This window comes from Ptychodera flava, chromosome 16 (assembly GCF_041260155.1).
Source record: "Ptychodera flava strain L36383 chromosome 16, AS_Pfla_20210202, whole genome shotgun sequence".
NCBI classification, from domain to species: domain Eukaryota; kingdom Metazoa; phylum Hemichordata; class Enteropneusta; family Ptychoderidae; genus Ptychodera; species Ptychodera flava.
The window spans coordinates 4,698,102-4,842,280 of record NC_091943.1 but is presented as its reverse complement, the minus strand read 5'-3'; the positions used below and the strand labels follow the sequence as shown (position 1 = coordinate 4,842,280).

The 144,179-nt window shown below is 38.1% G+C and overlaps 2 protein-coding genes and 1 long non-coding RNA gene across 3 annotated transcripts; all 3 read left to right on the top strand.

Moving 5' to 3' along the window:
* Positions 1 to 32,600: 32,600 nt before the first annotated feature.
* Positions 32,601 to 52,974, top strand: LOC139152586 (uncharacterized). The gene is made up of 2 exons (XR_011556656.1): positions 32,601 to 32,869; positions 48,456 to 52,974. It is a non-coding gene; the product is annotated as an uncharacterized lncRNA (long non-coding RNA).
* Positions 52,975 to 57,418: 4,444 nt separating this feature from the next.
* On the top strand, positions 57,419 to 140,130 carry LOC139152585 (protein crumbs-like). Its single transcript, XM_070725818.1, has 47 exons — positions 57,419 to 57,507; positions 89,147 to 89,284; positions 89,651 to 89,717; positions 90,996 to 91,174; positions 92,181 to 92,205; positions 96,079 to 96,198; positions 104,973 to 105,022; positions 106,318 to 106,480; positions 106,734 to 106,801; positions 108,220 to 108,376; positions 109,174 to 109,241; positions 109,680 to 109,842; positions 110,001 to 110,068; positions 110,332 to 110,494; positions 110,640 to 110,707; positions 111,131 to 111,293; positions 112,078 to 112,145; positions 112,588 to 112,750; positions 113,669 to 113,836; positions 114,559 to 114,732; positions 114,880 to 115,002; positions 115,388 to 115,555; positions 115,952 to 116,113; positions 116,665 to 116,787; positions 117,294 to 117,461; positions 117,839 to 118,000; positions 118,280 to 118,402; positions 119,832 to 120,005; positions 122,076 to 122,240; positions 122,645 to 122,767; positions 122,982 to 123,149; positions 123,370 to 123,534; positions 124,835 to 124,957; positions 125,313 to 125,480; positions 125,882 to 126,046; positions 126,250 to 126,372; positions 126,731 to 126,898; positions 127,614 to 127,778; positions 128,201 to 128,323; positions 128,722 to 128,889; positions 130,947 to 131,111; positions 131,546 to 133,594; positions 133,929 to 135,632; positions 136,557 to 136,668; positions 137,391 to 137,545; positions 138,523 to 138,640; positions 138,801 to 140,130. The coding sequence occupies exons 2-47, from the start codon at positions 89,222 to 89,224 to the stop codon at positions 138,934 to 138,936; spliced, it is 9,624 nt and encodes a 3,207-aa protein (XP_070581919.1). The 5' UTR covers positions 57,419 to 57,507; positions 89,147 to 89,221; the 3' UTR covers positions 138,937 to 140,130.
* On the top strand, positions 67,355 to 73,709 carry LOC139152584 (uncharacterized). The gene is made up of 3 exons (XM_070725817.1): positions 67,355 to 67,595; positions 68,785 to 68,915; positions 70,310 to 73,709. Exons 1-3 carry the CDS (start codon positions 67,438 to 67,440, stop codon positions 71,119 to 71,121), a joined length of 1,101 nt encoding a protein of 366 aa, XP_070581918.1. The 5' UTR covers positions 67,355 to 67,437; the 3' UTR covers positions 71,122 to 73,709.
* Positions 140,131 to 144,179: the final 4,049 nt, after the last annotated feature.

Below are 144,179 nucleotides of genomic sequence, written 5' to 3'. Positions count from 1 at the left end.
TCACCAACCGAATACCGAATGGAACAAAGTCAGAAAGAACTCATCACGTGATTGCTCATAATCCAAGTGAGGCAGATCCAGGCCAGACACTTATCATACGATGTCCGAAGTTAGAAAGCGGAGTACTCTTAGTTCCAGATACTTTCGACCTGGTTTTTGATCTCGAAGTAATGGGAGATGAATATAACCGAGTAGTACAAAATGTTGCAAAAAATTTGGTGGAGCGTATGAAACTCACATTTGAGGGTCAGGCACTTTCCGATTTGAGTAAATATAACCTTATTGAATGCTATCGTGATCTCTTCAAACATAAAAAGGAGAGAACGAACATGACACTGTACGGAATTCAGAACGAAAATCTAAGAAAATTAAGAAGCGGTTCGACGATGCAGATGCCACCGTCGTGGGCGATAAGTTACTTTTCGACACATATAAAACAAAATATGCTATTCGTCTCACTCACCCCCTCATAACAGGCCATGGAGTTGCATATCCAAAAGCGTTAGGGAGTCATATTGAATGGGAAATTACGTTGGCACCCGCCCCCCAATTACTTGTCAGTAATCAGGTTGTTACAGCCAATTATAAATTAAAAAACATTCAAATGGAATACGAGACAATTTCTGACCTCGATCTCGCGAGGTCAACTGCTGGTTATTACAACGGTGGAAAAAGTTACCTTTACGAGCATATACATTATTTTAGAACAATCCCATTCAAAGAATCGGACACAGTTATCAATGAAAATATAAATGTACCACGACGTAGCATTAGAGGTATCGCTATACTCTTCACTAAAAATCAGAATCAGTCAGAACTGAACAGTGAACTTTTCTTTAACCCATCCATTGAATCTGTGTCTGTATCAATCGAAGGCATTGCAAATAAGTGTACGCTCAGAAGATGATACCAAGACAATTTTGGAAAGAAACACGACGGTATTTTGCTGAAGATAAAGATTGGTGTGAAATTGATATAGATGAGGCCGATTATTTGAAGAATAAATTCTGTCTGTTTATCGATCTGCGTAGTTTTAAAGATATTGAGTTTCATGGAAATGGTTTAAAAGTAATGAACACAAAGGACGGAATTCAACTTGAGATCCTGAAGAAAGATGCCTCGTGGGGTGGCGATGACGCTCACAATGATAATATATTTGCCCACATTTATGTTATCAGTGATGCCCTAGTCTCTATTGAAAATAGTAGATTAATGTCTTTACAATTTTAAACCATGACCATGACCCGTCCGTCCTATCGGCCATGTTTCTGCCAGCCATTCGCCTGTGTCTGGATTGTATAGCTGCACACGTTTGATATCATTTGGTGCCATCATGATTTTACTGCGCTTTTCACTACGGATTTCTCCAGCCTTTTTCCGTACAAACTGTACAAACTGTGCCGGCTCGGGCTTCTTCCCAGTTTCAAACAGATCTTTATAATCTTCAAAGTTCAAATGTTTTCTAACACAAACATCTTTCACCCCTTTATTTTTTTTCGTCTCGGAAACGGGAGTTCGAAAAGCATACACTTTCGAGCGTATGCCGACAAAATCAAGAATAGGTTCACCATTCAACTCATCTTTAAATTTACCTATCACTTTTTTATTAATCTTCGGAAAGTTGGGGCCTATTGCGGAGCTCATCCCACTAGTATCATATATAGACTTCTCACCATTCTTTTCCACATCTTCCCGAACTATATCATTGAAAGTGCTGACGCGTGAGCCGTCCGGGTCCGGGGAGGCGTTCGGGATCGGTACACTGTAAACAAAACTGTCAGTATCCATGTAGGCTAATCGTATTCCAGGGAACTGTTTTCGAAAGTAATTGTAATGCGTCTCATACATAAGCAGCTTAGAAAGTTCCAGTACTGCGGCGCCGATGAAAACTGGTTTTACATATCTATGCTCATCCGTTTTCAGTTCCAGTAGGGCACTGTCGCAGGAATCACCATCCTCTTCGGAAGTTATGAAAGTTATATGTTTCATCTTTGGATTATACTTCTGAATCTTTTACGACCACTATCCGTGCCGTTCCAGTCCGAAACAAATTTAAAGTCTCTGTACTTTCGAACATCTTCTATTGTCTTACCGAACATTGCATTATTCATCAGCTTATAGAAATTCTTTTCGAAATCTGTCTTCCCTTTGCCCTCATTTTAGTGTTAAAGTCAATATATTTCGCGAGACATGGAGCCTCATCGAAAGCAAGCACCCGATAAATCTTTTTCAATCTCATTCCATCCGAAGATAGAATTCCAGCAACTTGTAGTGTAAGACATAGGACTCTCTATCCATCACACTTGTAATCAGTCGACCGCCCTGCCTCGGAAATTCGTAGTGATGCGGTGCTAATGGCAAATCGCTGTGTTCTTCATGTAATTCGGCTGGGTATTCTAAGTCTACTTCTAGAAAACTTGGTGGAAAGGTGGAACCAGGTCCCCACGCTCCGCCAGCTCCGCCCCCCGTTCCGCCCCCCGCTCCGCCTCGGGCCCCGCTCCCCCCTCGGCGGCCCATTCCTCCCACTCTTCCATCGTCATCCAATGAAGTCCGCCCGTAGGCATTGCCTGACTCATTGCCCAGCCGTAGAGATTGTTTGCATCGAGATATTTTATTTCGGTCACCGGCTTCTCTGGATCGTAACTACGTAAGTATTCCCGCCGGCGGGGCCAGCGTAAGCCGGATGATTTGTCTGTAAATAATGAATATTACACTGGCTGATACCGCCTCGAATCCCCCTCTGTACGAAAGTCATCTGCTCAGCATCTTGAATGAGCCCAAATTTATTACCCGTGTAAAGTAACATAGCATCCCATGTCAAGCCAGGCGCTGACATATAGTGGGCTGGATCTAACTTATATGCTTCTAAACATGTGTCACGAAATTTTCAAATATATTTGCAAGAAGTAGAACGTCAGTCTCACAATAGAATTCCATATAATCACGAATCGTCTTACATCCAACTTCGTCCCATACTCTTAATGCATGTTCATAATCAGACTCTGAAATCCCTCTTCCGTCAATTCGCTATAAAATTCCCCCCTCTCCGGGAGCTGGTTCTCTCCCAGTCTGTCAACCGAGTCTAAATATTCGTAGGGGAAGAAACCTTTCGCCCTTTGAATGTCCGGGTACGTAAGTGGTACTGCCGTCCATCCGTGGTCCGGCACAGTTTTTGCCAACTTCGCCAATGACCCCATCATCAGCTGAGCACTGTCCATAAACTTTATAGAAAAGAAACGTCTCTTTATCTCCCTCTTCCCTCCGGCAACAACAATTGAGGCACTAAAAATAAATGTTTTCGAGAGGCCCATAATTCCACCATTGCTCGTCTTAGCTATGATTTTAGGCTCTGGTCCCCCTCCGGCGTCGATTTCATGTAATTCTTTCAAAATAAAAGAACCATCGTATCCCTTGCCGGTTGTGTGAAAGTAGATAGGAATGGTTCTCGACGGGCGACATCCCTCGCAATAAAAAGTCGCCTCCTCCTTCACTACTCGGTATCCTGCCGGCTCTCCACATGCAATACAGACTGGATCACATCCGTCGCGCCGGTAATTAGATCTATCTTTCATCGGTATTATTTTCCAATAATACGATTTCGAATAATACTCGGCCCGTTCTTTCATATCCTTTAGAAAGTCTGTAACACAGGAGAGACCTGTGAATGTTCTTTTACCATATACAGTGGGTCGGCCCGGGCCTCGTTCCGAAGAGTCCGCGATCCTCCCCACCCCCGTTCCACCATAACATACGAAAGACAAATTGGAATGTGTCGGCCGGTCCCTTCTCAATAATTGCCTCAGTATCTGCATAGACGACGTAGGGAGAAGGAACCTTCTTCCGATGTCCTTCAAATTGACACACTTCCTTAGGAAAAATCTGGCTGGGCAGTGTCTGTTCCACAGTATACCTGATGTTTTTCTAATTCTTCTGTTGACTTAAAACCTCTTTTACAAACCATACAAATACACTTCCGTCTGCGCTCATTCTTTCGATTAGTACGAGAATTACGAAGGCGATTTTCCGCAGTAATGGTACGAGTGAGAACGGCCGCCGTCTTCGCCAACTATCAGTAAGATATTTGCTATTTGATTCCTATCACCTTCGGACGGCTCCGCCTTCGGAACGGGCTCCGCCTTCGGAACGGGCTTCACCTTCCCTTATCGGAACGGTTCCGTCAGGGGCTCCGCCAGGGGCACTATATAACACAGTTATGTCGGACGGGGGAGCGGGATCATTTTCGTAGATCTGAAATACTTGAAGTTTGATGCCTGGATTTTGCTGCTCGAAGCGCTTGAATATAGTCAGATCGGCGGGCGTAGGAAAGGGAATACCTTCCCAACAGTAGTCAGCCATAAATGGGGCGTACGTATTCCATTTTCTCCTTACCTGACCACATTTCTTTTCACGAAACTCGGGGTCGGCCAACTTTAAACTTGCTACGATGGCGTATTGAAAACAGTTCTCGCTGCCCGAAGGTAGCACCAGATCGCTAACACAATGCTTATTTTTTACCATCTGGGAAGTTGGACTCGTTCCGTTCCCGTAGGAGCCCCAGCCCCGAGTAAAACTTCTACTAGAATTACTTCAAAATTAAGTATCTCCTCGAGAACGAGACCAGAACCCTCAACATTTTCAATGTATCAAGCATACGATCGTAGCGATCTATTAATTGTTGCCCCACATCCAATCCCGATCCTCTTACATCTTTTGTGTATGTATCATTTAATTTAACATACAATGAACGCGGTTGTGTATTACCAGTTTTCGGATCCGATAATTTGACTTCCATTTCGGTATAAACAGAGTACATCTTTCGTTCCGTTTCTTTGACCATACCTTCAATATCCACCAGCTCCCCGATATCCTTGACTCGCTTGACTTCAGGAAATTCTTTTCGTAAAACTGCTCCCTTGAATGCTGTATGTAATTGACTGGCCATAATAATCTTTATGATATATACTATCCTAAAAATTTTTAAAATGAAAAAATAATTATTCTATGATAGGTCATCAAAATCCACTATAATATTTTTGTCAGCATTTATTTGTTTATATATCTCACCTAATCTTTCTAAGTCGACTAGTTCTTCCACATCTTGAATTTCTGGTTTATTAGGCGCAGCACAAAATATTAATCTCTCAACAGTGAAAGAAAGGCACGCTTACTTAAGCGCGGTTTAAATGCTAAGAATTCTATCTTACTACCTTTTCGGATATTACGAGGTACAATAGCAGGATTTTCTCGGACTGGTAGTAACGGACTCACTGTTTTAAAACCGCAGTCAATTTCTTGAACCATATCAATACATGTAGCGAAATCGTGAGCCCCTCTCCCTCTCCCTCTCCTCTTTAAACTGAAATTTAAAATACCTCATGCCCGGCTGTGCCTCGCTCCCTCGCTTCTGATACACTTTAGATGGATTGTAAAATCCACAGGTCGTTCCGATAGGATTCCCTTCGGTGACGGTTCCGATAGTATTCTTGGAGTGAGCGGCCAGGCTTAGAGCATAACTTTTAGCAGTAGATGCATCGAAACTTTCACCTAGGGTACGGAATATTATTAAATCAGTAAACTTTGAAGACTCAGTTGCCAACTGACACACACCCCATCACATGTAGCTGGATCTCCTCCCGAACCGTACTTAGGTCCGATATTGAAAACTACTTCTAGCTCACTGTCTACGTATATGAAAGGATCTACATATTCACCAAATACTAATTTGCCTCCATCATCAATTTTGATGTTTTCTCCGGTTTCAAGTATTTTTATTGCATCTGAAATAGAAAGGATTGTCATTGTCTTATAGTATATATCTTAATAAAAAAAAAATTTAAAAAAATTTCTATGATATAGTATCCCAAAATGTCATACATATTCATAAATGGACCAACTGGAAGTGGTAAGAGTTACGATGCAATAAATTTGGCGGAGGGACCGGAGGTGTATCACGTACCAGAATTTGACACTAGTTTTTCCAGCAACATTGCCGACTTTTATAATGGGCGCTCCCCCGTTTCGATTGCCGATTTTCAGAACCAGTTTATAGAACATACGCTTAGTTTACAATGTCAGGCTGGAAGGAGGAGGGAGGGGGAGGGGGAGGATTTCCCTTCAGAACAATACATTATTTGTGACTCTTCCATAATTCAACATCTGACTTTTTCTCGAATCCGGGGCGTTTCCACGGAGTGGGAAGAAAAAAAGATTGTTTCTAGAGCATTTGACCATTTACATAGTTTCATTATCATATTCAAAGATATGCCTTGGGATTATTGCAGGCGGAATGTGTTGACTCGAGCCAGGTCGTACGAAATCACCGGTACCGCCTTAGAAGAACTAGAAGAGATTCACAATAAGTTCAAACAGACTTTCTTAGAAATTTGCCACGACTACAGGCTTCCATGTTTGGTAATTCATCAATCTCTTACCATCTCCCTTCTCAAGAATATACTTAATCCAACAATTGATACAGAGACAGTCGGGCCAGTAGATTTCCCACAAGCTTTTGACTTTGGAATTGCATGGAGCGGCGGCCCTTCGGCACGCGATAGCTGTGGCCAGGGATTTTTAATAGACGGTTTTTCTGAAGACGAACTTGAAAAAGCTTATTATCCACCTAACCAAGAACAACTAGAACAACCTAGAGTCTCACTCAAGAACCTACACAAACTTCTTAATGCCTGTGAAACAGTGTGTGCTTATAATGCTCCGTTTGACTTGCGGGCACTTGATATGATGAAAAGGCAAGACTTTAAAGTTACTTGTCTATGGCTCATGTCAGTTGTGTACATTATACTTCAGCCAGAACTTATCGATAAAGCTGAACAAGGAGGACTCGAAAGAACAGCTCATAATAACATGAGAAGTCGCTTTGAAGATCTTGCAAACTTAATATGTTCAGGAACCGAGGTACCACCTCATCCACATACTGCCAAACAAGATGCAATAAGTGAACATTACTTACGACAATACTTGATAAATACTTGGCCAGGTGGGGGGTGGAAGCGGGGTGGTAAACTGACACTTTCTTCTTTCAAGAAATTAAGACTTCTTCCATGGTACTTATTGAATAACTTTCGTAAATACTTACATTAGTACTTACGTAGTACTTACGTTAGTATTTACGTTAGTACTTGACAAGTACCAGCACAGGAACTTACGAAGTACTTACGAAGTACTAATAACATTTTCCTCCGGCTCCCAACTATTGAAACTTTCTGGATAACCTTTCCATTTTATCAGATAATATTTCTTTCCTCTAATTTTTTTCGTCTTCAAAATTCGTTCTACTCTGTACAGCTCGTCGCTCTCCCGGGCGCTCTGAAGTTCATCGGAGTAGAAAGTGCCGAGTATTTCCTCTCCATTCAGATCTTTTATTTTGTAAACTGGTGGTGTTCCTAGTCCAGCTGCGTACACAACTTTTGAAACCACGAAAATCTCCTCTGTCCAATTTGGTAAATATCCTTTCTTGAAAGTGGTCTTGTATTTTGTAATTCGGACTCGTTCTCTCCCGCTTGAATTCAGGGTCGACTCCCCCGGCTGCCAACTCAGGACCGAATAGTGTATAAAATGCCTGCCAATCGTTCTCCTCTGTTACGTCCCTGGGTTTCATTTTGATACTTCCGTGAACGGTGTTATTGTAATTCTCGAGAAGGTGGGGTAGAATGGGGAGCCAGGAACGTGTCTGTCTGTATGTGAAGTTTTCAGTAAGTATTTCCACATCATCGTCTTAAGAGTCCGATTAAAACGTTCAACGACGCTAGCTTTTTTGTCACTGTAGGTGTGAAACCAGTGAATGCCTGACTCCTCCAACCATTTCTGCATTTTCTGATTAGTAAATTCCCGCCCCTCATCTGTCTGAAGTTTGTCGGGTCTTCTCCCAGATTTCTTAATCACATCTTGTAGTGCCTGTAACGTATCATCAGCCGTTTTTGACTGTATCGGTCTGGCCCATGCGTATTTACTGAGTACATCGATTACTGTTAGCATGTATCGAATGTTACGGTTCTCTTTTGCGAACGGGGGAGGGAATTCCACGAGATCCGCTTGCCATTGAGAGTCTATCGATGTTACAAAAACGCGCCGGCCGCCCGGAAGGCACCCCCACGAGTACGAGGTACCGGTTTATGTAGATTATAAGTTAGCTGAGTTTTTAACCACTCCTGCACCTCTTTCTTGGTCACTTTCAGTCCGCTGGCCCGTGCTGCGTCATATAATTTTTGTACACCTCCAAAACCAGTTTTCGGGTTGTAATATAATTCTCTAAGAGTACCTTCGGTGTTGTCACCTTCGGCTTCAGCTTCCATAATTGCTATATTATACGAAAAATTTTATGTCGTACGGATGCCGTAAATGAAATACTAGTTTACTGAATGGCCTACTTTTCAATTGCTTGATTAGGCCCACGGCTTCCCGTTCTGACACCTCCATTCCATATTCCTTTATAATAGTTTTGTTGACTATCTTGTTCGGTGTGTAAAATAGTACTAACATCTGTATGTTTTCCTAAATGGTTTACTAATACTAGTATATTGTTGAGTCAGAACCCATACAGATAATCCGTCATGTCTTGCGCTGAAACCAAGTTGGACTAAAATGTTACTGCGCTTCTTCATATCTTTGGACGAGGCGCAGTCATCGAGGATTATTAAAGTGTTTGTACCGACCCATTCGTTCCGTACGAAGGCTAGTGTATCATCCACAGCATCGAGTCCGACCGGAAACACAAACACATTGTCATCGGCGAAAATGAATCTTTTATTATACGTTTTATTGTTCATGAATGTCGGACAAATGAAAACTATATATTCGAATTTTCCTAGGTACGGACCGGTGAGGAGATCCATTACATATTCCGTTTTGCCAGAATTTGTCGGTCCAGTTACAATCATGTTGAATGGCACGGTTGCATACATCGGATCTATATACTGTACATTAATGTAATGAATATTGCTAAAGATAACAAACCAATTTTACCATATTCATGAATAGGGTCTGCGCCGGTCACTGCTGCTGCCCGTTCCGAAGCGTTCCGAAGGGCCTTCGGGGACCGAGTCGTGTCATTGTGAGGTGGTGGTGACACTCCGGGCTCGTCCTGCCACTTCACAGGATCCCTCCCCTCCATCTCGTGTACAGCACTTTCTCGAACTTCCGTGTTTATATCACCGTTCACTCCGAAGGACATAGATTCTGTAGCGTATTGCAATTCATTATTATAACCTGAGATTGCCGGGCCCGAAAGGATGACCATCTCAGACGGTAAGAGAAGTAAATTGGGCGAAACTGCCATATCAAGTTTTACACCAGTATTCATTATTGTGTCTTGGTATCGCCTATAACTGATTACTTTGTCAGTATTGCGAATTTCATCTTCGAGGAGAACACCGAATTCTTTTCGGACTTGCTCTGCACTGCCAGTATCGCCCACAATGGTACTGCGAATATTTGCTTGTGCGCCGAGTATGCAATATACGTAGGCTTCAAGACTTTCGTTGAGGCGGGCTAGGCCAGCCTTTGTTAGTCCCGAGTCTCCTGTCAGAGGAATGAAACTATTATATTGTCCCTCCGATCCATCATTTCGGAAGAAATAATAGTGTGGTCTGTCTTTGTCGGGCAGTACATGTTTTTTCTTTCCAAAAATGGTATGTGTATAGAAAACGCCTCCGTCGGCGGAGAGGAAAAAGTCATGACCATTGTATATTGCTTTTGGCTGTCGAACGGGCCCACGATTAGTGTAATATTCATAACCATAACCAAGACCTTTATTTTGACCTTTTCGATAACGAAAGTCGGACTTCGTTGGACTTATATTCCAAATTCTGTACAGAGAAGTTCATATTGGACGAGATTGTACGGATTGTCGCCCGCTTTGAAGGTGGGGCTATCGTCTGGAAGTGCAACGCCCATTTCGTGAAGGATACGACGTATTGTAAAATATACATGAAAACGGCAGAATGATCGTATTTGCGGAGGAAAATCCCCCCCTTCGGAACCAAAGAGATGGGCGAATGATATACCACAACCAGTAGTGCTGCACCATACGGCGAAATTTAATTGCTGGTCCCAGTATTTCATGTTTGGACCGCCCAGCCAGACATTACTTTCTTTTGCTGTTCTATGAGTGATTACATTATCTTTGAACACATCCCGTGGATGAAAAGTAAATTTATCTGTCGGCGTTACATATATTTCTAAGTCCATGAGAATAGGTTTTATTCCCCCGTCCGGTTTGGGAGGAATATCAGCATGCTGTACTGTCGGTACGCTCGTCTTATTCAATTGAAAAGCAACTGGGAATAAGTCTGTACTCATGATTCGTTGTTCTATATACAGATAGATTTAAATGGAGGAGAATTTTCCATACTTCAGAATCCCTATCGGAACGGTACTAACATTCCAGACCATGTTAATATTATATTTCGGATTCAGGTTTAAACGAATTTTTTATTTTTTACTAAGAATAGATAACATACTGCAAACAATGGAGAATTTAATAAAGTCATCGGCAGCGGCAAATACGCGTTCCGAAGGGTCTTCGGTGCCTTCAGACGCTCGATCCATAATAGAAACAAAGCGTGAAAAAATACTCTGTGTCATCGCAAGTGGACAAAGTAAGTTATTTTTTGGTAAGGAGATTTCAGTTGCTGACGTAGAAAAATGGGAGATGAAACGGTGAATAAAGCATTTAAAGTCTATGAAGCGAAATACAGTTCTCTTATAAGTGATAATATCACTCAAAGTTTCATAGATCTAGGAGCCCGCGCAATAAGTCAGGTAGTTCCGATCAATGACCGAGATAACTATGCCACTGATCTAAAAAGGATTTTATTCTAAACAGTGAAATAAAACGATTATCAGGACGGATAGCCTACACGTGGGGGCCCATACTTGCTATAGTTTCCACCGGTTTAATTACGGGTAAACATTTAAATTTTAAAAAAATCGGTTTTAATATAGTACCTGAAATAAATGGATTCAACTTCGCAAACGGTTCCGACTCAGCAAACGGAAACGACCTCCACACCGCAAACGACTCCGTCAGGGACGACCTTCCCGACTCCGTCACAGCGCAACATAGAGAAAGTTACAATGCCGCCGAAGCATCCAGGAGAGTTGCTGCGGGCAAGAAATTAGCGGAATGGAACAGGAAAAACAAGGAGAAGAAACTAAAAGCAATGGAGGGGGGAGAGGGGGGGAGGGGAATGATGCGGTAGCAGACTTACCGCCTACAATGAAAGAACAGTGTGATAATAATTCACGCTGGTATAATAAATGTTATCTGTTTTAGGAATTGTGGGAGTTTCATTGACTGCATTAGGACTATATTGGGGGCGTGCTCGGCATACCCCCTGTCCTCCCCGGAAACCGCGGGAACCGCTTCAGAAAGCGAAAAAACAGAGCCCGTAGCAGCTCCCTCCAGAACATTTCCGACAGGGTTCAGAGGGGGGGAGGGGGAGGGGGAGGGGGAGGGAGAGGTTTCCAGCTCCTCTACATTGTATGAGATGGATTAACTCCCCATATTTTTTATTTTTATTTTTATTTTATATACTAGTCAGCAATCATGGATATTAAAACAGTTGTAAACACAATGTACGATGGTATTGTAATCGCAGGACTTGCGATGGGATATCTTATGATCTCCAGCAAATTTCTGAAAATAGAGGTTGGCGATCCAAGTCGACCAAATTTGACTCGCTTGGCAAAATTAGGTGGTGCGACTGCTGCTGCGGTTGCGACAAAAGATCTCCTTGAACAGAAAAATATTATTCCTGCAGAACCTTATACTGTGTAATGGGCACCTTCGGAATAATAATAATATTCATCGAACACTTATACTTAGTAATATATACAACGTACAACAATGATCATTTGGATTGAAAGTCAAACAGGTGAACCAGTCACTGTTAATTTTTACCCTTGTATTGACACGACACAGTTTACGAAGATAAGACTGCTAGAGTGCGGACTATATAATTCATGGCATAACATAACATCGACGAATAATGTAATAAAATATCAAGAAGGTGACCAACCGAAGAAGACTAAATCAATACGTCCAGGTAACTACAATATCGATACGTTAAACAAAGCAATCGGGTTGAAGCAAAAATTAATTTTGAAAAACATCTGCCGACAAACCACGTTCTTCTAACTTTGGCTAAAGATGTTAAAGTTTATTTCAATGCTACAGGTAGCTTTGCCAACGTAGTTGGTTTTTCAGATAAGCCAGAGGACAACCCAGTTATAAAAAGTACTATGAGTCCGAAGAAAGTGGATTTCTTAACAGTCACTAAATACATAGTTCATTCAGATGTCATTGATGTTACTGGAAATTATGTTTCATTTGGTTCGGGTGCCTCCGGAGGATACATACAGGGGAAAGTATCGAACTGTTTACAAATACTTCCCATCCGGGATACGAGAGAAATAAGTGAAAAGGTTACTTACGATTTTAAAAACGGAGCAATTTCTATGCCATTGAGAAAAGGGGGAGATTACATGAATTCAATGCGTATCTGGATAACAGATCAGGATGGAACATGATCGATTTCAATAACTGGCCAATTAGCTTTTGTATTGAATTGCTGTAGTAGTCCCGAAGCGGGGCTGGTGCGTTCCGAAGGAACCCTATCGGAAGATAAACCATCCCACGACTAATCCTCCAGCAATATAGATCATCTCATATTTCTTTTGCTCAGGGCTGGGTTGATAATAATCTGAGAATTGAACTGCTCCTTCGGAACGGCCTGACGTAGAGTTGCTTTGCACCGCTTCTGCTTCTTCCAGGATTTCTGCATCTGTATCTCTTAATTCTGCCGCAGCATGCGCATCCTTTGCTTGATTTTCTCTTTCCCAGTCAGCCTGTAGTAATCTTTTTTCTGACCAGACGTTGCGATCATGTTCAAATTTTTCTAATGCTTTATCATGTCGGACCTTCTCTTCAATAAGAGCATCACCATTACCGGAAAGCTTTTGTCCGATAATATTTCCTCCTGTGAATGCCGTTGCATTTAATACAGCACCGAGAACTGTCATTCCTATTGCTGAAGCCATGACTGTGTATTGTATATTACAAGGTATTATTTTAATTTTCACTGTATATAGGTCCCTACGGAGTATGTCTGATCCAAGTGGCTTCGGTCTAGGTACAATTCGTATGCAAAATCTTGAGCTTGAAGATCTGAGTGATGTTAAAGTTAACAATAATACTAAGATGGCTGCTAATCATAATAAGGATTACGTCCTTCGTTATAAAGACCGCGAAAAATATTTCGTTTTAGCCAATGCCGCGGTGCAATCCCACGAGCATGCTGTAGAATTTTCCGAACTTAAAGACATTGATGAAACTGTAATTGACGCCACAAAGGCTTCGAATGATCCTACTCCTTTTGCTCTGACATGGGATGGGGATAGTCAGAAATTCATGCCTTATAATGTGCCGCGTAACATCTTAGATATATTGGATAGTGAAATTGCAGGAGGTGTTGCTGAACCACCAGGAACTCCGAATGTGATTTATTTTGATAGCAATGTAAACAAATATAAATTGTTAGATTTTCGTAGTTGGCTTACTCCTACGAATCCATACATTGCACTTCTTGGTATACCAATTCATCTTAAAATTAGTCCTCTTAATACAATAATGAAGGCAGATAATACACTAAGAAGGTGGATAAACGAGGGGGAGAATTATTGCTCGTATACAGCTAGCGGAGTTCCAGTTAGATTATTTTGGGACACAACTTTAAAGAAACTGGGTCTTAAAAGTGTCGGTGATGAGGCAGCTGTTCTCACTTTACAGACTGTAAATCAACAGATGACTGATAATATGAAAATACTTCAACATGGTACAGTTCTCATTAGATGTGTAAAGTTAGCTACTGGAGATGAATTTGACGATTTGGTTGGATATTATGCTATGAAAACAGATAACAGAACAACTTGTGATATTATCATAAGTATTGATAAAGATCGGGGAGGGAAATGAGTATTGAATGTTTTGTTGGTGGGAATAGAATAGAGAACGACTTAGGAACTACATTTGTACGTAGAGATAAAAGAGTGAACACTTTAGATATCAGTACCATTCATCTGAAACGTCTCATTTTGTTTGAAGTAATGGTCTTTCCGTCACATTTTAAGTTCAGAGGAAATTACTAAAATTTTATCTATCAGGTGAACAAGTTCGCACCGATAGGAACTCCGAGTTCAGACCTCAGTCATGCAGTAGGAAAAAATTCACATCAGCTAGACTCCGCGACCGGCCGCCGGACTGACAACGTGGGGTCCTTTATATAGGCTAGTTTGATGGCGATGACTCACACGGAATTTCCCGTACATGTATAAACATGTTGTGTGTGACTCAGCAGGGAATTTCCCCGCTTAGTTCAGGACAATGCACTGTTGCGCCAAACCCCTGTTGCGCATGCGTGAGTTCGTATATAGGTCAGGGTCATACTTTAGTTACATGGATGGTTAATTTTTCCTTCGCTTCATGTAGATAAATGAATAAAATGGGTGTAAAATTCTTACTTCATCCCAGTTGTCCACGCTTTCTTTACTACTATCAGAGATTACGTCATGTAGAGAAAATTCAAAGATTACTTTCGGTTTTTGCAATTTTGAGTATCAGCTTGTTAAATAACGGTTTATTTTTTCACATGCAAAATTTAATGCGGCGATACATATCATTGAATAAGAAAGAAATATTTAGAGTAAAAGTATTGTAAAACCATTGCAAAAACCGTAATATTTAGTTTGAAGAGAATTGTCCTAGCAAATACGCAAAGTATATATCCAGGATGTTCATGAAATGTTTGTTATTGTAGTCTCGCCAGTAAGTTGTAAATGGTCAAAGTTCTAACAATTGAGAAGTACACGATCAATGATGCTACGTGTATCTCAGTAAAAGAGTCTTATCTAAGTAACATATGTTGAAATGTTCGCTAGTCAAAAGCCACATTGTTCTTAATTTTGTCTGTTTTGCATGCTGTTTTCGGATCATAATTGAGGACAAACAGATGGATAAATATGTACGTAAGCCGTAAGGTGCTACGACAAAATCAACGGCGGAATTTATGTTATTCATTCGGCGAGCTTTTGTCGACTGGACGTCGCTAACTGAACGTGTTCTAAAATTGTAGTAAATGGTTTTTCTTCAATGAAAATAAACACTAGTACAAATTACAAATACAAGTTTCTCGCGGTTTCAATTGGCGTAGTGGTATTGTTTCTAATGGTACTTCATATATTAAAAGCCAGCTCCGAACCATGAAATGCGCATTGTTTTAAACGTCCTTCATCATTTAGAATATAGTGTGCAATTTCTCGCTGGCACGGAAACTATTTTATGTACACTTATACGGAACAAGGTATTTGAATAAAGAGTTAAAAAATTGATAAAACGTGAACTTTTGGTACGTTTTGATGAGCAAAAACCAGTATCTGAAGCTCTGAATATAAGATTACTTTGTCAGAGAAATGCCACTTCACCCAACGTTTTCGAAGGTGATCTACAAACACAGCTTGTTGATCTATGATGTTGTAGGACCTTCTATGGCGAATGTGATCAAGAGTTGATGTATCACTAGCGGCACAACAAAGACGTCAAAAGCAGTAATCAAGAAAAGCGGTTCACCTTTAAGCGATCGAATTACGTGATATTCAAGATACAAAGTTGCTATATCGAGCTGCAGTGTCTTCAAAGCATCTACGTTTGGAAAGATTTTCTGCTTATAGACAGACCATGAAATAATATCTAGTTTTGCTTTTAATGATTCAGCCGCTAAGGTCTCTTTGGATTCTGTTCGAACTTAGTATGCTCCACGAAACCGTTATGAAAACAGATTTTAGAGATTGCGAATTTGACCTTGCCTTCCAACACAGCAGAGGAGATACGATATGGCAGCGACTCACAGGATCACTTGGCTCTGCGGTTAAACTGTGATTTTAATAAGCACCTCCCGGACAAAAAGTTGACCGCTATTGAAAACACTATCTAACATTTTTACTTTCTCCGTAAATTTGGCAGTAAGTTATGTTTCTATATCAGACAAGAAAGCCTGGGGAGATTTTACATTGATAACCCTAGCTCATTGACGCTTTGATCGATGTTCTATTCCTTCATTTGCCCGTTGGCTCTTTGCTATTTGAATAGCATCTTAGTGGAAAACCTTTTAGTCTAGCAGTGGTTAAGTAAATGCGAAAAGATTTCCAAGAATGATTAGAAGGTGTACGGTAGTAAAACATCTCCAGTACAGAAGGTCATTACCGCCTGTCTTCCTTCCCACGTGTTACCACTGTGCAACTAAGGATACGAATGTATTTTTTTTAGTTCATGTACGCGTTCATGTACAACGGAAAACCTCAACCTTTTGGAAAGAAATAACCTTGTATCGATTTTCCGCAAAATGTTATGGTCAAAATCTTATATCATTGTACGGTACCAGAAGGAACCGAAGATATTATTAACCATCACTAAATGGCAGAACGGAGACAGAAAGATTACTTGACTTGTAGACCAGCTGGCAGATAGACAGATAAACGGATACACCACTGCGTAAAAAATGCAAACTCAGCATTTTTACATGGAAGTAATTAAGATGCTACACTTCCTAATTGACAACATATATGTCTCATTTGCCGGTATGACATTCAGGCAAACTATAGGCATTCCTATGGGTACAAACTGTGCACCACTTCTTGCTGATTTATTTTTGTATTCATATGAAGCTGAGTTCATGCAGACTCTTCATAGTTCAGGATCTAAAAGAGTTGCAAAGTCCTTTAATAATACCTATAGATATATTGATGATCTCATCAGTTTGAACAATCCTGGAATTTCTAATTACCTCCATCACATATATCCAGATGAATTAGAAATTAAAGAAACAACGGAGAGCATAAAACTCAGCATCGTATCTTGATCTATTTATTGAAATTAGACACAATGCAATACACACCAAGTTGTATGATAAAAGGGATGATTTTAATTTTGAAATCATTAACTTTCCCTACTTGACCAGTAATATTCCGTCGAGTCCAGCTTATGGTGTGTACATTTCACAACTACTGAGATACTGTAGAGCTTGTGATTCATATGGAGATTTTCAAGAGAGACACAGCTTATTAGTCTTAAAGCTGGTGAGACAAGGATTTTCACAAAGTAGGTTGGTTAGATCTTTTAAGAAGTTCTATGGTAGATATGGAGATCTTATATCTAAATATGGCAAATCTGTCACTCAGATGATGAAAGACAGTATTCCCGACTTTGACTCAGAACAGTAATTTAGCAGATAGCTGAATTACCGTACAATAACTTTGTCACACTAGTTCAATCTTGACGGGTGTAGCATGCTAGCAGGGTACGCTTACCCATTCCGGACACCTGGTACCACCACTTATATAGTGGTCAAGATTGTACTACCGATTTTGTCAGTGATCTTATGTTTCTTTGTGTGTTTGTTTTTACTGTTTATTGGACCTGGTAATTTATTTGCCTTGAATGATAATGATTGCTGGAATCGATTTGATGTCATATTACATGGAAATCGAAAGTTAAATTTTCCCAATTGAGGTAACACAGGGATGGCGGCCAGTTTTACTGTTAAAAATTTAGGTAAATGTTGGATAATTTGTTTCTCTGATTGGTAAGAGAATAGTTGAAAGTTACATTGAGGAAACTTTGAGAAAAGTTTATGTCTTTCAGTTTCGAGATGCACACTATGTAAATACACAATGTGATCATTTTTGAATGTCATTGGGAAGGGCAGGAACAAAAACAAAACGGTCCAAGGTATCTCTGCAGACTAGAGTTCATAAAGCGATTCGAGGATGGATGACAGTGCGAAAGTACAAACACGGTAAACGTTTTCACAGCAAGAGGTCACAGTTCACAGTTGATAGCAAATTTAATGAAAGGACAACTGACGTCCTGAAGGAAACAGGCGATCGGAAAGAGTACCCAAACATTCACCGACTTCTAGACGTAAATTAACGAAACAGTTATCACGCTCAGCTTCTATCCGGCTAGTCCGTGTACAAACGATAGGTCAGTGCGAAGAACTGCGTAAAATGTTCTATTTTCGTCGCTAACTTGTGGTATTTTGGATTGAAACAAGTTACAGTATTTGTTTTTGGTTACATACGCGTGTGCCGCACATGTGACCCTGTTCTGAAAGCCGTCTACACGAACTGTAAGGCTTTTAATGTAACATCGTTGGGTTGGATTGCCGCGAAACTTTGCAAATTTCCATTCAAGAATCCCTGAAGTAAACGCAAAGTTCCACCGGTGAACACATGCATTCGTTGTTTTATTTATCGGAGTCTTCCCATTGTTTTAGTGTAATATAATGAATAATTCTATTTCTTAGTCATATTAATATTAATATTCATGAATACAGATATATGCAATACTAAACACCTCTTACCTGGTCACGAGGGCTATACCGAAGCAGAGGGGTATTGCGACGCATTTCTGGTAACGCAAGGGCCCTCTGAGTAATGAACGGGCGTTATAGCCCGAATAGAGACCAGGTTATAGGTGGTTCATAACACATCCTCATGCTGTTCTATGTTGTTGCTTTGAACGTGCTTAAATATATAGGCACTGCAAACACATTTTGAGAAATTTACCGGGCGATTTTCAATAGCGATAACAGTAGAACCGCAGTAGTGCCAATTTCTTCACAAAAAAGCAAAAATATCCTTAGCATAACGCCCTTGGTTGCACTTGAATCTTTGTTATCAATGAACCCATAAGGTTCCTACGCTGTTGGAATGGAAAAGCTTGCTATTCTAGTCAGAGGATCGTCGCTCATCCCTGGCGCTCGTGATGCTCTAATACTCGTCATTGTTTCAAAGTTGCAGACGACACTCAGCGTAGCTTAATTATCAGGGAAATACCTTCTGACGTCACTTTTTTGGAACTAGTTTGGATTGGGCATATCTATTTTCCAGTCACGTGACGAGTACTGGCGCATCGCAACACTGAATTGGCAAGCGGCGTGTTACAATATAAACTAAAGAGTTGTTAGCATTTATTGCTTTCAAAGTTTTAAAGAAGACTTGATGAGTAAATATAAACTTTAAAAAATGCATAAACTCATGAAGTCAATGCTTTTGAATGTAAAATGTAGCAACAAAAAGAAAAGAAAACTCATTGAAATAAATTTATGTTTAATGATCAGCTTTTTAGCAGCTGTATAGAAATTCACTCATCGAACCAGTTAGTTTGTGATCACAAGCTCCATCTGCATATTCAAGGTAATACAAACTCTTAGTGTTTATGATTGAAAGGTTATTTTGACGAAGATTTTGTTGGATGACCTTTGACCATGGAGATGTCATCACTGTGGACACTTATTAAACAATGCCTATTTTAAAAGGCAGCAGTTCTCGTGACTTTTCAAACTTTTTGAATACGGCTAGTTTTCAATCGGTTTCGAACCCACAACATACGGCATCAGTCGCCTAGCGGAGAGGCCACAGAGAGAATCGCTCGGCTAAATTCCCACTCTCAATAAAGAGTGGTTCAATAGCCGGCTAAGTTGTTACATTTTTCTGACTGAGACCGCTCCACACGTTGTAGAGTTCGTGAAGCACTCACTCATGCATGCTCACTTTCACACATCGCACATACAAACTTTATCGAAGCGAAGCAACGAATACATCGCTTTAACCGGGCGAACGATAACCTCGGGGACAATTCTGTCCACCAGCAGAGCTCAGCAGAGCTACCAACCCAGAGTAGAAAATACGGTTAGTTTTCAATCGGGTTTGAACCCACAACATACGGCATCAGTCGATTAATGATTAAACCAACAACTCAGTGCGTGCAGAGTACTTTGTAAGTGACCCTTGACACGCAGTGTGCGTACGGTTGGATGCTATCGATTAGTGTGATATGCTTTATCCAAAACGAAAATATATCGATGCTTTTTTACTTATTTTCATTTTTTTTCAGTTAATTTAGTAGTTTTATAACAATATAGCTTGCAGAGTTTGCTAAAAGTATTATAGCTCACTTCACATGTCTGCCTTCGAGGAATGGCTAGCAAGAGGCCGTTGGGACACAGAAACCTTTGTTTCTTAAACATCGATGTTAATACTGCCAGGTGTTGTCCCTTCTTCAGTACCTGTGTTGGTAAAGACATCCATATATACAATCTGTGCAGTGGTTATTTACATACTATTGAATTGTAAACTCGTAAGACCATCCTCTGTACATGTGGATATCAGGCGTGCTAGGACCCTCTTACACTGCTACGTCAGTATCATTATCAATTTATGATTTTGTTTACGATGTCCTGACTTAAAGGTATACTGTCACCTGTTCCAATTTTGCCACAGTTACCATGGAAAGAGAAAATCTAACCAATCACAGATTTTAAGCGGGTGGCCGCTTTTTAAAAACAGTGCCCTCACTGGGCATTTTAAATACAAAAGAAAGCCCCTTTGACCATATATGGGCATATTTAGATTACAGGCGACTGTATACCTGACTTAATAGCCACTAGCCGAAAGGTAATAAGTGTACGTATCATGTAATAATAGCAAAATTGACGTCAAAGTAAATAACCTCTGTATCATTCCTCTCTTCTCTATCAATGCGTATGTACTGCATGAATATTCATTTTAAAATAAACCGTGGAATCATAATAATACGACCACAAATACAATCTGGAAAAATAAGGGAAATTACAGAACTCAAGGAAAAACGATACATAGTTCTAAAGCACAGTTGGTATACACTTTTACACCCGGATTCTTCCCCATATATGACCGCCTTAACGTCTCCCTTTGGGGACTGGTTAGCGAGAGGATGTTTGGATACAGGTACAGAGTAGTGGTTCAAAATCTTCAAAAAGAACAGAGTTTATTTCTTAAACATTGATGTTATATACCGCCAGGTAATGTCTCTTCTTCGGTGCTTGTGTTCGTGAGGATACCCTCTATATAGAATCTGCACGGTGTTTTTTTACATGAAATTAAAATGTACACTAATCATATCAAGCTCTGTACATGTGGACATACGGCGCGCCAAATGTTTCAAAAATATTTATCGTCATAGAGTAAAAATAAACTGTCAAATTTTCTTTCTAAAAACAAGTCTTAAACGTGTATGAATAATAAAGAAAAAAGTTCTTTCGTCCATATCATTGCATTTTATTAATGTACCTTTTCATAAAAATAGCATTCATTTGAAAATACGTGTCATAAATATTTGAATGTGCCTGTACAGATAAAGATGACGTGCAACCGTCTTTCTTGATTGAAATAAAATTCGATGGAATTACGGAAGAAAATAAACGAGAAAAGTATTATTGCAAAAAAGGGCAGAATGTTATGTAATGCTTAATTGTAAAATATTCTTTAAACCGTAATGAGAAGATAAACTTTTCAAAAATTGGAAATACCACACTCCCATACTTATTGACGTACACATACACGTGTTTTGATATAAAGGTGTAATGAATACTGATTATAAGAGAAAAAAGAAAAAAAATCAAGCACACACAAAAAATATTGAAATGATTAAAAACAAAACCACAAATAGTACTTGCACTACTACAATAAACAAAACAAACCACCATCAGGTCTGACAAAAAAAGAAAGAGAATCACAATTGAAAAGTCGAGTGAGATCGCGCCGGCGTTGAGGCTGTAAAGAAACCAAAACGAGGTCAGCTTGGAAAAAAAACCAAAGCGAGGTTACAAAAAAAAAAAAAAAAAAAAAAAAAAAAAAAAAAAAAAAAAACAGGTAAACAAAAAAAAAAAAAAAAAAAAAAAACTCAGTAGAAAAAAGAGGCCCGTTCGAGAAAAGAAAACAGAGTGGGACACCCCGCAGAAAAAGCCCAACATGAAATTGAATAATTGTCAATGTCATGATTGTTACAGTTTAATGCCAGAGGGTTTGGGATCATCACACTCGGATGTTGGACATGATATTTGGGGTATTTCAGCGATAACTCTCAGCTTCTAGTCTTCAATATCATCTCATGGACGTCCAAGTTACCGACACGTCCCATTCTATATTAAACAGTTACCAGTTTTGGTTAAAAGTGGACAAAACACTCGTGGTGGTTCGTCGGCTGCCAGCGGTCCCCTCGCTCCAATGTACACTCGAGGTGGTAAGCCAGCGGCCGGCGGTCCCGTCGCTAGTACAGTAGGCCTACACGCCGGCAACCAGCGATCCCCTCGCTGTAAAGTGTAGGGCCGCCTCTCCCAAACCATAGACAGTCTGTGCCCAAACCCCAACAAAACGATGGCTTGCCGCCAGCCCACGGTTACGTGTGGTTCGATACACAGCGGCCGCCGTGTGGGTATGCATAGTAAAATTGCATACCACGCAGCACGCTGCGGCCTAGTTCTGCATGGCAGGGCTGTGTGTTACCGGCGTGACACGGCCTCCCGTATAACGCCGGTAACACGTACACAGCCCTGCCATGCAAAGCTAGCAGCGGCCGCTATGTATCGAACCACACACGTATCCCGTGGGTTTAGCCTCTAAACGGAGTGTGGCAAAGGCAAAAATACTCGGGCTAAAACACTCCGTTTAAATTCGAGGCAACGTTTTCACTAGTACCTGTAGAACGCGAACGCGCCCGACTTGACAAACACTGATCAAGCAGCCGCTATTTCTCTGTATACTGTAGCTCAACACAACCAGCAAAGGGAGTGGTAGGGCTACGGAACCGCAGCAAGGCCGGGCTGTGAGTTACCGGCGTTATACGGCCAGGCCGTATAACGCCGGTAACTCACAGCCCTGCCCTGCCACCAAGAGCTATGTATAGGCTACTGCATAAATATCGTAGCTCCATATATTGGACTGTGTGGATATAAAGATTTCTGCAATGGGGATCGACATGTCGTGTATGTGCCTGTCTAGCCCTGCGAGTATAGTGAGAGTGTCTGGCGTTTCGAAAGCCAGACACTCTCGCCATACTCGTAGTCGCGACTACGACTAGTCGTAAGGTAAGGCTTGTACAGTTGCGTCGCTTGTCTTGTCGAACACGGAAAGCGATGGACGTTCTCTCAACACGCGGCAGATTTCTTCAAAATATTCATTTTATCATGATTTGGGTGATCTTTGAGGATAGACGAGGAATTAGCAAACAACGAGGTGGTTATTATCATGGTATTTGAACCCGATGTATCGAACCATACGTATATAAAACTATGTAGAAATCATGTAGGCCAAACGGCGATGACAGTGCGGCTCGGTGGAAGGCCAGCAGTGGGCTCCCTGCCATACCGCGCCTAAGGCATCGATATGTTCGCAGTGTTGCTATGAAGGGTCATGGGTTGTACGTCTCGCTCGTGATCTGACCTGTGGACTGCCTGAAATTGGCTCAGTTAACTTGACTCTCTGGAACTATTTACTGTTAACTTGGACGTTCTTTAGGTGATATTGCCCACTTCATTTCATCAAGTATGGTTTCAAGTAGAGCAGGGCCCAGCCAAACAGAGCTAGGTTTCAAGATGTCACGTTATCACTGAAATGCTCGATTAATATTTCGTCAAACATTGGAGTATGTGGTGATCGGATTCCCCGCTGTTGGGGATTCATCGATCGAAGGAAACGTGAACCATGAGTTTTTTGAATAAAATAATTGTAATTTCGGGCTTGTTTTTTTTCTGTGGCGAGTGCTTGTTTTTTTCTTGTTTTTTTCTTTTTTCTTTTTTTTTTGCTGTGGCGAGTCCTCATTTATTTTTTTCTTTCCACAGGCCTACGCGTTTGTTTTTTTTTGTATCTCTGTTCATGGCATTTTTTTATTTTTTTCGTTTTTATTTTATTTTATTTTATTTTTTTGTAGATGAGATCCACTTTTGTCTAGAGCCATCACTGCCGAATTTTTTCTCTGATTTTCTCTCTTTACTGTCAAAGCGGCTGGTGATTCATATTATATTTTTGATTATCTATAATACGTTTATTATGAGACGTAGTGCTTTTTAATTTTCTGAAGTACATAAATAATTTATGTGTGCATGGCTTTTTTTGTCTGATTCTTTTACATTATTTTCTGTATGTGGTTCACGTTTTTATTTTTGTACTATTTTTTCCGAGTGGTAGTAGTGATTTTTAGTGATTTTCTTGTGAATTTTGTGGACGTATCACTGTATAACATATTTTTCTTTTTCTTTTTGTAAAATCAGCACTCATTGCACCTTTTTCGCGAACTATTATACGTGTATGTATGTCGATAAGTATGGATGTATGACTTTTTCAAATCGTTGAAAATTGTTTATTTCCTAATTACGCTTAAAAGATTTTGTCTCAAGTTAAAATGAAGTATTAAATGGCATTTCTGTCTTTTATTTTTTAATTATACTTTTCTTACTTATTTCCTTCCTAATGAACCGAATTTTTATTTCAATTGAGAAAAACAGTTTATTTTTGCACTGAATCGATAAATATTTTTGAAACATTTGGCGCGCCGTACATGTGGACATCATGCGTGATCAGACCCCTTCACTCTGCTACGTCCATATCATTATCATTTTATGATCGTGTTTAAGATTTCATGACTTATTGGTCACTTACTAGGCGAAAGGTAATAAGTGTGGGTAATAGTAGCAAAGTTGACGTCAAAGTGAATGACCTCTGTAACAAAAATAAGAACTATTAAAGCTGGGCCTTGACGTAAGACGACACAATGACATGAGTCATGCAATTGCAATGGTGACGACCATGCCATCAAGAATTTTATTCTTATCGTACTGTACTGACGCATGCGTATCATGCAGTGAGCCGCGTGTGGAGATGTGTGCGGAAACTTCTGCGGCCCACTGCGCGATGTACTAAACACATAATTGCTCCTTTAAAGTGAAGGTTAAAGTGTCTTGATGGAAACGCAAGCGGTGGATTCCTGGAGGTCAATTTTAAACGAAGTAGAAACGAATCAAGTTATTTGCTGCTGACAGGACAGTTAGTTTCTAATTGCGCGATTGCGCTGTTAGCCCGATCTTTGACACTCAAAATGGCCGCTATCCCTACATGTATGTTCGACAAAATCATGATATTTTCTTTTTCACAATTCCAAGACGGCGAAAAGTTAATTCTCCATAGATATTAAACGAGTTCGGCATACCGATATATTATTTCAAAGTTTCAGTATCTTCATAGCTGCCGCAAAGGCAGATTCTCTGTACAAGAGGATTATCTTGATGGACCTTCATAGCTGCCCCAAAGGCGCACTCTTTCTCAAGAGGAAAAGCGGAATGTATGGCGAAGAAGTTTTGGTAACAATGGTGTCGTCGATGGCGTTCAGTTTCGTTATGAGTGCCTTTGTATTGTCAGACGTGTGTATCGGCAGACGGGGAAACGTTGCTAGATATCGCGATTTCCCTTTATACAGACAGAAACAAGTTTTAGGATGATGGTATTATCACAAGGAGGATTTCAATTTGCATTTGAAAAATCTAAACACACAATGATTTTCCAGTCCCTTAAGTGAAGTAAATCAAAAGTGCTTAATTTGTAATTGACTTAGTATCCAAGTTATTGTAGAGTTAATCATCATCATCATCATCATCATCATCATCATCATCGTCGTCGTCGTCGTCGTCGTCGTCGTCGTCGTCGTCGTCATCGTCGTCGTCGTGATCTAAAGATAGAACATGTGTGGGACAGATATTCTGGAATCATAGAATGGGAAACACAGAGGCAGCAACTTTAATGTGGCTAGAATAAAGAGTTATTCCCTACATTAGGATCGATTTAAAAAGCTGCGATAGAATGATCGAACTTTAAGTACTTGAAGGCAGAAGGCCTTATTACATCTGAGAAATTCATAATATCGAAAGGCAATATAGAAAAAAAAGAACTGAATACACTGTCAATATTGTGACGAGTGTATTTAATAATAGTATGAAATGCGTTACGTGTCACTGTCAGCTTTCTTAGACATTTAATAATCACTTTTAATATATCTATTGAAAGACTTATGCCTTTGGCTTTCTCAGATCGGTTGTAGTGACACTGATTAATACAATGATAAATGAAACATTAATCATTAATACTAACTTTCACTTTCGAAATAAAATGATGTACTCCTACGTCCTTGACTTCGACCATAAAGTGTGCGTTACCACCAAGTGGATATGACTAACGATCGTGAAATCGTATTAGTTCCTATTAATCTTTAATCTTGTCAGACGTGTTTGCGTCAAATGTACCCGCAGTGCAGTTTGCAAGTCAATGCCCGATCTACAAAACTTTTTTTACGAACCTCCATTCACAGCAACCATTGTCTATCTAAAAGTACTCATCCGGTTTTCTTTGTGGTCTTCAATAATGAATGCAAACCAAATCTGTTCAGATGCTATATAGGAGAGTATGTATTCTGATCTATTACACCAGAGGAGATAACACTTTTCACTTTCAGACCCCATTTTTTGTTATAGTGATATCAAAATAATGGCAGTTTTTGAATTTGAATCTATTACCATAGAAAAACATCTACAGAAAAGTCAATTATAAGCCTAGCAGTAAATTTGAATTTTGAAAGACTTGGTACCAACAAAAACATATTGTTCTATGGCTGGGAACAGCAAAAGTATAGCGTGTATGGTTGTTCCCGTTAATTAGTTACGTTTTCCAGGTTAAAAGTTAAGTGAGGGCTAACAGGTCACTAAAAATGAACATATGTAATACATATACAATGTACATATTTAATTGTTAACACCAAAAAGCCTTTCTCGGAAATCATAGATACATCTGAAACAGGGTGCGAAGATTTCAGCACGTGCAGTGAAAAAAACCGGATAAGCACAAGATTTTATAATCAATGTAAAAACACATCTTAGGCATTGCTAATTTTTTGAAATGAGATGAGACTTCAAAATGTTTTAAAGCGTTCCCCAGAAGTTATGTAACGAATATCAGATGGGGTCTCATTCCAGAGTTTAATGTCATGATGATCCAGAGAAAACTTACCAAAGTTTAGTCTTTTTCTTGGTAAAGAAACATTGGAATCAGTAATGGATCTAGGGAACACCATAGCTAAAAAAGAAAGGCTGTCGATTTATATCCTACAATGCTTACATATTTGAATCAATTTGAAATACAGCTTTTGAACCAGTTCAGCGTAGTACTATGTATACCATAGTAGGAAAGTTTCGAAATAAGTGGAATGGTTAATGGTATCAAACGCCTTAGTTAAATCCAAAACATGCCAATAATATATCTTACATGTAGACAGCCCTATATCACATAACTGTGAACAGAAGGCTCCTGCAGCGCTGTGTTTACAGCCGTGTAGCAGATATTTATACAACACCTGAGACAACCGGGTATGTGTCTTGAAACACCCATCACAATGTCTCAGCTAGCACAGCATTTGGCACAGCGCTGTTCTGGTACCGTTATACTCTGCCGGAAGGAACTATACAAGTCATACGTTTTTAGGCCCTTAAGCAACCATGTACATATTACTGTAAAGTCCCGCTTTGTGCAATGTCTTAGCGCAGTCAGAACAGTGAGAACAGTCGAGTCAGTTGATCGCACATCACTAGCTCTGCTATCAGAAGTCCTAGCCTAGCTTTTTTAACTCTATCTCGTTCGCTTTCTTGGCTTTTTTTTTCGGTTTCGTACACATCCGGACACGACTGTGTTCAATGTATAACATACATAATGCTTTTATGAAATGTTCAACAAACTATATTTTAAGCACGCGTGTTAACTTTCTCACAGCAGTCAACGTAAGTAGGAACTAGACCTAAAACTAGACCTAATGATTTGCATATCGCGATTATCGAACATATGATAATATCGAAATTAGAATTTTTTGCGTATTACGGACGATTTACTTGTCTTCTTTGTTTGCAAACAAAGATGAGCTCGTCTCCGAATCATCTTACGTAAGTACTCTGCGTAACCTACTGTTTTGAGTGTTATTGGGCGATGGACGACTGTGGTTTACATCAGCGGCCGTGTAATAATATTTATTGGCTGCAGTAGCAAGAAGAACACATTTATTTTACACATGGTAGTTTGACTTACAGATTCCGCATCTGGCAGAGTTTGTGATCTACTCAAGCTCGGGAATCAGACGATTGTAGAACAGTCAGTCTTCAGTGTTGCACAACACTGAGTCGTGCATTGTGTCATACGCTTACAAATAATGTGTGTGCCACTGTGCTTTTCAATTCTGACGGCATCCTACTTTAGTCTCCTCGCATGACAGTTCCGCTGTTGATGCTTTTTTCCGAATCCATACATGTTGCCACAAAATCATTCTTTTCCTAGTCTTGCGGCTTCTCAATGCCTTGGCATGAGATAGTCTATTTGAATAGAGTGAGGCGAAATTATTCGGAAGAGCAGCAGACGAGTTATTATCACTGTGTGAAAGTAGACGTAATATGGCATCGAATACAGCGATTTTGAATCCTAACAGAAAGGTTCGTACAAACGGAGCTCATATAGGTGGGCGATTGGCCCATTAAAGGCTTGGCAATAACGACGCCCATGTGAATGGCTTTGTAATTCTTAGAACTAACACCTGAACCAGCACCTGAGCCATTTTCGGCACTGACAATCCTGGGCTATTGAAAATCTCTACGCAACATTATTCATCGGGAACCGATTATACATCGACAGTATTTTCTAAAGTTCATTTGTGCATTTGGACCATTACCCGAACCCACTGAACAAGAAAGACAGTTTCTGAGGCAGACACTGTGAGGCGTGTTTTTTATTCCTACACCCTTCCTTAATGCCCCGATGTAGTTCAAAAGAATAGACAGAGGCACTAGCATTGTATTAGTGTTGAAACACAGCAACTGTTTGTCGCAACTACTGAAAGGTTTGGGACCACGTCTCTGGGGTATTGTATAGGGACTCTCTTAAAGGTATACAGTCACCTGTAATCTAAATATGCCCGTATATGGTCAAAGGGGCGTTCCTTGGTATTCAAAATGCCCGTGTGGGGGCGCTGTTTTAAAAAGGTTTTATTGTCATATTCATAGCTTGTCGACAGTGAAAACATTCAATACAATGATCATTATTTTAATAGATCCGCTGTCTTTCGCTTTGACTTCAATGTATTATTACTTATTAATTAATTCACTCACAGATGTAAAAGCCGTATTAGACAAATACACGTCGCACGACTTATTTTGCACCGTATTGAGGCGGAAGTCTAATGAATGATTACGTTAAAATGTCACGTATACTCCTTCTGTCAATAAAAAATTAAACAATTTTTGTAACATAGATGCTTGCAAGAAAACATTTCTTGATGCATCAAACTTAAGCTGTGGTGGGCACACCATCTATCAAACATCTGAGATAATTGCTGTAAGAAGCTGTTTATGGAGAGTTGCGCAGTGTTGATAAGAAACAAGTAAAAAAATATCACCAGATTAGGCAAAATTCTGGATATTCGTCCAGTATACTTACGTAGGATCAATACGGAATGCAACAGTGGGAAACGTAACGTATATCTTAGCATATGGAGCATATCAATACGTTGATATACGTGATGTATATATATGCAGAACAAGAGTATAAGTAATGCGGATCTTTGCTGACCAAGTGTCAAAGTGTACACTGTAGTTGCGCATTTCACTTGTTAGATGTATACTTGACAAATCTACAGAATCAGTGTACGTAATATATATATATATATATATATATATATATATATATATATATATATATATATATATATATATATATATATATATATATATATATATATATATATATATAGTGATATGTCATGCATTTAGGCTAGTGTCAATAGCTTTAACTCCATTCCAACTTTCTTCAGATATCATGGCCTTGATATGTATTTAACTGGAGATTTTTTCCTATTGCTCTTTTGTCTATTTATCGTGTGTGAGAGCAAGAAACTTTCAAGACACTTTTCAGTAACTCTCACCAAAAGTTCGAGATTTTGCTGTAGGTGCAAATTTCCAGGTTGATTAGTATTCATTTATGCAAATTATATTCTTGGGCATGGTTTCGCATTAGACGTTTACCCTAATCATTGGTTATCCATGTACTTCGCATCTTGCGTTATATGTTTTTATGATGCATTGATTGCATTTGTTGTGGCTATACAATATCATGCAAAGATTTGATCTCTGATGTAAACCCCAGCTGTAAAACTTTGGGAATTAAAATTTCACTGATTAATAAACAAAGTTGATTAGCGTAGATTTTGGGGTTCTTTATTCAAAATCTATACGAGACAAAGTGAATGACTGTATTGATTGTATTGTATTGTATTGATGTTTTTAACGAAAATGTATGAAACGATTTTAAATATTCACGTTGACAAAATCACACCGCTATACACAGGGGTAGAGCGGTAATTTATGTGAAACATTTATTTTATTGCGATGGAAGGTTTGAAGCATAGACGGCGTCAGACACAGAATCACGTGCAAGGGCTTTGGCTGTTATTGAATCTTGCTATGAGGTATTTTGATCAAGTTCTTACCCGCTGTATTCGCCCAGAGATGAACAGAGGTGTGCAATGTAATCTACTGGATAGGGGAAACCTAGCAAGATTTATCATTTGGTGCATCGCGGATTTTCGTGAAAGACGTAGAAATGTCTCTTTTGAAGAGAACGTGGAGTGACTTTATTAATATTGTCCTACTGCCACCAGATGTGTAAACTCTTACAGTTACTTTATCTTACAGTTTTTGCACGATCATTATTTCAAACATCTTGTTAGGTATGGGGGACATCGTCAGCATACTCTTTGATTGGTTTGACGGACTAATGTGAGCCGAGAATATCCAAATGTACTGAAACCAAATGTGGCCCAAAATAAACTTATACAAGCAGACAGCTGGAGAAGTGCCATTTACAGTATAATCTGTCAGAACTTGCATTTTATGGTATAGTTTCAAAAAAATTAATATCGCCTACGAGACGTGAGTGGGTTGGCTTGAAGATCCGACTTTGTCGAGGTGTCTGCCCGCGCAATATGATCCACTTCAAAGCTGGCACAAGCAGAACACAAATGCACATACCCACATTAACGCAACGTCACGTGAAATGTGTCTATTCTTAGCAACATACGTCAGGGTTTAGTTACTCTGCTAGCCTCATGATTTGTTTACGTCATCATTTAATGCCGGTCATGTTTAGCATCTTGAATGATATTGAACATGGGTTTTTCAATGTCATCTGACCCATTTCTACACAAACAATATATTCGTCTTTCGTATGGCTTTCATACTCGGCACTTAAACTTTGCCAAGTTCGATGTCTACAGTATCATGGAAATGAGTCGATAGGTTAGCTTTATTAAAACTGAACGAAATCTTTACGTATGAATGCAATTAAGCCTTCCTGCCCATTCGTATCACCGCAATCATATATCTTCGGGAGTTATGAAAATTTGTTGCCATAACTTATCGACAGAATGTACGACACCTGTGAAACTCGTAAAGTGACTTCACTATTGGCAGAGCGGGTAATCCCGTGACGATTGGCTCCCAAAAGTGGCCCAGCTGGAACTCACCATTTTGTACGATTGTGTCTTCTGCTTAGGATGTTGCAGGTTCAAGAATGATTTCTCTTTGTAAAACGATTCATAGATTCGTCGCGGAAATAGTTGGTGTGTGGGCAAGTGCGGAGATCTATTACAGTGTTGACACACCCAACGAGAGCGCGCCCTCATGACTCTGAGTTGCATGACTAGCTGCCTTGACGTTGCGTGCAGTTGCAACTGCAATGTGACGTTAGGCAACCCGTTAGATTGTCGCACTTAGTAAATTATCCTAACTTTGCATTTTCTTTCTATTGACTTGGAAACACTTAGCGCATTGTACAAAGTTTATTGCCTTACCGCACATTATTTTCAAGGTTTAATAAATGTCATATCACTTTGAATTTCGGAGAAGAGCTGATAAACGTGAAGAAGTGTCAGATGACGTATTATTTAAATGAATAATGAAAAGGGGGACAATGGTAACCTAACGTATCGTGCTTTTTTTGAACAAAGCGAATAGGAGCACAATAATATTTGCGATGACAGAGTTTCTCACGACATAAAACCTCAATGGTTATCGTGTTTTCATGCCACAATAGAACTTGCTTCGGCTCATTCATCCATTTTATAAAACGTGTGTTATTCAACGGTGTCATTTTGTTGGATATATTATTTTAAACATCTCATACGCTTGACAAGAGAACACAAGTCAAAATTTGAATGGAAAGCATTTGACAAATTCCGCTAAATATACCTTTTGGCAAAGTGATAAATCAAGAATGGATGTGCGCCCCCTGACGGTTCATTAGTGAAAACATCTTCGTCATCTTGGTCATTTGTGTTGTCTATATTTTGAGTTAACTATATTGTCACGCTCTTCTTAACACACCTAATGCTGTTAATGATTGTTTTTTTTTTTAAAAAAAAAACTCTCCCAAACGTCAAGTCTTCATAGTGGGAAGAAACTGCATATCGCCCCCAGCCTTCGTAACAAACATCTCCCCAAAGGTTAAAAGAGTAATGAATGATCATATCCTTCATTTCGTGGTGGAGTAAATCCTCTCTAAGCTGGGGGGTTCAACGACTGTGAAACTAGGGAGTTACAATGTTGCACGATAAAGTAATGAAACAACACGTAGGTGGGAAGGCAGAGGAATAAAAGGAAGGGTTTCATTGACAGTGGTTTGTCACACACTGAGTAGGCCTCTAACATAGCACCGCCCTTAAAAGGATATCAGCTTTAGTTTGCTTTTCTGTTTCTACAGAGGTTGAATCGAGAGATGTCTTCGAAGTTGCTCTCCAGCATATCATTGGTTCTGCTCCTGTTACTACACATAGTCCTAAGCATGCCAGTTTTAACTCCAAGCAGACATCGACTCACCAGAAAAGACGGAAAGGATTCTAGTGAAATCAGTAAGTCCCCTCTGACAATTTTTATTTAACTTAAAGACTATGAGGTTATGCTCAATATCGCTGTAATTCTATGGATAATCCGCACTATGGACCACCACAACATCTGAATGATCTGTCTTTCAAGACTTAACGCACCGTTCTTGTTTTTTACTTACTAGAAGTCGAAATTTATTACTCTAAGATATACCAATAGTAAATATTGAAATATACCTTCGACGATGTACCACTTTTAACAAATATCACGTTCATATTTCCCGCCGTTTTAGATTACAAATGTGTCAAAGTATTGAAAACATCATGACCGTGGATATTGATGTCAGTTTCAAAGTCATTTCACCAGCTCTAGGATTTTCAAATCATTTTACGATCAAATATTAAGACATCTCGCATCCCATACGTTGTATGGAAAGCATGCCAACAAGGAGATCAGTGTCACTATCCCATACGAAGTTGACACAATCTTATACTGTAGTCAAAATATGTATTCTTAAATGACCGACCAATCTCGGTGTTCTGAGGCTAAAATGAGAAATTCCTGTTTTCGAGCTTTTTGAATCTTTTGTTTTAGGTTTAATTAAGTGATGTGTAACCATACAAATCGTTGGAAACAGATTGTTGTCCGCATGAAAAGTCACAGATTCTAATAATCTCTCCGGAGGCTACTTGACTATTACCTTTGTTGATGCGAAACTTTGGCACAGACTAGATAGAGATGTAATTCAAAAAGTGCCACATAATAAATTCATAAAATGATCCACAGTGATACGCCTTCCACTGCTTAATACCTTGACGACATGTTTTACGCGTGAATACAATACAAAAACGCGTAATTTTGTTTTCAAATCATACGGCCGTGAAGGCGTACGAGCCGAATGATTTTCTGATGAGATGTAAAATTGCAGTGAAAAGTCTAATTCTACAGTCAACAAATTTACGCAAATGCGTTTGGTGAATGGAAGACAGACTGATATCTCTGTGTAAGTTTTGACGAGGTTTTAACCCTTCGAGCGCTGTAATATTCTCCCGCCAATCTATGCAAAATTTTACCAATTTTTATGAATTCTTCTGTAATTTTTTGATAATTTTGGACCAAATGGACATCATATTCATTCACTGCAATTTTTTCTTAAAAGTTTGGCAAAAATCTGAGAAAAATTGACAGGGAGTTAATTTTATGTAGGGGACAAAAAATAGACTTTGGCGCTCAAAGGGTTAAACGTCGAAATAATTTACGGAAGGCATTTCTTTATTAGTTGTGCATTAGGCCGTGCATTTCGTTTCAAGCAAAGACGTCGCTTAAATGCAGTACATTGGACATTAAGCGCAGTAGCTATCACGCTCACACAGTTACGTTCATTGACGTATATAACAGCGAAACGTAGCGTCATGCCGCATATTGTGAGTGAAAAATCTGCGCATAATCGACGCGAAGATGCCACTTCAGAGTTTGAGTGTCATATATCATTTATAGCGCAGGTTAGAAAGCTTTCAAGAGCATTCAAATCATATCCATGGAATAGAAAGGGCATCATGATTTTCCACATTTTGCTTACTGAAGATATCTGCATTAAAGAGTTCATTAATTGAGTGTGAATTGAAAGCATGGGATTTTCGAAAATTTTACCATACAACTTATGGCAATTCGAGACACCGACGCATATCCGTGCTGTCCTGTCGGATTGTGTGACCTGGCTCCTTCCAAGAGCATGTTAATCATTGTCCATACTATACGATCTCTTCATCATGGAAAAAAATTATTGTGTTCAATTTTTCAACTTTGAGACGAGTTGTCGACCTGTTTCGTTGGCAGGTTACTTGTACAAATGAAGGGAAAATCCAAAGCAATGGATTTGATAATTTACGCATGGAGCGTCCGTCTTTTTACTGTGGATGTCTCGTTTTGCTTGTCCATGTTCAAGGCCAAACCGATCACTTGTACACAAAGGTTTTCGTAAAATATTGGGCTTCTCTCTGATTTGATGGTATTGATAATAGGAGTAGAGAGGTTGCCTCGGGCGAGAGAAAAGGGAAACTAACTCCTTCGGCCACACCTCGCCCTTTCATTTTTGACTGTCCTCTCGCCCATTCATAGACGTTGTGTCGCTACCTATTCTTTCATTACTTTTGGGAAATACCAGATAATGAGCGGGCGATTAAGCCTCTAACTGCCAACCTAACAGTAAATACTGTGACGATGTCATGTCCAGATTTGACACTAACTCACGTCATACATAAAAATAAAGTAAAATACACGTCGGAGATATATATCCGGACACTAAAACTTTCACAACACTTTTCTGGTTTACCGCTCATTTTGAAGTTCACCACTAAGTAAATTAAGTTTTCATCGGGTTATTTTTTGTGAAAATCGAAATTTGTTTTTCGCCATTGAGTTAACGGCATTGAATTCCAAGTGTCGGTAAATATTGAATTTCGTACATTGATTCCTTATCTTCATTCTTGATTTCAAAAGGCAATCGTTGAAAGTTTCCATAAGGCAAGTTTGAGCAAAACTTTAAATGTTCCAATTTCGAGGCGTATACTGCCTTAAAGTTGACGCTATGAAAGTGTCTATTTTCCATGACATTTAAAGAGAAAAAAGAGCGGCCTTTTTCCTTGGAACGTATCTCCGTGTAAGGATGCATTTATCCCCGAACAACTTGCTTTCATAATAAAGACTTTCAGCCTCTTCATACGACAATTTTTTTTTGTTGTCGATAACATTTACAGATGTTGAAATCCTCCCTCACAGTTGCCGATGAAAGCGTTATTACCCTTTTGTAGAGTGCTATTTTGTGACACGTTTCTCTTTTTTTCGATAAGTATCAGGCAAGGGGGACTGGAGAAACGGCCCTGGTTGATAAAAAACACGTTTTGGGCATTTACTAAATCCGGTGCAAGGCCTTGGATTCGGTTTTGCGATCAGTCAAATTTGGGGAAATCATTAAATCATTTTCGTGTATGAAGCTAGCTATTGAATTCACAGTGACTGCTCCCTCCAGGCTTCATGCGGTCACAGAAATAAAAAAATTCACAGAAATGCAGAAGAGTGGAAACGGTAACGGCATTATAAATTGAAATTAAAACTGAATCTACACCCTAAGGCAAGGATAACAGGTTCCGTGAATTATTACTTTCCTTGGCTACAAATACATCTAAAGATGGAGGCAACATTTTTAAGCAAACACAGGTTCCATTTGATGTCGTAGGCACAGTAATGATCTACGAAGTCTATTGTGTCAAATTCCCCACAAAATGATTTTTCTACCATTGTGATTTTCTAGTTTGATGGATGTATGATATTTGTGTGCGCAGGCGTTACTTATTTCTTCACTAACAGCAATTAGACTGTATTAATATACATTCTTATTATCTCTGAGAATTATTTATTAAACATTTGATAAATTATCAACGGAGGGAGATTAATTGGCAATCTTCCATGCGCACATTATAGAAATTAACAATTGGACAATATTTTTCAGTATTAGACTTTTCGCAGACCACGCTAAACCTATTTAGCTCTACAGACAATCGATTCACTCTATTAATCTCAATATCAATAGCAGAGAATTAACGCGTTAACAAACGATTCAGGCTAATATACTGACACTCAATGAAGATGAGCGAAGCTTGTGATTGTTAAACGCACAAAACGTTTGTTACTAAGAGGTAAAATGTCAAGAGACTATCACGGCAGACAATGTGCCATTTGGTAAATTGATAAATTGCGGGAAGTCTTCATGTCATTATGGTTTATCCATTGAATATCCTAATCACCACACATCGACAATGTCTCGAGACAATCACCTCCGACGAGATAGTCTCATTATACAGTTATCTAATGCAAAATACATATTAATACTTTTTTATAAAACGTTTATGTCATCATACCTTAGTGACTGCATCACAGTCTTGGCCCATACTTTGAACATTTTTCTGTAAACAGATAAAAAGAATAGCTGCCTTATGGAGTTTCACAGCTCATCTGACCCTCTAGTCGTCAGTATTTTCGTTCTATATCTAAAAATTTATCAGATTTTTCCAATAGTATGTTTTTCAATGACCAACAGAAAAAATCTTTACCCAAAATTTTTTTCCAGTGAACTGTATCGAGGAGAAGTTTATGATAAGCAGAACGAATATTTCATCGCATGTAATGACAGAGACGGTTTAACCAGCATTCGAAACGATATTTTGATATATATATATATGTATCGGTGTGTCTTTACTCACCAAATTTGTTAAACTATGTCATCACTGTGTAACGCTTTACAAAACTTCAGGCTCAGTCAAGTCTACGTCAAATCCTTCCAATTCTTCTTGCCTTCTAGAAATTTTACCACTGCGTTATTCAAAGGTGGCGTGATTACCCAGAATGCACAGCCTGATTTCAAGGTTGTTTACAGCTTCTCGTCACGAAGTGTAAAGCCTGTGAGAATACTCCGCCTACTGAAGTCGAATTCGGGACCAACCGAAAATTACAAGGCCTCGCGGGTTTTTGATAATTATTACGATCGTTTTGGGGCAACTGTTTCCGGAGTTTGTAGAAATAATGTCCAAACCACCTGCAACATTGGAGGAGGTTGGCAAATTAAATTACACTTTGTAACTTCCCGTCGATTGAACCGTGCAGATACACTAAGTCATGTTTACCCGTCTGCATCTGAATGCTGTACGTAGACATGACATGCATTTTCTAGAAATATCAAATTGATTTATTTCTCCTGATTCTTTGTCTTGGCAAAATTCGGCTGTAACTTACACGGAACACTCAAGTTTAAACAGATCCGATAGTTTACGCTTGGGACAGTAGCTTATTAGCCGTTACCTTGTCTCCAGTATATTCAATAAACTTTATTTCTATTCTATGTTAAGGTACAATGCTCCTTGGGCACAGATATTCGGACTATAAAGCCTTTTCAATTCTTTTCTGATCTACCACTTGTGCGAGGTCATTTTAAAGCTCTTGGTGTAAATAAACTTTTTACAGGCTTAGTTTTTCGAAAATTGAAAATTTTATCTTCTCTCCATAGAGTTAACACAGATATGGCGGCCATTTTGAATTTCAAATATCGGTAAATCTTGGATAATTTCTTTCTCTAGTACAAAACTTTGCATGGTTACCCCCATTTTTATTCTTGATTTTGGAAGAGAATGGTTGAAATATTCTTTGAGGAAAGTTTGAGCAAAAGTTTACGTCTTCAACATTCGAGGCGCATACTACCTTAAGGTATGTTACTACCCATGGAAAGTGCAGAGTCAGAAAATTATTTAGAAATACAAGAAAATATTCTTGTCATATAGTCACTAATGAGAAAACTTCATTTTAAAGGTGATTCAGAAAAAGTGTCACCATGTTAGACATCGAGGTAAAACTGCAAAATTATTCCCTCTGTACAAATTAGCCCGCGAAAAAATGCTGACTTCGCAGTTCTTTCTCGGCTCTTATCGTACACATATTTAATATCATGGTGTACCATCATTGCGTGGCGAACAATCTTGAAGTTGTTCGTAGGGAATGTTTTACAACTCTATCCTGCAGGAGATGAAACTTCCTTATCGGCTCCCTACATATATGAGGACTGAAATTTGTCACAAAGGGTCTTTCCTATTTCATCTACTTCATTAAGTTTTCATTGCCTAGCCATTTCAAAGCTGCTTTTCTGTCTGGCTTATCAAAATTCTGCAGATACCATATTTTTATTGCAATTCAAGGAATCGATTAGCCATCTAGGAATGTTCACAATGATCAACAACTCAATATCATTGGTTTGCATATTAAGACAAAAATCAATATACAATTAGCATTAATGGTCTCAAAGAAAACTATTCGGCCACCTTCATTAAGACAAAAATCAATTGTCAATTATATATGGGAAGCCCCGCTACACTAGCCCATTGTTAATGATGTTCCATCGGAAAAATGATTGACAAGAGTCTTTTACTGTTGTGGAAGTACGATAACTTGCGGTCATTGATTGAATCTGATGCTACGCTTTAAGCACGATACGTTCCGGCAGTGAATGCATCCAAAAACTCCGTGACAGATACAATTCAAGAAGCCAACAGGATCTAACATGGGCTGACTTTGCTCAGAAAATTGCCAAAAATGACTGTCAGGCTTTGAAAACATGTCCAACCAGTGGTATAAGTTGCCGAGTTTCGAATTTAAAATGGTGTTCGTTTGATTTTTCACGTCATAGTTTGAGAGTTTAGCGCGAGTCTGTAAAGGGGATAAAAACTTAGTTTTGCCATACCAATGTAGCAATAGAAAGGCATCTTGTCTTAGTTGATCAAGATTTGACAATTTGCAGAGTAAACGGTTTTCTACCACGTGAAAGTAATCTCGTGCGTCGAAGTTCAGGCGGTGGTGAGGTCTAGACTATACGAATACGTACCCCTATATCGGCGACAAAATTCAACACGGCGACTCAGGATTTGCCTAGGGGGTGCATTTCGTCACGCTCTAATATTTATGACCATTTTTATGAAATTTTCAAGTCAGGCACAAATTTTAATCGTTGGAGGAATGCAGGCCGTGATGTTGTTTGTTTACGACGAGCACATCGAAGATCGACGCAAAAATAGTTCCGACGCACAAAATTGATGACGTAGACACGGCATGTCGTGACGTAAACGACCAGAGCATAAATCTCTTTTGAAAAGAGGTGACAAACATGGCTTGTGCATGTGATAATTGAAACCATCGACTATAGTTAAGCCCGTAGAGGTAGTCTAGTCTTGAATTTGCTTCGTCGACAGTAGGTTTGCCACCATGTACATAGTTTACTGAAACACAGTAAGTGAGCACTTATAACGTCACTCAACAACACGCGCCAACTGCTGACCACAAGACAGTCTGGGCGTGACGTCATCAAAATGTCAAGAGGTAGTGACCTCGTCGTATAGATTACTCAAGGATCTGTCAATGAATCTGGAAATATAGCCGCTTTACAAGACGACATTCTTTGATGTGATCTCATGTATCATTGACATGTCATCGATTTTCAATCATGCGCCCTTTGATCCGTTATAGTGTTAAAGAAACTACTCAAATTGTAATCGATGCAGGTCCAGCTGTAATGGAAATTATTGCAAATGAAAAAATGACATCTGTGAAGTTATTTGAAGCTGAAATACAGGTGAAATTCAAACTTGATAATGTGACCAAGTGAAGCACAATGTCACTGACGCATTACCCTAACCTCTTGGAAAATTCTTAAAGGGGCGGTCGATCGCTTACATAAATGCAGGACCAACGAAATAATTTATGCAAAATTGAAAAATCAATGACATCAGCATGATTTCTTTACTTAAAATGCACACTGACTCCGACAGATCCCGGAGACTGTACACGTCCATACAAGAAAATACCGAACTATACATTTATCAAACTTAACTCACGGTGAACTCACCTTTCAAGGAGATAGAATATTTCAAAAAGATTTCTCGTGCAGAAAAGATGCTTGCTATTTGACACATTTCAAAGTCGAAAATTATTGCCATTTTTTGTTTATAAGTTCATATAATTGTGTCGTTTCGGGCACTCTTTTCCATTGCGCTGCTCTGTTCAGATTATATTACTTTTTATCAAAATATTAAATCGAGACCCTTTTTTTTTCTTTGTAATGCATAGATTTTGAGATTTACTTGCATCTTCATCGTGATCTTGTATTATGACGTACCAGAAACAATTGGCAATGTGTAGTCTAAGTCACTTGAACACCGTTTGCAGTATTGATAAATTATTTTTCAAAAGGCGCTATATTCAATACATTGTATATCTGAGGTGTAGATTTTTGCTCATTCAAACCGATACTGGTAGAATTTTCATTCGATAAGAGGCCGCTGTCGACGTTGCATGGTATAATGTTCATCAGAAAACTTAAAGTATCGGGGAATATGGTGTAAATTCTTTCTCTTTTGCCAACATTTGCAGGATTGTCGCCGATTTTTAATCGTGATATCTAAAGGGAACGGTTTAAGTTTTCTCATGAAAAGTGCGAGCAAAAGGTTAAGTCTTTCAATTTCAATCTTTGTTGTACAAAAAGCATTGGCAGAACTGACTGCCTGTTCAGAAAGTACATTGATGACGCATCCAGTCTTTCTGTGAGATGGGTTCTTTGCGATGACATCGTCCACTTTGAATGAAGTTATTTTACATTTCAAGGATCGGCCAAAGAAAACTGCTCACGTAAAGAGGTGATCGCATAGACTTTCTTGGCGGGAAGGCAGAATTTTTTTTTCGTATGAGCAGGCGGGGCGGGGGTAGGGTGGATGGACAATTTATTATAAAAATAGTTCCTGGCCTCGAAATTGAAAGACTTAACCTTTTGCTCGTACTTTTCGTGAGAAGAGTTTAAACCATTCCCTTTAGATACCAGGAATAAAAATCTGGGATCATCTTGCAAAAGTTGGTAAAAGAGAAAGAATTCACACCATATTTCCCGATACTTCAAATTCAAAATGGTATCCAATGTAGCTCTTTTGGGAAATATCAAACCTTTCGATTTAAAGAGAATAAAATAAGCCAGTGAAAACTTTATTAATTCAATTAGCTTCAAAACAAGCCCTACAAGTTGTAGACTGACAAGGTATTCTCGAAGTTTGAGTGTCTGAATATCTGTCGTCGAGGCGCATTGTACCATAAGGGTGTACGCTGATACAATATTCCTTTGCTTTGGAAATGACTTGGAGAAACCCAAACCAGTGGGATTCGGTTGATTGAGCGGGTGGGGGAGGAGGAGGGCAACATTACTTGGCAAGAAGTGGGTAGCTGGTTACGGGAAGAGAGCCGCTTTGGAGGTTTCCTAATGGGGAGCGGGAAAGCTGCGATATTAAACAAGGAGGCGAGAAGGGAAATTTTATAATCGTAACGGGAGGGCATTTGCGAAGAGCTTTTCTCCCCTCCATTTTTTGATTTTTTTTCCCGAAACTAGACAATAGTAGAGTTACACGCAGAAACATAATATATCTTCACGTGATGGTTTATAGCAAAACGCGTGTTTATCGTGTACAGTAATAAAAGTCCTTTCACAATTTTGAAAATGATATTACAATTAATTCTTAGGCTGAATGGCCACAGTAGGCAATGTGATATAGATCACTGACTTGAAGGTTCCTAAAAACCACATTATCAGGCTAACGTACTCGTCAACTGCAAGCTTCGTACGTAAATATTCCACAGAAACACATTTCACTGACCTTGTAGCTGCACGTATTTAGCTAAAACTGACAAGCACATGGTCGGATTTTGACACGTTTTAAGAGGCTGTCAAATCTTCAAGTTTGATAATCCGGCGGCGAGCGGCATAATTCGGCCGTCAGGTTACATTCAACGAGACCTGGGGTACTGCACGTTAGAAACGATGCGATAATATTTTATACAATTTTGAGATCTGATTAAGAATTTGACGATGTATCAATCTGGAAATGCATCTGTTGTTTATTGAATTGTCTCATTGCGAGACACCAGTTCATGCCTTTTCGTGTAAAATCAAATGGCTATTTTACAGTAATCATTAAAATCTTCAGTCTAGATTTAAAGGACACGTCTTAATGCTCTAGTCTATGAGAACAACACCAAGGAGAGGTTGAGTCTGTTAGAATGACATGTTTGACGTATCGAAGGAATTTCCTGTAACACATACAACAGTCGTAGATGTAGTAATTTCAAGCGTCGCACAAGTTATTGATAAAATCTATATTTGGCACATGTACTCAACGTATCTAACGTGGTCGCGTGCCCCTGACATATGACATGTATGGTGCCATGGTAACATGAGTTGGTACACGGTACGCCTTCATAATTCTTGTTCGTGTAATATCAAGAATCTTGTCGAATAGTTAGGATATCCACTTGTTTATTTCTATTTGCATAACAATAAGAGGGATTTGACCTCAATTGTTTGAACTAAATTTATTCTACAGTAGGTGATCACCTCATTTTTCTGTCAAATTGTTGACGCTGCACACTGACTGAAACTCATGAAAACACAGCAAAATCAACGATTAAATGCAAAGCTCTTCATAGCATCATCCGCCGTGTTTTAGTGATACGAGCATTTTTAGGTCTCCACAATCACGACATTCAATGTTGAGTCCACTATATTTGTCCTTATCTCTAGCATCATTTCTCAGAATAGATACAGAAGTAGTTGATAATATTGGCGCTTTACTGTCCGCCCTCTAGCGGTAAAAACGAACGATAAAACGAGAACAAACATACATAGTCAAGTATAAGTCAATACAACCTCTGGCCTTCAATCCTCGATATCTTCGGGAAATATGTTTCATTTCCTTTCTCATCAATATTAATTAATATAATATAAGTTGAGTGGAGAAAGGAGATACGCTTGCAGTCTTTATTGTCAAAGTATCTTTGCCTAATGAATTAATGTCAGCCAACACTTTTACACAATTTGTGAGGAGACAGTAAGCTTGCAGGACTGCATGGTGAATGTAAATGTATCAAAACGCCTTACCACGCTTACACCTCTGCGTCAAAAAGCATATGTAGACAAACTGTTGAAAACAAATGTAGGCCTGTATACTACAGCCCATCACTCGTGATAGATATATGCCACCTACCGATACTGCGTAAAGCAAAACCTAATTATATCGGATACTTAGCGGCTTCTTTACTGACCACTTACACTAGGATACATTCCAAGTTTCAACTAAAATGCAAACACTTAATTTCATTATTTAAAAGTCTGTGGATTTCCATTGGTTTAGTAGAATTGATCGTTTAGCCTTTTAATTACGCCCCATCCGTTTGACGATGTAACTTCAGGCACTGAACATCCTGACGTCATTCTCTAATACCATACCCCAACTACTTTAGATGCAACGATAGTTTTCTAGTTATTAAACCGTTCCATCTTGTTCCAAATCTTGTTCCTAAAAGGGGGTATTTCTTCTGTAAAAAAGGTAAACATGGCTACTTTTGAGGAATTATTTCTGTGTTCTGCCCCGGTAAAACTAGAAGTATCAATTACACAGTTTTTTTATGAGTGAGCTGTCACGTACAGAGTGGAACGCAGTGTTCCTCCAAGTTTGACATCATTTTGGCAACTTAGCTGAAATACGTCAAACTTTACTTGTCAAACCTTCATATAGATCATTGAAACTTATGATTCAATCAAATGGCTGTGTGAATAGTTAGAATTAATAGAATCATTTTACCAATGGAAGTTTTTAGAGAAATTCAGATTTGGTAATCCATTGATAAATCCATCAATGGATAGTTAAATATACTTCTTATTCTTTTACAATCCCTACGTCAGGATAATCTTAATATTAAATGACGTCACAGACTAGGCGGATGAGATTAAATTTTGGCTTAACCTTCTCAGATTGCTCTCCGGGATCAAGTTTTAAAGAATTAATTACCTTAAAATCATTTGAGTGTACTGTTACTTGTGTCAAACTACCGCCATTAAAATGTCAATCTTCCAAACATGTGTCAGATTTCTCGTTGACTACCATCCACTTTCCTTCGCAATTAACCAATTTTTGAAATACTTGAGGCACTTTCTCCTTGAAGTCTTTCAAAGATATGGTTTGTTAATTCTGGCTGTCATAGTACCCAAATGTTCAATTTAACCTCCTTCTGTTGTCTTCCACCATTAACGTTGTAGTCTGCAGTCATTCCCAGCGTTAAGGTGCTTCGCGCCTCGAAAATGAAAAGACTTAAAACTTTGCTCAAACTTTCATCAAGCAAACGTTAAATCACTCCCTTTCAAAATTATGAATAAAAGTCGGGGCCACCGCGCAAATTTGAACTGGAGAACTCTATGTCAGGTTATCTGCTGCTCTTACGACACAGTTCTACATAATTTATGGACAGATCTCGCAAAACGCAACGTTGTCGTCGCATGAATGTTGCGATTTGGAAATGTATTGTAAACTTTCTAAATTTCATATGATGATGTCTACGCCGGTCTTGTGGTCCATTTCCAGTCAGGATATTGAGTGATTTTTATTTTTCACTTTTCCATTGCGACTGGAAAGAACAGAAAATAAACAAACATACAAACACCAGGTAGTAAGACTAATTAGATTGGCAGTCATCCAGCAAGTTAAAAAACAGAGTAAAAATAAGGCTTGTGAAACTTTTCTGAAAAAGCAGAGTGTGATATGTTACCATAAATATTTATGAAATGTATTTCCAAGTTTGGTTGTTGTAAAAGCTTGAAGTGAAAATAAGAGTCATGTGTGTGATAACCTGGAGAGAATTCAACGGTCTATATCCAGGTTTGCAAACAAAAATGACAAACGAAGTTCAGTTGAACTTCTTTTGTCAATGCTAAACCATGATTTAGAAACAACTGTAAGCACATGCGCATGTTTAATCCGCGGGATTGCGATTTTCCTCCGTAAGGCACATTGAGGGATGGAATCAGAATTAACACGATAAGAACCGGATAGAAGAGTACTCGTTTGCGACGGAAGAGACGAATTCTGACAGGTGTTCCTACAAATGAGATAACCACCATTACTGGGATAGAAAAAAATAGTCAAAAATGAGAAAATTGCCGGTTGGTGATTCTTAGGGCATCGCAGGGCAGGAGCGATTAAATTGAGGAGCTTGTCTTTCTAGAGAGGATCGCCATGATACAACATGGAACATATCTGATTTGCATAACTTACAGCCTTTTATATGACTCAGAACAGTAAAAGTAGAACGCGCGGGGATCATGTAGAGGGAGAGTTCCTATCATGGGAACAGCTAGAAAAGTTCGAATCTGTTGATGCAATATTGAAATTCTGTAACTTGGAAAATTGATTTGGACGAGGCTGTCTATGTATGCTACTTGAAATGAAAATCAACCAAACTCTCAGGAAATTCTAAATACGAAGTTAGAATTTCTAACAGTTACCGATGCGACAAAAAAGACCTTTCATTTGAAGTTTTCAGAGCATTTGTAAGCAATATGCACAGAATGAAATTGTACTTTGCTAAACAAAAGCGTCTTGTAAAAAACATGAAATATGGGGTGAATTTCTCCAACTTCTTGATTAATAAACAGAGGGAAATTCATTCCTGGAATAGTTTACTAGAAACGAACTTTTACTTTTCGAGAGAAGTCAAAACTTAATTATTTGAAATGACTGCAATAATGAACTGAAATAAAAAAACCGTTACCGATAAACTGACAAAAATATTTGGTCAATTTATTATTGAAGATTAATTAATGCACTGAGGCTTAATCAGTATCGGTGATTGTTTCTGATTTATCTAATTTTGTGTTACAGGCAAGCAAACGTGGGGCAAACATGCGCTTGCAGGAATGTTTGTAAGGTTTACAGATTAATGAAAAATCGATACTCGCAGATGATGGCAGATCATTTACGTCACTTTTATTCGGCATACCAGTGATGGACTATTATTAGAATTCGCAATTGTAGGTTTCTCAACGGATTTGCGGTCTGTTGTATGTAACAGGGATAAAAAAAACTTAAATTTACGGACTCCTACGTTACCTTGCATCCTGGCGTTTCCGTTTGTGCGAATCGATCCCGTCAATCATGCCATTCTTTTTGTGTACTGAGTTCTTCTGAACCACAATTTGAATTTCGCTGTTACAAAGTAAGAGGAAAATTGTTTGCGAAATAAGCATACCGATCATCATGTTTGTTCAGAAAATGGCTCAGTTATTTTGCCACGCACAGGTTTTGCAACAGTTACTGACATTTCGGTCTGCTAATCTGTATTGTCTCCCTCCGCTTAGTGCGGCAAAAACTATTTTGGGGTCATTAGCCGATACCTCATGTGAATTCCAAACACAACACGAAGTTGAATGTGACTCGTAAAATGTCATAAATGCTGATATGACACCAGAATAGCTGTGAGTTCACAGCTGTGGTGGTCGGTTTCTGACGGGTTTTTCTGCCTTTTTACGCGCTGATTTCGACTTCGACGACTTTGACGCCACCACCATAGCTGTGGTAGATTCAATAGATAAGCCACCGAATCCGTGCGCAGGGAAATAGTTGCGCATGATTTTTCGACCTATTCGCATCCAATTTAACAGTCTGCCAACATTCGTCGGCAGCCTTTATATTAGGGACTTACCACGATCATAAATGCCGATAAATTCACCTAAATACTAATGTTTTCATAGCCTTTTCTAACATTCCAACTACACGGCCTCTGCGCGCACACTACTGGAAACTTTCCAGAATGTGCCTCGCGTTCTGTGTTTGTATTTAGTTCGTGTCGTTGCAGTTGCAAGAAGCTCATCCAGATCGTGTTGCATTCTTGCGATATCAAATCTGAAGAAAAGCTGCTGATGTTGTATGAAAATGTCACTACTTGGCCCACTTGACGGGCAAGTCATGAATGTGAGATGTATGAACACAATTGGAACTAATTTGGGATAATTGGATCTTCATATTTTTCACTTTTCTCAAAAGTGTTTGGTGCCCTGTAGCTGAATGTTGCAATAGTACAAATAACTCATATAAAACAAGTGTAAACTTATATAAAAAGGAAAAACAGATGAGCTTACATTTGCGGATTAAACCGACATTACTTCATTAGTCAATTACCTACACGATTGGAACTAATTTAGTATGATTGGATCTTCATATTTTTTAAATTTCTCAAAAGTGTTAGGTGTTCTGTGACTGAATGTTGCAATATTACAAAATTGCTCATAAAAACAAGTGTATAACATAAAAATAAAAGCAGATAAACTTACATTTGCAGACGAAACCGACATTACTTCACAATCCAATTATCCCCAATCAGTTCCAATAGTGTTTTACCCGAAATTAGCTCCAATCGTGTTAATATGATAATGAGGTTATTACCAAAATACCGTGTAGGATGCACTCAGACATTTGCGCCGCTCATCAACCTCTGCTTTGCGTTGTAATACAGGGGTTAAAGGTATACTGTCACCTGTTCCAATTTTGCCACAGTTACCATGGAAAGAGAAAATCTAACCAATCACAGATTTTAAACGGGTGGCCGCTTTTTAAAAACAGCGCCCTCACATGGGCATTTTGAATACCAAGGAACGCCCCTTTGACCATAAGGGCACATTTAGATTACAGGTGACTGTAAGCTCCCTTATTCCTTGAAGGTAGATCGCGCCTCGGAAACAGGTCTTTTGACCCTCAAAATTTTTCAATTCTTTTCTGATCTACCACTTGTGGGGGTTCATTGTAAAGCTCTTGGTGTAAGAAAACTTTTTACTGGCTTAGTTTTTCGAAAATCGAAAATTTTATTTTTTTTCTTCATAGAGTTAACACAGAGATGTCACATGCATGTCTTAAAGGGACAAAGTCGGCCATTTTTCATGAATGTTGTTGGATAAGAGATACTACTTATGCTGATTGACATGTTGAAAGATACTGAATGAATGGGTGACCATGCATATATTTGACCCCGGTTTTAGACACGATGCATGAAACCATCGCGAAAATGAATTAGTGGTCATGACAAACAAAATTCATGAAAAATGGCCGACTTTGTCCCTTTAAGACATCGAAAGGTCCGTTCTCTACGGACGTTTTATTTATCCCTGCTGCTGACAAAAATAACACAGTTTTCTCTTCTTTTTTCTGCGCGCAGGTGTTGTTAGTCTACAGGAGTGGCTTTGCATGTTAGGACTGTTTTGTAAACCATCAGACAGCGCCACGAATCCGCAATCAAAGAAGAATGGAAACAAGCATCGCAGCAACATCAGGAATGGCGAAATTTCCCGTCGTGCCTCGCAGTCAGCGGACAAATTGGCGTACTATTTGAAATACTGGGACTATTGAACAATATAAAATGAAATATAAAAACAAGAAAGCGAGAAAGCAAGATTTCCTATCGCAGCTACTTCTTTTAAAATTGAAGCATGGCAGGAAACCCCCATTACCAAGCAGTCGGACGGCTGAAGTTGTCTTGCTACCACAATCCTTCTCCACCAATACACAAGATAGATACAATTCTTGGCTCTCTTCCTACATCGAAAACCTCCGGCTTTTCTCTTCCATGTATTCTTAGCTGAGAAGAATTTCGCCATGACATATCTCCGTAGCCATACCTGACATATTGCCCGGCATTGTTCGATATATCGCCCCGGTATTGTTTGATGTATAGCCTCGGCGCTCACTAAAGAATGACGTCACTTTTCCTGGCCCAGATACCCGAACTCAACACGGTTCTAGTTAGCCGGATCGTTCAAGTACCGTGGATATATTGAACTGTTTGGCTTCACAAGCACACCAAGGACAACAGCTTGGAGTGAGACTTTGGAACTTTAAAATCTATTGCCAATGCAACTGTATTTTTCATGATAATCCCGTAATTCTTCCGTTACAGCTGGTCATATTCAGACATCCTCCGGATTTTCTAACTGGCCATTAAAACTTCAATTTTTGATGTACATATATCGGACACCAATTGCTTTCAGCGTCAGTCATTGCGAGTACAATTCACTTTAAATGTGGCATTACTTTCTCTAATGAAACGGTTTCCAAGACAAACAGTAGGTGTCTTGTAATAATGGTTATCAGACTCTAATAATAACAGATATTGTTTTTCAAAGGACGCTAGGACACAACTATATCGCATTTCTTTTCTATACAAGGCGCCAGTTTGAAATCAAAGTGACATAACGGTCATGCATATCGTTGCCATTCAATATATGATTTTCTTATTACTTTTCTGAGTAATTTTACTCTCTGTGTTATTTTCGTAGTATCAGCATGTCACGACCAAACTGTACCACGTATATACAGGACTCCAAATATTGTTTTATTAATTAATATTACATATGTACAGAGTGTATCTTTATCTTTTCTTTATTTTCCGTGTTGTAAAACTCACAATATCAAGAAACTTTTATCAGTTTTAAACCCCCACAGATTGTACCGTATCTTTCAACCATGTGTAATTGTACTGTGTGTACCCCAGCTCCGAAATCATCCAAGATGCATGAGATGCTCTTAATTAGTTTATAGGCTGTGACGTCACAATATGGAATCCATTTGTCGACGTCAAAGATCCATAGGTGTATTTCATCATTATCTTGACATCGGTGTCAGTGGTATTAACAAGGTGAATACGACTGCAAGGAAATAGCGCCGCTCATTTAGTTTAACTCCCGGCGTCGTATTGTTGTAGAGTAAGCCGTTTCCCTTTTTCAAATCCACTATAACATGCTATACGCTTCTTGCCTAATTGATAATGTTCGCGGTGTTTGTTTACTTGAGAAACGCACTGCAGAACCACATGACAAAATCCGTCTTGAACATGCAGATATGAAGATGACTTTAAAATTGAAATCTCGCTGCTTGTCCAACCTAGAAAAATTGACATGTAGACACGGTCGCCTACCAACGCAAATGATATTTGATTTACATTTGTGAATCAATGCACATAATTTAATATTAGATAAAACTTTTCCCATAATTCATATTTAAAACGGCGCGGTCTCTATTAGTTCATGCCTTGAGTGCTAACTGTGCATTCTAACGCAAGGCGATGGTACTGAGCATTCATAATTGCCAGATAATGATTGTTAATGGGAATTCTCCATTCACGTTATCACCGAAACTTTTCCAGGCGATATCTGAAACGCATCAACAATGTCAGAAAAAAAAAAAGAAATTGTATACGTTTCCAAGTAAATCAGAAACAGCGGGACCTAAAGGTACGCAGAAATTGCGAACCTGACAAAGAATTATGCGTACGAAGATAGAATTAGGCACGTTGCCAGCTTTATAGCTGAAGCTCGCACGTAAAGTTGAATTGCTGTGTATTGCCCGAATGGAAGATATAGAACCGTAAGGGAAAATATAGTATGGATTTTCAATGAAAAGGACATACTACAGGGTATTTCAATGAAATTCATGAAAATGATGATGAGCATAATTGTATAGCAATTTCCTTGTTACGATGTTCCCGTTTGTAAAATGTACTCACTATCAGCTGCGTGTTTTTTCTTATTTAAGTCGAAATAGGCTTATCATTATATCTTTACTATTTGAGTCAAAGATTTTGAAAGAATTATATATACACTTGCGTGAGTAGCCTATGGAGTTCCATCGTACAACACATTGTTGAAGGTTCGCCGCTAGGACATTTGGGTTGAATGAAGGGAGTAATTGCCTTCATTACTGATTGTAATTGCTCATTAAATAGTGATGCCATTACCCGGTGTGTGTGTTCTCCAAACTGTGTACATAATTGTGTAGCAATTTCCAAATTGAGGCTGGGTTCGCTATTCTATCACCTGTTTGCAAAGCAGCTGCCATCGGGCGAAATAATATAAGGTTATTCACAAAATACAACCCGCTCAGTGAAGAAATCACATGGGTCATTTCAGGAATATTCACAGAGTTTATGATTTTCTCTCCGTTCTTTGTGTTGTTGAACCATTTCTAGATATTTCTTGTAAAATAGTAACCTGATCGGGCAAAGTTTTCCGGCGTTCACATTAAACAGTGATGGAAGGTCGAATAGCGTCGGGTAAACTACTTTCGGTGTAATTGTCAGGGGACTCTGCGTCCATTGATATGAATGCAACACTAAATCGATTCATACTATATGATAAATAAAATATTAAACATTCTAAGGAAGGCAAGCCCAAACTATGTGCGGCACCGTTGCTGTTTACTTTTTTTTAAAAAAAGTTCATATCTGTTGATTTCCAACTCTATTCTCCCTAATTAATTTAATTGCTGCCGATCACAAATAATGAGCATTATCCTCTCATTAATTATACTGTACGATGAAGCTCCATGGTTACAGAGACAGCGCTGTATAATAATACTTTATGTTAAATTTATGAATCTTCTGATAGTTTAAGGTTTGTAAAAGTATTTACAGAGGTACCAACGACTGTCATGAATTCTTCGGAAACACGTTATTTGTTATTGTAGCTTCCATCAGGAAGAACCAGGCAATTCAGTCTGCACTGATGATAGTATTCAAACTCCTAAGGTGGAAAAGCCTCGTATTCTTAGTCTTGTTGTCTTGAAAAATACACGCACTGCAGAATTGTAAGGTTTTGATCGCCCAGCTGACAATTATTTTCGAAAAGATACAAATACGCATCAGAGATGATTATGTATATTATAACTCTCTGGCAATCATGGGTGCACGCAATCAGGTGACTAGACCATGTATAACGCTAATACCACACTAGTCATAGAGCTCTCTTGTTTTGAGAAAGTCTATGGACTCGGCTTGAAGACAGTGTCATACTTCATCAATATAGGTGGGCTATTCCACAGTGCTTAAGGTAGTATACGCCTCGAAAGTGAAAGACTCAAACTCTCCTTAAGGAATCTTTAAACCATTGTCTTTCAAAATCAAGAATAAAAATCGGGGGTCACCATGCAAATTTTTAGTAGTACAGAAACAAATAACCAAAGATTTACAGATATTTAAAATTCAAAATGGCTGTCATCCCTGTGTTAATTCTATGGAGAAAAATAAAATTTTCGAATTTCGGAAAACTAAGCCTGTGAAAAGTTTTCTTACACCAAGAGCTTTAAAATGAACCCCCACAAGTGGTAAACCAGAAATGAATTGTAGAAGTTGAGAGCCGAATATTTGTCCCCGAGGCGTGTTCTACCTTAAATTGGAGTAATCTTTCAACGGACACCTTCAGATGATGTCGTTCGAAGACTTATTTTCCATTGGGTGCCATGTTCTTACTCTGGCAATTCCTTACGGTATTCTTTGTTCACACATATAGAGACTGTCTTCAGTAGTAGTAGTAGTAGTAGTAGTAGTAGTAGTAGTAGTAGTAGTAGTAGTAGTAGTTGTTGTTGTTATTGTTGTTGTCGTAGTTGTTGTTGTTTATTGTGACTTGGAATTCCATGAATTGCCCCGCCCAATGGACTTATAAATCACCATTAAATTCATATGCACGGTACAGTGTAGTGTAAAGTTGTGTCTGACATGTAAATTTCCACTAAAATATAAGAATGCAATGAGGGATACATTGGAACGATATGGTGAGATTCAAATCTCGTGTATTCTAGAGCAAACCCATAGAAACGATTTTGGGAAAATATCTGTACGTGTTATTGTGATCATGAAGTCATAAATCATTTCAAGAAGGAAATAAAGTCTCATTTTGTTGGTGTTTCATAGTTCTGTTTGATAGTGAGAGTCCACAAAAAGCAGCGGGGCACTCAGGGGGTTTAAAAGGCGTCCGTAGTACTTCCCAGCTCAAATTACGAGCGTGCCAGCTTTAAACTCTCCATCTTTGGATTGTATAACTTACTGGGTCATTCAACCTTCTCGGAGATACTCACGACGTTTTTATTGATTTCAAGAGACCCGCTCATAATTTACGCCGTTAAATATTGGCAGTTGGTATTAAAAAAAAGTAGTCGTCGGAACGAACGGCGCTCAAAGGGCGTATATGGGACCCATACGACCAATACGAACGCTGTATCCAAGGCATGATGGTAATTGATGAAAATTAAAACATGTCTGTCATAACCTACATCTTATACTTTAAATGCTACAGCTACGATGATGAGGGGCACCTAGATATCGTGCAAGAAATACATTGTTTAAAAACAAGAAACTCGCACAGGCGCAGTTCCATCGTGCACGAAATACATTGTTTAAAAACAAGAAACTCGCACAGGCGCAGTTCCGACGACTTTCCCTTTAAAAGATATGTGTATGGAGACACTGTCACTTTAAGGTTTGTTACGAAAAAATGTACATCTGTGCATCGATGTAAGTTTTGCAACCATAAGTTATGCATTCCTTTTCCTGTTTTAACATAGACTCTACGTTCCAAGGCCTACAGTTGAACGAAGCACAGATAAACAAATCATGGTGAAAAATACATTGTTTAGAAAGAGGTCAGACGTAGTCAAAACAACAACACCAGATCCGCACAAACAAGGCTTGCGAATGATGGGTTCTGATCAGCTAGCTGGATGTGTTTTGTTGTTTTGAATACTCGTGACTTTCTCCTTGACAATGTTTCAACTTTCGCAGGCTTGATTTCTTTGCTGTTTACTGATTTTACCGCCGACGTGATAATTAAGCCTGACAGTGTTGGCAACTCCTCAAAGCTGATTTATTCGGCGAGTTGACTTCAAAAGTCTTCCTGGACGCAGGGATGATATAAGTCAAATACAACCCAGCAAAACCGTCACGTCTTCAAAATTAATACTCTAGGTGGTGGATAGTCATGAATCGTGAGATTTGAATTTCATGTCTAAGTAATCAAGTAATCGACCAAAGTTACGCGTGTAACAAATGCCCACTCAAAGAAACTTCAAGCGATCAACGCAGCCCGCGAAGACCCGGGTGTCCTTCATCTTTCAAGGAAAATTATTATGCTTCATAAATGATGCATGCATTAATCAACGTTGAAAACGTTGACAGCCCCCGTTTTGCGTATATGTTTGATTCTTATCTTATTATAACTGCAGAAAAGTCCTATTTCAGAGATACAGGAGTTGAATTCACATTATGGTTCACCAGGAGGCGGTGCACAGTCACAGCAAACGTTCCATTGATGGAATAAGTTACCTTTTCTCACTTCAATTTCTCTCTAAGTGAACAACAATATGGCAATACTCATTATTTATTACTCCTTTAATAAGAAAATATCAGTCGGAAAACAGAACTTGCGACTCGATTTTCAGGTTTCATCTACTGATCGAACACTTGGGGCGCAAAGAAAAACCTGTTTTAGCTTCCGCTGGTGTGGCTAATTCTGTTAGAAACTTATCGACCCTCAATGTTTTTCAACAGAGCAATTTTTGGTAAAGTGGCGGAAATTTTACACTGACGTTCAGATGGAACACCAGCAAAAATGTAGGAGCTCCCCGAAAAAGTAAAAGTTTGAATCCACATCATAAAAAAACACCTACTATCCTGTTCTATTCTGGACTGAAGGTCATTTTTTCTCATTTCATCTCTCATTGGCTGAGGCCTTAACGATTGCATCTCTCATTGGTTGGCGGGCTCAGCGATTGCGTCTCTCATTGGTTGGCGGTCTCAGCTATTGCGTCTCGCATTGGTTGACGGTCTCAGCGATTGCGTCTCTCATTAGTTAGAGGGCCCAGCGATTTTCAGGGCAATATGGCTTTACTTGCTTTGGTCACAGTTATGAAACATCGCGCCTGCTACTTGCGAAAGTACAATTCTTCACAAAATGTAGTGTGATAGGTACCGCGAAACTGAGAAGACTAAGTATGTATACATTCTTACATATTACCAGGGCTCGAAAGTAGCGGTAGTCCCGCGTCAACAGACTACCAACTTTTCCCTTGGGCTACCAAATCCCATGAAATGGTGGCCCACACGGACTACCAAAATCTGGGACACGAAATTACTTAGTGGGCGACATGATGTTGATTCTTGTGAGATGACCGACGCTCATACAGTCAACGCAGCTGAACACAGAAAGGATAGACTATGACTTTGTTATGCAAAGTGAAAGGCGACAGTGCAGTCGAATTTGTCGAGACAAACTTTCAATAAAACATTATTATGTATCAATCACAATTAAACACAAAATTATTCACATTGCAAAGAAAAAGCTGTGGGGCCACCCACAAATTACGCTTTCCGAAGTGTACAAGATCATCCAAAGATAGTGTACTATGGTGGAGAAATATAGCCAAAATTGCCATGAAAGTATTAGGAACATGACTGTACCACGTTGCCATCCCGAAATTCATAGCTAACTTATTTTCAGCCATGTTATGTTTACACGCGCTGAGTTAAATGTCGTTCTCATGGCGAACATCAAAATTTGCACATAAGCTCTGCGTATGTGTGAATAGGTCGTCAAACTTTGAGGCGTCACCGTTGTCCACTGCACGCGTTATACCGTTCTCCTAAGGCTATGACCTGCGGGTATTGATGTCAAATGACTAGGAAATTCACTTCCTGGATAGAATCATGAAAAATAAACCTTTCATTGTCTAGACATAAATAAAAAAACTCTTCATTCATGCATTGGCTACCAGACCTTGCCACTGGGCTACCAACTTCAGAAAATGGTAGTCCAATGGGACTACCAGAGAAAAAAGTTAATTTCGAGCCCTGTATTACGGATGTGCAGCATCTCTTTCAAGGTCATTAAACATTCAGTATTGCATGGTGCCCGTTGAAGGACCTGAAATACCTACTAATATTTTATCCGTACACGGATATATCGCATGCATTTTTATGTGAAACTAAGCTAGGGATACAGGATATTAAGTTTCGTGAAACATCAGACAGGCTGAGAATGCCAAGTTCAAAAATACAAAGTATTCATTTAAAGAAGGCTAGTTTTAATTACGTATTAACTCAGTATTTTGAGGAATCGTCTCAATGTTATTTGTTATGATTTTATTTCCTTTCGGTGTGTTACTCTAGTCTTTGATATCGACTTAATAATTTTTATGTTTTTTATTTAATGTAATGTAATGTAATGTAGATCATTATCTGTCTTTGGTGTATGTTTATGCGTCTCTACCTTCACGAATGAGATTGATAAATAAAGATTAAACAAGTTTCCTGCATGTAGGTTTCCGATATTCGAACATTAAGACCTACTTTGTCTCGGAGTGATACTGTAAGGCGTGGTTCGTCTGCCATTGTGAGATCATACCGGAAGTGAATAACGTCAGTGATCGGCCATATTGCGCCGTCACTTTATTAAAAATTCTCTTTCATTTCGTGTCCCCTCAGGATCAACAGGACAGGCTACGGCCATAGAATTCTCTTTATGAGATGGGCGAAAGTTATCTATTTGAAGTGTTAAATTTTAATATTCATGTGTAATTGTTACGTCATGGGTGTTCAGCAAAATAATCAAACTAATAAAAGACATGCTTACAATGTCAAAGAATGACACCCTGCAATGTTTAAGCAATTGAAATAAATAGCACTGGCTAAATTTGGAATGTGTCTTTCATCTATAAGCGATATTCACTCGAATGTGTCGACGACCTTAGTAGGGGTATGCGCAGTGTTAGGACGTGTTGCACTAGGCTTATGGACAGATAATATATCAGACCAAGTGAGATGACGTCTCACTGTAGTTCATGTGCCCTATGGCCTTTCGTCAGTGGACATGTGTTTTTTTTTTTATTCACTTTCAAAATTCGAATTAGTATTGTTTCTGTCCCCTTTTATCTTCATCTTACTTCCGGGCTATCATGAACAAGTATTTGGTAATGCATATGCATGAAACACCAAACTGATGTTCTAACTTTCCATAGTAAGCTTATGTATTCGTCTCTTCGACTTTTAAATCATAGCTATCGCTGTGTTTGGTCAATTTTGAAAATTCGGCCCATATGAACTGCCTTATCGAATTCCTTGGTATCAAGACTTGGGCAAAATATTAACTTCCCAGTGATTGTTTCTATGCTTGGTTAAGCCGGACCGTAGTGGGCATAAACACTTCGCTAAAACGTGTCCTTGGGAACTGACACAGCACAGAGACAGCAAGGAACATTAATTATTTGAGTGTTTGTAAACACATCAAATGTGAACAATTGCCTATACATTTTAAGCCCCTGGAGGTACCAAGCTAAAACTTCTAACCTCCCCACCAGGACACATAGAAACACAGTAGTTGATGAGAAAGTCATGGATTTTCTGTCATCGGTATTGCGATTGACGAGTTTTGTATAGATCAAGACGGCTGGTAAGTTACGTTTGGATTCTGTCTTTTTTTACTCTTGTGAATGTGGAGCCAGCCTGGCGTGTTTAATTCGTTGAGTCTAGAGACTTGCTGCAAAGACTCGCATGGCTGTCTGGCGGCAGAGCCAAGTCTACCTATTCGGATAATGCCTAATCCGCTTGGTTACAGGGGAGGCATTGTCCTGCACAACAGTGGATCAGACCGTCCTCAGAGAATGCACTATCGTTGACCTCTGTTCGGGGTGAACTTAGATAGCGTAAAATAGACCAATTAAATGGTAATTAGGAGAGTCATAATTCTGTATCATTCACATCTGTGAAGCGGGTGGCTTCATTAAATGTAGAAAGCTTTAAACTTTTGGATATTATAAACTATATTTATGGAGATAAAGTCCTTTCCAGCTAATTAGATCGCCTATGTACTGCAACGGACACGATCGCCCAACCCTTTTCCGACACAAACAGCTATTCCGACAAAACCGCGGATCAAATATAAGCTTGTGTGACGTCACCGTTCATCTGTCACGATAAGTGCACATGTAAAAACCACGTGTTAGCCATCAAACTTTGAGTAAGAAAGACACTTTGCCAGAAGGGTGCCTTTTCTGTATGAAATCCACAAGAGTATAAGAAACAAAAGTGGCTCGGGCAACATGGAAATGAAAACAGCCCTTATGAAATGAGCTTTAAACTCCCCTTCCTGAAGTAACCAATACCAAACTGTCATACAACATACTAAGATGAGCAAACGCCTAAGTTAAAAGATTGATTAATTAGTTTTATTGACTTTATTAATTCTTAAAGGGCCAGTAGCTGTAACCGTTGATGATTTGCACTATTTTTTTTTATTTTTACTGTCAACTTCACCTTCTTATTCCACTCCCCAAAGCGTGAAGAGACACACAGTATTCAGCTTTTCAGCTCGGTCTGTCCATGTTGCAAGACCATATATAGTCCAGAGGTATATAGGCAGATGCCCGTTTGTTCTATATATAAGGTATGACATACATGTATTTGTGCCAGCAATCAGCTCACTTTGAACCAAACGGTACAAGCGAGTCAAAAGTAAACAAAGAAAGGGCACTTGAAAACTCCATCTGCGTCGCGAATACTACAAACCCAACGTAGAGAGATTGATCACACTGGCATTTGACTGCAGTTTTATGGCCTATGTGATGTCAGCAACTAACACGTACGTGTATGTAGCTTCGAGTGGACGTATTGACATTTGGTTAGCTTTATGGCTTCCCAAGAACGTATTAATGTGTGATAGCATAGAGCAGTAACAATGTCAGTTCGCTCTCTCTCTGTGTCTGACTATATAGGTGGTAATATTTGGTTTCAAATGAGGTTACAAGTTCGTGGAAAAGTTTACAAAGGTTTACTAAGAAATTGACACGATACTATTTGCAACGTCACACAAGCTAAGAAATAGACACGAGGTGAAAATCTTCCTTCTTTTAAAACCAAATGGCATACCTTAACTCCTGAAGGTCAGAGTTCGAATGCAACAAAATCGAGAATCATACATTTTTATGATTCAAAGTATGGGCGGTTTGATGTCCTGTATCTTGCCATGGAACTGTTATTTCGTTAAAGATAAATTGTGAAGTGTGCTTTGAGAGCTGCTGGTCTCCTCCTCCTCTATCAGAAAATGTGTTTGCCAGGAAACAACCTCAGCTTTGTTCTGAATGAGTTAATTGTCATTAGCAGGTTACGTTTGTTAAAACTGTTCAGGAAAGGGAGACACTGAGAAATAAAAATGAGTCATCTCTGCCTTAGGGCACGCTAAATATGAATTTACACGCGTGAAGGTACTATCTGAGAAAATATGATTTCTTCTTTGAATCTCTTTGGCACCGACTTTTCTGATTACCAACTTGGAGAGGTTTCTCTTCAAAGGATTCCATTCTTATTTTGCCCCATAGAATATTGAGTTTCAACAGCTCTACCATTATGGGTGGTAAAGCACCGGAAAATAAAATTTCGTGTTTCCCGTGAACCATACCTGTTTGAGTTCATATTGGCTGAATAAAATAAATTTCAGATATTTGTGAACATACTCAAGGGAAACTGAAAAAGCAAACCTCATGATTTTATATAGTTTTCTTCACAATTAAATGAAAAAACGAATTCTTACATTAAAATGTATCCTGAACTGAGAACCCTTTCTCCGTAAGCCGTGTGAAAGGCTAAGCTTACTTGAACACAACCTATACAGCAACAACTTGAAAGATTTGACAAAATATTATGTATTATTTGTCTCCGTTTCATTGCAACAGTGGAGTATGCACGCATTGCGTAGGATGCACAAACTTGTTTTCGTATCTCTCAAGTTACGATGGTATAGGGTAATGTCGAAAGTTTCAGTTGAATCTTTCAGGTTTTGCATAGCATGTAGTCTTAAACTGTTAAAGGTAACGGAATGTTTGAAAACAAGATTAAACAACTTATGCTGAGGGAACAGATGGGTAGTTTACCTCATTTTCCTTTGTTGCTTAGCAACACTGATGCAGTCTGAACTCTTGTTTCCCTCTTTGCTGACATGTATACTGTTGTACAACAGAGGCAGGCCATGATGTTAGTCAATTTTATATATTCATACGTGTGTTTATTGATTGATATAACGTAAAGATAGTGTTCACAATAGGACGACGATTCAAAATGCCAATGGCTACAACAGGGATCCGCTTTATGGCTTAGGATACATAATACGGTCAAGTTCACATTCGCACGAGTTCTTGCATGCTTTCAAACCATCACATAAGCTCGCGCGTGTTTCCTTTCCGCTCGTCTGGAATACATCGTGTGCCATCGAAAAATGTTGTTTCTAAAAATCTCAGATGAACGCATTTTAATGACCAAGACAGTTCACAAGCTTTACATCTAAACAATGTGTTTATCTTCAAAGTTTAGGAAAAACCTTCAGTTGAAAAAAATTTATTAACACCACGTAAGCAGACGATATCAAGAGAAAACAATGCGACAACCAGAGACTGAGATTTGTGGCTATGAAAGGTTCAATTACATGTCCATACTAGTAATCACAAAGACAGTCTAGCTTGTCATGTCACTGCGTAAATATTTTACAGTCCGTCTATCTTTCCTGTTTTTGATAGACATGGAAATAAACGTGAAGATTTACGGCCGTATTGACGCAGTAATTACGAGTGACCATGGATTTAGAGAACTCCGCAAAGCAGGGCACGACAACGAATCGCTGATGGCAATTGCATTAGTTCCGCTATGAATTCACGATTACACAGCAAAAGAGTGTTAAAACGAGCCACTGATGTGCTATGCTATCAGACTATTCCGGAAATGATGTGTCGCAATCACCATATACTGAATGATTTTAGAGCAAGACTTAGTTTTCCTTGTCTGAAATCCAACACAAGTGAACGCTGAGGATTCTACATCTTGTGTATATGATAGAAAGCCTGTTACAAGTACTAGGCGGGTGGCCAAGCCATTTTTTTCTCTTGTTTATACACACAGTTTAAATGGATTTTTAGCAAGAATGGGGTAAAAGAAGAAAAATAAAAAAAAGATTATGCAAATAGCTGTATCCAATCAAAAGTTATGAATTTTTAAAGCAATAAAAATGCCATTTTTTCGCGGACAATTTCGGCAAATTTTAAAATTATTTCAATGAATGCCGATTCCTTCAAGTTTGGCAACCCATAATTTTTATTTACTTCACATGGAATCATTAAACTATGTGTCTTGTGCACAGATTTACCCAATATTACGGAAAAATTAAGATTTGACTGATGCACAGTCTTGGATTTTGAAACTGTGAGTGTTGAAAATTGAAAATATTTTGTCTGACTTAGTCAAAATTGCGGCGGCACTGTACCATCGAAAAATGGATGGATTTTTATGTTTTTATGAATTTTGAATTCACATATCTTAAAAACTAGAGCTCACAATGCAATGAAATTTTGTCACAATGTTATTTAATAACACTCAATTCTAACAAATCAATTTAAACTGCCAATTGTCTTTTAATGCAGTTCATTTTCAGCCATGAAATTGTAAGAAATAGCTGTCCCTAACTTCAGCCTCAGGCAGGCTGTCAATGGTGTGTCAGTGTGACTGCCTTCCGCCGCCATCTTGAGTCACACTGTACTGAGGTCTATGAATGAACACGATTTTGTTTTTATGATTCGTACTTGTGCTCGTGGACAGATTTTCGTCATATTTCACAGAAATGTTGGAATGATGTTTAAAAAGAGCATGCTACAAGTTTTATGGCAAAAGTATGTATCTAAATGGGAAAAATCTACACCGAATTTACCGTACTCACTTTACCTCGTGTTTGCTGGCTAAAATTCCCAGAATATAACAAAAACTCACCACTACATGTAAACAGGATGGTCTGCCACTTCCTGGCCAAGTTTCACAGTTCTATGACAGCGTGCACAGGGCCCGAAAGCAGTTCCGTTGCGAAATAGGTATTGACTGGATTCAGAAGTGCGTGCCATGAGCGGCGACCGCTCGAGCGCTGTGGCCGGTCAGTACAAAGTGGCATTTTTGGAGAGGAAAAACACTATTTTTCTATCGTTTTTTCTTCAGTTTTTTAATGAAACCTGCCTCATACATCGATTTTATTTGGAAATATCCATTTTTTCAGTAACTGAGCTACTTATTTCAGAAAAAATGGCGTTTAAAATTTCACGAAAATCAAATTTCACTTTCAGTGTGCGTGAGTTGCGTATAATGTCGCAACATTTTAGCTTAACTTTGGCCACCCTAGTACTAGGCGCAAAAGTTCTACAAAAAGCATTAAAGATGAAAGAAATGATGAGATTGATGAAAGAGTGAAAACATTTTGGATTCACGGCGTCCAAAGTTGCACCATCGAGGTCATTTCTGTCTCCCTGGTGACATATACTCGCAATATAATGTATTTCAAAATGATCTCTGCCTGGTACATCACGGCCTAGGTCATGTCAAAGTTCGACGTGATTTAATGTCTATTGTATGAAGAGTAATTGGAGGAACTGTTGACTTGAAAGCTTTCAAAGTAAATCACTTTAAGAAAGGTCGGATTTCAACAGCTTCTGTAAATGTTTACGCTTGGTTTGCAGTGTTTTATTCTACGAAAGTGAAAATCTTCCAATTCCAAAACTTAGAAACATTTCCTTATTTCTTTGATTGCGATTAAAGAGCGTTTTTTCGCCCATTTTCACTCAGGAGATTCACACACACATCTGACACACTCATTATTCGTTAATAGTCTGTCCAATTCATGTGAAATGATTTATGAAAATGGAGTGTGTTCCCCCTTGACGTAACACAGTTGGCGAACATGTGGTCGCCAGTTGATGTAAATGTGAGGTATGTAGGAACAAGTTTTCTGGAAGTATGCCAGGTTCGATGATAAGTAACAATCCTGTGATTGAAATAAAACATTCACTGTCGAGCGTCTTCATAACTTTTTGCCCCTCGACTCTATACTTGGCCAGAGGTCAAGACAGAACACTTATTCCTCATTGTATAAAAGCTCTGTGTTTGCAGTGGAGTAAACAAACTGTTCAGTACAAGCGTTGGGTCGATGTACTCTATATTTTCTTCAGCGAAAATGTGACCATAGCCTGAACACGTATGCTTGTTTAACTGGTCTCACATAGCAGGACCTTGTTCACGTCTCTCTACGTTATGATATGTTATAGATGCGGTGGGAGAATCAGATACAAAATCACTTGTATCCATCTAATATAACCACGGTCTCTCCAACCTATGAAAGCCCATAAGGGACATGTTTGAAAGCAAAAAATTTAAAAATTATCTTGTGCTCACGAGAAACTATCTCGTGATCACAAGATCTTTTCTTTTGAGCACGAGATCTTTTCTTGTGATCACAAGATCTTTTCTTGTGCTCTCAAGATCTTTTCTTGTGATCACAAGATCTTTTCTTGTGCGCACGAGATCTTTTCTTGTGATCACAAGATCTTTTCTTGTGCGCACAAGATCTTTTCTTGTGATCTCAAGATCTTTTCTTGTGATCACAAGATCTTTCTTGTGATCACAAGATAGTTTCTCGTGATCACAAGATCTTTTCTTGTGCGCACGAGATCTTTCTTGTGAGCACGAGAAACTATCTCGTGAGCACAAGAAAAGATCTTGTGAGCACGAGATAGTTTCTCGTGAGCACAAGATAGTATCTTGCGATCTCGAGAAACTTATCTCGTGAGCACAAGATAGTTTCTTGTGAGCACAAGATAATTTATCGTGCTTTTTGCGGCCATACAGTTTAAAATTTATGTATCTAAAGCTCAGAGGCAGTATATGACACTACAATTTCAAATCTCATGCCAACTATATAATAAACGGAATCAGGGATGCTTTAATGATCTAATTTATACTCTCACTTGTCCAAAATTAGGTTTGAATGGCTTCTAAATTCGACTGCAGAGGTCAACAATAATGGTTTATCAATCACACAGTCAAGTACATTGACTGTTATAAGTTAACAGTACTCTATTAATTAATATAATGTGCTACCAGTATTTGTATATTACTTTTACTTTGATCAATGTCAACTTTAAATTGTATATGTTCATTTTTACACAATGTTAACTGATCTTATCGTATAGTGAACATTGAAAGTGTGATCAAATTTAGCATTTATTTGTAATCCATAACTTTCAGGAAATGAATAATTCAATATTCAAGTTTATAAATGTCAACATTTTCATGGCCTAAGTTTTAACTTATCCCAGATCCATCAACTAGGTGACTAGCTATTTCTTTAAAATCAAATTTTCATTCTGTAAAATATTACAATAGATTGATACTGCAAGATCTTTTCTTGTGCGCACAAGATCTTTTCTTGTGCTCTCAAGATCTTTTCTTGTGCTCTCAAGATCTTTTCTTGTGCGCACAAGATCTTTTCTTGTGATCACAAGATCTTTTCTTGTTATCACAAGATCTTTTCTTGTGGTCACGAGATCTTTTCTTGTGCTCTCAAGATCTTTTCTTGTGATCACAAGATCTTTTCTTGTGCTCTCAAAATCTTTTCTTGTGATCACAAGATCTTTTCTTGTGCGCACGAGATCTTTTCTTGTGATCACAAGATCTTTTCTTGTGCTCTCGAGATCTTTTCTTGTGCTCTCAAGATCTTTTCTTGTGATCACAAGATCTTTTCTTGTGCGCACGAGATCTTTTCTTGTGATCACAAGATCTTTTCTTGTGCGCACAAGATCTTTTCTTGTGATCACGAGATCTTTTCTTGTGCTCTCAAGATCTTTTCTTGTGCTCTCAAGATCTTTTCTTGTGCTCTCAAGATCTTTACTTGTGCGCAAGAGATCTTTTCATGTGATCACAAGATCTTTTCTTGTGCTCTCGAGATCTTTTCTTGTGCTCTCAAGATCTTTTCTTGTGATCACAAGAGCTTTTCTTGTGCTCTCAAATCTTTTCTTGTGATCACAAGATCCTTTCTTGTGCGCACAAGATCTTTTCTTGTGATCACGAGATCTTTTCTTGTGCTCTCAAGATCTTTTCTTGTACTCTCTAGATCTTTTCTTTTGCTCTCAAGATCTTTTCTTCTGCTCTAAAGATCTTTTCTTGTGCGCACGAGATCTTTTCTTGTGATCACAAGATCTTTTCTTGTGCTCTCGAGATCTTTTCTTGTGCTCTCAAGATCTTTTCTTGTGATCACAAGATCTTTTCTTGTGCTCTCAAGATCTTTTCTTGTGATCACAAGATCTTTTCTTGTGCGCACAAGATCTTTTCTTTTGATCATGAGATCTTTTCTTGTGCTCTCAAGATCTTTTCTTGTGCGCACAAGATCTTTTCTTGTGCTCTCAAGATCTTTTCTTGTGCTCTCAAGATCTTTTCTTGTGCGCACGAGATCTTTTCTTGTGATCACAAGATCTTTTCTTGTGCGCACGAGATCTTTTCTTGTGCGCTCGAGATCTTTTCTTGTGATCACAAGGTCTTTTCTTGTGCGCACGAGATCTTTTCTTGTGATCACAAGATCTTGAGAGCACAAGAAAAGATCTTGTGCTCACGAGATAGTTTCTCGTGAGCACAAGAAAAGATCTTGTGCTCTCAAGATAGTTTCTCGAGAGCACAAGAAAAGATCTTGAGAGCACAAGAAAAGATCTTGTGCTCACGAGATAGTTTCTCGTGAGCACAAGAAAAGATCTTGAGAGCACAAGAAAAGATCTTGTGCGCACGAGATAGTTTCTCGTGAGCACAAGAAAAGATCTTGAGAGCACAAGAAAAGATCTTGTGCTCTCAAGATAGTTTCTCGTGAGCACAAGAAAAGATCTTGTGCTCTCAAGATAGTTTCTCGAGAGCACAAGAAAAGATCTTGAGAGCACAAGAAAAGATCTTGTGCTCACGAGATAGTTTCTCGTGAGCACAAGAAAGATCTTGAGAGCACAAGAAAAGATCTTGTGCTCACGAGATAGTTTCTCGTGAGCACAAGAAAAGATCTTGAGAGCACAAGAAAAGATCTTGTGCACACGAGATAGTTTTTCGTGAGCACAAGAAAAGATCTTGAGAGCACAAGAAACGATCTTGTGCGCACGAGATAGTTTCTCGTGAGCACAAGAAAAGGTCTTGAGAGCACAAGAAAGGATCTGTGCTCACGAGATAGTTTGTCGTGAGCACAAGAAAAGATCTTGAGAGCACAAGAAAAGATCTTGTGCTCTCAAGATAGTTTCTCGTGAGCACAAGAAAAGATCTTGTGCTCTCAAGATAGTTTCTCGTGAGCACAAGAAAAGATCTTGAGAGCACAAGAAAAGATCTTGTGCGCACGAGATAGTTTCTCGTGAGTACAAGAAAAGATCTTGAGAGCACAAGAAAAGATCTTGTGCTCACGAGATAGTTTCTCGTGAGCACAAGAAAAGATCTTGTGCTCTCAAGATAGTTTCTCGAGAGCACAAGAAAAGATCTTGAGAGCACAAGAAAAGATCTTGTGCTCACGAGATAGTTTCTCGTGAGCACAAGAAAAGATCTTGAGAGCACAAGAAAAGATCTTATGCTCACGAGATAGTTTCTCGTGAGCACAAGAAAAGATCTTGAGAGCACAAGAAAAGATCTTGTGCGCACGAGATAGTTTCTCGTGAGCACAAGAAAAGATCTTGAGAGCACAAGAAAAGATCTTGTGCTCACGAGATAGTTTCTCGAGAGCACAAGAAAAGATCTTGAGAGCACAAGAAAAGATCTTGTGCTCACGAGATAGTTTCTCGAGAGCACAAGAAAAGATCTTGAGAGCACAAGAAAAGATCTTGTGCTCACGAGATAGTTTCTCGTGAGCACAAGAAAGATCTTGAGAGCACAAGAAAAGATCTTGTGCTCAGGAGATAATTTGATCTTTTCTTCATGTAAATTGAAAATCGACAAATAACCATAATGCTCTCTTTCATGGTCTCCCATAATGCAACACGCACCGGTGTAGTTCCGGTTACCGATACCGTCGCTACTGAAGGTACAATATGTCGTCTGCTGGTGATATCGATAAGGAGATTTCGTTCAAAGTAGCAGATCGTCCTGTAAAGCGCCCACGCTCATTTAAAGATGTGCGCAGCCTTTCATATAGCAATTTACTCAGTCACTGTAGAGCAGCTAATATAATCACAAAAGGTATCAGTCGACATGCCCTCGAAGTGTTGCTGTGTCACAAGCTTCACTTGTCAACTACGGGCGGACACGATGTTGTGTTTGGACCAAAACTGGAAGATCACTGTTTGGATGCAACCGAAACGAAAGAGTTCGAACGCTTTACCCCAACTTACGTACAATCACTACAAGGTTGGACAAATAACATTTGAAATATTCCTGAAATTTATGTTGGAACAGTGAAAAAATATTTGTTAGCATATCCGTCAAAGATCCAGATTTCACAAAGGACAGTCTGAAGAGATACAAGCTGAGCAGATCGTATGAACACATTTCTGCCAAAAATATACATAGTGTGATGTATAATTCTCTAACAGAGAGCAAAACTTTCTGTCTTGTGAAAGCCCAGTGCAACCCATCCCAGAGTGGTGACAGTGCTCGTGTAAAATGGTTACATGTTGTCCTTGACAAGATGACCGGAGAGCCTTACGGTGCATTCTGTGTTTGTGCAGTTGGGTAAGTAATGCTTACAGTATTTTGTAATAATCTCAATCAGGCAATCAGGTTGAATTGTAAGGGAATGTGTAAATTTACTCTATTGTGGTTCAGTCTAACAAAACTGATAGATACTGAACACTCCAGACTCTGATAGAACTGTGATAGTCAGGTCATAGATATTCCTCTCTAGATAATTGTCTAGTAAGTTTGGGTGTCTCACAAGGTTTTTGTCTTTACTGTACACAATGCAAATGACAGAAAGAAATCTGAAGACAGGAAAAAGATATGTTGCCTCTTGTCTTGGATTCTCTGATCACTCGCCAAACATTTTGAATTTTAATTAATATGGCAGAGAAATGAAAAGGTAAAGCTCCCATCTGATAAGATTTCATCCCTTAATACAATTATTAACATAAAGGTGATGTATCAATAGTGATCAGGATTTGTATTCTACCACGTGACAGACACTAGGATATCTCTGTCACACTGTCTTCATGATTTATCAAACATTTAGTACAGAGAAGAGTTGGAACATCAGGATCTTTACAATATAATGTACAATAAAAATTCATACAAACCTGTCCAGCTGTTTGCTTACTAATACTTGGTAATCCTTCTACTGACTACACATATAGTATTCTGCAGTGCATCCACAATTACAATTAAGTCTCAATTAATAAAACTGAACGTACAGGTCAATGATCTCTGACAAGTACCTGCAAGATTTGACGTCGAAGAAAACCTGGACTGTTCCTTGTGCATGTAGTTTGTATCCGTACTTCTTTAGTCTTGAAAATTTAGAGTGATTTATGTTTCAAAAACATTTTAAAAGAATATGGGTTTGAAAAGAGTCAGTGAAATGATGGGAAGTTGAATTTTCATCATTAAATTAAAGTTTGTTAACAAAGGAGAAAAAACACATAACATGACTTTGAATACTGTACACTGATCAAGTGTTCCAGTTGTTGAAATTTGTTTACCATTCAACAGAACACATTTTTATAGTGTACCACTTTCAAAAATCTTGAAATTTAAGTGTGTCATCATACACATACAGCTGGTACATTTGTGCCATTAAACAATTCAGGTAATAATGTTGTGATCCTTGGACAGAAGTATTATTTGTTAGAAAAGTACCTGCTAAAGTTGTAACTTGCATGTTTTGTTAGGATAATACATTGCTATTTGCTCTTGTTTTTTCCCCTAGCAAAGGACAAGCTTGCTCCCATGTTGGAGCATTTTTGTTCCTCCTGTGTGAGATTGTTGCCAGTGGGGCTGAGAATCTTCCTGATGATGAATCAGTCACTGATGTTCTGTGTCCTTGGAGTTTACCCAAAGGTACAAAGAATTATTTTGTATGTATCACTAAAAGAACTAGCATTGTTTTTCCTAGAGTGACAGGAGGATTAAATCCAACATTTCTCAAGGAAAACATCTGTCAAACACAATTTCAAGATCTCTTTAACACATTCAAATCTCTTTAACACATTCAAATATTACTGTATTCATTTGAGTATAAGGCCATGCTTAAGTATAAGCCCCTCCCCAATTTTTTGTTGCGTTTAAAAAAGCTTACATCCCAGCTTATTAGTCGTCTTAGTTGTGACATGATTACTTTGACAAACAATATATGATTAGTTGCATATCAATAAGCAATAATGCTTTCCTTTTGCTATTTAGTGAGAACAATATGAAAACCAAGCATTAGACTTACGCCATGCAAGAATGTGATAAATTTGCATACATTGAACATTACATATTACTGCTATCAAATATTCACTCGTCATTCAAGTATGAACCCCTCCCCTATGATTTATTCTCTCTTTCATTGGAAAAGTAGGAGTTCATACTGGAATGAATACAGTACATGCTGTCCTGAATATGATTCTAATACTCTTATCAAACTTTGCATTTTCTATAATTCAAGAAAATCATCACACAATGTGTTTCATAAAACCTATTCTGATTCATGATTTTTTACTTCGTATTGAATGTTACCAAGGAAATTTTGGTGTAAAATCTCAAAACTTTGAAAGTTTATAATATAATGGACTCAAATCATATTGCTTGATCAGGATTTTTTCACAGGAATACAGAATTTGTGTATGATAGAATAGGTTTACTTCAATTTAGTCACTTTAATTCATCACAGTACTTTGTTTTCTCTTCACTAATCACTGTTCAAAAGCGTGACTAGAGACAGTGTAGCCGAAGTTCAATGTTGTTTTTCAGTTTGATCAACAAAATATGTTTTTCTTTTAATGTCGCAATGATGAGATAGGCCTTTACTCAAATTTATTACCTGCTGTAACTGTTGTTGATCTGGTACATGCACCTGTATATCTAGGTGAATGTACAGTACATATAAACATTAAATACATGGACCAGAAAAGTTAGCTGGATCAAGTGGCTTGCAAAATTTCAGAATTTTGTAAGAGAAAGTGAATATTTTAATAGGATGGTTTGGCTTTCTGTCATCCCTCACTGAGAGTGCAAGTTTAAAAAATATCATAAATACGAGAGGAATCTGAAAAAGGTAATGCTATTTGAAGTTCAGAAAACTACCGCTTAAGATCAGTATGTTGTATCTCACTGTACCTGCATCTATTATTCATGCTAATTCTACAGCAATACTGAAAAACATTGTGTTGCCAGTAAGAGGATGTAACAGAGTCTGAATGAGACTAGGTTTGTGCTGAAATAAGACAACTGTGTAATTTTATTAATTACAGGTGCCAAAGTTCATCCTGTGAAAGCTGAAGATGTAATTGTCCGCAGTACAGACAAACAAGGTCCAACTATTGACAACTATACTTCTCAAGTTGCACCAGAACTCTCTCCTGACGATAACTATCAACGTATCCTCCAGCTTCTTTCTGATGTACGAAATGCCAATTCAAATAGCTGTATGCCAGCCATTGTTAACATAGTTGATATTTCAACATTCCGTACAGTACCATTGCCATCTTTAACATTACCATCTGAATTACCAGATAAATGTTTTGATTTTGATATTCCAGTAAGTACTGAAATCACAACAACAACCTATCCAATACCAGTGTATAGAATACCACATCCTACCTTTAACTCAGTATATGATAATGGGTTTGAGAAAGCTAAAGAAAAGTTACTCCAGTCAATTGTTTATTCATCAGATGATATTGAAAATATTGAAAGAATAACTCGAGGTCAATCTGCAAGTCATTCCAATGATACATGGATGGATCAAAGAAAGGCTACCATAACTGGGACAAAAATTCATAGAATACTGTCTTTCTATGAACATGGTAAGGCGAAACCAGAAAATATAGTGAAAGACATTATGCAATACAACTTTCAGGAATTGAACACCACTGCTATTCAATGGGGCAGAAAACATGAACAGAAAGCGGTTGATAGCTATATAACTGAGCTAAAAAGAACACATTTAAATGTTGACATTCATAGGCCTGGACTTCTTGTGCATAACAATTATCCATTTCTACGAGTAAGCCCAGATGCATTAGTATCTTGCTCATGTCATGGTAGAGAGTTGTTGAAGTGAAATGCCCATATTCTTGTCGAAACATACATCCAGCAACTGGGGTGGCACAAAAACAATTAGATTTCATTTTAAACTGTGATGGAGAAATGATATTAAAACAAAATCATTCACGGGGTTACTATGAACAAGTTACAATGCAAATGGTATTAAGTGCAACATTTACAGCTGATCTAGTTGTATGGACAAAAGTTGGTCACATAACTATTCATCTAAAGTTAGTGAAAGAATTCTGGGAACAGAAAGTCTTGCCATCTCTTATTGATTTCTACACCAAATATGTGTCATCTGAAATTTTAACTGGCAGAATTCATCGTGGTTTACACCTTTTTTCTGACTGTCCATTAGAATTAAAACATGAGCATGGTTCCCTGAATGAAGTTGACATTGGTAATAACAAGGAATTCACACATGAAAACACTAGTAGTATTAGTAATAATGATATCAATCAAAGTGAATCTCATGAGAAAAACTATTCTAGTACCAGTCTTTCTGTATTAGAAGAGAACAAAGATAGAGAGAGGGAGGATTGGAAACTTGGTTGTCAGAATAATTGCAGGAATGACAGAGCACCTAGATTTTCCCGTGTGAGAGATCAGCTTATAGCTTGTAATTCTAATCTCGTTTGTGATCCATATACTAGGTATCATTTTTTTTGTGAAGGCTTCAGACATTTACCAAAGAGTCGTAAAATGAAATATATATGTACAAAGTGCAGGGAACAACATCCTGAGAAAATATTGTTGGATGCAAATGATGGATTCTATGAATAAATAAAATCACTACTAAGATTTTCCAGAGAGTAATGCAAGCAAAGCTGAACTAGTATAATCTTTGCTGTGTCAATTTTCATTGTCTATGACTTAACAAGTGTACTTGTTCAACTGAGAGGTATATCCTTGTTTGTTTTTTTTTCATATGAATTCTAAGACTTCTGTACTGTTATACATGAAGTTAAATTGCAGCTAAATATACCATTGCTTAGCATCATGTATCCCTCAGTTTCCCATTCAAGGCAAATCTTGATTTACATTAATTTGATTAAATTGTATATTCTGAATAATTATTGTAACAAGAAGTATGATACAGTGGACTGAACATGATCAAAATTCAGTTTTGTTTGTGAATGAAATAAGACAAAGCATGTCAACTCTGTCACCAAGAAGCATGGCTTTATAGGGTATATTGAAATGATATATGAGACATGTAAATAATATATTTATATGAAAAAAAAATGCATAAAGATATGTAAAGATAAAGATAGTGACTTGATTGACTGACTCTGTATATTTCCAATTTTATTCCTGTAATCTTTGATGACTGTGATTTTTCCTTTCTATGGCTCTTAAATTCTGATCTGGAAAGTTTGAACATTGTGAAAAGCATTGTTTAATAATACACATGTACTTTGAACAGTGTAACTGTTCAAAGAAACCACAACTGTTCCTTCCAGAATCCAAATTTTGTGTGGGGATACACTGATTTTTTTTTCACTAAATCAGTATTTTTGTGTGAAACCACTTGCAGTCATCATATTTCTTTTCATAGTATAGCATTTTAAAATGAAATTATTGTATCTAAATTAAAGGGACATAAACTGTAACTTTTAACTATTTTGTCAGTATTCAGGTTCTTTGTATCAACTGCAGTTTCTTAATCTACTCTTTATAGGATGCTAGAATGCCCAGTATTCTGATTGTCAACACAGCCTGTATATGTGTAATGACCAATGTTATTATTGACAAATGAATTCTAGTCCGGACTTGAATTCAACTTTTGATGATAACAACACCGACTGTACACATATAGACCGTGCTGAAAAGCTTAACGTTTTAAGTGCTGTAATTTGTCCCGCCAAAATTTTAATGCAGCATTTTACTAATTTTTATTAATTTTTCTGTAAATTGTTTGATGATTTTGGACAATTGTACATCACATTTCATTGGCTACAGTATTTTATCAAAATTTAGGCAAAAATTTGACAAAATTGACCTGGGTATATTTTGTAAAGGTGACAAAAATAGACTTTGGCACTCAAAGAGGTTAGTATTTTAGATTTCATCAAGCTTTAGGGATTCAAACAAGAAACTGTAATTGATACACAGAACCAGAATACTGACAGAATAGTCAAAAGTTACAGCTTGTGTCCCTTTAATGGAGTCTTCACTGTGCAAGTCTGTGCAACTATCACATCATTGCTCTTTTTAGCAAGTATTTTAAAATGAAATTATTATATCTGTATTAACTGAGTCTTAAATGTGCGAATAATGCTGTACTCATGTCAACATACATCCAAGATGTATTTCTAGATTGAAATATATCAATTTATTCACAATAACACAAACTATAAGATCTTCAAAGATATTTTATTATAGATCATCCAGTCAACTTTCATCTGTGAATACATGCATCACTTTGAAATAAAGAACCCACAAAATGTGCTTGTGGCAAGCTGGATATATATATTATTGCTGTATTTGTAGCACAGTTAATTGGTCTATGCATGCAATGCGCATAGATTACTTGTCCTTGTTGTGTACATATTCTTCAGAGCTAGTATATAAAGTAAATAAATAAGTATAATGATTGACATTGTGTCCGTTACATGTGAATCTACCATAAATAGTTGAAATATGACAAGCTTTGGTTTTATACTGAAGTATTTCAAGGATACACAGCAAAGTACAATATGATCTATCCCAACAATCTGTATGTTATTTGGTTATCTGAGCTGTAGCTTGACCAGAACTTTGACTCACACAGCCTGGAATACGGGCACACACTGATTTTTGAGCCTACAAAAAAAGAAAAAATTTCCAACCTGCAGACTCAACTTCAGAAGGCATCTGGCTGTTTAATAGAATTATATTAATATGAGTTTTTTTTCATTGATTGTATATTTCATATCACAGCCTGTACATGAAATCATAATAGTTTGTCAGTAGTACTAATTCTTCCAGATAAAAATACTGTTCTTCATCTGAGACTGATGGCAATCTTAACTCTCAAAAGCTACCTAGTTGACCAGAAGGGGCAAAAATATTCACTTCTCACCTCACTATTGGATTTTGGAAATTTACAAGATATGCGCAAACAGTGAAAACTTGCTCTTCAATATCTTTCATGGATAATTTCTGATCTCCATCAAGAATGTGATATGTTTTTATTCGCTGTATTGCCCGCTCAATATGTATCCTCACTTTTGAAATTTTTTCTGAATAGGCAGCTTCATCTGCACTGAACTGACATCTTTCAGAACCTTTGAATGCTGGCATGTAGATATGTACTCCCATGTCATTCATTATACCCTGGATGAGAAACCCCCTATCCGTCATAACAGAACCTTTAATCATGTCTAGATTTTCAAGTAAATTTGATGATGATTCTGTGATAAATTGATCTGAGGCCCGTCCACCATACATTCTACTTACATATGTTACCCCCATTTGTGGGCTGATTCCAACCAGGAACTTGTAGGTATTATGATGTTTATAGTTTGAAAAGAGCTGCTTCTTTGCATCTAATTTGCTGGATTTTGAACGAAAAGCTCTGTGCAATCTAGAATGACTCTAACATCAGAAAATGTGCTCATGACAGAAGACTGATTTTGATCAATCACTGATTTAGATGGTAGCTCACATAACATCTTCAAATCAGAATACATAAGGTTTATCCAAGATGTGACAACAGAAGACACAGTACCAACTGAAATGTTAAATCTACGGGCAATATCTTCTGTTAGTAATCCAACTTTTAATCTAACTATTGTTAAAAAAAATTCCTCTAAGAGGGAAAGTTTTCTTTCTGGCCCTGGCTTATTTATGTATCTACCTGTATCTAGGAAATGTTGAGTGTCAATAGTTGCTTGACCTCTCCAATATTGCATATTTTTAGCTCTGGGTTCAAGAAAAACGAATACTGCATGGAATGTGTGAAAATTTGGAAAACCAGTATAGAACTGCATTTCTTTTGGATTGTCCTTAATATTCTCAAGACTTAAAAGCTGTAATTCCCTGGTACTATTAAGTTTCACCTGTTCTTTTAACTCTTCAATTTTAGTTTTAATTTCTGGCATATACTTTCCTAACTCTTCCTCACATCTCAAATCAACTTCTGTCTGGAGGTAGTCATGGTTTAATGGTTGTGCTGCTGTTACTACTTGCGCTATGTTATTGATTGACCTCCTTACTCTTCTAAAAGCTTGATGTTGACCTATAGCGTGTTTTTCCTTTAATGGTGATTTTAATAATTTACTTGATGTCAAAGTTTTCCTTGGTGTCAACTCATTTCTTTCAAATATCCTTGGAACATACCCTGGATGGTCTGGGTTTCTGCTTTTGACTCCTACATAAAATAATCAAAAATTACACTAACTGATTAAATTAAAGTCACTTAAGGTAGGGGACTACCCATTATCAATACACTATTGTCATTTACCATAGTATTGTATGTCATAAAGCTAGAAACCATTAATAGAATATTGTCAATTCATTGAAATTTTCAGAAATTATTCAGAATGGGGAACTAATTCAAAATATGTACGATAAACACTAGGTCACCATGCTTGATTTTTGCAGAAATCTTCAAGTTTTCCTACCATAAATAGCCATTGGAGAAAAAGTGCTGACTCAGCATTTTTTTCTGTGCTTTTTTTTCATAAGAAGCCCTTAACCACAGTACTGTGCCTTAACATTATCTCTGATTTTTTAAAAATCGCCAATTTTTTATGTGCCCACACAAACATATCATGAACAAATAGAAGACCCGGTCTTCAATACTTTCCAGCGCTCAGTTTGTGCTAAAATTTTCCCATGGGTTGATGAAATGTACAAAGTCATGGGGTAAGGGGGACTTTAGTATCCCTCTCGACCGAATACATCATAGTATCAGTGCACTCACAGTCGGTTGAGGGCTATTACACGGCCGGTGACTGAGCCTATGTATTCCCAATACATAGGCATGTCACCGGCTGTGTAACAGCCCTCATGCGACTGTGAGTGCAACCCATACTTTCAGTTTCACGCGGATCACGGCACTGCTAGGAAGGTAAACATTCTTCCCGAGACTGAATTTTTCAGGAACTTAGAAACTATCAACCAAGACTTATCAAAATTCGTATGAAATCTTGAACCAATTAAAGTAAATCTCACCATTTATAAAGTGATCGGAACAAACGCGATCCCAATGTCGCGGATACCAGCCGGCACGTCTTAACCTTATGGACTTCGTCCACAGCGAAACTGTCCAGTTTTCTCGGGAGGAAATCTGAAGTACGATCTCTTGACCTTGTCAGATTTTCTCGTGTTAAAACAGCCAGGTATACAGCAAAAATCACCGCCCCTGCCCCTTTTTCTAAAAATTTTTGGCGTGTGCGGCGATTCGTTCTCCATTACTTTTGTTATTGTTTATTCAATCGTCTGCTGACAGAGTGACGAAACCGGAACTACGCCCCTCGCATTGCATTATGGGTGACCATGAAATCGAGCATGGAGATTAAATTTGTTTGAGAGACAATTTTTACCAAAATGTATCCTTCTCACTGCAGTATCAACCTATTCTAATATTTTACTGAAATTTGAAAGTTTGATTTTTACATACAAAAAGCTAATCATCAAGTGGATGGATTAGTGATGAAGTAAAACTTAGGCTATGAAAATTTTGACCTTTATTTATTATAATTTATTATTTGTTTATTTCGGACAGCATTCGTCCATATAAATTACACAAAGGAAATACAGATACTGTGATACAAAAAATGGTGTTGCATAATCCATACATAAATTCATGCACTAACCATGAAAGATCGACTTTCTCCACAGGTTAAGCAAGTCACAACTGTAAAACAGTACATCATTAACCATTCTTACAATTGTATTTTCACTGTAAGATATACTGAATATTGAATAATTAATTTGCTGAAAGCTATACATTGCCAATAAATTGATCACACTTTCAATGTTAACTGTATGATAAGATCAGTTAACGTGTAAAAATGAATGTATACAATTTAAAATTGACATTATTCAAAGTAAGAGGAATAATATACAAAGACTGGTAGCACATTATATTACTGATAGAGTAATTGTACGTGACTGTTTGATTGATAAACCATTATTGTTGATCTCGGCAGTCGAGTTTAAAAGCCATTCAAACCTAATTCTTGACAAGTGGGAGTATAAATCAGATCACTAAAACATCGCTGATTCCGTTTCTTATATAATTGGCACGAGAATTAAAATTATAGTGTCATATATTGCCTCTGAGCCTTAGATACGTAAATTTTAAACTGTATGGCCGAAAAATGCTAGGCAGGGAATTTTACTCCCTAGGCCAACCAAAAAAGCACGATAAATTATCTTGTGCTCACAAGAAACTATCTTGTGCTCACGAGATAAGTTTCTCGTGATCACGAGATATTATCTTGTGCCCACGAGAAACTATCTCGTGATCACAAGATATTTTCTTGTGCTCACGAGATAGTTTCTCGTGCTCACGAGAAAGATCTCGTGCGCACAAGAAAAGATCTTGTGATCACGAGAAACTATCTCGTGATCACAAGAAAAGATCTTGTGATCACAAGAAAAGATCTTGTGCGCACAAGAAAAGATCTTGTGATCACAAGAAAAGATCTCGTGCGCACAAGAAAAGATCTTGTGATCACAAGAAAAGATCTCGTGCGCACAAGAAAAGATCTTGTGATCACAAGAAAAGATCTTGTGCGCACAAGAAACTATCTCGTGAGCACAAGAAAAGATCTTGTGATCACAAGAAAAGATCTCGTGAGCACAAGATATTTTTTTTATTTTTTGCTTTCAAACATGTCCCTTGCGGGCTTTCATACTCTCCAACCTATGAACAAATGCTCTGTGTTTATTCTTCATATCTGATATCAAAGCGAGTAGATTTGCTGAGGCAACCGTGATTCTCTCAACTGACGAGTCTAGGGCTCAACTTTGAATTTCTTGACAGTTGATATTGATCAAAGAACTCCCTTGTTAAATATGTCCCCTCGCTACAGGTCAAACTATATCCAATATATTATTCCCAATCAATCTACGAGATAACAAAATGATAAAACCATTCGCATTTGAGTGAAAATGAAAATTTAAAGTGTCATCATTTAATTTGTGTAGGAAGCCCGTATGCTTAATTTTGAAGGTAGTCGATTAGCAACAGAAGCATTTCGAGAAATTTAGGAAATTTTATTGAAAATGGGAAAATCTGTCTAAGTTGGGTCGACCACTTTGTCATATTGCGTTTTGCCACTCAGTCTCACTCAGGATTTCCAGCAATTGTGCGCAATATATTTTGCACTTTATCATGTAGACCCGTACAGTTGTTGCGATAGTGAGACAGCCGACGTTGAACAGAGCGTCGAAAGGTTGAAAGAAAGCTAACATAGCTGCCAAAAAGTGGACAAAGCAGACGACAGCGTAAACTAATCAATTTCAGTCCTTGAGAGAGAACAAGGTCATCATTGTTTGACGTGTTAACATCATCAGATAACATTGCACATGCGCACTTCTTTAATTCCAACTGCCGGAGTGAGGAAGGGAAAACGGTGTCGGTTACGAGGAACTGTGGGCAGTCGTTGTGATACGATCCCCTTCCCAGAGTTCAGTGCTCGTCTGAGTCTTTCCACATATAGTTTTATAATTCTGTGTAAGTGCCACATTTTGACATACTTTACTCTCCAATTTATAATTCTTCTAAGGGTCCTAACCCTGCCTGTAAACAATGAGTTGACCCCTAAGTCAATGACATATGGCGGCTACTTTCTTATTGGTCAACAGCTTTGAGTTCTTGCCATACTGCTGACTTGTCCTTTCCGAATATCTGCTTTCAAGATCAACGCGACAAATTGATTGTGTATGTGGTTCGTAGAATCCGTATGAAATTTCAAGAGATTTATTCTACTTTTACAAAATGTACCACAAAAATTGCCAGATTATCGACTCTTTTACATATCAAGGGGATCAGTTTCGGCCTTGAGGTATTGCAGAAACACCTATCAAGATAACAACAGTTCGTGATACATGCTTTGACGGGATTATCCGCCAGTCGTCTCCTTAAAGGTTTTACTTTTTTTTCAAACTTGCTGTCACGTGATTATTGTGTGAATAGTAATGATTTTTCCAACCGTAACACCAAATAGTGCAAGCCTTTTTGTCACTATTCAGTGTTTGCTAAGATCATATTTGACGGGGAATAATTTATATGAAAGCCACAAAAGGGCTTCTCCCGTCACTTACATGCGTAAATGACTCTGATCAACGTGGTGAATTACTGCGTATTCGATACCATAATTCATGTAGCGAGGGCGAGAATGCTTGAGATTCATCGGACTGTGAAACGAACAAGATGTCTGAAAGTGTGCTGCCAAAGATTGTCACTCTACTAAGACATAGAAAGTAAACATAAATATTTATAGTCAAAAAGCCCCGAAGTTCCAATATCAGAGCAGAGTTCAATTGACATTTTACATGTAATCTCCACTGCATTTTGCTACAAGTTAACGCGCAAACCTCAAGCCGTGTTCGAAGGGTCTCCCTTCATTTAGAATTCTCGGAGAGCAGAGTGCGGTGAATATAATGTCAGATATACGGTGCCTGCTCATTTGCGCTTTTGATTTATATGAAATTTAACGACAGCTGATCCTTTCTGTATGACACTGTATGTTTGATATGTTTGCCAATGGTGAGAACACTTCAGATTAGTCACATATCCCCACGGAGTGCTTTTAATAGAAATCTGACTCTTCGACGTCGCCATATTAATCAAAAATTAAAGTTCTACATCGTCTTCCGAAGCCGGTGGTAATGACATGACAGCTTTTCTGCCAACTTGCTATGGTCTAAACACCTTTTCTTGTCAGAAATTACAACCCCTGCCGGACTTGTGGTGTATGAATCTCATAAATATAAGCAGTTACTTGCGCCTTCGGTTCATAAATCACTACATTTGTCAGTATTCTTATCCGTTACTGGGCTTGCTCAGCAATTTATCGACGAAAATTATCTCCAATTTTATGCAAAGTAAATAAAATGTGTTCACGCGAGTGGGTTCGTATCATTGCTTTTACGCAATTAAGGTTCATAAAATTGCAAAGTATGAAATGTTCTGCCATAAAAACAGCCTTACTTAATTTCCCGTGACAGTGTTTTATTATCCCGTCGAATTTCACTTGTTAACGATATGGACGTCTTGAGGTATGCTGCATCACCTCTGAGACTGCGCTGCATAAAAAAAAAGACCTGCACGAAAACGATACTCAGTGATTTTGATCGCAAAACAAAATAGGGGAATGTTGTGCGGGCTGCATGAGACTTTAAGAAATGTTAGAAATCGTCACTTTCAAGTATAGCCGGTACATCCCAGCCACCTTGACGTTAGACAAACAACACCCAATTACAGCTGAGAAAAGCACAACAATCAGTAATTTTACTCTGACACAAAAAAATTATGAACTTTCTCATAATACTAGACTTGTTTCACAAGTTTAGCACCTGGCTGCTGAACAATATTTCAGAGTTTCGCGACGTTTGTCAATGAACAGAAGATGATAATAGGGCAAAAATAACGCAGAAATACTTCCCATCTCACACCACATCAAATATGTACGAACTACAAGCCAAGGGAAATCATACAGAACAAAATATAAACATTGTTGCTCCACTGTTAACTTTGAGTGAAAGTGAAATCTACAGCTGCCGCAAGGCACCGTTTTTCATTATGAACAGTATAAAAGTATTTTACGTCCAAGATCATCAAAATCCGATACAAATTTAAGATTGATTTATTTTGATGAGAATAGAGCCCAACACGTAAATCCTTGCAGAGCAATGTCACTTTTCAAATTTGTTTTTCACTTATTCACAGCCGGCTTACAAGTGCCAGTACACGTATACAAATGTCATTGTGTGTTCCCAGCCAGATGAGTCTGAGCTGTCTAACTGTCCTACCATGTGTACCGTGTGCAAAGCCGCTAGGCAGCGCTCGTATTATGTCCAATTAGAGTCGAAGAATTTGATCAAATCTCTACAGTAGTATATAAGCTATCACAACCCTTACAGGACATTACCCAATCACACACAAATTGCACGGATAAGCCAACATCCTGTCGTTTGCCCAATAATCATCATTGAAGCTTTGTAATCGATCTTCTATATTTCTGTGAAACAAGCGAATCGTGGCTGGAGTTGCCGATCCACAGTACTCATCCGAACAGTAATCACAGTAACACCAGCATTAACACTTTAATTTCTTTTTTCACTGACTCACGTTAACCCTCCGCGATCCCTTTGTTTGTCTTCGTTAAGTTGGCGTTGTCATGGGAACAGGAAAGCGAGAATAAAGGCCGGAAGAATAGAGCGCCACGCTTAGTACTTCCGTCGGTAGTTGACAGTTCGTACAATAAGCACTGTCAAAATTTATGGCAGAGATGTCTGTATTTGCGCAACTCATCATAAATATAAATATCACAAAGCACAGTCTCCCTTCAAAGTCAAGTATTTTGTGATCTACAATGGCAAAAAAACCCAAAATACCGCCAAATTGACATTTCTCTAAGCCGAAATGGTTTCACATCAGTTGCCTTGACTGAAATACTAAAGTCCACGGATTAAAGCTTTTGAGTTGTAAACACACTATTTTGCAACTGTCGTGGTTTTATGGCGTTGAGTTTTCCTTTTACGCGGGTTGACAAAAGGATCCTGCATGCCTGAAGGTATTAATCCTCCTTAATGATTTGACTGCGTTTTGTGTCACGTGACTTTCTTGCCAATTTCCTGTTATGTATCACTGACGTTACTATTGGATTTTGTAAACGGTTACTAGCAATGTGTACACTGTCATAGCGTATAGGCATTGGCCAGGCTTTTTGAATTGCCGTATATTTGATGATGCTTGGTATTTTCAGCTTTTTAATTTTGCGAAGCATATACATAGTCTTATTCTGTTCAACTACAGCTATGTTGTTTTGTTTACAAAGAGTTGAATTTCTGTTGTTAAGGAATTAAATTAAATAGTTGACTGAATGCGCAGCCATCCATTAGACATGATTATTTCGGCAGAACAAGAATTTTTTTTTTCACCGAGGGAAGAAAAGTACTTGAAATCATCAAAAGTGACAGAAAATGCTGCTAAATTCTCCATGTGCAGGCATTGACAAGATTAATGATGGTATGGGTGCCTGTTTGCCCAACAAGACATTGTATTTTCATGGCTTATAAAACCCAGGTATATGATCTTTCTAAACTTTTATCGCTTAAAATGGGACTTGTTGATATCAGTAGTCGTAATAATCTTTTTTTTTTATAAAAATGAAAGGGTCGCAAAAATACAACCATTCTTCTCGTAAATATCTCATCTCAGATTGATCTCATGAGAGTGAAATAACATTTTCAAAGTAATAGATAAGATGTTATAAACTTTTCAATTTTTAGTTTCCTTGTATGATCTCTTTATCTCTTCAAGTCATAAGGTAATTACATGTAGATGATTTCGTACTCTAATAGTACATGCTAGGGTCGATTTTGACACACCGAGATTCCTAAAATTATTTCCTGCTCAGTTCACGATTCCATGTCAATGACGTCAACATCACTTTTCACTCTTCAATCGTATTCGGTCAAAATCTGCGGAGTGGACGTGTTATGAGTGACTAAAAATAGACGTCACAAATGAAACTGATAAGCAACTATACGAAAATTGTATGAATAATTGGCATGGTACAGACCGCACTACGGCGGGCGGTTGTGAATAAAGAAATATTTCGGTACACTCTGATGACGTTTTATCGTAGTATCCAGCTGCGAATGTCATAAAAGTATGACGTACATGCAGATAGCATACCCACTCATTTTCAGGTAAAATAGCCGATTTTACATCCACTGCACAAAGTTTAACGTTGCAGAGGAGAGGCTGATGTGTTGGGTGTCTTTGTCAATCAAACACTGCTTCTTCTTGGAAGTTATCGAGACGAAACTTTAGTCGTTCAAGTTTATTAAACTGGTAATACAAGTCCTTGCTTTTTAAAGGTAAACCGTCGTTGGAACTACGCCTGTGCAAGTTTCTTGTCTACAAACAATGTATTTCGTGCACGGTATCTAGATGCACCTAATCACCATAGCTGCAACATTTAAATTATATGATGTAGATTATGGCAGACATGTTTTAACTTTCATCAATCACCATCGTACCTTAGATGCAGTGGTTATATTGGTCGTATGGGTCCCATACGACAACTGTATTCCTTTAAACAAACTACACTATTAGGAACTGAAAGCAATAAAGGTGTGGAAATATGGGAATTAAAACAAAGAATGGGAAAGACGATTAGAAATAGCAGCATGTAACACGCCAGAGCTTGTCAGTTATGTTTTTTAACATATAAATTGCACATGCAAACTCAGAGATCCATAAAAGTAATAAATTGTTATCGATACGTGCAAGCCAAAAATGTTCGAATCGACGCATTTGAAATGGCGTATGTAAATGGTAAAGAATTCACTACAGACCAGAGCGAATATACGTCCCGGTATTATTGTATCATACCGCATAAGACAATGAACTTGCTGGCAACACTATCAATTCTAATATATACCTTCACTCACTTACTAAAAGATTTCCGTATTTCTCAATCTTTGTGACGTTTAAAAGAAATTACTAGCGGCAACATTTAAATGGTTGACGTTTAGGTACGCACATGTTTAGATTTTTTGCGGTTCCGGGACCACACATGTCATTGTGAAGTAAACAGCATTCCTCTTCACGCCTCTTGTCACCGACGTCAGGATATCAAAATAAGTAGATATTTGGCGCTGCGAAATTTCATTTCGGTAAATCTGTGATAGAGTATCGAGCTTATTAATCATACTGTCGCGTCTTCAGCTATTATAGGCCTTCGGTACGCGCTTCAAAAGATGAAATAAATATCAAAGCGGCGATGTCCCCGAGGTTACCCATCAGGATTCAGGAGAAATGGTGGGAGTCTGTAGCGCACGTAAACGACCCATTTCTATCTAAGGTCTGAAACATCGGTATTTCGGACTCCCATTGTACACTGTTGTCTGCCATGATCCTGTCGACCAAGGTTAAAGGACATAATGTATTTAGTCAAATTATAGACAAACAGCCAATCAAGGTAGATTATGGCACTACTTTCAGCCTCCTTAAGTTGTTGTAAATAATGAGAATCCACCTATCATATATGAGCTGCCAAGCCTCTGCACATTGACAGTTAATTCGTTATTGACGAAAACAACGCGTGCGCACGACCGGGGCACATACAAAGCCCTAACGCACGTCCATTGTTGCTGGCCAAGGAATAAGTTATGTAAAACATTTGTAAGATATTGAAAAACATTGAAAAATTATTGAAATTTATGCCCAAGTCGCTGAAAAACCCGCCTTAGACCACGTACTTACTGGCAAATGTTGGAGGTGTATCCTACGCTGGACATTACGTGTCGAGCACCGGTTGTAACGAAGCCCCTACTTTAACAAAGGGAAATATTTGCGTCGATAAATATTGAACGTGCGTGAAATTGCTCCAGCCACGACATGAGAACATAGTTTGTTTAAGAGAAGCGCAAACGTTTTACGCGTATTGAGTGGCCACTAAGGTAACAGCACACGTTTGTTGCTTGAGGGGATGAGAGTCGCCTAAAAACACGTCTGTTTCACGTTGCCGGAGGCGTTCAGGCACGAGTGAACGCAAATGTATGCTGTAAGGCTGCATTCACAAACACTTGTGAGGGTGGCTGGAGGCATTCAGGGGGACTCGATAATTCTTGAGGTAGTAGAGGGGAAACCTGAAGTTTTGCTCTGTGTATAAAGGGGAGGGACCTGAAAATATTTTGGTTCCCTTTTATATTTTACATTTTCCGATTGCAAGGTTTAGTAGGTAAGTAGGTAATTTGATGAAAAATGATTAACCTCTTTATGCCATTCAATGGTGCAAATATTAGCAATAATTAAAGAAATCTATAACTATAATGCCACATTAATGAATTATCTCGAAAAATCTAAAAAAACATGAATACCATTGAATTTTCGTCAAAAAAGTAGGCCTCGTAACTATGGAGTGAGATTAGTGCCAAAAAATTGTGTTAACATTATTTCATTATGTTTACATTATTTCGTTTTGTCATTTCGTTTGCATTTTCATGTTATTATGTTTACATTTTATTTCGTTTTCTCATTGTGTTTGCATTCTTATTTCATTATGTTTACATATTTATTATATTATGTTTACATTTCTATTTCATTCTTTCATTTTTTTGCCTTTTTATTATATTATGTTTACATATTTATTTCATTCTTTCATTTTATTTGCATTTTTATTTCACTATTATTACATTTTTATTTCATTCTTTCATTTTGTTTGCATTTGTGTTTCATTATTATTACATTCGCTAACAGAAAAGTCTCACCTCAGAGGATGACGTCGAGTCTTCAGGGGCAGTAAATACAAGTGCAGGAAGAGGGTGAGAGAGAAAGAAAAAATTGCCGTTTTCCCTCCAAGAGAGCTGAAAGCAACTGACTGCAAGCCCCAGAAAAATGACTGACCTTTAGAACGTTGTCAAGTCTCAATTTATACTTGAATATCATTATTCATACTCCTGGAAGGTATTTATTCAAAAATAAATTTATCATGTGGAAACTGACCATTCAGGAAACAGAATGCTAGAAAACATTTGTGCTGAATGAATATAAGAAATGAACTACAGCGCTGTAAGTAAAATGAAAGCCTGCACAAGAGCTGTTTGCATGTGCACCTGTACACAACCACAGTGCAGGAGAAAGCCAATCTACAAGAAACAAAGTGCTAATAACAGTTAATGTCCAACATCTGCGAGCTGAACTGCCCAATGCATGTTTATTTTTTACTTTGCGTGCATCCCTAATAAATATGAGGCTGTGTGATAATTGGGGGGGAGGTTACAAATATTGATTATATAGATGGGGGGGGGGGCTTGAAAATTTTTTGAGAGTATTGAAGGGGGTCTGAAAAAAAGACTTCACTTGCGATTCCTCCAGCCCCCTCACCATTATTTGTGAACGCAGCCTATCCTTATCTAAATATGGCTAGTCTATATTGTGACACACCTCATCCAGTTTTCTCGCCGAAAAAATCGAGAAGTTCCTGGGCTATCATCAATCGCCTAGGTCGCAGACGACATTGCCATCTTCTTTACCCGTTCAGGAATGTGAATGCACAGATGGAAATTTCAAAAGTTCCAAGTCAACAATCGATCCAAACTATTAGCCGATTAACAATTTAAATTGGAAACTGTTACATGTAACTTGCTCTTCGTATATATCAGTGTCCAATTGATGCATGAAACTTTTGTTCAATCTTGTACAGGGCCGGGACAATTTGCTATAACGTATGTAAGCTTTGAATTGTTTCGGATTATGTTATGGAATTTTCAAGTCTGGCGACATCAGGAGGGAATGTCCTGAGCAATTTACTTAAACTTTTAGAAGGAAAATATACTACAGGGTGCAAATGCATGTTTCACTATAATATGCGTTGCCTACTAGGCTGCCATTTTGATAGGCAACATTGTTTGTCCAGACTTCTTGAACCTGTACCGATATAGTGTCTGCTAAACTAAGAAAGCTTTCTTGATACTAAAATGATGCTAAAGTTTACACCACATAATGACAGAGACATTGCCAGGCAGTTGGAAATAGTTGTGGAAAAGCTTGAAGATATTGTATATTGAGCAGTATACAATGGCGAGAATTCATAACAGCACAAAGCCGTTTTGTCACTGAGAAATATTGAACGTCAAAACTGTAATTTCCTGATTGCGCAAATGCCTTCTAGCTAGTCTCACAACTTTGCTAAAATAGGCTTCCTTTGTTGTTGTTCTCCCAGAAAGAGGCTGTTTTTCTGTAGCTCCCACTGTATGAGACGCCGCCATTTTGCCACCAATCGAACAGTTGTCACAATCTTCCAAATTGGCACAAAGAAAATTAATATTTCGCGCACTCGATACATAGCGTCCTTGGACGCGATAAATCCCGTGTAATTCCTCTCGATTGGACTCTAACAATACTGGCGCCACGAAATACCAGCATGGTATCAACAACATGGACTTGCTCGTTTACAAAATTAAAAAAATTACCCAGTAACTTGTTTTTCTCATGAGGTATTCTGCGTACTACCCCTGTGTTCTATAGTATTTTAACCAATCATAATATTGAGCCGTTGTTATCAATTTAATTTATTCATAGCGTGGGTTTGAAAGAAAAGAATTGTAGCACGGGCAAGTGATAATTTTAGCTTTTGTATCTTTTCTAAATCAAAGTATTGTCTTATTGTATTCTTTATGGCGTAGGTATCCGACATAGCCAAGATACTGTATAAATGGACACACTAAATCACAGGAAAAACTAACTAGGCCCGACTCACACACAGGCAGATTCATGTAACAGCGGCTGGTCCGTTAGGCCTAGCCATGGTTCCTTATTCAATAAATAAGTTCCAGTTCTACGTCAACACTCGTGGTCAGTTCCAGCTTCTTCAATATAAATATGACACTGTGTAAAATTCATTGGGCGATAAGATAACATGGCTCAGTAACTCGGTCAAAGTATCGGTATTGTGCTTTTAAATTAGTAATGAATAGGGTTGTCAGTGCGTGTCAATGTGCAATCTATAATATTCTTTAGAAGTTTATTATGTCAAGATCAGCCTTTCATCAATTTTGGATGGCGAGACAAAAGGGAGCATGGGAGGGAGGCGCGTGTGAAATTATTTGACATGATGACATTTGTTAAGAGCATATGAGGGAAACCAACATTTGCCCAGAAGTCAGAAAATGTAAGAGATTCGTATACTCTCTGTATCACTGAGTGGGTTCAAGTCATGAATGTTTATGTGTTGTTCGGCGACAGAAACCATCTTCTTGAAAACGTCTTTAATCAAGTGAAACTAGTGCCAGTGGAAATACTTACGTTCAATGGGAACGTCTTCATACATCAGAAATATTACGGAAAGGATTGATGAAATGGATTAAAGTTGTTGTATAGTATCTTTTAAAACCAAGTTGTTTTATGAAAGACAGGTAGAGCTAGGATTTAATAACACAGGATCAACGAGTTCAGGGTTACATTTTTTTAGATACTGGGGGTATGAGGGATCCTGCGTTACAAGAGGAATTCACATCCAACCGTCATTCGCAGATACTACGATGTATATGTCCTGAATAGAAAGAAGGTATACACTGCAGCCACTAGTTGGCGGAAAGTACTTAGTAGTGAACGACCTTCCCTTGGCTTTTGGCCACAACTCAACTTGGGGTGTTCATGTCAGCAACCTCGCCGCGAAAGTATTGTGATTTATAACAGAGTAGGAATCTGAATTTTGAAAGAGAGAGAGAGAGAGAGAGAGAGAGAGAGAGAGAGAGAGAGAGAGAGAGACACAGACAGACAGACAGACAGACAGACAGACAGACAGACAGACTGAAACAATTGTCATATACGAATCAACTTTAGAAATATCTAGCTATAGTTTACTAGAAGAAAGTTTCCTGAAGTAAATACGAATGATTTTTGTTTATTCGACGAAGTTACAGAATAGAGTGAAGTCTCACAAGGCTCTCAATACCATTCACTCATTCATTCACCCTTTTCGTCTAAAATGAAAATCTATATCACCTGAGTGTGCGTGTAATACTATTGGAATAATTCTCACCGGCCCCAGCGACCTTGAGATATATATCTCTTCGCAAAGATAAGCAAAAGTCACAATGGGAAGAGAAAGCCACATGCTGTGTTAAGTATTGCGCAAAAGTAACAATGCACATAAAATCTCATTTAGCGCCAATAATGCTCTCTGAGTCGGGGATTTTACCAATTTCCGGTTGAAGAATCACAGTCCCCATCAAGCTGTGAGAATATGTAAGATTATTTATATCTTTCGATCGTACGGAAACGAATATTATAATCTGGATTTACACCAAGTACAAACACTAACGTTTTATATTTTTCTCTTTCATCTATCTATGTCTAGGTGGACCAGTTTTGTGACCCTCACGCTGACACGTGCTGATATCTCAAAGGTGCATTTGTTCACCAGAAGATAAATATGTACCTTGCATTTGACAAGATTCAAAGAATCTCTCTCGTCTTCACCTTACTTTTTACCAATGTTAGTATTTAATATTAAGTCTTGCTTTTAACCTCCCACTATTATTATTTCGTAGTCTGTCAAATTAATACCACTATAATGATTTGTAAGCAGTTTCTGATTTTTTGTTTTTCAATTTTGGCAACAAATACTCTAAACTCCCAAACCATGCCAGATTTCAGAAACATTTTTGAATGTATGTTAAATGTTTCACTTGGTATTGTATAGTGTTCATGTCAACTTGTTATGAATAATTATCAATATTTATTGGTCCAGAGATATGCATTATGAAATATTTGCATGAATCTTGCAAGTCAATTTCTCCCAAGATACAGTCTGATTGAAATTACTGTCCATTGAAAACGATCCTCTTTATCGCTGCTACAGGTGTTGACGTCAGTATTCAACGATCCGTTAGACCCTCCACCACTGGAAGATGAACCAAACAAACCAGGTATGGCTATACCATGTGCATGCACACGAATATCCTCTGATCTTGAGTTACTTGGTTAAACGCAAGACAGCAAACAATTTTGTGTCTTCCATGTGTCTTAAAACTAGAGATGAATATTTCTTTTAGTGCTGACAACTATTACACGTGTAGATGAGTGCACTTCACAATTGTACATTCATATTTAGATTTACATAAATGGGCAGGAATTGTGCGTGTGGGGATTAAAATATGTATCACAAATTAACAAGGGAAGGTTGAAGTAACTTTATTTATCGCTAATAACCTGGTGACGAATAAGAAATACCGCAAGGACTCTGAAGGCAATTTTGATGTATGGTATTATTATTCGAAATGAAGGGCTAAATCAGGTGCTTCAACACACAATGTTCCAAGTCTTTGCAATCATTCTAGAGCAAGGTCTAATCATCAAACAATCGATCTGATGTCAAACTGGTAACCAAACAGTGAGTCTACGGGCAGTCTAGGCTCATTTGCCCTTTTGAAGCCTCTGGACTTACATAATGTTATAAAATAGCAATTAGGTTAGATTCTATATTTCAGTCCAACCTATAGAATGTGTTGACAAACTCTACAGAGATAAATGTCAGAGGTAGGTATAAAGATTAAGATATCCTATCAAAGGGGGCAATGATCAAGTGAGGGTCTCGTCAGTTACCGGATAATTCATTCGACCGTTAAACTGACAAATAACGTAAAGGCTAATTTCTCTGGATGAAAGACAAATGGGTTCCTTTGAACCCTTTGAAAATCTCCCGTGTATATCTTTCACTTTGATTCTATTCGGTGGTGGTTCGTAAACACAGAAAGCCTGAATTACAAGTTGCAGTAGTAACGATCGTTCTCACCCAAAGCAACGGGGAAGACAATATGTGAAAGTCAAGTAGGATTTGATTGAACCATAGTCGATAAGGTTGTGATGTAAAATATTGTTTTTCCACTCACAAGGGTCGTGAAACGGGGATATATCCGCCGGCAACTTTTTCTGTGACTTTTTAAATTGCCGTTACCCTTTAAAAAGTGTTGACCTTCTTTTTACAACATACGTGTATCTGTACCCTTTCCTTGTTTCGACTAATATACCAGTGTAACCCTACTTCTGACAAAAAACATACTGACACCTTCTTACAGTATTTACATCCATGCCCTGTTACTGACATCACACCTGTCAAGTCTATAATGAAACCGTTTGTTTTGAAAAAGAATAAATAATTGTGTTCAAATGAATTACAGTTCTAATTTTTGTCTTGTCTTTTTTAGGAAGTGTGTTTATAGCAAAGACAAAAGCAACAGGATTCTTGGAGCGAATACGCCGAGCAAATTCAAAATGGCGTACCGAGGAGTTCGCTCACATATCAGCTAATCTAGAGCGTGAATGCCTTGAAGAGAAATGTAGTTATGAGGAAGCCAGTGAGGTGTTTGAAGACAACATAAAAACGGTGAGTGTTTAACCCCACACTTTTATGTATTCGCGCTTTTAAAGGGATACATGTGAAGATTAATACAGGATTGGGTCGACATTTGAAATTCAACTTTTTGGACGATAAGTTGTGTTTATCGTTCTTTTTTTTGTTACAAGTGTCCATTTAGACTCCGGCTGTGCCGTTCTCTCTGAACGTGGACGAAGTAGTACCATTTGATTCACGTGCAGATATTTCAGACAGAATGGTACGACTCAATGTTATTTCATAGACTTTTCTCCATATATTTGACTTTAGCCTTCGTTGGTCTACCGCGCGAAGATCTCTTTGACCAGTGATAGGTTAGATCGCCGGAGATAAGATGCTGACCACATATTTATCATTAATGTACATTTCTACGAAATGGAAAATATTTTTCAATGTAGATTAAATGAGGCTCAACGGGGTAACAGCGTTCTGGGAGGAAAACATTTCTGTAGTCTCTGGGAGAGTTTTGAGGTTTGGTGGAGTCTTGATAGTTCGCAATATAATTTTCATTTGTTGGGTTAAAATAACAGCTTGAAGGAAGAATACATTCCTTTATTCCATTTCCGAAACGGATGGGGTTATGGCTTGTACCAGGTATTGTAATGTTATTTACGGAAAGCAAGGGTAGTTGGTGGCAGATATAATTCCTTTCTCTAGGACATTGGAGTACAGAACGAAGAGAGTTGATTATTTTCCGCTAAGTGGCCAAGTTCATTGCGATTGTAAAGTATATAGTTTTGACATGATTGGTGTTTAACCTCTGAGAATCGTTAAGAGTTTATTGATGTTATGCAGACGACAAGCATCACCACGCCTAAGCCAATCAAAGTATTTAATTTTCAGCTTTTGGTTGATTATCTACCATTTGGAGCTGAAGTCTTTTAGTTGCGAGCATAAACCCTGGTTTTAGCCGATCGGATCGCTCGATCAGATAAATTGCATTACAATTCACCGTTGCAGCACAATATTTAATTAGTATCTACTTTACTTATTCTAGGAGGAATTCTGGGAGAAGTACACGGGTGAGTAATCATCGTTAATTGTTTTTTGAAGTCAAATACACTTAAATTGTAACTGCACACGTCATCTCTTTCTACCTTGACAGGGGTTTGTGATGATCTTCAGTCGCAATAGTGTGCAAAAGTGGCTCTTTAAACTTTTGAATATAAACGCCAAATTCGACACTTATAACTGTGTTAAACACTTTTTCAGTCTTTAATGGTCTTATTCAAAGCAAACTCTTGCAAAACTGTGAGGATATTTTGAGATTGGTTTGTTACATATTCACAACTATTTGGGCTTTAAAGCCACACTGTTAATGCTATTTGTTTAAATTACCATGTTTCGACAATATTGCTCTTTCTCTTCCTGTACATGTTCAATACAAAGGTGCACTCTGCTATTGAAGAATCTGTAGCTTTGGCGATGGCGTCTGTGAGTTTGTCTGGTTAGAATACAAAATACGTGATGAACGAACCTGACATCTTCGTTGAATAAATAACTTGACGATTCTGGTACTGCTGTGCAATCAAAAAAGTATACCCCATGGCTAGCAGAAATCACACCCACAAAGCCAATATTTTCCCCACCTCTCTTGGCTATTGTGATACTGGCAAAATGAAGAGGCGAACACCTATTGCCTTGCATTGACTAGAATAGTACTAATCAGAACGATAGCATCTTCCGACAGCCTCAGTTAACATTTGGAAACGGTCGTGAAACTTCGAATTCTGAGCACTGCGACTTGAAATTGTTAATGTCACGACATCAAATATTGAATGTAGGTGTCAAAAAGATTATTAAAGTCTTACAATAAAGACAATCAAAGCCACTTTAAAAATTATATGTATTCAATATCATTTGTTGTCTGATGTACACGATAAGGCTCAAATCTGATGAATTTCAATCCATTATGTTTGGATAGGGATTATTTATTTGTGTAATCGATCGATTTGGAGATATTACAATATTCTTTTGATATTGCTTTGTCTCTAGAATGTTAACAGCAATAATGTTCGTGCGTAGGAGAACGGAAATAAAGCCCACTGCAGGGAAGCAGGCCCGGGATTAACAGAATCAACGACCGGGCACACTGTTCTTGAACTCTAAAAAAGGCAGACGTTCAATCGCGATATCACCAGATAGTTCATTGTTGGCAGTAAATGCTTCAGTGATGACGATTTATTAAATCAAAAACTTATTACAAAAAAATGTCAAGCGAATATTTGTAAAGTGATGTAAGAGATGTGCACGTCAAAAGCTACATTGTGCCTTGCCGTAAAGAAGTGCTTGACATACAAAATAGTAGAAGTGCAAGTTATCCATCGACCACTTAAAATAACTCTCATTCCATGTTTCTGACGGTGATGTATTCTTCATCGAAGGAAGGTCAGACATGACCTTTCAGGCCCACCTCTGTAATTGACTTACTTTCATAACTGATGAACAACACAATCTGTCTATTTTGAAACGAAATGCTTTTCCGATCTCTCAATTACCCTTGCAATATTTGAAAAAGCATATATATCGCCAGGCTAAGTTTCTTCATAAACATATGAAGTGCGTAGAATGGTATATCTGTGCGTTTTAAACCCACGTGTGGGCGCAGCCCACAAATACCACGTCATGACTCTTTTCGTCTGTATGCGAATCTGTACGTTTATCCGCGACTGAAATTTAATTCGACGCATAATTAAATAAGTTCACAACGGAATCTGATGAATCTTTGACAGGTATGTCTAGATGCTGTAGGTTTCATAATTCAGACAACTTTGCATAATTAATGATTTGCACAGTAATGCAATATCCGCAGACTGAAAAAAAGTAATTTCTGTAATTAAGTCGTTTATAAAAGCTGACAGCGATTAACTTGATCAGACGCTTAAATGACATTGGTCATACATAAATTTAGTTTTGCTGAAATTTTAATGAGTCGAGCATACTAATTATTAGCTGATTTGCATTTGTAATAGATTTCTGTAATTTGGCCATATATCAAACGTGAACGCAATGATTTTAATTTGATATTCTGATATTTGAAATACATTGGCCATCCCTAGGCTTGGTTATCCTTAAATTTTGATGAATGTGATACATGATTATAAGCTCATTTGCATATTTAATGGATTTTCTTAATTTTGAAAACTGAATGTTCTCTCACCTCTGAGGTACATTCATCGTACGCATAAAGTTTGATGAATATTTGCTCATTTGCATATTTAATCAATTTGTAATAAGGCCGTACATCGAAAGTGATTGTACTGAATTTGACCTGACTTCTGAGGTACAGTGTTCATATCCTTGCCGACTGGTTGATGAGAACGGTACACTGGTTCACTGATTATAACTTTATTTGCGCATGGAATGAAAGATTGAAATCAATTCACATATCGTAACCGAGTGCCTGTAATTATTATATCATGAAACACTAATACATTGGCCACGTACAATTACTACATTTAACGCTAAACTTAATTTCTACAGACTTGCAAAACAAAAAAATATTTCATACGATGGTACCCTTGTATACATCATTAAACGACTACAGAATCCTGTGATATTTTTTTTCTTAACGTGTTCAAGTAGATGTGAGTCAACAAATTACACGACAGAAACCTTATGGGTATAGCCGTTTGAAGCACATACTTATAACTGATAGGGAACGACAGGTGATATTACTTCACACATCATGTGTTGCGTGGGGGCATCATGAGAGATTTAAATTTCTTCGATAGGACCTGGTCCGTTTGATAGTGAGCGCGTGACATCTTCATTTCTAGTCATCCGATGAGAAGCTAATCATTCTGTGACCTATCAAAGTCAAAGTCAAATATTAAAATTTTGGATTGTTGCATAGAGCGTGCTTTTTAAAACGAATGGCGTTTATGGCAAATGACGTAAGCGCAACACAGATGATGTTTTGAATTAGTTAATCTTAATCGCCTTTTAGAAGAGAGCTTATTCACATAGTACAGGACAGTTGTGGAATGCATGGTGAATTTACGTAGGAAATATTGAGCAACTTACGCTCATGCTACCCACTTTAAATATCTTCAGTTACCAATACTCTTTCTTTAAGTATATGCTTACTTTTCAGTCCATGGTATGAAAAAGAGCAATGCCACGCGGCTTCAACTTTGGTATTTAATTAATCTTGTTTAATTTAGTAATCATCTTAGAGTCATTTTGATAGGGTTAAAAACGAAGGAGGTTATAACTTCGACAAATTACCGTGTATTTCAGGTATTGTGATATCCACCATATACAATCTCATAACGTTTAATTGCAGACCTGATGACGTCATTAGTGACGTTCTCAATCGACCCATCTGAATTTAAATAAAGTATGGAGCGTGTTTCTGAATATGACGCCGCCTCAGCCAACAGCCGCGAACCATCTCCATACAAAACCCGAAGCGTTCACGCCCACGTGATGCCTACTAAATTTGGTTAAATGAAATTGGAAGAGAATGTAAATCTCATACTGAGTCAAGTCATCCTACACGCACTGAAGTGAAATGTTTAAAATATAGAATTTCTTTGGGAATTCGATTAAAATTTCAAGCCGAAATCAAGCCTTCGCGATAATCATCGAAGAATGTTTTGCTTAATTCTTCTTGTGATTAAAATGTCATTAGTTTGTTATGAAAAAATGTGTCTGTCCTGGAAACAGTTAAATATTTTTGGGTTTTTTTTGTGCAAACCAATGGACAGTATCAAAATCAGCAGGGTAATATTAACAGGCCTACTTATCAGCTGGCACACTGAGTTAAGTTATAGTGCTATAGATCCAGGTACCAGTTGCTGTGTGTAACCTCATTACTCATATTTGTTCTAAATTCACGAGAACTTTACTCTCTCAGTTATTAACCGAACGATTCTTTGATGTTTTTCCAGATCCTAATCTGTGTGATACGAATCCTTGTCACCCGGCATTCTCCACTGGCTGTGTCGATTTATTTCAAGACTTCCAATGTAATTGCAGGGCTGGTTTTACCGGCAAGCACTGTGAAATCAGTAAGTGTTCATTAAAACAAGTCATTGAATTACTTTGCTAGTCATTGAATTACTTTGCTAGTCATTGTGCTGCTTTGAGCTAGTCATTGAACTACTTTGCGCTAGTCATTGAACTAGTCATTGAAGTGCTTTGCGCTAGTCATTGAACTAGCAATTGAACTACTTTGCGCTAGTCATTGAACTAGTCATTGAACTGCTTTGTGCTAGTCATTGAACTACTTTGCGCTAGTCATTGAACTAGTCATTGAACTACTTTGCACTAGTCATTGAACTAGCCATTGAACTGCTTTGCGCTAGTCATTGAACTAGTCATTGAACCACTTTGCGCTAGTCATTGAACAAGTCATTGAATACTTTGCACTAGTGAACTAGTCATTGAACTACTTTGCGCTCGTCATTTAACTGCAACTATTCAGGAATGATCCAGGAAGACAATTGAGTATTGAAAGCATTGAGTACAAACAAGTGGACAGATGATGGAGACCATACGCTGCAAGAGTTTTATTAGGGACTATGGCTAGGTTAAACAGGATAGGATTTGGGATGGTGTTCAAATCGCAAGCATGTTTTAAAAGGAGGAATAATATTGGAAACAATACAATTTCGAGATTGTGGTCTCAAAACTCTAAAAATCAGAAGTCACCGTGCAAAGTTTGGTACTAATGAAACGAATCAAAATTTACAGACATATGAAATTCAAAATGGCCTGCATTCCTGTTTTAAGTCTACGGGAAAAATTAAATTTCGATGTTCACAAAACAATACAGTGAAAGCTTCAGTTTATTTATACTTCTACAGCTTCAACATAAGACCACACAAGCGGCAGACCAGAAAAGTACTGAAAAATTTGAGAATCCTAGTGGTTTGAATTTAAATGGTATTGATACGGGAACTATACATTTACTGTCTGAACTGAATTGAAAAGTTGCCAAAACTCTCAGCTAAGCAGTAATATCAGTCGATCACAAAGAATCAACACCGCGAAAAGTGAAAAATTGCCTGGAAGGAGGTCAGCTGTGGTCAACACACACCACGCCTTCTACCATGTACACATCACTTCTTGTCTATCTAAATAAAACATAATAAACTATATTTCAAAAGTATACAGTACTTTAAGTGATGCGTTCTGGGCATTAATGGGATGTATGTGGATGTGTTGTGTTGTTTTGACTAAACGTGACCTCCTTCTGGACATCGTTTCCATTTTCGCATAGTTGTTTTCTTTTTTTATTGCCTGAAATTTGCCGCCTAGACGATAATTACACCCGACAGTGTTGGCAACTCCTCGATCTAGACAGTGTGTCTAGTTCCCGCTTTGTCGTAGGTTCAACGCAAACCGCTGTAAAATCTGACCCCCGGGCGTATCCTCTCCTATCTTTAAGGTAGTATTCGCCTTGAAAGTGAAAGACTTAAACTTTTGCTCAAACTTTCCTCAAAGAATATTTCAACCGTTCTTTTTCAAAATCAAGAATAAAAATCGAGTCACCGTGCAAATATCGGTACTAGAGATACAAATTACCCAACATTTTCCGATATTTGAAATTCAAAATTGCCGCCGTTCATGTGTTAACTCTATAGAGAAATATAAAATTTTTCGATTTTCGAAAGATTATGAAAATTTTTCTTACACAAAGAGCTTTTAATGAGCCCCAACAAGTGGCAGATCAGAAAAGAACTGTAAAAGTTTGACAGCCCGAATATCTGTCCCCAAGGCGCGTTCTACCTTAAGTGTGCTTCAGGTTCTTAGCCTAGTGTGAGTGCGATTTTATGGACTACAGAATAGTTGAATAATTTAATTGCGATTCTAGCAGAATTAACTAGAGAAGTGAAGTGCATAATGATAAAATATAATATATCTTGTTTAGGAATATTCCTCAAAGAGATATCTTAACTACTGACATCATGTAAAGATTGCTGAAAGGGGTCTCTTTTGTATGAAAGCTTATAAATCTATGAAAGAACAGCTTAAATTTCGAAATTCATTGTAAAATAACATATTAATAAATATCAAACTGAGGTTAACGACGTCGTTCGTCGTTTGTGTATTTATATAACACATTCTTGATCGCAGTTACCAGGGCTTTAAAGGTATACAGTCACCTGTAATCTAAATATGCCCATATATGATCAAAAGGGCGTTCCTTGGTATTCAAAATGTCCGTGTGAGGGCGCTTTTTTAAAAAGCGGCCACCCGCTAAAATCTGTGATTGGTTAGATTGTCTCTTTCCATGGTAACTGTGGCAAATTTGGAACAGGTGACAATATACCTTTAAGTTAGTCACTTTTTATCTGTATTCATCCACGCTCATATCCTCCTATGATACAAATCGATCGTTTAATTCTATTATTTTTAAACACATTATGGTCTATTAACAACATTCTGCTAACAGTCCATCTGCTGTGAAACGTCTGGCTTCACAATTAAGCCTAAGGTCGACACGTTATCAGCAATGATGACAGTTCCAAACAATAGTCTACATTGCCAAGCAGGTTCCCCATCGAGTCTTCGGCAAAGGGAGATCCATTTCACAAGTCAGTAGAAGATTACGTGCTTGAGATATCACGTTCGGAGAATTCAAAGACTCAAAAACGCATCCAAGTATTTCCATCTGTCAATCCCACGGCACTGAAGTACTTACGCTCAAGTAAAAACGGGGATTTTTTAAGTAGGAAACAATGCTCGCAGTGTTTCGCTGCGTGACATAGCTATCTTCAACCGACCATGCACGCACGTCGTTGTGGAGTGTAACAATGCGTATGTCTGTACAAATTGTTGTAGGGAATCCAGAAATGCCATGATATGATTCTTTGCGCTATATTAAAAAACAAAATTAATTCGTCATTATTGCAGATGGCGAATTAAGCTTACTTTTTTCCACCCCAGTCCAAAAGTTTAAAATTAGCTTTCCTTTTGAACATGCCCTAGTTATTTCTGTGCAAGTTCGTATATTTAACGCAATATTTGATGAAACCTTCTATTATTCTCAGGTATATGCTCGTAAAGTTGCCATACCGTTATTCAACGTCATTTAACAAGCACAGAGAGGAGCCTATCCTCCGATGATTCATAGATGTAAAATTCATCATATGTATATATCTCTTCCTATCTCAGAGAGAATGCCTTATATATATATATATATATATATATATATATATATATATATATACATACATACATATCTTGTCTCTTTGCCACATTGTGATAGTTTCGAACGGTATTACCTTGCATTATCAGTAAGTGTTCAAGATTGTGATGCATTCTAAATATTTGTCTCTGAGCGATGTCCATTTTGCATTCCTCCTTGTATCGTGTCCTTCCATGCCGGATTGGAATGGTTTAGACTATGTTAGAGAATTGCGCATCTTTGATCTTATGCACCCAAGGGCATACTAAGTTCTTCAATGTAAATTACACGTATTCAATATCAAAGAACATGTATGTCTTGTCCTTGCACTTGCACGTGTCTTTGTATTTCACAGTTTGTGTCTTGTAAGCCTTAAACCTTAGGTCATCACTATGAATGTGGATATTTGTAATGGATCTCAATCTTTTTCAAATTTGATATTGGAAAATGGCCTCTCATTCTTCTTTTTATCAGACAAGGCAGTGGTTAATGTTAGCGTATTGCTATGGTGAATTAATATATTTTATTAAAGGGCTCAGAAACTGAAGCACAATCACCCAATTAAGTGATGTCCTCATCCAAATGTAAATTACTTTTTGTAAAAGTGTGATCCTTTATTAATTTTTTTCTATCATCGGTCGGACGTGTTCAATCATCGATACGCTGTGTATTTTTCACTCACATCAAGGTCAAAGGTCAAACTATGACGTAGTTTACTCGTTATTAATTTTTCACGATGGAAAGTACAGTTAGCATTTTTTCAGTAGATACAATACTGTCCAGTTGCATGGCGCGTGAACGTTGCCTTACCTTCACCAAATACAGGTCACTTCCTCACGTACAATGTACCGATATGTAAACCCATGAATATGCCAAGCGTTGTTTTTTTGTTAGCACAACTTTGATATCTTACAATAGACTTAGAAATCCTTGTTACGGAAGAAATTGAAAAAAGATTACACATGAAGATAACTCCATAGTAAACTTGCAGCGAAATTTCAAACATTTCAAAAGATTTAAGAGAACAATTGAGAGAGAGAGAGAGAGAGAGAGAGAGAGAGAGAGAGAGAGAGAGAGAGAGAGAGAGAGAGAGAGAGAGAGAGAGTCATTCTAAAATAATTCACAAATCCAATACAAAATTAACATTGCTTTTATTACAATATATGTATGGCCTTACTATCCCACGTTCATCGTCATTATCATTGGTCAGAGGAAATAGTTCAATGAATCGGCGATGGTTATCTCAGCAGACATCGTGGACCGGTTTGAAACTGATTCTATTTGCAAAAGTTACACCCTTTATGTTATTCTGTTTAAGGACTGGACAGAATTACATTTGGGAGGGCTTGGCAATCATAACGAGAGTAGTCTACACATTTAGAATATTGCTTTTAGAACCGTGACATACGCGCCTCGCCCAGTCAGCAGTTTTTGTTTTCTGCGTCGCTTCCACTGCCGTAGCTAATTATTTGTGCTACGTATCCTTCCCGTAAACAATGCTCGATCCAGGGCGCTAGATTTTCATTTGACGACGATCGCTCTATGTGTGATTCGTTATTCTCCGTTTCCGTGCAAAAATTTCGGAGGAAACAACTTTTGACGCCATAAACACAAATTTTGATATGATATACAATGGCAATAACCACGTTCGTAGACAGGTATATATTCAATTTTGATACAATTCGCTCCATTTCGCAGGTGCCTACCGGCTTGCGCTGCAATATGTCGCGCATTGTATATCGTGTATCGCTGACGGCGGCCGAGTTATTGCTTAAATATACTACCAGTGCTAAACGGGCCTCTCAACTATCGTAGAAGATTAATGCCGAGCAAAGAGCTTACTTATGACCTAATTAAATACCCGGAGATAATTAAAAGGGCAGTATGCACGTCCAGAAAATTTGCCTTTTAGAACTGCCTTCTGAAAGCATTTAGCTCGCGCTTCACCAAATCGGCGTTGTCGCTTTTTGTCGTCTGCGTCACTTCCACGTGACTGCCATAGGCAAGTATGCTTACTACGTGTCCTTGTGGTCAACAATGCTCGGTCTCGGGCGCTGACGGCGCTCAAATTTCGATTCTGCTTTTCTCCCTTTGGGGTACTAAAACTGCAGAAAAAAATATTTCTCCGGAAACAAAAAATTATATGTATATAATATGATTGACCCCTTCTAAGGCGAGTTTACACTCGGTTTCGGTACAGTGCGCTCCATATAGCACTCTCCTGGCGGCTCTGGCATACCAACCTGCGTTTGGATTGTTAATGTTATCGTTTTCATTTGTTGTACTGTGACCTGTTTGAGCTTGAGGATGCCAATACCGTGAAACACAGAATATTTAAAGAAGATGATAATATCTATGCCTTGACGTTACTCCATTTATACTTTTACGTCCTTCAGGCAAAAGGCTCACTGAGCATAACACGTTATTACACCATTTTAAAGATTCGCCTTTCATTTTTGGTATGATTGCAAATTTCTTGGCTTTATTTTGTATAGATTACGGTAATGCGTAAATATTTCACTCCGTGTTTAACATTCTAAGTGAGAACACCTCTGCACATTCGTGGATATCATTCTCGATAAGCGCCGTTTCATAATTAGTATGAGGCGGGCTGCCTTGCTTCGATCACAAACAGCTTCTGGTCCTCATTCACAGTGTCACTCAATGAGAAAACGCCCTCAGTGTTAAGAAGGAAAAACAATATCAGAGCCTGTTAAGTTCAACCAGTACATTCACTGCTAAGTTACCCTGAGAATGGAATTAAGAAAATCGTTGTTTTTGTACTTTTTGGTCAGCAAAATGCACATTATGTAAATATTCTCATATGATGATTTTGAGTAATCTTACGTCGCTGCGTACATGGTTTAAAGTGGATGCTTTGCAATCGGATATTCCACTCAATCTGATCGTGAAGTGCGCAAACACTCTGTGAAGTTAGTAAAAACATGTCTAAATTTAACGTTGACATTTCTTGATGTCAGGATTCCGGAAGGACTGTCGACTATACTGTACCATGATTGAACTTTCTGAAATACCACTTTAATAAGGCAACGGACGTGAAATACATTTCCATGCGTTTTCATTTATGGAATGTGTCACGGTTTCTCATCACAACGGGACGATATGATTTTGATTATCGGATCGCTTCTCAAAATACAAAATGATCTGTATTGTATTCGTTTCATTGATTGATAATGAGTCAGACGACATTATTACGGCATCATAACATGACTGACATGTTGTATATGTAAGCCAGAGAACGGGCATGTACAAAGACGTTTTGCCTAGAACACTAGTTACATATCGAGGAGATAAAAAATTCACCTTTTATGGTAGAATGCACTTGGGGATAGATATTTGGATACTCTCAAACTTTTACAATACATTTTTGGTCCACCACTTGTGAGGGCTCATTTTGAAGCTCACGGGTTAAATTAAGTTTTCACAGGCTTATTTTATGAAAAATAGAAAATATATTTTCCCAATGAGTTAACAGAGAAGACGGCCATTTTGAATTTCAAGTGTAGGTAAATGTTAGGTAATTTGTTTGCCAGTTACACAAATTTTCACGATAACCCCGACTTTATTCTTCGATTTTGAAAAGAATGATTGAATGTTTGGTTGAGGGAAATTTGCGTCAAATTTTTAATGTTCCATTTTCGAGGCGCGAACTACCTAAATGGTAACGATGACAACTGTAAACGTTGGACTGGGTGTCACTGAAAATAAATAAAAAGACAGCACTCAGTGTTTGTGGAAGTTGAGGAGGTCATTTTTATATTGTGGGTTCTCTTTACGGTAGAAAAGTAGACCATTATTGAATAAACTTTACAACAATAAACAATACTATTCGATAGATTGATCTGCTGAGTTCAACTTCAGGATGATTGTCTCTTACGATTGGCACGAAAAGACGTTGCTCTAGGAAATTACATTTGTCGAAATTTTCATTGCGCATGTAAAATTACATAATTTATGTCACCTCAGTATGTTGATGGCAAAATCTCAGAGATCTGATTGGTGAGACTTGAAAAGAACAGTGGTATATTGGCGATATACCACGACTGGCACACGAGCGAGCTCTCGGCGACAGCAAAAATCCTTTTTTTGACCTTCCATGCCAGAATTTCAATATGATATTAGCAACAAATTACACCCAGCGACGGTATACCAGTTCACGTCATGTATGCACTCGCCGTATATCATGTGTCGTGAACTGGTCAAAATCTCGTGGTATACCGTCGCAGGGTGTGCTTTATTGCTTAACTATAGGCCAAATAAGGAACTATGTGCCCGTGGATTTGCCAGACGTCATGAGGGCAAATCGTCTCCTGCCTTGTTTAGCTATAATGGGCTATAGTTTTTGCATCAATATTTTCGGGTTTAAACGTAAATGACAATCATATGCTTTATTTCTGTGTAAGACGAAAAGCCGTTGAAAAACTAGAACGATCTTCATCATCAAATGGCGCATTGATATATTTAAATTAATGTTATGCTGTGTACAGGTTTTATGCACAATTTTGTAAAAACAGTATTTCTGATCCAAAACATGTAATTTGATCATTACTAAATCCCGAAGTTTTCAAGTTGAAAATAGTTCTGGTTCACTTTCAGTCAAATTACTACGCGGCTCGTTACTTCACCAACAAGTTATGGAATCCTATGGAGCGCAACACGTTCATGTAATAATCCTTTTCTATCCTCTTAGAGGCAAGGATACATATGCCATATGTTTAACTTTTCGAATTATGTAACCTCCCGAAAACTTTCAAAAATTTGAATCAAAGCGCAAGTTGTCAACAACATAATTTATTAGTATATTAGCTTCTGGAAAAAGTGATTTTTAATATATGTTTGCATATGGAAGTAAGTCATACGATTCTGCACTACAAACGAAGTAACTGAAAATTTGACACATGGGGGCAGGCTGAACAATTTTCTCGATAACAGAAACGTTAAACCGTCATTCTTCACGCCATTGTTGGCGTTCCTCAAAAGGAAATAGTGGAGAGTGCTGAAAGGTGTAATGCTTGTTGGTCTGACTGTCTGGATTCCGGTGTTATTTTTGCGTATATATATATATATATATATATATATATATATATATATATATATATATATATATATATATATATATATATATACATACACACACACGCGCACACACACACACACACACACACACATATATATATATATATATATATATATATATATATATATATATGTGTGTGTGTGTGTGTGTGTGTGTGTGTGTGTGTGTATGTATCGAAGTATACAGATGTCCTCGTGGGAAATTACAGTGCTCAATGCTGAGCAGAGCGTTATAAATAAACAGATTACTTCAAGTAAAAAGTAATGAAATCTATTACTTAAGTTTCCTGCAATCCTCAAATCCTTGAAGTAATATATATATATATAAATATATATATATATATATATATATATATATATATATATATATATATATATATATATATATATTTACATACATATATATTTGTTTGTGCATGTATTTTATTTTGTTTGTTTGTTTGCTTGTTGGTTAGCTATATTCTAAACGTGATTGATGACCACATCGCAAAACACATTTTGTTACACGAATAATCAATCTGTTTTGATTTCTCATGATGTTCTTCATAACAGAAATAAATTTCTGTGAGACAGTGCAATGTCAAAACGGAGGAAGGTGTGTGGTAAGTTATTATTTTTTCAAGAATTCTATCGATGTAACATTTTCCGTCCTTTACTTCAAGTAATGAGGAACAGTTCATACCGTGATAGCTTTGCTAATGTACACCGCTACTGTAACGGTGTGGCCGTTGCCGAAACGTTTTATGATAGTTTTATCATGACATTGTAACTGACTCGTAATATTGACAATTTCGTAAAATCAAGTTTACGGAAGGTCTGGAAAATGCTCTGGAAACTTAAGTGTTTATTACACTTGATTGATGTAAGTTTAAAGTCTACTTATCTGGAAATTGTTTATTTACAAAAACTAGCTCTGTGAACTGTCTTTTAATTGATGGCTTCCAATTATTCAATACACTGGCTATATTAATCGTTTGATCATAAATATGTGATGATAACAGACAATTAGAAGAATTATATCTCTGATAATTACCTAAGAAGGCTTAGCCTTATGACAAGAATATGAGATTAATTGTAGAAATTGTGGGGTCTCATTCAAGAAAGTGTCAGAGACAACATATCAAAAATGGTCAACTGTGTCCTCTCGGAGATTCATAATTTGTCTACAAGATGAAATGGAGTAGTTTCGCTTAAGTTAACGTCTAAAAAATAACGAAATCTTGTTCTTGTGGTACATGTACCACACATGTTTACATTTTCACCATTTGAAATAGAGAGGCTTGATCATGCCTTAGAATTAAAATATTTGATTTACATTCACACAAGGAAAGTTACTTGTTTCAATATAAGCAAATTATCAGAAATACCTGTGATATTGAGACAAAAGTTTGTCCCATTAAGGAAATTTCTTTGTTCCGGGAAGTCTGACAAAATATATTTCAAACGACTCCTCATAGAAAAATTGATGCCAGATGGTCTAAGTAGAAAGACGTATTTCAAAGTTCTCTTCACATATAAATGGCGAAGGACAAATTTGAGTATCTCTCTTTAAAAGCTTTGCACATTTGTTATATAAGGTTGCATTTGAAAGCTGTTCTCCACCACGTGTCTGATGCTGGATTAGCTCATGGGCGCCCTATATTGTATTCCAAAATTAATCTTAACAAATTATGGCACAATAATTTGAATCTGGATTTGACGTCGGGGACCCATGGGACTCCTTTGTAGATTCCAATCATCGTCGTCTTCAAAGAAGTTCCATCTCGACCACTCCACAAACATTTGAAGAAATTTTGTTGTATTTGATATACAACTTTTCATGTAGTAGTTGTCATTCTAAGAAGATAGTCTGTTTGTAACATTCTTATAACCAGTAAAGACTTTTATTCTACCATAGGATACGCAAACTGGCTACCTTTGTGAGTGTCCACCCGGTACTTCTGGTCGACATTGTGAAGTTATTACTGTAAGACCTTGTGCCAGTAACCCTTGTCAACATAGAGGACGATGTACTGACAATGGATTGAAGTTTGTATGTGAATGTCCTCCAGGCTATACAGGTAACGTTGCTTAATATATTCTTATTATGCAGAAATCATTACAATTGAAGGGTCATGTCTTTGCGTTGTGTTAGATTCAAAATGTGTTATTTTCAATTCTTGTAGTCCTTGCAGTGTTATATCGACTAATGAGAAATCTTTTAGCAAGGATCATGGTTGCAAAATTTCTCTCTAAAATAATTGAAATCTATACTTCTGCCCCTATTTCCGTTCTCCATTTTCTAAATAACATTCTTGGTTTACATCATTAAAGGAGCGGTTTGTCAGATTGACATCGACGAATGTGGCTCGAATCCCTGTCAGAATGGCGCCAAGTGTTTGGTAAGTCACGTGTATGTATTAAAACTAGCCAGTAGCTCGACCCACACTAAGGCCCACGGCCGCCTCATAGCCTGGCCGCATATTTTTATAAGATAAGAAAACATTTGGCCCACTTCTATATTATATTTGAATCTTCCGCCTTTGAGTAACTTATCGACCTCGCTCTTGGCTAACTGTAAGAGCGCAACTTGGCCGAAGACCGACCAAAACCATTCACACACAATTTGGCCCGGTCTCATATTGGTGTCGACTCCGAACCCACCTGCAGATCCGAGATAAATTAAGCTGGCCTAGGCTGGCCCAAGGCCGACATTGTTTACATTATTAATTTTTTGACACCAGGGCCACCTCAAAGACGACCTAAACTGTGTAATGTGAACGTAGTATTAGTCATGACTACATCATCATCATCATCATCATCATCATCATCATCATCATCATCATCACTACTAACAAATTAAAATCATCATCATCGCATGATGCAGTCACCCTGACATCACTCATGTCAGGCAGCGTGAATGCATTTATCTGTTATTGTTTGTGCATTACTTGAATTAAATTTTACACACATGATCTGATACATGGCATATGATATATATATTTGCTCTTTCATCCACGCATGTGCAATTTGTCTTAGCTGGAAGTTTGAATAGAAAATTTATCGTCTTCAACTTTTAGCACTGATAGAAATTACGTCACTGAATCTTAGGCAAGGTAAAAGCGGTACTCTGCGACTGTCCAGTAAGCGTGTATCTGTAAACCTAATGACATGTGTAAATTCTTCTATCGAAAAAAGATAACCAAAATAATGTCCAAAGACAGCGACTTGTTCCGGAAAATTTTTACTTTATTCGGATCTATATTTACAAGGATGATACAAATAGTTGTATGACAGTTTGTTGTTTGTCGTACATATATCAGGAACTGAAGAGTTTCGCTGAAATTTCCATTTCAGCAAAATTTCATTATGATGGAATGTGTTCGAAAGACGTAGTTAGTTCTGTGTAGGTTAGTACATTGAAACGACAACTGTTTGACTGTCTTTCTAACCTACATTTGTTTTAAATCAGACAGTATTGGCAAACTTATATTTGAATCCTCACTATTACTGGGGACAGCTTGTAAGCTATCACTTTGTTGTACTACCGTGACACAAAGGACTGGTATATATTATTGTCTTATGAGAATCATCAAGAAATGTCTCCTTTGGTTTTATGTAGCAGCCATATTACGATGAATGTGAAATCATTTGGATTAAATAAAGCCCCACCTCATCCTCAAAATGACATCTCTCAAACAAATTCAAGTCAATTTTCCTCCGGAACAATTATCCACTCATGCAGTCAGTCAATCCCTTTATACTCTGTATACTGAAGGGTTGTGAGTTAAGAATTTTATATTGTATCTGTAATTATTAGGACCGTGTCAACGGCTATCATTGCCAGTGTCCTCCGGGATATGTTGGTCGATTTTGTGAATTCGTCAGGCCGTGTGCCAGTAGCCCGTGTCAAAATGGTGGACGATGCTTGGAAGATGGAGAAGATCTCGTGTGCCAGTGCGTTCCAGGATTTGATGGTATGATGATTTCAAGACATTGTGAATTAAAATATATATGATGACTTGTCACCGTTGGGTATTAGTTTACCTTTCGCAAATGTAAACAAATCAAACAGAAATATATAGGCTGTGATATGTTTGAATTTTTAGCTTGTAGTTGCCATAGCTATAGTGTACTGAAAAAATCATGTAGAAATGTTAAAGTATTTGAGCTGCAACTTTTTGCATTTTTTCATGATTTTACTTTAAATGAAATAAATTCTTTTAAATGCAATTACTATATGGAGGGTGTATAAGTATAATTAACCACGGAACGGAACTATACATGCAATTCAATAATATATTGTTTCCCCAATCAATTGTGGCCGCATGCAAACAGCAATGAACACGGTGTATATATCCCTTGAAATCTTCCTTGGACCGGTGTGCTGTCTCCATTGGAATACCTAGCACAGTCAGAATCTAATTAACTTTTGATGTAGTATTATCTCATGTCCTTGCATAATGCCAGTTTTTGAAGATAGCAAGAATTCTGTAATAAAAGAAAAACTTTAAATTTCTTGCCTATTCCGTTGCCAAGAGATGTCATCGTGTAAAATAAGGAATCAGTTTATTTTAGTGGGTAAAATTCATACAATATATTTGTAGTTTAGTCTCAGCAAATAATTACAAGAGTTGTACCCCGTGGGCCTGTTTTTTAAGATTGGTACTTACGATTTTTCCTCGCTGATAGTCATACATAAGATTATTACTATTGTATTGACAAGTTAAGTAGCGTTATTATTTAATTTCGTCAAATCTCTTTCCTCTATCAGGTGTATTTTGTCAGACCAACATCAACGAATGCGGGTCTGATCCGTGTCAAAATGGCGGTCGCTGCATAGTAAGTATCTCATCCTAATTAATGATAATTCATTCTCAGTATTGAGAAGAGATCAAAGAGAGCATCTACCATGCAACTTTTTCTGTAAACATCAGAAATTGTAATGCTAATGTCAAGAAAATTCCCCGTAAAGACGGGGTCCTTTGGGACAATGTTTTATCGCTGCAAGTAATATTTTGTGAATGTGGTGGTGCAATTTAGCGGCAGACGCGTCTTTGAGCTCCAGATTTCAAATTGTCAAGGCAGTCACTATACATAAGTTGTAAAGGACATTAAACTGAACAGATATGTAGTAAACCCTATTAGAAGTTGATTTATGAGGGCGCAATGAACATCTAAATGGCAGATGAACATCCATCAACAGACACGTATGCCACTTAGCTCGACATCCGGGATCCGAGGGCTTCATTTCAATACTTGTTTTATTACATATTTCAGGATTTGATTGACGGATATCAATGCCAGTGTCCAAGGGAATATACTGGTAAATTTTGTGAAGTTATCGCCATCAAACCATGTGAAAACAATCCATGTCAAAATGGCGGGCTGTGCATTGAAGATGGAATACGATTTACTTGTCGATGTACACCAGGATTTTCCGGTAATGTTATGCATTATAAAATAATTATATATTGAATTAAAAGTACTTTGTACTGCAATTAAAAGGTGCTACATTGAAGGTGAACTCTAACATCTAGATAATTAAAAAAACTTTATCAAAATATTTAGTTTAGCATCATTTCGCTTTTTATCCAACAGGTAATGTGTGTCAATACAATATTAATGAATGTTCATCCAATCCGTGCTTGAATGGTGGCCTTTGTGTGGTAAGTTTTATAACTTTTCAAGTCCGAGTTCCACTCATTATTATGAATCAGCATCGGAAACCTGCTTACATATCTTATCTGTAGCGTCTTACTCTCTTGTCACTCCTTGTTATGCAGGAGATTTTGCTCCTTGGTATGCAGGGGGTAATTATGCATATGTTTCAGAAGCATTAACGAAAGTTTATTTCTATTATTGTGTTTGCAACGTCTTATGGTGTGTTTCAGACTGCCGTTTTTCCGTATGTTTGTTATTTTTAATTTAGGATCTGGTAGATGGATATAGGTGTGACTGCATAGAAAGGTACACAGGTGATCACTGTGAAATTTTACCCGTGAGGCCGTGCGCCAGTAGTCCATGTCGATATGGTGGGCGATGTATCGAAAACGAGGCAGGTTTCAGCTGTCAGTGCATTCCGGGATTTACAGGTATGATTTTCCCTCTATCATCATACTATTTGTGACTCGCTGATATTCAAAATAGAAGAACTGCAATTACAACGAACATTTAAACAGTTACCATAAAAATTATTTTATGATCTTTAAGTTCAAAGACATTCCATTTCGTCTACAGGGACGGTTTGTGACACTAACATTGATGAGTGTGCATCTAGTCCTTGTCAAAATGGAGGACAATGTGTGGTAAGTTTCTGTTTCTTTGGTTTGGTTGAGCTGCTTAATTCAATGACAATAGTTAATAGCATGCTCATCGCTCATGTACATATATATGCATTAAATCTTTATTATTTATAATTCTCAACGAGTCTCTAAATGAAAGAGCCAGGAATAAACTACCAGCCCTATGAGATTGAATATTATTTCATCAAAAGAGTCGTACATGCCGACTTTGAGAAACCGATAGAAGCTTGTTTATTTAATAAACACTATCGCATAAATAAAATTCTTGCCAACGTTTCTGTCAAACATTTGGTAAATTTATTTGTTACGAAAACAGAAAAAAATTCAGCGGCTCGGCTATGATGAGTCGTTAGATACACCAATAAGCAATTTTGTTACACCAATTATTTTTTTGCCTTTTTTTTTTTGTTTTTCGCTCATTTTCAGGACATGTACGATGGTTATAGATGTGAATGTATTGGCAGGTACAAGGGGGTACACTGTGAAATCTTACCCGTCAGGCCTTGCGCCAGTACACCGTGTCAAAATGGCGGACGGTGTATTGAAAACGAGGCAGATTTCACGTGTCAGTGCGAACCTGGATTTGAAGGTAAACATGTTTCTTTTACATATCATTCATATCATGTCATTGACTGTGACTCCATGCTAAATTAAGCTTAATATTTTCAACCAAATAATTCTACCAAATAATGGCTTTCACATTATCCTTTGAGAACCAACAGAGTCAATGATAGTTGTGAAGAATGCTATCTTATGATTTTCTTCACAAGGTGGAAGACCCTCTTTCCTAGAAAGAATTCCGCCACATATCCCATCTTTCCCTATTTAAGAGACAGAAAGCTTTGGTCTGCAAAATAGGAATGACCAAGGTGAAACAGAAAAAAACTGGTCTTCTGTTTTTAACCTAAACATAATTCGCATATTTAATTCAGTCTGCAACTGGTACATCGTCTCGGTTTATACCTTGAGTTGCGCTTTCTACTTTATTCACTGTTTTGATTTTCTTAGCCTGGCGCTTTTGCAATTGCCAATTATCTACAATTTTCTGTGCAATTTTGCCATTTTCAGGTTATGAGACACTTTTTCACTTCGTTTGTCATAGTTTCTGTCTCTTTCCTTCTTTCTTTTAAAATCATCTTCCACTTTATTATAGCTTATTATCATAAACACAACTCCTGCACATTATTTTCAAGAACCGTTTGATTTCACACGATGTGCCACTTTCTCAATTTTTTCTTGAGATAAAATTTAGCTTGTCCCATATTTGGGCCATCTTACTGCAATATCACAGCTTTTGTCGACACATTATTTGAAAATTAATGTCTTACTTGAAGTGTCACCTGATAATTATCTTATCATTTATTATTCGTCAGGGGATGTCTGCCAAATTGACATTGATGAGTGTGCATCTAATCCATGTCAGCATGATGGCCAGTGTAGGGTACGTAGTCTAGATAAAATATTTAGCTTTTGCAAAGCACATTTTAACTATTCTTAGTACAATGTAAAGTTAGAACAAAAGTGTTTAATAAAATCTTTGCTCACTTCCGAGATTACTGTATTTGTCCAATACATGAAAATCTCACATAACATTAAAATAAATAGGAATTAAGAGAATTCTTTGACGACTGCACAGCATAAAGTCTTTTTCCCTATTTACAAAACCATTTTCAGAAAACAGGACTTAAAGTAAACGAAAATACTCGTAAATATAAGATGATGAAAATATATCCGATTACAATTTTGATGATATAAAAATCATATCAGCATGAAAATCTTAATTTGTTACAATATTGTACATCCATATGATATCTTGGATTTAATTTTGTAGAGAGCTACTAAGAGGTTTTTATGACGTCACCTGTTTATGTTCCATGATTTAGGATATGATAAATGGCTACCGATGTCAATGCGGTGACGCGTATTCCGGTATCAACTGTGCGTCTTTGAAGGTCCGTCCATGTGTCAGCCGCCCGTGTCAAAATGGAGGACAGTGTTCTGATGACTACGTTACTTTCACGTGTACTTGCTTGCCAGGCTTTGAAGGTGAGGATCAACACTTCATATTTAAAAAGAAACTGCAATACTGAATGTTTTTAAAAACCAATCTGTTTATAGTGTAGCACTGAAACTAGTAGGGAAAATATCTATGATTTTAATGTGTTCGTACATGTGAAAGTTTTAAAAACGTGAAACAAGAGTGAAGTCTTTAGTTTTTTATGGCAAAGCATGGTATAACTACACTGCAGGCAAAAAAAAAGCGCTGACACCAAACCAAAATGGCTGAAGAGAAAGAGAAAATTCTTTGGGGGCATGATCAGTGACTGCATGAACAGTATATATGTGACTGTGATTGATAAAACTATAAAACTGACCTTATAAAACTGAGGGAAAGAAAAAAAAAAAAGTACAATTCGCGTCGCCGCACCATTTTTTAAGGAAAGACATGACCAGAAACATTTCTCTTTTTTTGCCACAAATATAAGACGATTGGAACTACATTTAATTTGGAAGAATAGGATATTGTAGTAATGATGGTTTAATCAGCAAATTTAAGCTCATCTACTTTTCTTTTTTTGCAATTCACTTGTTTTTATGGGTAATTTGTAATATTGCAACTTTCACTAGTAGGGCACCTGGCACTTTTAATAAATTTGAGAATAATTAAAAGATACTATTCTCCAAAATAAGTGCCAATAGTGTAATATTGTACCACTATGACCATAGTTATTTCAGATACCATCGTTCCTGGCAGTCAAATTCAACAATTCTTCGCTCAGCAACGTCTGGGTATATAGACTCACCGATTTGCCGATTATATTAAGTATTTTCCTCATTGAAAGTGAAAAACGTGAACCAGGAAATGCACCTGTTCAAAAACACATGTTGATCATATAGCGGCCAATCATATTGCTAAATCATTCACCGTACTTACAATTGAAACGTTAACTCTCATCCCTACAGGTGATGTCTGTCAGATTGATATCAACGAGTGTCTGTCCAGTCCTTGCCTAAATAAAGGAGCTTGCATAGATCGAGTCGGTGAATATGAGTGTGTATGTCAGAAGGACTACTATGGCGTCAATTGTGAAAATATGGTAGACTACTGTCAGCGAGACCCGTGTGAAAATGGTAAATATCAACTACAATTGAATCTCACAGATTGAAAGATTCAATCGTTTGAGGGCGCTCAGCGACTTCAGGCCTAAATGCAGGGAAAATGTCACCGAGCGCCTGGTCAGAAGCAGGTCGAAATCTCTGCTCGGTTCAGGTGCTGTACGATAAAAGTTCCAAACAAGCGTTCTGCTTTTAGAACCTATGATTTCTTGTATGTCCATTAAATGCCCATATAAAGCTGGAACGCTTTGTAATTTGTAGACATTAAAATTGTTTGGATTCTACCATCAAAGGGAACAGCCTGTTAACTTATTGCATTACAATTTGTGACAAAATAGGCCATTGATTTTGACTTTATTTTAGATTTCCAGAGCAATTAAAAAGATGTCGAATTAAAAGGAACCAGGGAAGGCGATATCAAAAGAGAAATGATTGGTACCATATGTTCAATTGATAAAGAAGTTCTCCGATGAAGTTCAAAACAATGATTGTCAATGAAATAGTTCCCGCCTTTTGTTTAACTGCCGTTGTAGGATACATTGAATGCATATCCCATACATGCATTTTGATAATCAACCCCGCTCTCGGTAATCAATTCATCGTTGTTTGCAAAACCTATGATTACAATTTGTGACAAAATCGGCCGAAAAATCAATGATTTTGACTTTATTTTAGATTTCTAGATGTCTTTCTCACTGTAGTTAATTATTGCTTTTTGGTTTGATTTCTTTTGTCAGGTGGAACTTGCATACCGACCAGGTCTGTAGATTTGTTGTTTGTTTGTATCTGTCCTCTTGGCTATACGGGAGATACGTGTCAAATCATTGCTGATCCGTGTGTCACAGAACCATGTGAAAATGGCGGATTCTGTCTGTCACGTGGTGACCGATACTATTGCCAATGCCCTGACGGTAGGTGATACATATCAAAATCTTACTAGAGGAAAACTAAATCTTCGATCACTTTCACTTTCAGATCATCATTGTTTAGAGTAGAACAACCATAGCTTCAGACAGACCAATATTTGTGTTGTTTTTGTTGTTGTTGTTGTTGTCTAGCTTTTGAAGGCGTTCACTGCGAGAATGATGTAGATGAATGCCAGAATAATCCGTGTCGAAATGGTGGTCTCTGTGAAAACAATTTTGGAGGCTACACATGTCAGTGCCCGCCAGGTTTGGGAGGTGAGTATTATGACATCCTATCATGTTTCTTACACTGCATGAATAATTTTTGTGATATTAGGAATTAGGAACAGAACATCGCTCTTCTAAGCCAGATCACAGACATTTTTCTCGAGGGTCTATGGCCAGACACTTCATTATCATGAAAAGAGAATAATGCTGAAATTCTAGTGCCTTTACAATACTTTACACGACAGAAGTTTACAGAATATATTTATCTGAACAATCACTATTTCATAAACATTAAATGCAATAGAATTTTTCGGTGTGTATATTGTATATCGCGTCGCGTGTTTAGATCATCAAGCATTTCATAGTTTTGCGTCACATATCACAACGTCTTTTCTATGGACAAGTATTTTCCGATGTCAATTTCTGCCGACAGGTTTGAGATGTGAAACCAACATTCAGGAGTGCCAGTCGGATCCTTGTCAAAATGGCGGTACTTGCAGAGATGGCTTCAACCGTTATGACTGTGCCTGCCCGCCCGGTTACTATGGCAACAACTGTGAACTCAACACCGATGAATGCCTTTCAAATCCATGTCAGAATGGTAAGTAAAACTAAAAACGGAAAGAATTTACTGTTTATAAAAATATCCAGATACTCATCATTTAAAACATTTCGTGAGATAAAGATAACGAAAATGTCGTGTAAGTCTAACGATATAAGTGTTTGAAACAACAGAATATGACAAGCTTTTAGTCACTTTTATGTGGAAATTGCTACCTCCCGTTATTCTTGACATCAGAACCGAGTCCGATTAACTGTACGCAAAAGTTACATGTTGATCTATATTTTAGATTCTTCAAGAGAAATTGTGAATTCTTTGTGCTATTTTCAGGAAGACAAACGGGATGTCCACACATTTCATTTATAAGTTACTTAATTATTGACGGGACAGTTTACATTGTTTTCGTTGACTGTGTGTCACATGTTCCACACTCAGGTGCAACATGTATAGATGGCATCGCCACCGTTACGTGTAGGTGTAGGCCTGGGTTTGAGGGCGCTGTCTGTGAAATCACGCAATTTTGCTTCGGCGATCCCTGTCTGAACGGTGGTACCTGTATTGAGCTTGAAGACTCCTATATTTGCCAATGCCCACAAGGTATGGATATCGTTTACTAATTATTAAGGAAAGTAGTGTTAAAGAAATCAGTATTTCAGAATAGATTTGTTCCAATCCATCTACAAAGGAGAAGCTTATCTAAACATGATTTTTACTTTTAAGTCTGCACCATCTCATGGCCTGTCATTTCTATTCCTATAGCAGTTTTTCACTTTGGCAAATCGCATTAGCATTCTCCAGTATTACCTTTCGGTATCATGATTGATTGCGTTAAGACAGAATGCCCTGGTTACACAATTAATCCAATTTGTTCACAACACTAAGCCCACTTGACCTGTTTTGTTGTTGTTGTTGTTGTTGTTGTTGTTGTTGTTGTTGTTGTTATTATTTTCTTCACAATCGCTGGGAGTGATAACGATACGACCCTTACTTCCAACGTGCCGAAACATAGAGGTCGACGTACTAGAATATTTTAAATGTGCACAATTTGCAAGAGTGGAGTACGTTGGTAAAGACTGAACTTCTCATGAAGGCAATTGTTCATTTTAACAGTGACTTAAACTATTTCATTGGCGTATTTGTAACTTTAGGTTACACTGGCAGACGATGTGAAGCGGACATTAATGAATGTCAAAGTAGTCCATGTCTGAATCGTGGACGGTGTTTCGATCAACTCAACGAATATACATGTATATGTGCCCCTGGTTTTGACGGTAAGTAGCTTCTTTCGTTCACATTGCCATGTTTCGAGAACAAGACACACTTTGAATATATCTCGCCCATTCTGCTGATAACGACAGGTGTGTTTTTTGAGTTCTATAAATTAAAGATATATACTTACTCGAACTTCCAAAAAATGTAATTTTTCTTGCTAACTCTGTTTATCCTTAGTCCTTCATTCAGAAGCAGTTCGTGATTTCACGGAGCTAATGCAAACTTTACAGAATTAAAATACTGTGATTTATTTGTTCAATCGACTAATATTTTTTACATTTTGACAAATCTCACGTGAATTATCATGTGATATTCATCTATGTTTTGTCACTTTAAAAAATGACACCATAAACCTGTACAGGTACACGGACTTTGCAGACACCTATCTTCAGGATGGATGGACATTTCCCCGGAGTTATAAATCTGACAGGCGATTAGTAGACATATGCTACTTGTATTCTATATTGAAATTATAATACATTTAAAACATTTTTGTTTGATTTAGGAATCCACTGCGAAATTAACCTGGATGAATGCAGTTCAAGCCCCTGTCAAAATGGCGGAACATGTCGAGATGGACACAACCGTTACGACTGCGACTGTCTACCGGGTTTTGCCGGACCTGACTGTGAGATTTACATCGATGAATGTTCATCACATCCTTGCAGACATGGTGAGCTTGCGGTACTGATATTGTTTTAGGTGACCAATGCGACAAGGTACCGCAGCGCTGTATACCAAGTCACATGACCCGCAACGCTTGCAGTAAATCCAAACCTTTCTTTGACGGTTGGGATTCATTAAGTTGAACAGGTCGATACGCAACGCTCAGCAGCTCCTTGGCATGCGTTGATAAAGTTTAAATTCCTGATATCTTTACGTATACTTGATCGATATCTTCATCCGGTCACAAAGTTCTTTGATTACTTCTTGTATATTCGCTCTACGCAAATGTACATCAACACTTTTTGAACGATGTTTGCCAAATCATGGCCTTATACACCAAAGTTTCTCCCAAACCGTCTTTTTATTACGTTTTCTTTCGTACAGAATCGGTATGTGAAGACGCTGTCAATTCAGTTGTATGTCGATGCCGACCTGGTTTTAGTGGCGACTTCTGTGAACTGAAAGATGTCTGTTACGGTGACCCGTGTAAGAATGGTGCTCAATGTTACAGGTACAAGGAAAGCTACGCTTGCGAATGTCTGCCGGGTAAGTTTGCCTTTCAGATTCCACAACACAGTGATTATTATAATAAATCTAGCGTTCACACTTTGACAGATGGTATGTTTGACCACAGTCCCTCCACGTGGGTGGAGGGACTGTGCTTTGACAACGCTCTTTGGCCGCGCCTCTCACAATCGATTTTACAGATTGACTTCTGTATATCAAACAACATTTCACCAGGGACTTTGAGACGTAAACCTATACTAACAAACTATTCTTTTTTCGCCTTTCACATAAGTGATCCAAATTTTTTTGTCCTCCAAGGCTACAAGGGTAAACACTGTGAACACGAGATAGACGAATGTGACAGCGATCCCTGTCAGAATGGAGGTACCTGCTTTGACCAAACTAATGGCTACTCCTGTCAGTGTGTTCCGGGATTTTCAGGTCAGTTTGCTGTCACTCTGTGTCGGTATGTGAACTGCTTAGCCATAATTTTCAACAAATGGGATAAAAACGTTTCAACTTTAATGCACACAATGACCGATACACATCACATAGTTATTCATGTTATAGTCGATCCATCAAAGTAAGATATAATACAATATGTCAGAAAACATCTCAATGCCTGCCTTTCTGCCCGCGAGCATCCATGCATACATATATCCATGCATAACAGACAGACAGACATACGGACATACGGACATACATACATACATACATACATACATATATACATACATACATACATACATACATACATACATACATACATACCATACATGAAATACATACATACATACATACATACATACATACATACATACATACATACATACATACATACATACATACGTTGGTACACGTGGTGATGATAATGATGATGATCTAGATTTAATTTTTCGCCATTAACCTAACACAGGCACAGCATCATTTTGAATTTCAAGTGTCGATAATTGCTTATGTTGAACAAGATTCAGAACGACGACCTCTGCAATTTATTCGATATTTCGAAGGGGAACGGGTTAAAGTTTCCCTTACCGAAAAGTTTAAGTCAATATTAATTTCGAGGCGTAAACTTCCTAAAGGCAGTATGCGCCTCGAAAGTGAAGGACTTAAACTTTCTTTCAAACTTTCCTCAAGGAATCTCTCGACTATTCTCTTTCAAAATCGACAATAAAATTCGGGGTAACCGTGCAAATTGTATAGTGCAAGAGAAACAAATTACCAATTATTTACTGATATTTGAAATTCAAAATGGCTGCCATCCCTGTGTCACGGTTAACTCTAAAGAGAAAAAGTAAAATTTTGGATTTTCGAAAATCTAAGACGGTGGACTTATTTTTACGCCAAGAGCTTTAAAATGAGCCCCCAAGAAAAGAATTTTGAAATTTTGAGAACCCGACTCTCTATCCCCGAGGTGCATACTACCTTAAATATAATTGTCAAGTTTATTGTTACGAATGGTAAGGACTCTGTCAGTGTATTCCAATATCTTTCGAACGGCTATTGGGACGTCACTTTGTAGTTGTAATTGACATGTTCGGTCAAGTAGAGTCGCGAATTGGACATAACGTATAATGCAGTGTATAATGTGATGGTCCACAAAAGGTATTTACATCACCGGTAACACTCAATAAGACCTCTTCCCAGTGCCAAAACTCTCGCTTTACAATAGAATACACTGTGTTTCCCAATCGCTTGTGGAGGGACAATGTACTCTAGTACCATCGATCAATATACTGAATATAACCCGTGTACGACGTTCATGGTACATTTAAATGACCTACACAATTACAGTTAAGTATTGCGATGTGACGTATATCGGACAGTTAAGCTTGCAGTGGCTGACATTTTTATCGTTGTCGCCGTACAGGAAATGACTGTAGTGAAAACATTGAAGAATGTCTGTCGAACCCATGTCAAAATAATGCCACGTGTTTGGATGGAGTATTGAGATACGACTGTCAATGCCAGCCAGGATTTGATGGCATTCACTGTGAAATCGATGTTGATGAATGCCAGCTTTGGGATTCTCCTTGCGATCATGGTGAGTAATTGGATCTCCCAATCTTTGAGACGATTTTCAAATTATTAAATAACCTTACGATATTATGGTATTATGTGATCAAAACAATTTATCAGAGTTCAAAGTTCATGTACATACTAACTGTAGACCACCCACGTGTGAATAATGGAAAACCCCTTGTAATAAAAATCACGCAATGGGTGTAGACAGTCTTGGAAGAACGAAATGAAAACAAATTGTTTGTATTTGAAGGAAATATTCTATTCTGCCATGCACATTAGCATACTTCCTAAGATGAGTTATTCTATTCTGCCATGCATATTAGCATACTTCCTAAGATGAGTTATTCTATTCTGCCTTGCATATTAGCATACTTCCTAAGATGAGTTATTCTATTCTGCCTTGCACATTAGCATACTTCCTAAGATAAATTATTCTATTCTGCCTTGCCCATTAGCATACTTCCTAAGATGAGTTATTCTATTCTGCCTTGCACATTAGCATACTTCCTAAGATAAATTATCCTATTCTGCCTTGCACATTAGCATACTTCCTAAGATGAGTTATTCTATTCTGCCTTGCCCATTAGCAAACTTCCTAAGATAAATTATTCTATTCTGCCTTGCACATTAGCAAACTTCCTAAGATGAGTTATTCTATTCTGCCTTGCATATTAGCATACTTCCTAAGATGAGTTATTCTATTCTGCCATGCACATTAGCAAACTTCCTAAGATGAGTTATTCTATTCTGCCATGCACATTAGCAAACTTCCTAAGATGAGTTATTCTGCCATGCACATTAGCAAACTTCCTAAGATGAGTTATTCTGCCATGCACATTAGCATACTTCCTAAGATGAGTTATTCTATTCTGCCTTGCACATTAGCATACTTCCTAAGATGAGTTATTCTATTCTGCCTTGCACATTAGCATACTTCCTAAGATGAGTTATTCTATTCTGCCATGCACATTAGCATACTTCCTAAGATGAGTTATTCTATTCTGCCATGCATATTAGCAAACTTCCTAAGATGAGTTATTCTATTCTGCCTTGCATATTAGCAAACTTCCTAAGATGAGTTATTCTATTCTGCCATGCACATTAGCAAACTTCCTAAGATGAGTTATTCTGCCATGCACATTAGCATACTTCCTAAGATGAGTTATTCTATTCTGCCTTGCACATTAGCATACTTCCTAAGATGAGTTATTCTATTCTGCCTTGCATATTAGCATACTTCCTAAGATGAGTTATTCTATTCTGCCTTGCACATTAGCATACTTCCTAAGATGAGTTATTCTATTCTGCCATGCACATTAGCAAACTTCCTAAGATGAGTTATTCTGCCATGCACATTAGCATACTTCCTAAGATGAGTTATTCTGCCATGCACATTAGCATACTTCCTAAGATGAGTTATTCTATTCTGCCTTGCACATTAGCATACTTCCTAAGATGAGTTATTCTATTCTGCCTTGCACATTAGCATACTTCCTAAGATGAGTTATTCTATTCTGCCATGCACATTAGCATACTTCCTAAGATGAGTTATTCTATTCTGCCATGCATATTAGCAAACTTCCTAAGATGAGTTATTCTATTCTGCCTTGCATATTAGCAAACTTCCTAAGATGAGTTATTCTATTCTGCCATGCACATTAGCAAACTTCCTAAGATGAGTTATTCTGCCATGCACATTAGCATACTTCCTAAGATGAGTTATTCTATTCTGCCTTGCACATTAGCATACTTCCTAAGATGAGTTATTCTATTCTGCCATGCACATTAGCATACTTCCTAAGATGAGTTATTCTATTCTGCCTTGCACATTAGCATACTTCCTAAGATGAGTTATTCTATTCTGCCATGCATATTAGCATACTTCCTAAGATGAATTATTCTATTCTGCCATGCACATTAGCATACTTCCTACGATGAGTTATTCTATTCTGCCATGCACATTAGCATACTTCCTAAGATGAGTTATTCTATTCTGCCTTGCACATTAGCATACTTCCTAAGATGAGTTATTCTATTCTGCCATGCACATTAGCAAATTAACTTCCTAAGATGAGTTATTCTCTTGCAGGTGGAACTTGTACAGATTCGTTAAATGACGTCATCTGTACTTGCAGGGAAGGTTACACTGGTGACTTTTGCGAAGTAAATGTTAATGAATGTTCGTCAGGTCCTTGTTCAAATGGCGGTTCCTGTATTGATTTGACCGCTAGTTACGCATGCATCTGTCAGATAGGTATATCTTTGTTAATATTGACTTTATCGTGCTATATACAATTTTTAATGTAACACATAAACAAAATAAATACAAACATTTCTCGGGCAATGAACAGCGTTGTAGCTGTGCACCGTTTGCGATAATAATTATGTATGCTCGTGTTTTTGAGCCCTCGGGCATATTTAACTTGAACGTATGAGGGATCGGTTCTTTCATCATTTCATATTTGATTCCACTTTGTCTATTGATAAATTGTCCGGACGAAGAAAAGTCATGTAATGCAGACAAATTATGTTTGAATGTATGATGTATGTATCTTTGACTTTGATTACGGTGGTCCACAATAAGTACAACCCAGTTTCATCCTTTGAAAATTCAATGTCATTCGTCAGTCTGTAAAAGTTTATACTTATCTTTCGAAGGCTTCAGTGGCGTGCACTGCGAACTCAACGTCGATGAATGTTTAAGTCAGCCATGTTTGAATGGAGGAAATTGTGTGGATGGAATCAATGGATATCGTTGCGATTGTCGACTTGGGAGTCATGGTGAGTAGTAATTCAGAGGTATTCCATCTTCTTTGGATTGTCCACGGTTCGTTCTAAATGTCCAGAGTAGCCATTCAGGATCGAATCTTCACCTCAACTAATCTGAAGATTTGGAAAGCAAAGTTAGTTTCACAATGTCCATTCGATTACTGTCTCTAATAATTTTCAATGATGTTATCATAAATTAATATATTTTCGTATTCTTTTTATTTAGGTATTCACTGTGAAGTCAATATCGACGAATGTTTATCCGGGCCCTGTCAAAATGGAGGATCGTGTGTAGATTTCGTGGGTGGCTATCACTGCGCATGTCAAGAAGGCTACAATGGAACCAATTGTCAAATCAACATAAATGAATGTGACCCGAATCCATGTTTCCATGGTAATGAACCATTAATCATTCGAACAACAGCATTGCTTTAGTCCTTAGGACAAATCGTCTTTCAGAACACGTATGCTCGGGAAAAGTATGAATATAGGAAGGACAACGCTGTATCATAAATTTTTATGAAATTTATATTTCTTGAGAAAAAAAAGAAACTTCTTTGGCCTACAACTCAGTGACTGAGTCTCCATATAACATTTCTTAACTCATTCGCCAGGTGGAACATGCAGCGACCTTGCAAGTGGTGTTGAATGTTCGTGTGTGGTTGGATATACTGGAGATTACTGTGAGGTCAATATCAATGAATGCGTCAGTTTTCCCTGTGCCAATGGAGGTATCTGCTATGATCTGGTCAACAACTACCGCTGTCAATGTGCGCCAGGTAATGTATGGATAACCGCTAATGTTCATGTCCCATGGTTTATCGAACAACCATGACAGTAACTGTGTTAGATATCAAAACATGTGCAATATCGGTATTGTTCAATAAGTATTAACCTGGTCCAAGAAACAAACAGAAATTTAACAATAGGGCCATCTTGAACCACTGTTTAATTGTTATTATCAGGTGTCCGCGATGGCTCCTCGTACCCGAATAGCATGCTACACTCATAAACATTGATCTAAACATGACAAATTTTGTGTAAAACCACCGGTACCAACTTGCCATCGTGAGTTAAAGTCAGGAATGATCTCACTCATAATTTAGAAACAGGCGTTTCATATTTCATGACAACATTTCCATATCTACCTTAGAACTTCTTAAATTATCTACCTAATCTACTTTCTGAGAATCTTTGCCTAACTAGCTTTTGTACTAATAGACTGTGTCTCACCTGAAATTCTTCATATGAGTAACAAGCTCTAACATATCTAAGGAGTTGTGAAATGTACACGCCATAAGATGGAGCAGGTGGTATATTTCTTGACAAAAAGGGAAAGTTTATGATTTCAAAATCGTCCCTTTTATCGTACAGCTTTGTATACAGTGTATTTTGTCTGATTTTGAAAAGTATGTATAGGTATGATGCCAAGTCCACGCGTTGAGGTGTTTAGTTATTTCCAAGGCATCTTGGGAAATGTGGTGGAGATAATTGGATATACAAGGATAGTTTGAACTTCTTCGATCATCAATACGTCTATGAATGTTAATAAAGCAATTGGCAATTGTAACGGCTGTTACATCCCCGATTTATGAACAGACTGTATGAACTCAGCCTCATACTAGTACAAGAGTGGTATACAGTTTGTGCCAGTAGAAATACATGTACTTTGCCTGATTGTCATTACAGCAAATTCGATATGTTATCATTTAAGAAGTTTTGCATATCAATTACTTCCGCATAAAGGTTTTGTAATCGCTGTTGTTGCAAAAATATCCATAGTTGTGCCTGATGAGTGTCCTACCGGAGTTAATAAGCTATGATTCGGCAAACATCTGTGGTTTAAAATGTCCACCTGGTATAATGTACAGCTTATGTTAATGTGCCACGGGAGGTGTATACTATTGTTTGGTGAACAAATACCGCCGTAGATGTCCACCAGGTAAAACGTGACATGTCAATATCGTAACAAATATTGTCTTTTACTGAGTTTCAACACAAAACCATCATTTAGATCACAGAATATGTTATGAATGTTAAATTGGTCATTTCTAACACTGTAAACATTTAATATTGCAGGATTTGCTGGAAAGAATTGCAAGATCAACATAAATGAATGTGCAAGTGACCCGTGTTTAAATGGTGCTACGTGTATCGATGGCATCCACAATTATACCTGCATTTGTGCGAGTGGATGGCGAGGTGAGATCCCTCCTCAAACAGTGATTTCGGCCGACCCGGTGACGTTAGCATGACGTGTTTCTCGTAGCTAATTTTGATACGACACATAGATATTCATGCACATATAACCTATTTCCTTAGTAGTCTCCAAGTCAAACATCGACTCCAAACACGATTACAACTGATTCATTTGATGAAGTTATATCGATGTCTAGGAAGTCACATACATATACATTTTAAACGACTCGGAGCCGAAAAAATTTAAAAATACTGGCTGGTCTGCGTTCCAACGATCATGTGATCATCGAATATTAAAAATTTCATGCAGCCGAATGGCAGAGAAGTGAGCAAATGTACCTGAAACCTTTCTTTTCAGATGGCCACTGTCAAACAAACATTGACGAATGTCAATCAGCCCCTTGTCAAAATGGCGGCCAGTGTATCGATGGTATCAACGGATATAAATGCCAGTGCATCATGGGATATGGTGGCGTTAACTGCGAACTCGATGTAGACGACTGTGAATCAGAACCTTGCAAAAACGGTAAATGCACTGATCATGTAATCTTTAGAATCACAATACATCGACTTTAACGCAAAAAAACTATTAGAAAGATGAAAGGCAACAGATTCACATTGTTGACCGATCTTTATGAATTGTGAGATAAATCAACATGGGGCTGACCCTAAAATGATATGCTATATTTAACGTCTATATGTGTCCTTTACATTCCGATGGGAAGTAAGTAAAACTAAACTATCAATTTATCTCTTCTCTTCGTTTTAATCGATTGTACTTTAAAAACGACAGGACCTATCAATGATTTTACTGCGTATACTGAAGTGCATTTCGCCGTGCAGAATGTGCGCAAATGTTTTTAGTTTCAAGTTCGACTTGATTGACCTCTGACTTCTTAATTTTCAATCCCTTCTCTTTCCTCAAAGGCGCTACCTGTATCGACGGCATAAATGCAGTGGTTTGCATATGTGCGAATGGTTTTAATGGAACATTCTGTGAAATCGACATCGATGAATGCGCTAGTTTTCCTTGTCAAAATGGCGCCACCTGCGTTGACGAGACGAATGCTTATTCTTGTATCTGCGATTCCGGTGAGCGGGCTTTAGTTTTTTATTTTTATTTTTATTTTTTAATTTTACTGCCAGCGATGTATCTAGTATCGAAATGTTCCCGGTGAACCGACGTAAATTTTATATTTAAAATTTCTGAAAGCAATATATCTCTTGTTCAAATGTCCAATGTTCTTTCCATATAGATCACGCCTTGCTAATACAATTTCTTCTTAATTGAACAGGTTATGAAGGCAAACATTGCGAACTAGACGTGGACGAATGCCATAGCAACCCTTGTCAAAATGGTGGAACGTGTGAAGATCGTTTTAATGGTTATATATGCAAATGCGAAAATGGATTTGAGGGTAAGGGTATAGGTATTGTTGTTAGTCGTCTTCAAGACGCCTTAAGAAGCTTCCTTATGAAAACATTCGTCTTTTATATTGCAGTCTCTCACCAAGATTTGTTAAACAACCGAGCCCCTCAGGGAATGATTTGTCCACTGTTGGCGTATTATTAGTCAGTCCCAATTCATCTAAATATCAATAGCAGGTTAAGAACTTTACGATTATATGGGATATCGATAATATATTAATAAAATTTGTATACAAAGGATTATTACTAGGCAAATCGATTGCATGATAACTTTAATTTCTTTCTGTTCTTTACAGATAAATAGCAAAAAGTAATGACACTAATAGTAATGTACTCTCTTGCGTTTAGGTCCTACATGTGATATCAATGTTGACGAGTGTGCATCATCACCATGTCAAAATGGAGGACAGTGTAATGACGTCATCGATGGCTATGAATGTTCATGTGCACCTGGATATAGTGGTATTCATTGCGAAATCGACATCGATGAATGTGCCTCACAACCTTGTCACAATAGTGAGTATCCTAGCAACGTAAATTCATTGCACTTCGCAGCTTAATGTTGCGGGGCCTAAATGAGCAAACGAAATTGTCAGGAGTGGAAACCATCGAATTATCTGTGCCTTCAATATAACAGAGAAGAACTCGACAGACAGACAGACAGACAGACAGTCAGACAGACAGTCAGACAGACAGACAGACAGACAGACAGAAAGACAGACAGACGGACATACATGCAAGCAGACAGACAGACGAAGGCATAGACAAACTGACAGGTGGATCGGATAGGTAGGGAGGTACATTGATGAATAGATAGAAAGATAGATAGATAGATAGAGATAGATAGATAGATAGATAGATAGATAGAGATAGATAGATAGAGATAGACGGATAGATAGATAGATAGACAGATAGATAGATAGATTAATAGATAGATTGATTGATTGATTGATTGATAGATTGATTGATAGATTGATTGATTGATTGATTGATATATTGATTGATAGATAACCGATGGATGGATGGATGGATGAATGGATGATGGATAAGTATACTACATTCAACTAATTTACAAATCACCGATATTTGAAATTTTGCATCTGTTCAAAGAGAGTTTAACATCAGCTTTCAAGGTATGGTAACAATTACCATATTTAGGTACCTCAGCAATTGATTTTGTTTTGCAAAGTAAAATAATATTTTCATAACGTTGCATTATTGACCTTTACAGATGGCACTTGCGTTGACTTGATCAATGATGTTAACTGTAATTGTCCGCCTGGATTTCATGGTAAACGATGTAGCTTCGATATTGATGAGTGTGCAAGCAGCCCCTGTGAAAATGGCGGCATTTGTGTTGATGGAATAGATGAATACAAGTGTCATTGCCTGTCAGGTAGGTCACGTGAAAATAAAAATAAAAAGTACCTCACCTTTCAAATTATTGCTTGATTGATGAATTTTTAAAAGTTTGAAAGTTTATAAGTCGAGCCGATAAAAACAAATTATCAGATCCGAAATTATACTCATGCTCGAGTTTGGAAAGAGATATTACGGTTGTTTTCATCAAATTTTGTCAAAGTTTTGAAGGGTAACTCAATGGACATTTTTACATTTGCGGTAACGAAAGGTGCTACATGTGTTTCTCTCGCGGGCAGAGATACATGGATCGAAAACTTTAATACATGGCCATATACGGCGATGTTGTCGATTGTCAAATACCTTCAATGGCGCGTTTTTTGTTCTAAAACTTGTCTTTTTTGGACGGAGTGGATTGTTGATTTTCCTTCCCGTCAATTTCCGTTTCATTTTGATCAGGTTACGCCGGCAGCAGATGTGAAGTAGACTTCAATGAATGTGTCAGCAATCCTTGCAAAAATGGCGGCAGCTGTGTTGACGAAGTTGACCATTATAGATGTGCTTGTCTTGCTGGTTTCGCAGGTGGGCGTCCTTCATTTCATGCAATGATCATATACCATGATCCTATACCATGATCCTGTACCATGATCCTGTACCATGATCCTGTACCGTGATCCTGTACAATCATTCAGGCTTATTTCACTATGCTGTGATTGTATTACCCTTCGATTGATGAAAATTTGCATATTTCCTAAGTTTAGAAGCAAGCGTAACATTTCTGATCACGGATTTGAATTTATGACACAAATATACGGCTCTGGCGACGAAGATGCGTAAATTATATTCAAATTGATTTCACAGAAGGAAATATGAGAAACGTGTCACATACAAGTGGACTGCTTGCCAGCTAGCCCTCTTATTTGTAATGATGTAGACTGATTAAGCTATATCTTCCAATTTCGTATCTTCTTATTGCACAGGTAGTCTATGCGAGATAAACATCTTTGAATGCAATTCAAACCCTTGTCAGAATGGCGGTGCTTGTTTGGACGACGTCAACAAATATGAATGCATCTGTATACCTGGTTTTCAAGGTGTCAACTGTGAATTTAACATTGATGAATGCAAGATAAGCCCCTGTCTAAACGGTAAGGTCATTAATTGATTTGTTTATTTATTTCGCAGTTTTGCAATTTTAAGATTTCCCATGCACACACACAGCGCTCTGTCCATACAATTTACCTTCACACACAAATTGTGTCTTTTTCTATTGAACTTGCTGGACAGCAAATTCCAATTGATAAGCCCAGAAAAGAATAACAGTTAGTATAGTTAACGTTCCTCGAACTGTTTGGCATATTTAACAGAGGCCAGCTGAGAGGTAAATTTTAGGAAACATTATACGCCCCAACTAGTTATATTTTTACTGACGACTTGAAGTCTACATTTTAACAAATTGACCACAATAATAGAAGCAATATGTACAGGCTGTGTTGACAAAAACAATTCTGAACATTTCCACATGCTTACAAAAGAAAATAAAAAGCTGTAAAAATCTCCACAAAAATGTACTACAAGTAAAACATTTTTAGTATATATTTCCCCATTACAGCATAGGGGATTCAATCTCCGATGATGACGATGATGATGATTAAATATTTAAAAATGAAGATAAATAAACATATATTTGGACTCAGTAAATTTGTTGTTATTGTTGTTGTTATTGTTGTTGTCGTTGTTGATACTATTTGCAGAAAAGAACAAAGTATGCGCTGCAAATTTCAACACAGCCTAACTATACATGTGCGTCGCAAATTCAATACAGCCTAACTATACATGTGCGTTGCAAATTCAATACAGCCTAACTATACATGTGCGTTGCTGCCTAACTATACATGTGCGTTGCAAATTCAATACAGCCTAACATTACCCAAGGGGTGTCACTTCATTGCCACACACTTTTTTTCGATCGCCAAAAATGCACCTAGCATGCATCGAAATCGGTAAAATTCGACGTAGGGTCAAAGCACATTAGTCCTTCTCAATAATACTCCAACATTTTTACCTCTTACCGATGAAAAGTCGAGAAATCAGCAAGTTTTTCAGCGTATCTGGACGTCTCTTACATTTCAGATTTAAAAGGCGCGGCAGTGTATTGAGTCACGTGGGCGCTTTTCAAATCGAACCAATAGCAGAGCTGAATGGACCAGCGTGAAAACCCGGAGGCAACGTAAGTTTCTCACATCTTTGGAAAGAACGATCTCTTGCTGGGGTGAACTGGAACTGTTAAAGTTACCAGAATTTCGTATGCAGACGCACGCAGACAGTGTCACCCATAGTCTTCCAAAGACGTGAGAAACTTACGTTACTGCCGGGTTTTCACGCTGGGCCCATCGTTCAGTACGGGCTCTGACCCTACATCGAATTTACCGCTCTCGATGCTTGCTGGGTGCATTTTGGCGAGCTCTGCTATTGGTTCGATTTGAAAAGCGCCCACGTGACTCAATACACTGCCGCGCCTTTTAAATCTGAAATGTAAGAGACGTCCAGATACGCTGAAAAACTTGCTGATTTCTCGACTTTTCATCGGTAAGAGGTAAAAATGTTGGAGTATTATTGAGAAGGACTAATGTGCTTTGACCCTACGTCGAATTTTACCGATTTCGATGCATGCTAGGTGCATTTTTGGCGATCGAAAAAAAGTGTGTGGCAATGAAGTGACACCCCTTGGGTAATGTTAGGCTGTATTGAATTTGCAACGCACATGTATAGTTAGGCAGCAACGCACATGTATAGTTAGGCTGTATTGAATTTGCAACGCACATGTATAGTTAGGCTGTATTGAATTTGCGACGCACATGTATAGTTAGGCTGTGTTGAAATTTGCAGCGCATACTTTGTTCTTTTCTGCAAATAGTATCAACAACGACAACAACAATAACAACAACAATAACAACAAATTTACTGAGTCCAAATATATGTTTATTTATCTTCATTTTTAAATATTTAATCATCATCATCGTCATCATCGGAGATTGAATCCCCTTTGATTACAGTAGTTAGAATATACGGCGGTTCCAAGAACCACTGACTATTCTTTGTGGCATAATCACCGTATGGTTTACCATTTGTTACTCTGTCCAGCTGCAGGTTTCCATATCATTCGATTACGAAGTTTCTTTTTTTTTTACCCCTTTTCTGACAGGTGCTACCTGTACAGACGCGGTAAATGCTGTCGTCTGCACCTGTGCTCCGGGATTTTACGGTATTTTCTGTGAGATGGAAACCGACGAATGCGAGAGCAAACCTTGCCAAAATGACGGATTTTGCAATGATCTACTTGACGGATATAGCTGTGAATGCATGCCAGGTTTGTGATATTTACCGACCTGGCTTCTTCTCATCAAGTATAATACTAACTTAATCATGAAATAAAATACAAGTTTGTGATCTTTTCCCGCCACAACACTTCACCGACAGGCAGTTCATTTTATCCGGTTCCATTCTCTTCAGTTACGTAACACATTCGTTTGACCAACCATTAAAGGTATACAGTCACCTGCAATCTAAATATGCCCATTCATGGTCAAAGGGGCCTTCCTTGGTATACATAATGCCCATGTGAGGGCGCTGTTTTTTAAAAAGCGGCCACCCGCTTAAAATCTGTGATTGGTTAGATTTTCTCTTTTCATGGTAACTGTGGCAACATGGGAAGAGGTGACAGTATACCTTTGACCAGGTAGTCGGAAAATCTCCTCATGTTTTAGACCTGAACTTGAGAAATTTCCATCTTTACCTCAACAGGTTATTCAGGACCAAATTGCGCAGAAAATGTTGACGAATGTGCCTTCGGTCCTTGTCAGAACGGGGGATCGTGCTATGACTTGGTAAACGATTACATCTGTGTCTGTCAAACTGGCTGGGGTGACAAGAACTGTACGCTGGATATAAACGAGTGTGAAAGCAATCCGTGCAGGAATAATGGCTCGTGCTTCGACCTGATTGGCCAGTACATATGTTCTTGTGCACCTGGTTTTACTGGATTGAATTGCGAAACAGAAATTGATGTCTGTGCTGCAAATCCATGTAAGAATGATGGAACGTGCGTCGCCAAGCTACTGACATACACCTGTATTTGTGATAAGGGATTTACTGGTAGCCACTGCGAGGTGAATATCGACGACTGTAACCCAAATCCTTGCTTGAATGGCGGGCTTTGCATCGATTTGAAGGATTTGTATTACTGCGACTGCGAGCCCGGATATGCAGGGAGGGATTGTGAATTTGACATTGATGAATGCGAATTCAAGAAACCATGTCAAAATGGTGGGACATGCACTGATCTGGTAAATGACTACCAGTGTGTCTGTGTTGACGGTTGGGCTGGGAAAGACTGCGATGTTGATATTAATGAGTGTGCCAGTAGTCCATGTTTGAACAAGGGAGCCTGCATTGATGGTGTAAATGCCTTTACTTGCTCTTGTGCCGATGGCTTTAAAGGTGACACCTGCGCCGTCAACACGGACGAATGCGAAACTGTCATATGTCAAAATGGAGGCGTGTGTCGAGATTTAATCAATGGGTTTGAGTGTCGTTGTGAAGAAGGTTTCACTGGTCGTTATTGTGACATCAACATCAACGAATGCCAAAGTTCGCCATGTCGTTTCGGCGCATGCTATGATGAACTGAACGGTTACCGATGTGAGTGTATAACTGGTTTCACTGGTCGAAATTGTGACGTCAATATCGACGAGTGTTCAAGTAACCCTTGTTTCAATAACGGAACCTGCCTTGATGAACTCAACAGGTATGTGTGTGTTTGCCAAAGTGGCTTCATCGGTCTTCACTGTGAAACTGATGAAGACGACTGTTGGTCCCAGCCATGTTTAAATGGTGGTCGGTGCATTGACTTGGTACATGGATTTTCGTGCGAATGCCCGCCTGGTTTCAGTGGCAAGACTTGCTCTATTAACAATGACGACTGCTCATTGAGTCCCTGTCGCTTCAACAGTACCTGTGTGGATCTCATAAATGACTATACATGTCTGTGCCAGCCCGGCTACACCGGCAAGAACTGTCAACAGGACTTGGATGAGTGTTTCAGTACACCCTGTCTCAATGACGGACTTTGCGTCGATGCTATCAATGCCTACAGCTGTGTCTGTGATGAAGGTTTCTCTGGTTATAATTGTGAAGTAGATATTGATGACTGCAAACCTAACCCCTGCTACAATAATGCGGTCTGTCGCGATATGGTGAATAATTTTGAATGCATATGTTTACCTGGATACACTGGAAGACTGTGTATGATTAATATTAATGAGTGTGCCTCATATCCGTGTCGTAACAACGGGACCTGTGAAGATTTGGTGGATGACTATGAATGCCTTTGTGTGCTGGGATTTGAAGGCAGGGACTGCGAGACAAACATCGATGACTGTGCCAGCAATCCTTGTGTAAGTGGTGGCACGTGTTTAGATGGAGTCAACTTCTACTCTTGTGAATGCAGACCAGGTTTCACTGGACTCAACTGTGAAACCAACATCGATGATTGCAGTCCAAACCCGTGTCAGAACGGCGGTACATGTATCGATTCAATCAATGATTTTGCGTGCCTCTGTCGACCTGGATTTGTCGGTAAGACATGCTCCAGTAATTTTGATAACTGTCAACCGAACCCTTGTAGAAATGGCGGAACCTGTATGGACAGTGTCAATGATTACACGTGTTCCTGCCCAGAAGGGTTCACTGGAAAGGACTGCCACATCAACATAAATGAGTGTTCGAGCAACCCTTGCATTCATGGAACCTGCCTCGATGATGTAAGCAAGTTCACGTGCATATGCATCCCAGGTATGTCTGATGTTTATCTTATAATTATATCCTGTTATTCTCTGCTTGAATTTTAATGGGAAACAGTAGTCGGAACTGCGCCTGTGCGAGTTTCTTGTTTACATACAATGTATTTCGTGCACGATATCAAGATGCACCTCTTCATCATATCTGCAACGATGAAGATTATAACCGGCATGTTTTAACTTTCATCAATCACCATCGTACCTTGGATACAATGTTGACATTGGTCGTATGGTTCCCATACGACCTTTGAGAGCAGTTCCGACGACTGTATCAATTTAAACTATTTGCTGATGCGTTTTCTCTAACAATCTGAGTTTATATTTTTCAGGTTACATAGGACCTCGCTGTGGTGTAGAATTTGATGAGTGTGGAAGTGAACCTTGCCAACACGGTGGAACTTGTACAGACCAAGTAGCAGACTACCACTGCGCATGCCCTCTAGGGTATGAGGGTCAAAACTGTGAAAACTACATCGACGACTGCGCTTCGGAGCCATGCCAAAACGGTGGAACTTGTGAAGGTCGCCAGTATGGTTACGGGTGTGTATGTGCACCTGGTTTCACGGGTCAAAACTGCGAAATCAACATAAATGAATGCGCCAGTAATCCCTGCATCCATGGAGGTCTGTGCGTTGACGCTGTCGCCCAGTTTCACTGTGTGTGTCCACCTGGTTACCTTGGCCTGAGGTGCGAGGATGATGTTGATGATTGTGCCGATCAACCCTGTGTCAATGACGGATTCTGTGAGGATCGCCCCAATGATTTTTTCTGTCACTGTACTCCGGGATATGCCGGTAAAACATGTGATCGTGAAGTCGATGAGTGCGCGTCTGGTCCTTGCGTCAATAATGGCATTTGCGAAGATCAGGTTAATGATTATAGGTGTCGATGTCTACCTGGGTACGGTGGTAAAAACTGTGAAACCAATATAAACGAATGTGCCAGCAGTCCCTGTCAAAATGGTGCAGCATGTTTGGACAAACTTGATTCTTTCCTTTGTGTTTGCAAAGAAGGTTTTGATGGTCGGTTCTGTGAGGCAAATGTCAACGACTGTGAGGCTTTCCCTTGTCTAAACGGTGGGCAGTGCATTGATGGTCTAGGGAATTTTATTTGTGATTGTCCACAAGGCTTTGTCGGCAAGACTTGTGATATTAACATTGACGAATGTGTGTCCCAGCCTTGCAGACATGGTGCAACTTGCATCGACCGAGAAAATGGCTACTTTTGTCAATGTTTGCCTGGCTACCATGGAGATTGGTGTGAGCTGAACATAGATGAGTGCGCAAGCGCACCGTGCGCGAATGGAGGTATTTGTGTTGATGGTATCAGCGGATACAAATGCGTGTGCACGACTGGTCATACTGGTGCAAACTGTGAATTGTACATAGATCATTGTATTGTATCTCCTTGTGTTAATGGTGGAACTTGCACTCAACTGCCATACGGTTTCCTGTGCGATTGTCTGCCTGGTTTTACTGGCCGTACTTGTGAAATCGATATCGATGACTGTCTCTCACGCCCTTGTTTCTATGGGTCGTGTATAGATAAAGTGAATGGTTATCGGTGTCATTGTGGGCCAGGGTTCAGGGGAAAGCGCTGTGAAATAAATAACAATGAATGTAATGCCAAAACTTGTCTAAATGGCGGTGTATGTGTTGATCAAGTCGCTGGTTATACGTGCGTCTGTTCAAAAGACTACACGGGATACAATTGTGACAGTCTCATCACGTGTCGGGACCAACCGTGTGCTTTCGATGGCGAATGCGTGGAGGAAAGCAATGATTTCGTCTGCATCTGCCCCTCCGGACTAACAGGACGATTCTGTGATCAGAACATCGATGAATGTGAGTCCAACCCGTGTCAGCATTGTGGAATCTGTGTGGACGGCATCAACAAATATTCTTGTCGATGTATGCAAGGTTACTCGGGAACCCACTGTGAGGCCATTATCGATCACTGTGCCGATGGTCCTTGTAAGAATGGTGGTACGTGTATCAAGGAAATTAACGACTACGCATGTGTATGCCCGGAAGGTAAGGACATTATTTAAATGAAATAGCTTCAAATTAATTTACTTGTTCGTTTACAGGTTTTACGCGGCAAAATCAGATTGTATTAGAGCTGTATATTATGCTGCTCTCTCAGATCGTTACAATGCGCCTCGGGAATAGATATTTTGACTGGCAAAAATGTTTCCAATATTTCACTGATCTACGACTTGTTGGAGCTCCTTTTAAAACTCTTTGAGAAAAATATCACCGTCTCAGTTTTATGAAAATCAAAAATTTTGTTTTTTACCCACTGAGTTAACGCAGAGATGGTGGCCATTTTGAATATCAAATATCAGTAAAAATAAGGTAATTTGTTCCTCCAGTGCCAAATTTTGGATAGTGATCCCTGATTTTTATCCTTGATTTGAGAAGAGAATGGTTGGAAGTTCCATTGAGATAAGGTTGAGCAAAGTTTAAGGTAGAACGCACCTCGGTGACAGATATCGGGATTCTCAAACTTTTGCAATTCTTTTCTGATCTACCACTTGTGGAGGTTCATTTTAAAAGCTCTTGTTGAAAGAAAACTTTTCATCTGCTTAGTTTATCGGAAGTTCGAAAATTGTAATTTTCTCGAAAGAGTTAACACACGGATGGCGACCATTTTTAATTTCAAATATTGGTAAATATTTGGTTATTTGTTTCTCTAGTGCCAAAATTTGCACGGTGACCCCGATTTTTTATTCTTGATTTTGAAAAAGAATGGTTGAAAGATTCCTTAAGGAAAGTTTTAGTAAAAGTTGAAGCCGTTTACTTTAGAGGCGCATACTACATACCTTAAGGCGGATCGTGATATACAAGGTTGTTTGAGGGACTGTATATGATAATAGATAGACAATATTTTTTTAAATGATACTTTATTCATCTGTTGGTTGATTAATGTATGCATCTTTTTTCCCGTCACGACAGGGTATGAAGGCGAGAACTGCCACATTCATGAATGTTCAGCAAATGAAAATACATACTGTCTAAATGGTGGCATCTGCTTTGTTGACGATGAAATTGGCCATGTCTTTTGTAGGTAAGGCAGGTGTCGTCTAATATATTTCCTGAATCGCGACCTATCCACGATCCCGGATCTTTCTCCTCAGAGTCCCCAAAAGTAAGATCCGTGAGATGAGAAGAACAGTTTAAACTTCCCGTAATTTCCGTAATGCTATCAACTGTGAAATGGTTAGCGCTAGTTGCACTTCTGCGAGCACGCTCTCTGTAATTTGCCGAATCCTATCAACTTTCAAAAACGCACGGCACATTGCATCAGTGTATCAACGTACTTTGGCAGCACCACTGTTAGAATATTGCTATCCAGTCTCTGAGGTTATGTCAAATCAAACAATGTTAGGTGGCTCGATTTGGATACTAGTTTTCTCATAGGAAACGTTGCGTCGACGTTAGTAGTGTTGAATTATTTCGTTTTACCAGTGAACAAACACGATCTGTGACATTCTTCTAGGATACGGTACAAGATACCTCTAGTGTTATTACAAAGCATTTAAAGTCCTGACGGACACAAAAATATGCTACAAAATTGTTCTCGGAAATTTGACACTCCGAAAGGTAAAACTACATCCAATCTATAATATTACCATTTGACCCCTTCGTGTGCCGAAAGCATACTACTTCGTTGCGTAACGGGGCGTAATTTTATGGCCAAAAAGAGATGTTTGGTTGGAACAAAGAGCTTAATCTTCACTTCTCCAGTTTGCTCTCATACCATATCTTTATGATGTGTTTCTTCACCAGGTGTGCTGACGGTTACACAGGTAAAGAATGTGAGTACAAAGAAGAGGACGAAGGTATCGCAGTGCGGATACCAAACTACTGTGCCAGTAGTCCGTGTGCATACAGTGCAACTTGCCAACCCGCATCCAGTGGATATATATGTATCTGTGCAGATGGTAAGTGATAATGCCATTCCGTGTGAACCATACATATCAGGTATTTATCATGCACTTGTTTTAAAATCCTTTAACACAGAGAGAGAATTAAGTCACACAATCTGTCCAAGAAGCTAAATGATGTACATTGAACGTAGAAAAAGTAGAAGTTGCAGAGTCCCGTTGACACAGCCGTAATTATAGTTCAAAGTTCATAAAGAAATGGAAGGGCATGTAAACCTCAAGAAATCGATCGAAGAAAAACGACAAGAACCTTAAATCGGTTATCTCCAAAGAATATGATTTGCTAAGTGATTGAGCTTTGTACTGGACTAAACAAAAACATTTGTGTGACAAGGGTTTCCCATTTTTCCCGGTTTTTTTGAGATTTTTTTGTTATGTCAAGCCGAGAAGCAATTTGTTCGTTGCCTTTCACTTGCTGAGATATCGATTTGACTCAGCGTAAATAAAGTAAAAAAACCGGTGGTGGTATTTATACATCAGTGTATAAGGCAACATGATTTAGTCGGTTATTTGTGGTATTTATGGGTACATGTAGGATATGACGATATAGATTTACATTTTTAAATTATGTCAAAATGTGTACTTGATGTAAGTTTTAGAGAAGAAAATTTTTAGAGATAAATAGGGCCTGGAGACCAATATTAACTGATTCTTAGATTCCACTGGCAACTCTCAGATACTTGAAGTCATGGGGTCTGGACTTGTACTTACTGTATTCCTTGTTTGTGATCATCTGTACTGTACGTCGGTTCAACTCGGGAAACTGGTCGATGATTACCAAAGCATTGTGGCCCTTGCAAATTTTTCTTTGTCTGATAAAACTATCGATGCCCTATCGCATCTTTTTCGACGGATTATACTCTTCGCAGTCGTCATAAACACTCTACTAAATAAACTTCATACATTTATGTTTAAGTAAGTAAAGCGAACTTAATAATAACGTTAATCATATAAACTGTTTCTACTTTCTGAAGGTTACGGTGGAAGGCACTGTGACAGAAAACTCTGTCCCGAAGAAGAAGCGCCATTTTGTCATAATGGAGGTGTCTGCTATCTACAGGGCATAGAAAACGACCCTCATAGCACCTGCGAGTGAGTTATCGACCGTATTTAAGTTTACAACGCAATCGTCAACTTTCTTAAATTACTAAGCGGAAGATGCATTAAAGGTTCGGATAATAGAACTTTAATCTCGCACGATGTAACTTCATTGCGTTGACCGAGATTTTCAAACATTTTTTTTAATTTCCAGGTGTCCACCAGGATTTCGTGGAAAACAATGCGATGAAAGAGAACCTTTGCGAGGAGATCTGCAAATTTATTTGAGATCGCGAAGACGAGGGGTGCGTTCAAAGATATGGAACCCACCAAGCTCGAATCTGTCATAAAGCCACAAGTGATTCAGTGGCCTGATTCCTTCTTTACTCTTTCTTTTAATCCATTACCGATTCCACTTAAACACAACCCAATGTGATTGTCTGTTAACAAGTAGTTTTCAAAGAAATGCGACTACAGTGTGCAGTGTTTCGGAAGGCTATGCCTGATTTGTGGGTTGTCATTATTGCAACTCAAGGAGTCTGATACTAGTGCTATTCTCCACATGATTGGCTGTTTGGAAATAATTTGATAAGAACATTGAGTTCCAAGCAACAAATTTGCTAAAATCTTCCGAGACATTGCATATTGGACCAAATACGACACAAGATACATTTTGAACTATCCTCTTTTACAAAGATTTGTGTGTGGTCATTTTTCAGAATTTACTATACAAAGCAATTTCTCAACATTTTATTCCTACAGCTAATATTTAAGCAATAATGTACATCTTGCCGGCCCATAACGGTCAAAAGCAAACTTTGCACGACATAACGTATGGGGTGGAGCAGAGTACATTATAGAGAGCAAGGTTTGCTGCAGTCCATCATGGGCCGGGGGTTACATTATTGCTATTATTTTATAGTTTTGGCGATGCCGGTGAGTTTGTAGATGTTGAAAACATCTTTGACCTCAATGCTGGATAATCGGATACATTATCAGTAATAATCTTAGGGTATGACGTCACAAAATTCACTGGTATAGTCGCCTTCTTATTTTCACGTAGTAATATCAACATTTAAAGTCAGGCATGATTGTATATTTGTGCGATGACCTTGCACATGGTAAACCTTGATTCGTTAGTTACATTCTTTAGCCAAATAAACCCTGTGCTTCAGCAATTAATATTTGCCAAGATAAACAGTGGCTTCCTTCATACCAAATAAGAGTAAACCTGACGATGAGCTTTTATTTGAGCGCATTCAAATTTCCAACTGCCTTCAAGTTGTTTTGTAGATTTCATATTAGAGAGGATGTGACAAGTTTTCAATTTGCCTTCTCTATCAAATAAACTGATTAACATGATAACTCTAAACGAGCAATAAAGAACCAACGTTAACACTGTGTAAGTCGTTCATGTCAACAGACATTCATGCCAGAATCAGTATTTAATAATGCGGCTCACAATGTAAATGGAGATATATGAAGTACATTGTCGATATTTCAACCTGATCGATCATTCACAATATAGTCTCTTTTCATAGGAAGGTTTGGACGATCATTGACAGTATATATAGGTAGATATCAAAGGAGATCCATTGTGTAATGTCTTGTTTATAGTTAACGATATATTTTCTGCTAAATTTTAGTTTTTTAGCTACTATAGACTATAGTCTATAGAAGCTATTGGGATGGGTATCCGTCCGGCGTCCGTCGTCAGTCTGTATGTATGTATGTATGTATGTATGTCCGTTTGTGAGGCGTCCGTCCACTCAAATATCTTGAGAACCGCAGTAGTTACTGATTTGATATTTGTTGTGTAGATGAAAATATGATTTTGAGAAACTATCTTTTAATTTTTTGATCTTGTTGAAAATAGGCAAATTAATGCCAAAAAAGGTGTTTTTGGTAAAAAATCTTCTTCTTCATAACCGCTGGTCAGACAGCTTTGTTATTTGGTATACAGGTCCCTAGGGGTAACCCAACTTAGATTTGTTCAAATTGTGATGAAATATGCAAATGTGTATTTTTAAGGAATTTTTTTGTCATTTTTGGTCAAAATTTGACTTACATTGTATGTAATTCTTGTACTGTATAAACCCTATCAATTCACCCAGAAAAAAATAATTAATATGATTTTAAATAATTGAATTAGGAAATCATCAAAGCCAAAATAATTTTAGTGTAGAATTATCAGAAAGTTCAACTTTTTCTGACAGTTCATAGTGAAATGCTTACCATCTTGGATGATTAAAACATGTAAAGGCAACTTTCCTGAATCCCAACTTTGACATATTCTGAACCGTCATTTATTGTGCCCTGTATGTTATCTAAAAGAAATTGCTCAAAATAGTCAAAAGAGATAGAGATAGAGATAGAGAAAGTTCTAATTTCCATTTATGGTTGACTTGGTAAGGATAAAATAAAATTAAGTTTTGAGGAAAAAAATAGAGTGGTCTATTAAAAGAGTGGTCAAAGTGATAGGGGTTTTATGGTAAAGCTGGGCTGTAAGATTCCTCATGTGCTATGTATAGCAATTATGCAATCTGTGTAAACAGTGCAATGAAAGTTACAGATTCCTTATAATGCTTTTGATGACCTTGAACTTCTTAAGTTTCAAACATTTGTATCTTTACTGTGCTTTCTCTGAGTATGTACAGTCTCAACTTATTCAACAGAACTCACAATGTTAATCAAAGATATCTAACTTCTTCATCAATACATGTGTCACAAAAGGTTATTCTCTACATAACACAGCAGAGCTCTGTAAACTGTTGAGTTGCTTGTTCTTTCAAAACTGCTGGTCAGACATTGGTTTACAAGTCCCTAGGATGACCTTAGTGAGATAATTTCATACAGTCAGGAAATACTTAATTTAGTATCCATGTCTATAGTAGCTTCAGGGGCATTGGCCCTATGTTTGCGAATTGTGAAGGAGAAGACCATGCCGAGTGCTTGCGCACTTCAGCCGTCGACCTCAAACTGCCGCCGGAGCGCGAGAGCGACCCTTAACAACAGAATGCAAAGAAATAAACTTGTTTTGCAGACTTAGTTTACTTATACCACTCACGGTCATGTGACACACTGTTCTCACCGTACGTTTATTATCGCAACACCAATTGTTCTTATGCAAATAAGTAAACCATTACGGTTCATTGATATGGAAATTAGTAAACCTTACAGTTTAATGAATAGACTTCATTATCATATGAATACAGACGTAAGGTTTACTGCTTTCCATATCAATGTACGCGTAAAGGTTTACTTACTGTACTTATCTACATACAAACGAAAATCAGCCTGATGAACTTGTGTACGAGGTTATTAAACGTAGTGGTATCTGACAAGCAGCACGGAGAATGGTACTCTTCAACTTTTACATCAAATTTTGTCGCAGGTTGTGGGGATTGTAAAGCGTTAGACATTATTACATGCCTCGATGTGAGTGCAAATCAGTGCATTGATTTGAATAGGAACATCCGGGGTGTTAGCGGGGCGGTGAACGATTTATTACATGCCTCGATGTGAGTGCTAATCTTTGCATTGATTTGAATAGGAAACATCCGGGGAGTTAGCGGGCCGGTGAATGATGTACTGACCGGTTTCCATGGTTACCCAGTCCAGTGAAGCCCTTCGACGTTTTCGACGTCAAAGTAGACATTTAATGCTAGATAAAAAATATCCATGCGCGCATTTTTTCTTTTCTTTTTATTTTTCGAGGGGGCGGGGGAGGGGGGCTTTTGATACCTTTTCCAATGTCAGTTGAAGCTTTCCAGAGGTCTATTAACTCTAATGCGGCGTGCTTTGGTTACTCACGAAGATAGCAAGTAAAGTAAGTAGTGCCCGAGTTTGAGTTTCCCGACCTGCAGCAATTCTTGTTTAAAGCTATAATCCCAAACGCCCCCACACGCCTAGTACCCGCCCCTGCTTCCTTCAGAAGGGACAACATTTTCTAACACTACCTCCTTATCTCCCTTTACATATCCGTAGGAGTATGAAACGATTTTTATCACGTATCTTTCACTTGTTAATCTCAAGTCAAACAAGAACTTCTGCATGTCGGAAAACAAACTCAGATATAACTTTCCTTGCGGATTCTGGATAACCAAAGTACTCCCCATGACAGTGAACTAAGGCTGCGTTCACAAAAATGGGGGGGGGGGGGGTGGGGGGAATTCAGGGGGTTCGAAAATTTTGGGGGTGGTGTGGGGGGACTTGAAAATTTTGCTGTACCTGTAGGGGGAACTTGAAAATGTTTTTGGTTCCCTTTTATGTTTTACATTTTCCAATTCCAAGTTTTTGTAGGTACTTCAATAAAAAATGAATACCATTTTTATGTCATCCAAATGTTGTAATGTTAGTAATAATTTTGAAAATCTAGAACCATTTTGCCATATTTCATTACTTTTATCTCGAAAAAATCTAAACGTGTGATTTGTTGTAAAAAACCAAACTTGAGCCTAGTAATAGGGCAGAATTCGAAGCTGCAACTGTTGATGATTTTTGCAATATTTCCATGCAATATATCAACTACAGTTTCTTGCTGTCTCCCTACAGCATGCTCAAACACAATTTTCAGTTTGTCGACAAAGCCTTATATATTAATATGTATTAGGTGATAATTTAATTAGAGTCCAGACTGACAGTCAGTTGTCAGTGATACAAATGCATGGTACACATACAAAGGCTGTGATAGCAAGCTGAATACAGGACAGTTCAACATGCTGTAGGGAGTAGAACAAGAACGCAGTTGTATAAACTGAAAAAAAAATATTGCCAAATCCTACTCCCTAAGGGCAGTGTTACTATCAGGTACTGCCCTGCTACTGCAGTGTCACTGTCACTGCTGACCTGAGCAGTGACAGAGATAGCTCTGACCCTGATGTACATGGTAGTTGAAGAAAGAGTTTGGGTCAAATGACGCTCATGACAGTGAAACATACTTGTCACACAAGATCAGGCCAGAGAGCAAAACATGGAAGACCAGACTTGAAATATTATCGGGAAATTTTGAATTCTGGCATATGACTATATAATCAAATATTAAAGAAAAAAGATGGGGTCACCATGCTTGATTTTCTAAATTTTCACATTCTTGTCATAAAATAATACAAAAATACAACTTTGAATAGTAAAGACTAAATGAAAAAATATTTGCCATTATTACACCCAAAATTTCAGAGATTTAAAGATTTATCTGATGGAATATTTTAACCTTCCACTCCAGTATTGTTAATTTTGAGTAGCATCTAATTCATATATGTCTTGTACTTTTGAAACAAATTTTTGATAGGTCACTGTGCTCAGTTTTTTTACATATGACAATTAGCCAGAATTCACAATTTGCCTACTCTCTCATGATCGTCATTTTGTGTGCTCTTCGGCAGGAGTAATTGGCCTGGCCATAGTTGGATTAGCTCAAGTTGGCCTACACCGATAAATCCAAAAAGTTCACCGATACTTTTAAAGATGAATCAATTTAAAGAACTTGCCTTAAGAATATTGCTTTACAAACTGCTAATAACAGGTAGTGTTGAACACCTGTGAGCGGAACGGCGCAATACGTGTTTATTTTTTCTGCGCGTACATCTTTTAC

Bases quoted from the DNA above. Each gene is read 5' to 3' on its own strand.
- LOC139152584 (XM_070725817.1), top strand. From the start codon at position 67,438: ATGTATAATTCTCTAACAGAGAGCAAAACTTTCTGTCTTGTGAAAGCC. The intron at 67,596-68,784 runs GTAAGTAATGCT...TTTTTCCCCTAG, and splicing joins TTCTGTGTTTGTGCAGTTGG to CAAAGGACAAGCTTGCTCCC. The intron at 68,916-70,309 runs GTACAAAGAATT...TATTAATTACAG, and splicing joins TCCTTGGAGTTTACCCAAAG to GTGCCAAAGTTCATCCTGTG.
- LOC139152585 (XM_070725818.1), top strand. From the start codon at position 89,222: ATGTACCTTGCATTTGACAAGATTCAAAGAATCTCTCTCGTCTTCACC. The intron at 113,837-114,558 runs GTAAATATCAAC...TTCTTTTGTCAG, and splicing joins GCGAGACCCGTGTGAAAATG to GTGGAACTTGCATACCGACC. The intron at 131,112-131,545 runs GTTTGTGATATT...TTACCTCAACAG, and splicing joins TAGCTGTGAATGCATGCCAG to GTTATTCAGGACCAAATTGC.